The sequence below is a fragment of the Anarhichas minor genome, unplaced genomic scaffold, assembly GCF_050575085.1.
Source record: "Anarhichas minor isolate MPS153535 unplaced genomic scaffold, ASM5057508v1 ptg000071l, whole genome shotgun sequence".
Classification (NCBI taxonomy): Eukaryota; Metazoa; Chordata; class Actinopteri; order Perciformes; family Anarhichadidae; genus Anarhichas; species Anarhichas minor.
The window spans coordinates 1,739,331-1,883,509 of record NW_027466517.1 but is presented as its reverse complement, the minus strand read 5'-3'; the positions used below and the strand labels follow the sequence as shown (position 1 = coordinate 1,883,509).

General features: G+C 41.1%; 6 protein-coding genes across 10 annotated transcripts; 3 read left to right on the top strand and 3 right to left on the bottom strand.

The window, feature by feature from the left end:
- Positions 1 to 4,465: 4,465 nt before the first annotated feature.
- On the bottom strand, positions 4,466 to 9,773 carry LOC142935175 (tetraspanin-33). The gene is made up of 8 exons (XM_076079359.1): positions 9,717 to 9,773; positions 7,957 to 8,014; positions 7,157 to 7,281; positions 6,973 to 7,047; positions 5,835 to 5,930; positions 5,612 to 5,740; positions 5,109 to 5,270; positions 4,466 to 4,609 (listed from the first exon to the last, which is right to left on the bottom strand). The coding sequence occupies exons 1-8, from the start codon at positions 9,771 to 9,773 to the stop codon at positions 4,466 to 4,468; spliced, it is 846 nt and encodes a 281-aa protein (XP_075935474.1).
- A 1,094-nt stretch (positions 9,774 to 10,867) lies between these two features.
- Positions 10,868 to 20,978, top strand: reep6 (receptor accessory protein 6). Its single transcript, XM_076079225.1, has 6 exons — positions 10,868 to 11,000; positions 14,560 to 14,653; positions 16,961 to 17,099; positions 17,299 to 17,467; positions 17,555 to 17,685; positions 20,755 to 20,978. Exons 1-6 carry the CDS (start codon positions 10,868 to 10,870, stop codon positions 20,815 to 20,817), a joined length of 729 nt encoding a protein of 242 aa, XP_075935340.1. The 3' UTR covers positions 20,818 to 20,978.
- Positions 20,979 to 22,078: 1,100 nt separating this feature from the next.
- cunh19orf25 (chromosome unknown C19orf25 homolog) lies at positions 22,079 to 26,197 on the top strand. Of its 3 annotated transcripts, none has more exons than XM_076079229.1 (3): positions 22,079 to 22,262; positions 22,836 to 23,002; positions 24,196 to 26,197. In XM_076079229.1, exons 2-3 carry the CDS (start codon positions 22,861 to 22,863, stop codon positions 24,375 to 24,377), a joined length of 324 nt encoding a protein of 107 aa, XP_075935344.1. In that variant the 5' UTR covers positions 22,079 to 22,262; positions 22,836 to 22,860; the 3' UTR covers positions 24,378 to 26,197. The 3 variants fall into 3 exon arrangements, with proteins under 3 accessions (XP_075935344.1, XP_075935341.1, XP_075935343.1); XM_076079226.1 differs by having other exon boundaries at positions 22,821 to 23,002; XM_076079228.1 differs by having other exon boundaries at positions 22,079 to 23,002.
- A 3,246-nt stretch (positions 26,198 to 29,443) lies between these two features.
- On the bottom strand, positions 29,444 to 63,598 carry apc2 (APC regulator of WNT signaling pathway 2). The gene is made up of 13 exons (XM_076079220.1): positions 63,434 to 63,598; positions 57,857 to 57,947; positions 56,922 to 57,189; positions 55,975 to 56,083; positions 54,753 to 54,866; positions 54,449 to 54,523; positions 41,756 to 41,854; positions 40,190 to 40,577; positions 39,519 to 39,617; positions 39,290 to 39,429; positions 35,900 to 36,094; positions 35,114 to 35,328; positions 29,444 to 34,976 (listed from the first exon to the last, which is right to left on the bottom strand). The coding sequence occupies exons 1-13, from the start codon at positions 63,572 to 63,574 to the stop codon at positions 29,444 to 29,446; spliced, it is 7,467 nt and encodes a 2,488-aa protein (XP_075935335.1). The 5' UTR covers positions 63,575 to 63,598.
- A 6,472-nt stretch (positions 63,599 to 70,070) lies between these two features.
- diras1a (DIRAS family, GTP-binding RAS-like 1a) lies at positions 70,071 to 83,980 on the top strand. Of its 2 annotated transcripts, XM_076079221.1 has the most exons (5): positions 70,071 to 70,087; positions 76,803 to 76,936; positions 81,958 to 82,139; positions 82,238 to 82,408; positions 83,690 to 83,980. In XM_076079221.1, exons 1-5 carry the CDS (start codon positions 70,071 to 70,073, stop codon positions 83,978 to 83,980), a joined length of 795 nt encoding a protein of 264 aa, XP_075935336.1. The 2 variants fall into 2 exon arrangements, with proteins under 2 accessions (XP_075935336.1, XP_075935338.1); XM_076079223.1 differs by lacking the exons at positions 70,071 to 70,087; positions 76,803 to 76,936 and adding an exon at positions 77,191 to 77,212.
- A 16,041-nt stretch (positions 83,981 to 100,021) lies between these two features.
- Positions 100,022 to 117,569, bottom strand: tprg1 (tumor protein p63 regulated 1). 2 transcript variants are annotated; one of them, XM_076079319.1, is made up of 6 exons: positions 117,487 to 117,569; positions 116,988 to 117,231; positions 115,039 to 115,130; positions 110,220 to 110,396; positions 103,424 to 103,577; positions 100,022 to 100,901 (listed from the first exon to the last, which is right to left on the bottom strand). In XM_076079319.1, the coding sequence occupies exons 2-6, from the start codon at positions 117,222 to 117,224 to the stop codon at positions 100,707 to 100,709; spliced, it is 855 nt and encodes a 284-aa protein (XP_075935434.1). In that variant the 5' UTR covers positions 117,225 to 117,231; positions 117,487 to 117,569; the 3' UTR covers positions 100,022 to 100,706. The 2 variants fall into 2 exon arrangements, with proteins under 2 accessions (XP_075935434.1, XP_075935436.1); XM_076079321.1 differs by having other exon boundaries at positions 117,483 to 117,559.
- Positions 117,570 to 144,179: the final 26,610 nt, after the last annotated feature.

Genomic DNA, 144,179 nt, shown 5'->3' with positions numbered 1-144,179 from the left:
CCGAACTCGAGGCTTCAAAAAGGCGGTCCAAAAACCAACGGGTGACGTCACGGTGTATCTGCTAACCGATACCTCCATCAAAAGAGAAAATCCACCTTCCCAACAACTCCAAATCTGTCTGAGTTACATGTTGTATCTTGGTGCAGAAATATTAATGTTAAAGGAGTCATTGTGTTTATCAGCGGTTTGTGTTGGAGCTCCAGTCCTAAACACATTATGGGATTGCTAATTTTGAGTTCTGGCAAAGCTCTACTCAACTAAACCTTAATAATTAAACTAAATCTTGTTTTTTTTATATAGGCCTTCAGAGAGAAACTCGCTATAAAAAAACACTATATGGAGACTACGCCTAAATTAATAATAATAATTTGAATGTCAACCAAAGAGTTAGTTGAACTATTTGGTAGGCTGCACCCTGTTCAATTTAGCTGTAATTTGTAATGTCATGTTGAAGGAGGAGGCCTAATGCTTTGGGCTATATTTGTGGAGTTAGTTGTTAGTTTGTTTTTTTATTCACTGTGTAAATGGTTCTTGGTCTGAAACGTTTTGAGAAACAGTGCCTTATTTAAATTGTTGTCCTTGCGCTTGGGCTCATGGGTGCGTGTAATTTTGTACCAAGGAAGTTGGACATTTTTGGCTTCATGCGCCAATCAGCCACTCTCATAGCCCGCCTCCAATGCTGTATCCAGTTCTCTTTTATAAATCCATGCTCGCAACACTAAAGCCTCTTTGTAGCTCATTTACTTGATGTGCTGGAACTCTGACTGCTCATTTCTTGACCCTTCCAACAGTTTCATCGTGTTCCCAGACTTTAGTAGCTAACTTAGGTAGAGCAATGTTATTATTGCTGATGGAAATAAGCAACAAAAATAAATTGTACTAAACCAGAATATCCTTTAATCTATCCCACATTGAGCACAAATACCTCATTATAAAAGTGCAGAGGGCACAAAAGGATATCCTCACTACACTGCTGCTCTGCCGTTGCTAATTATAACGCACTCGCAGAGCGCTGTAATCCAATAAAGCGAGCGTGAGGGCGCACGGGACCGAATCCCCACGACATCACGCAGCCACAGGTTTTTTCGGCGGCTAATCCTTCACCACAGATTAAAGTCACAATGAAGACGCAACCAGTGAGGGAGGAACAACAGGGATTAATCGGGTTTACTGAGGGGTCCCTTGGTTTTGCACGCTGGGAGTTTCTCTCCTCAAGGATGTTTACGGAAAGCTTGTGTCACTTTGTTTTAACTTTAAAATAAGTTGAAATTCTCTAGTTTAGCATTAATGAGATAAAAGAGGCGGTTCCTTGTTGCAGCTTGTAAATCAGGAACTTTAAACTCAACATTGTAACATGGGGCCAGACCAGTGGCGGCTGGTGGAAAGTTTTCTAGGTAGGGCCATCCAATCAATTTCAGCAAACATCCCAGTATGATTTAATGCAAAAAAAATTAAAGTATCAAACACGCATTACTACTTTGCAGTTAAATATTTAACATTTATTCCAACACGAAAAAAAGCAGTAAATAACACTAATATAATATAATATAACATGTTTATTTATTGAGATGCCCCTATGGACCTTGTTATAGGAGGTAAAGATCAGAAGAAGTAAACATGAAGTGTAATTATGAATACTGATGTTAAATTAAGCTATGATGAGTTTTCACTGTTAATTTGCCATCTCAATTAATGGTTGATGCCTCCATGACCAAGTTAAGCAGACGAGACTGAGGACAACTATGTAGAAGAAAAGATGTTCACTTTGCCTAATATGTGGCTTGACAGAGTTCTCCATGTGTGTCCTGGTGTTCTCATGTTTCCTCACCTCCTCATCCCTCACTCCCGTAACTGTCCGTGCTGGATCTGTCCCCGTTGTTTTAAAAAGCTAAATAAGTTATTAGCATGAAGTCATCTTGCTAGCCAAACCTGTCTGGTGTACAATAGAGAAGCTTCGCATGTACTGCTTCCCTTTCCCGCTAGTCTGCTGTCTGATTGTGGGGTCAGGCTGATCTGTGATCAGCTCTTTGGCCTGCAGAATCTCCGCCAAAGTTCTCCTCTCAAACGAGACTTGGAGGAGTAGTGCTCGCGCTGGCGCTCGCCTGTAGAGACTTCTCCTGACGAGAACGCGCAGCTAGGGGGGCAAAATCTTTTTGGCCCCACACTGAATCTATTTGAGGGCGCTGATTGGCTAAATTGTATGTCACTCATTTATATCTTTAATCAGCAATTGGCTAAACTGCTTCATAGACCCGCCTCTTTTGGGCAAAAACGATTTTGCCCCCTGTAAGAGCCATTTTGTTGTTTTTGTTTTTGTACAACCTCCCACCACATGGGGGCGTAGTGCCGGTGTGATCCTGGCCACAGGTAATATAATCAGTGGATTCATTGGGCACAGGTTGTTGCTAATAGGTGGAAGCAAACAGTTTTTGACCGTGAAGATTTAACGAATGCAAATGTTATGATTTATTGGTAGGAGGAGAAATGGATAACTGAAGAGAAAGTGGTGAACTCTGATTACGTGAGAAATAAAATGCCTATATTCGAAACTGGACTTTGTTATTTATGGCACGCGTCAGAACAAGCATTACAGCAACCGTAGTGACTTTTTTATTGGGAAGCAACGGTCACTACACCCCCCTAGCTGCGTGTTCTGAGACTGTCGTGTACACAGGCGGAGAGCGCGAGCAGGAAAAGCATATATTTTGCGCAGATATCATATTTTACACATATCACTGGGTACATTCCATAGTTCAAAAACACAAATATTGACAATTTGTATAATTTATGATTATTATAATTATTATATTTTTTTTTGTGTGGCTCAAGGTGGGGCCATGCCCCATTGCCCTCTATTGACCAGCTGCCACTGGGCCAGACCATGAAGTGCTTTAAGTGGACTTAAAGCAAAACTGCAACGTTGCATGTACAATCGGTATCCATGAGGTCTTATTGTGGGGTGTAATTAACATTGCAGCCTCTAGGAGTCACCAGCAGAACATTAGACTGATGGACAAACTAAGCAAAGTCACTGCAGGTTCAAAATAGAAATTCAATTTTGTACAGGATTTTATTCATTTTAATTCTGGTGTCAGTTTTGATGGTTTCTTGGATGGATTCCTTTACGTTAATGAATGACTAAACTAAGTTTAGTATGCTGGTCATTAGGAGTACTACAAAACCTTAAAACTGACATGACAATGAATCCATCAACAAATAATACTGATAGTCAAGTCATTGAAATCTAAAAAGGAATAGAAACCTTTTATATTCTTCCAATCAGTTGGTTTGGCAGTTTTTTTTCCCTCTAACAACAATCACTTGATAATGTACAAATATTTCATCTCCTCTATTTATGTTTGACAAGTTCATTTTAACTTTGCAATTTATTCATTCATTTCCAATTTTCCCTTAAGGCCTTAACACACCGGGGGGCGTGACGAATAATTTAAACGGAAATGTGAAATACTTGCCTGAGAATATTTTGCATTAAAACTATTCGTACCGGCGGATATGCAAATTTGCAAAGAAATCACGTCACTTTTTTGCCGCATCGCATTCATGTTCTGTGTGAAAGCACTTCTGACAAAAACAGTTCCCAAAAAAATATTGACGTGCAAATTGATGGCACAAAAAAAAAACGCCTTGTATTTACGTATTTAGGTACTTCAATTTAAAGCGTTTGATGTTTTGGATAATACACTCATACTCTGCCTTGACGCGAGTCAAATAAGAACATTGATAACACACTCCTATGTCTGTTGAATATAGCTTAGCTTAGCATAACAACTGGAAACGGGGACTCTTTCCAGCAGTAATAAAATTGACCTATCAGCACCTCTACGCTCCACGTTTTACGGGGGGTTATATGCCAGAGTCAACACCAGAAAGTTACTGGTCAGGGCCACAAGATAAAGCAGCGCATAACCCCCTGTAAAACGGTTTATATGAACAAAGTTAGACCTTTAAGTTGTCTCTTAAGTCTGCCAGCTTTATGGAAGTGCTACTTTATTAAACAGGAATACTCCTTCAATCCAAACTCTTTATTTTTACTAAAGACTTCTATTGCAGCATACACAGAAAATCACAATCTACATAACAGAAGAAGGTCGGGATTGGGTGAATATTCGTATATCTACGAACCAAATGTTATTAAATTTTAATTAATCTACAAGTAACAGCCTTTTATAATACAAAAATATATCTTTTCACATAATGTTGATGACAAAAAATAGGAAATATGATGTAAAGACTGTTTTACATGAGGTAGTAGTTCAACCGCCAACACCTCTGGGTCTTGCTGAGGCGTCGTGGTGCAAGACGTTGAACCTGTTCACCCAGCTAATACATCAAATTCACAGTGAACAGAGCATGTCTTGCTCCATTTGATCAACATTCAGCTGTTTTTATTTTATATCTGACCCAGAATGAACGCAAGTCCCTTATTAGAGAAATCTGTCAGACATTATTCGTCATCGAAGTCTGTAAAAGCAGGAAACCAGTAGCTGTCCTGTCTTTCCGACCGGCTTCTGGGTGCATTTGCGTTCTTAAGCTGCCGGACTTTCTTTATCCTGGAGATTTGAGCTGCAGCCAAGCAGATCATGCAGACCTGCCAGAGGAAACCCAAACGGATTAGAAACTGATCAGGGCTGCTTCTGTCCCGACTTCGGTCTGGTTTTCTGTCATTAACCCTACGTTTCACTGAAGCTCATGACAGCCGGAGCCTGTTTACAGTACAACAAAAATGTTGTTGTTAAGCAAGACAATTTTTACATTTCGTAACTTTCAGAACCAGACTGATGGGACTTTTAGACTAACATCTTCAGCAGATTGCGTTACTTAATTTTATGAATTTCACAGTTCAACAGTAATGCACATCATATAGAATAAGTATCCCTGTTCGGGAAAAGCCTAGGGAAACAGCTGTGCACTGCACTTTAACAGAACTGGGGCAGTTAATCAGATATACAGTATATTAGCGAGAAAATACACTTTGAAAACACTTCTTGTGTCACTTGTCAAAGTTTGTCGAGTGTGGAATGCGCTCATTGCTGCCCTTTGTGGCCAATAGGAAGAAAAAACACGGCCACTCCGACTGCAGTGTTTACCTCGAGCAGCAGCAGGCCGGCGGTCAGACCGGCCACCAGCAGCAGGTTGTTTTTGGCCCACCAGACGACCTTCTCCAGGCAGCCGATGGTGAAGACGTTCAGACCGGCCGTATGCTCCTCCAGCTGCTGCATCCCATAACCACACATGGTGTTCAGCACCGTCTGCAGAGGGAAAATAACGCACACCTTAGATGTGAGAGGTATTTCAGATCGTTGTCTATTTGTTCTTCCCTCAAGTTCTGTCCATCTCCTGAACTGATTTTATAGGAACCCCCCCCCCCGAACAAAAACATCAAGCAAAATGACATTTCTTTAAGTTAAGGTTTTTAAAAGACCCTCTACAGTACAAACATGTGAATATCTCAACAACTACAGGAAAGGTTTTTTATTTTATGATGATTCTTTGGTTTCAGGAACTGACAGAGATGGAAGTGACCCAAACTCCGGGCGTGCAAACATCCCTTTATAAACCTGTTGGCAACCATGCACACAGACCGGCTGACCTGGTTCTGTAGGCGAATGCAGCAGGAGAAGGGAACTCCACAGGCCTCCAGACTGGGGTTTGTGTCCAAACACCCAAAGTAGACGTTATTGGACCAGTCCTTATAGCGCTCAACTCCGCAGCACTGAAACTGCAAACACGACAAACTCTCACTGTCAGCAAAGTGGACTATGAAAAGCCGGACATTGCCTCTTGAATCATTAAGGACACAAATCATTCTTCACCTTCTTCTGGATGAAATCGATGGCGTTCTCCAGGTCCTGGTCCTCCCTGTAGCGGACGATGGTCTTCATCATCAGACTCTCCGTCCGCTCCATCACCTGAAGAACAACATTAAGTTTGTCACGAGCCGACACAGCAACGCTGATAGTGCTTTCACCTTGTGAGTTTTTATGTGTGAGTGTCATCATGGCAAATGTGGCCCTGGAGACACCTACTGACTTAAGCAGGAACCACCACAGAGGCGGTTTTTGAGTACTTTGCAAGGTGTTTATATGTCTGTGTTACGAGCTGTCTGTTGGCCTGCTGGAAGTAGGCGGGTATAAAGTGGGGAAGGGGCCATTGCCACTACCTCCCCATTTCAAAAACCCAGCCCAGTGTTGGTAACTTTTTTTTCCCCAATGAAAGTAGCTAGCAGCGCTAGCTCCAGAAGTTGCTAAATCTAGCAAGTTGGTCGCCAAGTCGGCAACACTGACAGCCTTCAGGCCTCCCTCCAAAGCCACCTCCCCAAAATTATAATTATGAATGTAAACAACCAACATCGCTATTGTTTGTGCTCACAGCTGTCAAGCTAGCAGCTTACGGAAGACTCCATTACTGAGCAATGAATACAAGCATGGCTAGGGAGGAAGCCGTTCAATCATTACATTCGGGCCGAATGAAACGATTGGACAGACGTATTACAGTCCTGCAACAGCCACCGATAGATTTCTCACCTTCATTTTTGTCAGATCATTTGATTCATTGATTACGAACCCTTTTAAACTGCGATACATATCGTATCAATTATGTTCAGGACTGTTTCTCATGCAGTGGATTAGAGGTCTGACTGTGCACTGTACTTGAAGGGAGATGGGGCAGTTGAACAGAGTGCATTTGCAAAACAAACCAGTCAGACCGCATCTTATTTTTGTAAAACAAGAATTACCGCCTTGCGGTTGTATGCCTCTGCCAACCAAGTCATGCTGCAGTTTACACATTCTTGCCCCTTGTGGCTGTTGATGGAAAAAACACTTACTTGGACAAGCGACGAAACGGTGAGATTATTGGTTTATTGGAAGTGTTTTCAAACAGTATTTTTAGATTTTTGCAAGAGATAATAGTGACGTCTTTGTGTTTCCTATGAGAGCAGCGTGACGTTACCATGTCAGTGAAGAGGTATCCCACGACCCCAGCAGCGATCTGCAGGAAGAGGACGCCCGTCAGGATCCCCAAAAACTGCAGGAGCAAACAACAGTTGCCCGGAACAGTAAGAACTCCGCATCGCCGACACGCAAAACAAACATCACACCAATCAAACTGCGACGTGATCAGTGACCGGTCGTACCGTCTTCAGCAGGCAGGTGGCGTTACGAAGCGCCCCGAAACATCCGAGGAATGTGATGAGAAACATCGCAGCGCCAACGACAATCAGGAGCAGAGCTGGATCCAACATCAGGGTGTCAACCACATCTACGTGCACACACACACACACACACACACACACACACACACACACACACACACACACACACACACACACACACACACAAACACACACAGTTGAATTGCAACCATCATACATAACAGCAAGTAAAAGTTGAAACATGTCTGATTCACTTTTTCTGATTCATTCTCTGGAATGTTATCAGCAGCATTGTTTTTATAACCCGACACACACACACACACACACACACACCACTATAGCCCTATTGCTTTTATATGTGATGTAGTTAGATTCCTTTGTTTTCCTTTTTTTAGATTTCCTCTGCAGGACTGAAACTTTGGAGTTTATCAGATTTTTGAGTACAAGTCGTTGTGCAAGCAAGGAACTGTTTTAAGAGTAAACCTGAAAGAAAATAAATCACATCAGCTCCACTTCTTCCATCTTGCTCATATCGACACATTACACCAATCAAAACAGGCGCCATACTTGCAACTCCTGCATGTGCATGTGAGAGCCCTGTAGGACTCAAAAATGTATCAGCAATTTGCGAGCAACAATCATCCGTCACATGCGATGCCGCCACCATATGTTTAAAAAAAATTGGTTTTGTGAAACGTGCCGGTTTGTAAAATACAGTGAAAACGTACAGAACACTAAAGGGCAGTTACACATCGTGAATTCTGCCTTTTTTTATGACCAACCTTTCTCCTTTGCAATCTTGGCGTAGATCCCGACCGCTACGAGGACTGCGCTCGCAACCTGCAGAGTCACAGAGAAACTGATTATTTTATCAGAACCTGACCACATGAAGCACAGATTGATGTTTTTTATGGGTCACTGATTTAAAAACAAAGCACAATAATATGCCTTAATACATTACAGACCATTCCGGGTTTGAATTCTGTCTGGACTCCACTGTCAACTAAATCCAGCTTACTACAGGATAGACTGCAAACTAGCATGTTAGCTAATAACATACAATATATTTGTCCCCACCCCCCGCCCTCTTTTGATGGAACTCGGCTAGCAGTTTCCCCCTGCTTCCAGTGTTTGTGCTAAGCTAGGCTAAACACATCTTTGGGCTATTTATCCTGCTGACACAGAGAGATCAAACTGATATGGTATCCATCTGAAACATCTAACTTTGGGTACTGACGATAACTGTGTTCAACAAAACAAGAACTACAAGTATCTGAGTTGGTGTAGACGTGTTTCTGCAAGTGGGGAGATGACATATGGAGTCTGACAGTTCCTTGGAAACAGCAGTTTGACAAAACAATCAATAACAGAGTCCTATCCAAGTAAAAGTTATAAGAATGATTAGTCATATGAGATCTTCTTTCTAGGAAATAAAAACAGAAGAGGGTCTCCCCCTAACTGTTGCCTTGCAGTTGGAAGAACAGAATTGAGTAAAATATATGGAAGCCCATATTTGCCAGGAAAAAACAAAAAACGGCAAAAGTTAAGCTCCTCATGGTAAGTCAAAATGACAGTAGTAAGTAATAGTAAGTCCAAAGTCATTATTGTGCCATACTACCTCATAATTAGGTTTCCATCAAACTGATTTGATGAGAATTTTCAATTTACACATAAAAAACCTGGAAATACAGCTAAAATAAACATAATGCTTCCCTGAAGTGGAAAAGTTGGTGTATAAATAAAAACAAAACGTGTCAACGTTGAATGGAGACTGAGTGAATAAATGATGACGTACCCGAAACATGTGACTTAAATATCAAATAGCCTCTGACCTTTTTTAAGTCCACTTTCCAGTGTGGATGTTCTGAACCGATATAAACACTTTTGCTTTCCAACGTGGTCGAACAACACCTTGTACATTTTTGTACCAAAATTCCCAGACCCTTAACTCCACCAAGCAATGTTTCCAACTTGCTCATATAACATTTGCTTGAAAAATTTGCATGAAAACAAAACCATTAAATTGCATTTACTTTTACAATTTTCAGTACATTTGGTTTAAAGTTGTGCAACATTTGGATGGAAACTTGACTTTGTATCTCATAGTTTTGATTTGACAACGTATAATCTTTGCCTTGTAAAAAAGTGGTCTTGCATACAAATATCACTGTATGCTGAAGTATTAAGACTTTACTCCAAGAGAACACACCCAGGCCAAAAGTACAGTGTCCACATACCTTTGGCTCAACAGTGCACAGCTAATTATATTTCTGTCTTTAAATCAAGCATGTTAAATGTTTGTATACCTTTTTGAAAACAAAAAACTTAGTTTTGTTGAGAGTTCATCACTTTTTCACTTCATAAATGAAGAGCTTATTTTCAAACTCAGTGGAAAACCGTCCGTTCCTTGAAATGGGGTAACTGTGGTGTTGAAATCACTTGCTGTAAAACCATATAGTGCAACACGTTCATAAGAACGCGATCACAATAATGAATCTGTAAACTGTTTGATCCTCAGACTGTTCCAAACAGAGAGACTCACCCAGAAGACGTAGCAGCAGATGAATAAAATGTACTTGATGGCTCGGTATCCTCTCATCTCCTCTCTGCAGATCTCTGTCAGACTGCAGTGAAAGTCTGTTGGAGGTTTTATTTTCTGCCGGCTGTAGACGTGTGTTGGCCTGTAGGACGCATTCCTGCTGTCAGGCTCATCCACTCTGGTGCTGCTGCTGGATGTCGTCCTGTCATCCCGCTGAGGGTGGAGGAGGTGTGAGGGTGGAGGAGGTGGAGTGAGCCTGTCGCTGTCGAATCGCATCACACCTGCTGCTTCATCAACAAAACTTAACTCATAGTGTCCAGATTAGCAGTCTTCACTCCTGATAGCGTCCCCTAGAGACTGCACAGTATCCTCTGCAGGTGTATCAATATTAAAGAGTAACTTCACACTTAAGTATGTTTTTTCAAGTTTTTAACTACATAATATGAATTTAAATACGAATTTGAGAATGAATATGCTGGTGTTAATACTGGCATTTCTTACCAAATTTATTAGCATTTTATGGTTGAAAAATGTCTCCATATGCCATCTACGGTTTAAAATCAGCCCTAAGCTTACAAGGCTAATTCTGAGATGGAGTCGACCGTTTGGAACTAATCTAAAAATACATAAAAGAATGTTTACGCCCTCTTATAAGACCCGCCTCCTCGCCTCTCACCACATCCCCTATTGCTTTTCACTTTATCTGTAACCACAGTATGACATGACATATGGACAGTTTATCCTGAGGGTGGCGGTAGAGATATGGTAAGAGGGGGGGATCTATAGGAATCTATAGGTTAGAAATCTATAGGATTCATCCTCTCAGGAGCAGGAATAAGATATTCTCATATTCTCATTAGATGCATTGAACCAGTTCATTGTTAAGGTTCATTTTACTGAGTTATACAAAATCAAACATACAACATATATAAAATAAACTTGTATTCCTTCACATATGAAAACCGGAACCTTCTTCTTCTTTGCTTCGTCTCTGTGCCTCCTCTACCTCCCTCCCTCCCTCCCACCCCCTCCCTTCTCACCTCATTAAAGCAGATTGTTGCTGTCGGAGGATTACAGTATAGACTGTGTTTTCCTCTCCGCCGCAGGTCGTCTTCCTCCGACTCCTCTGTTATTTGAGGATCCGTTTGAGGACCATGGGCCTGCTGAACATCCTCTCGTCCATCAAAGACCGAGCCGAGAAGTTCCTAAATGAGAAGAACGTGGTGACTGATTTTCTGGGGAAGTTGGAGGAGAAAACAGGGATAAGGAAGAAGATCATTGCAGTGGGTACGTGATGTCTGTTTCTGTTCACTGACCACATGAAGCACAGAAGCACGTCAGTAATACTTTACTGACGATTCTACTGTTCTGTTTATATTTAGTAAACAGAACCTTATACCTTCCTGTTGCATGTTAGTGGATAACTGAAGAGGATTCAGGTAATCCTCTTGTGAACAGCTGCTCTCTGTTAACATGAACCTGTAAATGTTCAAGTTTTCTGGGTCAACATTTTTGCTCTTATCAATATTTTATACTAACGATGGACCAAATGACTGCATGTGATATGCAAAGAGTTGTTTGTGATTATCTCCAACTCTGCAGGTTTGTGGAGCTTTTCGGCCTCTTTTAGCATTTTGGTTTTGCAGCGCATTTTTGGGGTCAAATGTGGGAGGAGACGGGTGAGTGTTTTTTTTTTTTTAAAGGTCTTTGTGTTTTGACAGAAACAGACACGGAAAATTATTTTTGGTCATTTCAATAGGAGATTCATTCGTATAAAACAAAATATAGATTTAAGCTTTTGATAATCAAAACATGAGGGAAAAAAAGATAATGGGGCAGCATTCCGATTAAATAAACCATGAACCGATTAAATAAACAATTTCTCCCCCGGACATCTTGCCCAGATAGCTTAATTGATTCAATCACTGTTTGTGACCCATGTAAACGCCCAACTTTGGGGAATTCAAATCAACTCAAATCCAGGAAAGGTTTGAGATTTTTTTCATTCAAAGGTTCTATGTGTAACTTTTTACACATATTCATTTTCATTTTTATTGCAAATGCAATGTAATCCCAACCGAAGGTAAAGTAACTTAAAAAGTTTAGACTTTCTCGGTTGCATATGAAATGTAAAGGATTTTGGAGGTTTTTTCTCTGAAAATCCAAAGGATGTGGCCTAATGTGAGTGCCTCTCTTCAGCTCCTCTGCAGTTTGTAACACTGGCTGACGTTTGCTTAGAAATGGAATAGAAATGTCATTAATAACAAGGGTTGTCTGAATGTTACACAGAGAACCATTAAACATCAGAAGTTTGTTTCAGCATTAGCATCATGTTCAGATCATGTTAAAACATTATCATGGTTAAAGAAGCGTGTTAATGACGCTGATGCGGTAATAAATGATTACTCTTTATTCAGAGCAGACAGAAGCTGGAGGGGCGTTGGTGTTTCTGTATGTATAAAATCCAGTTTTTCTGTCTCCTTGTTACATGCTGTTTCTGTGCCAAATTCATTTGAGTTTATTGCTCTTGAAGTAGTTTTGATGTCTAATGATTATATTTTTGTAGTATTGTTCCTGTATATACACTGCACAGCTGCCACTCGCTCCATAAAGGATCTGGCTGACTTACGAGAAGTAATTGTCATGGGTGATTTTAACAGTGATTGGCTTTCTGACGCCTTCAAAAAGATCCGTTGCAGTCTTAATTTGTCACAGCTAATCCCTCAGCCTACAAGATCGAACCTAAAAAAAACCCTCTGAACTCAACACTGATGGATTTAATCCAATAGGAGTAATACATTTGTTTCTGCTGGTATATCTAAAAGATAACTCATATTTTCAGTCTTTCTATTTCCTCTGGTATAGTTCCCAAAGTTTGGAAACTGGCTCATTTTATAGCCTAAAAGAGGTGACAAGAGCAATCTTAACAACTATAGACCTACAGTATATCCAAGCTGCCTTGCAAAGGTCCTGGCATCTCTAGTAAATGACCATTTGAAGGTATATCTGTCCGGCGCTTCCACTGTAAGTCCATTTCAGTTTGGTTTTAGAGCGGGTCACAGTACTGTAGCTGCTGTTACTTTGTATGTAATGACATTGTGTCAGCTTTAGAGCTGCACTGCAGCATTGTTTTGTTGAGACAAGCCTGTTCTTGCAGAGGCTACATAATATTGGATTTGATGTTTATGCATGCAGTCCGTTCAGGAATCAGGGAGACAACAATCTCTTAATTTGGGAAGCTCGTCCTGAGTTTTCATCAGTGACAGTTTTAGGTCCAGTCCTTTTCACTACATTATATTTATATTCCACTAAATATAATAGAAGATAAAACATAAGCTAAAATCGAAAAAGATAAATCAAATAGTAGAATAAAAATGACAGTGTAGTTACATTGTAGTGTGAGATTTGAATAAAAAGTCCCAAATTGAATTTAATAAAATGCAGCGGCAAATTAAGTTTTAAGCCCTGATTTAATGGAGCTGAGAGTTTGTTTCAGATGTGTGGAACATAAAAACGTTATTACTACACCCTATATTATCTAAAAGTGACAAGCTTGCTTAAAGTATTGATCCTGCTCTTGATGTAATGGGGACAGTTAGGTGCAGGAGGTTGTGGTGGCCCATTGTTGCCGTGATGCTCTGTATCAAACTGTGCAGATGTTATGAATAAATAATATGATAACCAAACAATAAAAATGGAGCTCCTTTGTTGCGTAAAGTATTCAGCAGAGAACATTTACTGAGCGGGGAACAGCAGTCTATTCATACCACACTGATGCTCATACAGTGGATCAGTAACACACTGGCATGATGTCACTGTAGTGCCTGGTGCACAGTGTCCCCCACTCTCTCTGCGTCCTCCTGCAGTATCATTATAAGAGATTATCCACAGAGACAGAGAGCCGAGCAGACCGGCCTCCATGTGCGAACCGCCACATAAGCTGATCAGAGGTAGGACACTTTTCACACGACTTCCTGTCTGTCTGCTGCGCTCACTGAGACATTCAGGTGGTATCTGAATATCTGCAGAGTTAGTCGGAGAATCCTTGTGGTATTTAAAAGTCGGTCAGTCACTTCCTTCCTTTTTAAAGGAAACACTCAATGTCTGTTTGTTACTCTGTAGACCTCCCAGTTCAGTTTCATCAGGGAATTAAAGGAGCTTTTGTGTTTAATTCTGCACAGATTCAATACATTTCTGATTAATTTTAACATCCATGCTTGATGCTCTGATGACCCACCAAAGCCGAGCAGCCGCGTAGGCCAGATTTTAGCCCCAAAGTGGTCACCCACAAAACCCTTTCGAAACTGTACTTAAAAAAAATAAAAGTTCAATTTTGATGTTATTTTTTTTGTCTTTATTGGACAGTTTGACGTGAAGAGGTAGCCAGGAAATGGGGGGAGAGATGGGAGAGAGGGGAGAGAGGGGAGTCAGCGATTGGAAGTTGATAAAGGTCAATTAATTGGATGTAAATACATTGGTCTTTTGTCTGTATATTTGAACAAATAAATATGTAATTAAGTGTATGTATACAGATATGTAGGGTAATGCATACGTGTGCACAAATGTATGTGTATATTCAATGTTTATATATTCATGTGTTGATATGTCTATGTGTATGTGTGTATTTGTATGTATACGTATGTTAAAGCTAGAGTAGGTCATCTTGAGAAACAAGCAAGCGTTATTATAATAAATAATCCAACTGGAAAACCCAGCCGAGTGATGCCAACTCTTTTCCAATGAAAGTAGCTAGCAGCGCTAACTGAAACGTTGCTAAATGTAGCGAGTAAGTCGCCAAGTCGACAACACTGACCCGCTCCTTGTGTCTCCTGTGTGTCTCGTCCAGGTGCCATCTCACTGACCGGACTCTACCTGGTGTATGGATATGGCGCCGCCCTCCTCTGCAACCTGATTGGTTTTGCCTATCCAGCATATTATTCGTGAGTATTTTATTTCTATTAAGTTACAGATCTGCTTGTTGTGTTTCCTTCACTCCCAGGGACATGAACCAATCCTGAAACTCTCCTCGTTTAACCTGAGACAGGAGGCTGAAAAACACTTTAACAGAGGAATCAATTACGAGTCCCAGAAAGCATTGCAGTAAGAAACATCCCATCAGAGAGCTGCACACTCTGTTGGGGGAAAATGCAGACTCGAGAATCAGTTCATGTTAATGGAATCATTGCGATTTGTGGATTCACTCACAAAGAGAATTTGTTTGGTTCAACTTTTGTGCATCCAATCACAAATTACTTGACACTCTTGACCTTGCTGATCTTTAAACTTTCTGTTTATGCGATTCAGAGCATTAACATTAAAGCAAGCGACTGTTTGCTGTGTGAAGATATAGTGGAGTAATGTCTACCTGAGAAGAGAATGAAGTCAGTTGGTATGTCACTGCTGATTTTACAATAAACAAAACCAGCTACAACTAACATGCAAATTCATTTCCTCGTGCCACTTTCTGGTCTGACTGTGCACTCATTTCCACTGCATGGTTCAGCTCAACCCGACTCTACTCAAACTACTTTTGGTACCAGGTGCTGTTGTCAATTTAGTTTTCCACTGCAGATAGGACCCCCTCAACGAAGCTCACCGGCATAATGATGCTGCATTAAAGTGCCGTGAACTTCTCTTAACGTAGCACAACGCAACCCAACAGAGCAACTTCGGCGGTTGACCACGCCGTTGTTTTGCAGGCTGAGTCGAGGTCGTGAGGAGGAGGTGAATAAAGAGATGTGATCACCATTGATGGTAGCTTGGCTATTTAAAAATGGCACGTCTGTGCAGGATGTTACGTGTCGCGTAAGTGACTGTTCTCTCTGACCAATCAGTGGTTTGCAGTGTTTTAGAAGCTCACTGAACCTTAATCGAGGTGGTACCACAATATCTCCCAGGTACCATCCACAATTTTTGCCAATGGAATACCAAAAAAGAAAAGTTCCAAGAGATTCAAGTTGAGTCGCGCCCTACCATCCGGTGTAAAAGTGGAATTAGCGATTGAGCGTTTTTCAGAAAATCTATTTAAAAACAAAAAAAACTTGACCTGAAACTTTTTTGGACTCAGTCTTGGACTGCACCACTGTAGACCTGATTAAAGACGTCTTTCTTTCCATGTTGGAATTTTATCTTACTTTCCGATCAAGACAATAGATGAGACCGATACTCAAACACAGGACTTTTGTCCAGGAGACAAGTGGTTTTGTCCCGTGCGAAACTAAAAGTAAACGTTGCCATTTTGTCACGTGAGTCTTTTCGTGAGTTGTTCGTGTTAGTGTCAAGTAACACACGTGAGTTGCTCGTCACTCGTCACTCGCCAGTCACGTGAGTGGTTAGTTTTTGTAAGTCAAATTAACATCAATTATTTTTTCTTAAACTTAACAAAGTGGTTTTGTTGCCTGTACCGGATACCTTTCTATTCCCCTGATTAAAAGGAATCCAATACCTGTTTTAGACATGTGGGCTTTTCCATTCTCCATTTATCTGTCGAAACGCATGGAGCTCTTTTGTCATATATGAATATTGATCAACGTTTGATGTGTTTATCACTATTTCAATGTTATTTCCTACATGGCTATATGGAAATAAATCGTCTTTTAAAGTAAAACGGTTAACATATAAACAGTAAACATGGAGTATATCTTTATAAATTGTATCCAAAATATTGCATTTCAGTGTATTTTTTATCAAATTTACAGTTACAGTTGTAATTGAGTAGGAGAAGACATTCAGTTGCATCATTATCTGTGGGATCTTCATTATATACATTTTAGATTTGTATACTAGGCGAGGATGAAACTCTTCCATTATTGCATTTTCTCAAGAATGATATTATTTTAGTTTACTTACGATTTGTATTTGTTTTGTTTACTTATCAAAGGATATCGGATATAAGCTTTATAATTGAGGAGCTATTCCTGTTACTTTTTGGGTACGTTATTTTTCTGAAGGATAGGGCAAGCACATAAAGAGACACATGATAAGCTTATAAATTAAAATTGTTGCTGAATCTTCTTTTCTTATTCTTTCGACACCACAAATATTATGAAGACCCTTCAGATGTATCTTTTGACCCTTGAGAATGATCTTAATAGTTCTTCCACCCCTGTTTGTGGCGTTGAACTGAAAGCCTTCACCAAAGCTCTACTGTATTAGTACAATAGTTCTGAAGGTCTTTTTTTAGAGATAAATGTATTTTTCAGCTCACGTGAAATATTCTGACAGGCTGTTTCCTATCGTATCTGCAGAATCAAAGCCATCGAAAGTACAAGCAAAGAAGACGACACAAAATGGCTGACGTACTGGGTGGTCTATGGCGTCTTCAGCCTGGGCGAGTTCTTCTCCGATATTTTCCTCTACTGGTTCCCTTTCTACTATGCTTTTAAGGTGGGAAAAAACTGAAGAACCCATGATTATCGGCAAATTATTTCAACCGGTTATCTTCTAAACAGAACTCGGTGAACAGTTAGAATCGCTTTTCAAAATCAAAGATGATGTAGAAGTCTGGAACCAGGCTATGATTAATGGGGTCAAGGTGCACACGAAGAAGTATTTGTCTAGTAAACCAAGTCCTCTGTGGTTCCAGTGTCTCTTCTTGTTGTGGTGCATGGCTCCTATTTCGTGGAACGGCTCCCAGATGATCTACAACAGAGTGGTGCGGCCCATCTTCCTACGCCACGAGGCCACGGTGGACAACTTGGTGAGCGACCTGAGCGGCAGGGCCATGACTGCTGCTGAGAACCTCACCAGGGAAGGTGCAGACCAGTACATTGTGGTTACACACCAGTATTAAGCATTTAAAAAGGTATCAGATTGAATGTTCCTTCTTTCCTTCTCTTCAGTCCTGTCCACGCTGATGAGGAATAAAGTTTTGGAGTCTCTGGGGCCGTCGGCCGCTCAGCTTGAAACCAAAAGTTTACCAGCTGCATCAACAGCTAATGTAGCTCCTTCAGAGTCGAGCGAAGAACAACCAGTATGTAAACCATAGCTGCTTCCCCCGCCTCCTGACAGTTAGTCCACCTTAAAGGCCTCAGTATGCTTTCAAATGAACTGAACTTTAGACAGAGCCAGGCTTGCTGTTTCCCTTCTTTTTCAGCCTTTATGCTAAGCTAACCATGCCCTCTGACTCAGTATCACCAGCATACCACTTCATCACTTTAACTATGACCTTTGACATTTCAATCCCTCTGTCCTCATAGAGCATGTAGATACACAGCATCGTGCTGAGTTAAGGTGTGTTCTAAGCTAGCATTTCTGTGTTTTGATTTGTTTTTTTTAAGTAATTTTCATGTTGGTTTGGCCGAGATGTTGAATGTTTTTTACATCGAACACACGATTGGCATCTCAAAAACTTCAAACAAGATTGTCATGAGATGTCTTGATCAAGTTCCTAATCCCTAGGGTGAACATGTAAGGACCTGGTGACCCAAAGCTAGCTCCCTTGCGAACTGTCTAATAACAAGCTGGCTATAGAGCTATAGGTTGCAAACAGGCCAGGTGTTTTGTCCAACACTTTCATATTGTGGCTGTAGTAGCTACATCTGGGGGACATTATAGCAGAACTTGACACTGTTAGTATAAATGCAGTTTTATTGGTTATTGCAGTTTGAGTTTATAGTTAAATCTGTATATATCAGTGTCCTGATGGAAGAAAATGCTGGATTTTACACAATATAAAATGAACTGTTTGTACAATGAGATTAGAGATGAGGACTAAACATGCTTACCCAACTGTCCTGTTACTTGTTCCAGCCTTTCCTGGGTTAACCAGTATGGTAAGTCTACTGGTGTGCTGTTAGAGGTGAATGTGGTGTGGTGGTTGATAGAGAATGAGCACCTCAGTAACCGTCATAGAGCATCAGTGCTGTGGTTGCTTTAAAGCTGAAGCAGCTTTTGCCTACGGTCGTTCTGTTTGACTGAAGCAGCAGACGGAGCAGACAGGATACTCCTTGAAGACCTTCAAGGAGGTCTTCAAGGAGACCTGAATGAGCCTGAAGGCCTCTAACACCCCCCCCCCCCCCCAACCTGCTGCTCTTAAGTACACTAGCAGCATCAGCGCTGAGAGACAGCAGCTCAGAGACTGACTGATATTTTTACAAATCTGCTTATTGGTTTATAAAGTCACAAATAACAAATAACAAAAGCAACTAAACGACCACTACCGACTCCAACATGGAGACGGACAAAAAACGTTTGAAAGATTGTAACCTGGAAAATAATCATTATCTGCAGGGTTTTTAGCAGATTATTAAAAACAATTTTTTTTTAATGTATTAAAATAGAAACAAACCAACAAATGGCATTAGAGGTGATTTTCCTACTTTTTTAGCAATATGATTTTATAATTTTCTAAAATGTCTTTCATTTTATAAATCGAAAGAGGCTATACGTCAAATGGGAATCATTTAATTGTAATATTATTGTGTAGTACTAAATGGGCATACAGTTTTCACAGTGTTTTAAGATCATCATTTTAATCTCTGAAACATTACAGACTGAGAGTTACCAGGATCCTTTTAGATGCAATTTGTTATTATAATGCCAGTTTTTAATATAATGATTAGAATAATGAATAGATTATTTTAGGTATTCCAGTAATGAATTTGTTATCAGTAGATATAGTGAATAGGTCATTGACGTATTCTCATCATGAAGAAACTGATTGACGGTGTGTTATTGGTTCTTGTAGTTTTGGGCATTTGATGAAAAGAAGTTTGATGGCTATTGTTAACAGAATAGAAATGTCTCTAGTAGTAGCAGAAATGTTTTCTTTAATCTGAAGGTTTTTAATTGTTGGTTGTGTGTCTGTTCTATGTCTGCACGGCAGGCTGAGCTCAGTGTAGACTGATGGTAAGTCATAGATGGAGACAAACAAAAAAAAAAACACAACTACTCATGCTTGTTTTTTCAAGATCGGATTAAAGAAAGAGATAGAAGAGAAATATTTGGCTGTAATTTGTTGTTTATAATTTGTGTGATTTGTGATCTTGACATAACAAATGTGTGTTTTTCACAACACAATTTATCTTAAGATCACAGAATACAGTCTTTGGAATCATGAGGAAACAAGCTTGTAGAAATACATTTTAGTATTAGTCTTACACTTAGTGTACTGTCATCTTGGACCTGATGGGGGTTCCAGGCATGGGCACGCCCCCCACCTGTACTCGTTGGGAGATAGCTTTCGATAAAAACATAAAGTAGGGTGGTTCTCTTATAAGAGAACCACCCTACTTTATGTTTTTAAATGTTTTAATGTTCTAGACTGCTTTGAATGGGGGGGCAGTATACTGCCCCCCCATTCAAAGCAGTCTAGAACTAGGCCTGCTTGTACTATAGCTACCACCACCCTGAAGTTCCCACTGCTAATCAAATAATCAGATTGGATGTCTCAGCAGAAAGATTTCTGGTTAAATGTTTGTCATAGCCAACAGGTACAGTGTATTGATCAGTTCTCTGTATTGTGACTGATACAGAGAATACAACTTCATTTGAGTGGGAGATTAGTCTCAGGATCATGACTGAATTAATAAATGTCTTATTGCAGGATTCAGAATATGATATAGTGATGTCTTAATCGTGATTCAAATTTAACCAAAATTTAAAATGCTAAATATAATGCCTCTTGGTTAAGTTTTAATTACACAGGTCTTTAATTTTCCAATCATTTCTAAAGGAGTTTCTTGAAAGAACTGCATAATTTGGTAATATGTATAAGAAAAATCTGAAAAATTCCCAAATAAAACGGCACTAAATATGCATTGGATAAAACTCACTCTTCTGCATTTTCAGTTGACCTGCTTGGTTACACTGATAATTAATAGGAATTAATGCTTTGGAGGTGTATTAAGTAAACACAGTCTCCATTTTACTGATAATTAGTGTTTCTTCCAGGAGACTTCCTTGGAAATTATAAGAAATGTTATCAGGAAATGATTATGAAATCATGAACCCATTAAATAATGCAGTACCCTTTGTTTTTTAAACTTATTTCAGCAGCAGCTTTACCGTTCTTTTTCTTTTTTTTCAGCCCTTCAGATAGCAGCAGAGGAAGAGGAGGACCCTCAGTGAAGAAGAGCAGCTCCATCCTCACAGATCCCACTGATAAAGAATATCACATGTCAAAGAGACTGATCAAATGTTATATTTATATACAAGTCTGTAACATCAAAAACTCAGACCGACTCTGCAAACTGACTGATTTTAAGAACGTAGTTTCTTATTGCTGTTTTCATTTTATTTATTTGTATTTATTGATGAATAATGCAAAGCACCTGAAACTGGCTCATAACTCTCGAACTCACTAGCTCACGTTTAGCAGGCTGCAGATTCTCTACCAGGTGGAGCTGTGGCATCATTGTGAGAGCAGGTCTTCACCTGCCAACCTGCAATACCTATAACATAACAGCAGTTTAGACCTGCAGGTGTGGACACATCAACGGTGCCTCCTACAGGCAAAGAAAGTAACAGCTGCAAAGATTTTAACACCTGCAGATGGTAGTGGTTCAGCTTACTTTTTTTCCTCCTTTCCAAGCTTTTTATTTGTGTGTTTTTTTAGGTTTTATATTTAACACCATTTGAAACTGTTTCCTTTTATGGAAAGATGGTGCATTTCAACATCTGAAGGAACTCCAGCTCTGCAATCGGACATTTTTCTCTGGGCCTGTCTTCGGGTGCTTCGCATCAGTAACAATGTGTGTCCTTATATAGTTTTCAACAGTGTTTCTATTTATTTTTGTTTTGTTTATACACATCAATGCGATTCTGACCATGATATGAAAATTACGTTATGATAAGAAATAAACAATGCTAGTCAGCATAAAGCTAAATGTTTGCCCTCTCTTTCGCATGACGTACTGCAAAACAAGACATCTTAGACACAGTGGTTCTTTGACCTAAATACTCACTGTTACAAATTAGCAGGAAAAAGTACATCTGAGGCTGCTGAGAATGCCCTTAGTTTTGCAGGCATTATCTACTATACTGTTATTTATAGCCTACTGCTAACAGCAAAGTTGTCAAGGATTTTGTTGATGCTTCGTAGTGTCATAACAGCCTCTTAAGGCCGTGAGAATGGATTTGAAGTCATTTCTGTTATTTAATTGTCTTGTAGCCTACTTAGTGTTTTATGACAGTTTGATTCATGGCCATAAAAACTAAGTAATTTATATATGCTATATTTTCAAATGCATGCCGTATACGTGACTTATACGTTCTGGATACTAGTGAAACAACATCAAATACTTATAGTATAGTAAATGATCAGTAATAGCTTTTGACCAAACACGAATCCACCATCTTATGACGTGTTGTGAGGGCGTGGCCTATGTAGGCACTGTCAACGTACTGACGTGGCAGGCAGCACGTTGACGTGCTGACGTGCAGTACGTCCATCCAGCAGACTTGCATGGAACGTGTCCTCAAAACAATTTCTGCACTTTCAGCAGCGTTTACCGATTAACCGTCTTTTAGTCCGGTGTAAGTTGCTGGGACAGTCTAGATACGTGCTGGGACTCGCCCGCTGTCTTTCAGTAGGACGACTAAACACCGGTAAGCACCGACAATCTGTTAACGTTATCCTTCAGGCTTCTTCAAACAAAATGCTTATGGAAATTAAACTCGAGCTGCTTAGTGACAAACAACACTTTCTTGTATGTTATCCCAACATGTCTCGTGAATCTTACGGTCCTTTAGCACAACTCGAACATTATGACATTTCACTGGTCAGCAATTAATTGGCTACGATACGCCCAGATCCATTTAGCGTTAGCTAAGCTAACGTTAGCATCCTTGTCCTCGGCGTGTTGACGCCAGGGTAACGCTAAAGCACTAAACCACAGTTTTAAATGTTGACCTTTATTGAAGTAATACTTAAAGGGTGATTCGTGTTGTTCTGAATTGAAGAGTAACTCAAAGTTGTACTTTAATCTACTCTCTACGAAACGTAACTTTGTATGTAACGCGACACCGACACACAATTTAATCTTCTTAAATACATGTACATGGGGGACGCTTACATCTGTAGGTCTGTGGGCTGAATTAGTAATAAACCGCGGATAGCCTAACATTACATGGTACATTTTCTGCATCTGTCTTTTGTCAATAAAGTCTTGACCCAAACAGAAGGTCGAGCCTGCTCTGCAGCAGGATGAATATTGGTTCTAAAAACAAGAAGAGGGTGGTTCTGCCCAGTCGTCCCGACCCCCCTACTGTGGACCAGATCCTGGAGGACATCGACAGAGCCACTCCCAACGACCCCGTCTTCAGCATCCTGGAGAAGACTGGACAAGGTGAGTCCACTCAGACCTCCAGAGTCGGACAACACTTCTTATATACAGTCTGTGGACAACACTCCTGTCAGGCACAATGAGTATGATTTAACATTATCTAAAAAAACAATGTATGGAGTGGACCCTTTCAGTCACCACTTATGACCCCCTGATAGTGTGTTGCAGTGTCTATATCGTCAGAGATGCTGCCCTCTGCCTGTATTTTCTCTCATCTTTTTACTTTGCTGTGTATGGGGCGTTTCTCTGCCACTTGCTCTGCGTCTGCCTTCAGGGTGCATCCCAAGAGGTTTTATTGTTTCCCGATTTTGTGCTTCCCCGCTCCTCCGGCTTGCCTGAATGCAGGCTCCATCAAATTCAACCGCTATAATCCTGACATGATGTTTTCAAATGCAAACAGCTGCAGGCATCAAATTATTATGTCCACAACAACATTCTCTTTAATTCAGCACTAACTAACTTTATTTCATGTTGTCATATAGACGGGGCTGTTTGTGTGCATATAATATATATCAATCAGTCAAATATAATATGTTACTGTATGGTACTTTTTGTACAAACATTTGTAGTGCTTCACAGAACAACATATCTAAAGTGTATATTAGATATAGCCTATGTGTGCGTTAAATACAAAATGTACGACACCCGATCATTCTTGCTGCATTATGCCATGTTGTGAATTGAATTAATAGTAAATATAAAACTTGTGATGAATGTTGTTATGCTCATCTGACTGAGGTCATAAAACACAGCACTATAACTAATCAATGAAAAGCTGATCAGCTGTGCCGTACCTCATATTTAATTGACGGTGCTTTAAAGATGGTCCGAGGAGAGGATGTCTCATTTGTTAAATACCTGTTGCCTTGACTCCTCTCTCCTCTAGTCTCTTCCTTGCCTCCTCTTCATAATTTCCCGTGTTCCAGCTAGACTGAAGATCTCTAAAATCGCTGGCTGGTGTTGTTGAACCAGGGAGAAGGGGGCCACCTTTGAATGCTGTTTACAAACCACAACTGTCAAATCCTACTTATTCTGCCTTTAACTACAGGAGAACCAGTCAGTAGACAACGGGAGAGCCAGGTCAGATCAGTACACTCGTGGAGAACAATTCTCCTGTTGCTCACTCTCTGGTTCTCCTGTAGTTTACAAAATGTTCTTCCTCAGTCTACTGACTGGTTCTCCCGTTCCCTTATCAGATTCGCACCGGCCCTCAGACAGCGACGTGGACTTGCAGTTCCAGCAGTGTCAACAGTACCTGGAGCTGAATGAGCGGCTGCAGGAGTCGCGAGGTCGACTGTTGCGACAGAGGGAGGAGCTGCGAGTGGCGGGCGAGCAGCTGCAAAGTGACATGGCAGAGGTCAACGGTCAAACACTCTGACTCTACCTTCTGTTGGAGACTTTCCTCTTCTTCCGGGACTTTGTTTATCAGGCGGTGATTCACCTGAATCATGTCCAAAGTGCCCTTGAGCCAGACACTGGCGGGGCCTCAGGAGCCCCGGTGTCGGCGGCTCCTGACCTCTCGCCTCACACCTGAAATATGTATTTTTGTGTGAGGGTTGCTGCTGATGTTACCGGTGTGAAATGGTTTTGCATTAGCGGTAACTTGCATACAGCTGAAAGTACACCGTACAATAAGGCTGATATCTTTATCATTATCAATTGATGAAGCAATTTACTCCAATTAATCATTTGATATACAACATATCGTCATAAATGACAAATTAGCAGAGTGAAGCGATGTTACATTTGCATATTTTTCCTGGACACTACTCGGTAAAAACATAATTTGTTTTGAAGTGAAGGAAAGCGAACTAATTGTTATGTTTAAGAATCAAAGGATGTGATAATTGTCAATCGTCAAAATTGTCGTGTCATGGATTTATCAGTCATATCAGCATCTTTGTAAAGTGTTGAGATGTGAAGTCAATATTCATCTCGATTTATTCCCTGAATGTTCAGTTTGTGTTAATTCACCTTTCTCTTGGTTTCCCTTCTTATTTCGGTTAGTTCCTGAACTTGAAGTCCGAAAAATCCCAATCTCTATTGTCCACCTGTCCACCTGATAGCAAGTTGATATATTTTTCCTGTGAGAGTATTCAAGATTATCCTGTTATTGGAAATTCAACACAATTAAATTATTGTGAATGTTTTTTAGTTTTTTTTATTGCAATCACTATCGTCCCATCCCTACCCTACATGTGGCATTGCATATTTAATTGAAGGATAAAGCTTCACCTCTTTTCTGGTGTCAATATGAATATTGAAACAGGTTTTGCTTTCAGTAATGAATACTGATGTTCGTACTAGATATTAAAAGATTTCTTCCTGATGTTCTTTCAACACAAATGATGGAGGACAAAATCCATAGTCCTTGTTTTGTTCCAAAGTTATTTGAAGCTAACATGAGGCTTCCTCAGCCTGAAATGATCAAATGAAGATATCATTCAATGTTACCGTCTTTTTAGTACCAAATTCAGTGTTTTTCTTACTATTCCTTCACTGCAGCTCGGCGAGGCAACTCCCTAAAAGAGGGCATTTGGTACTAAAAGGACTGACTTTGGGAGATATCCACATGGTCTCTCTAACTGCTGAAGCATGTCGTTAACTTCAAATAACTTTATATTTTAGAGAATTTCATCCTGCATCCCTTCTTTTGTAATGTATCTTAAGATAATCATTGAGTGGCAAAATTTATAAATTGCTGACAAACACTGTAGGTACTGGAAAAATCTGAATAAATACTAATTACATATTCTTTCTTGCCTTATTTTCCTGGCTTTGTTAGGCTGAACAGAAGGAATTATTGCAGTGACCAAAACTTATTTCAGTGTTCATATGGGCTCCTGACTGTCATTTTAATAGACTTAAAAAACTGTGAACCTATCCTTTAAAACAAATACCTCATAATGAACAAAGATATTTTGTTCAATTATTTTTTTAAACTACCAGTTATAACAGTAACGCTTGGTTTTTAAATGGATTAACAAGAACATCCAGTATTAACAACCAGCACACCATTTCAATGGTGAAGCATCGAGTCGTCTGCTCTGAGCGATACATCGCTAGTCAATATCAAGTTTTTTTTGTCTTTATTCCACCTCCTAAAACTGGCTTCATGTTCAGTCTGAACACCTCTGTATTAACAAGGCGTCGGTGTATGTGTCACAACAGAAACCAAATAAAAAGCAGTGTGGATGACGTCATGTTTTGTCTCATCTCTCTCCTGTAGTGTTTAACAGCTTCTCACCTGCATGAAGGAAAGTCATCACAGCGGTTTAATGAAACACATCACTGTTTTTATTGGATGAAAACATTTATATGACACACTTCTGTTGCATTGCCTATTTCACATGGCACCAGAACTCCTCTGTGGCCTTGTTCATGCATTACAGGCTGGGACCTCGCCCCCTTTATGATCAGGTGACACATCACCTTGATGACTCGTGTCCATAACACTAAAGGCTCCAGAGTCCTCTGATGATTTATCTAATTTCCAGCTTGGACGACATTCAGTCACATTTTTGTTAAAACGCTGTTCTGAATTCATTTGGGCGTGAACTTGTCTAAATCCTCATCTCCAGCCAGACATGAACAAGGCCGCCGACGGTAATGACGGATAAACTTCAGTGCTCTCTGTTGGCTTTTAAACATGGAGACAAACTTCCCGTCCGTCTTATTCACACAATTTTCATCCTTTCATCCTGATTTTCATTTTAGGGTCTGCTAAAGTGATTCTCCACCCGAAACCTGTCTTTATTAGTATCAAACCGGGAAAGTTTACAAATCCTCATTTCAAGCCATCGGCTATGGGCTCGAACTAAAGATTTTGACTTTGTGAAATTATGTTCAGAAGTCATTTTAAACCCTGTGGTTTTATATTACCGTTTGTAAACTAGTAGTGAACAGAACAGAAGAATGAATCTATTTCCGTTGACTCCCATGGCTTCAGCCGTCGTCTGGTCAAACAAAAGCAGTCTCCTTTCAGTCTATTCCTCTCATAGATACAATCATTTGATTCACTACGATATGGAAAGAGCCAGATAGTCATCTGAAGTCACGGCAGTTCCATAATTCACAGAAATGTTACTATTCACGTAATTCTTCATACATAAGCACAAACTATCGTGACTCAGGACAGCTAATGTAATAAGCTGCCATCTACGTGAGTTCTTGACAGAAAGGAAGCTTTGTGCACACGCAGTAATAACATTTCCACATGCACATTTCCACAAAACATTTTACGAATTTGAATTAATTTGATATATTTCTCAACCTTTTTGTTTAGCTACAAACAAGGCTGAGCATGTCGAAAATAAATTGTGCAAAAGTGATGGCCCAAATTGATTTTCAAACTAGAATTTCAATGCAGAGTTTTTACAAAGGGTGATATACAAATTATTACAGATAAAAAAAAAGATTTCTGAACATCATTTATCAAGCTCAAAACCGTATTCCAACCCACGTACATCGAGTGAGGGTTTGATACTGACAAGATACAGTTGATTTCGTTGGAGTAGCACTCATCTTAAAATCACCAGTGGGGATTGAAAGGTTTGCATTCAAAATGGACTTGGGCTTTAATTATACTCAAAACATGCTTTGAAAATACAGTAGGATGGTAAATATAAACCTTGTTATGAATAAAGAGCCCCTTCGTGTAGATTCGTTCTGTACAGCACTCTGCTGTCTTCACTCTCCCAGCACACAGAGGAGTGATGGTACAACTACAGAGAATATTCATCGACTTTATACTTGACTTCTTCTCAACCTATTACTATTTTTACAGGAACACAGTTAAGCAGATATTAACACGTTCAGACTTCTGTAAGGACACAAGTCCATCGACTCGAAGCCCAACCATCACTGAATCATATCTTTTTGTTTCTTGACAGGAAATACTCAACAGCAAACAGTGCCTGAATCTAGTAGCAAACAAATATGTCATCACATTAGATGAACAGAGGTATGTAGTCCCTTTGTCCATCTACACTGACAGTTTATAGCATTATAGGTCTTTGTGGCACTTGAATACAGATGGCTAGTAATGCTCTTGTCGGACTTTAGAAAGTGTTTTACCTCTGAATAACATCATTGTCGTCCATTGTCCACAGCGTTAAGAAGTGTGTGTACAGTCAGTAGTTATATTAGCATGCTGTCAGGGAGCAACACAGTTTCTTTTGCCCACCAGGAAGCTTTGAAGATTTTGTATATCTGCATATTATTTACAATACTGATTGAGACACAGCACAGGAGAGTGTGAAGTTAATCAGATGATAGTTGGGAAAATGACAGGATTTGCTATAATATGTCCTGCAGCAGTGATGGAACTAGAGTCTAGTAGGTGTTGTGGTAAAATGTTGTTATAAACCATATCCTCAAATTAATAATTTCAGAGCTAAATTTACTTATTTAATTCACACAAGTATAGCCGGGCAATATGGCGATATCTACTGTGCAAGGTTATATATATTGTTAATTTGCCAAATTGTTTATTCCGAAAAAGCTTTTCCACAATTGGCTTGTCAATTATTTTCTACAGAAAATCTATTTCACAATATATTATTAGTGATATATATGAGTCGCCCTTAAAATATTGTTTTTGTGAGCTCAAAATACCATGTTATGCCTCAGAATGACTACATTTTTATTGTTTACCAATTTTTTTGTTTTAAAGTTCAAGATTTAAAAGTTTTCATCTCGTCAACCTGTAATACGCATTCATCAGTCCAAGATCACAATATAGCCTCATGCACAAGACAAATGGAATAAAAGTGATTGCACTATTAATTTGAAGAAATGTTTTATCAACAATGTAGCCCCAACCCAACTGGGCTCTTCATGGAACAGGGAAGGTCATATTCAGTTGATTGGTGAGGAAAAGGCCCAAACTGTTGATGTACATACATGTGTGTGTATGTAAAAAATACTTTACATGTCAATTGAGTCCCTTATGAATCTCTCAACAGTCCGACTTAGTTTGTACATGTTCAGGTAAAAGCCCAGCTGAGTAATCCTTCAGAAGTTTGCATAATATTCTTTTATCAATTGTGTCCAATGGTGATTAATGTGCTGAAATCAAGTTAAATGTCTTTTGCTTCATGTTTCACTACATTTCTACCAGGCAATGATTATTCTACAAATACAAAAAAGTACAAAAAGATGCACTTCGGTTTCATGTGAGATTGTGTCTCTGAAGTGCATCTCTAAAAGTTATTGATGGTCTGCTCATGTCAAACATGTCTCGATGCATACATCCAACCCTGTATGAATGGTAGATGGAGGCTGTGGACAATTGTTCAGAGAGCAAAACTTGAATGCAGTGAATGGGGAAAGTAAGGGGTCAATGCCCGAGGTAAAGGGACCAGCACACTCCTAATCTGTCCACCTGAGTGCTGAGTTTCATCCAGGAACACAGTAGAGTCATTCGTGTTGATACTTAACGTCCTACGACTCACTTTTTCCCCCTGACTTTACATTGATTGGAGCTTCTTGGCTCTGTGTGTCTTGCGAGCTACAGGAAATGGGGCTTGGGGTGTAATTAAATGGAGTGATTCGGGCAGCCTTGCTAGGGGATCCTTGGCGGAAATGGACAGCTCCACCCACGTGGATGTCTGACGTACCTGTGGAGACGGTGCTGTGACTCTTAAGTGAGATGTCTGAATCTCCATCTTGTAGGTTACTCCCAGAGGTAGCACTCATCTTTCTGAGTAGCGCAACTCGTTCAACTTCCTCTGAGATCACCCAAGTTGTTTCAACCGTTGGAGAGGTGCTCGAGTTGGTCTTGTTATTCGAAAAATCTTCTGTCTGGACTGTCGCATCACTTGTCTTGCGTGATGCAAGTAGAATGGTTGGTAGTTTTCCTGGAAGAGCTGGTGACTTTGGCTGTTGCCCGTCAGGAGAAGGCACCAGAGGTAATGCATTGGCTGGCAGAGTGCTTTTCAAGATCTGAGGTACATCTTCATCCCTGATCCTCCTCCATGTAACTCTGTCATTTAGCCGCGATGCAGACCGGTGCCCTTTCTTCTTTGTATCATCTTCGCTCTTTGCTCTTCCACTTGAATCGGATGAAGACGAGCGAAGGGAGGAACGGCTGGTCACTCGGCTCAGTATGTTAATGCTTGGTGATGAGGCGTGACGTTTAAAGTTGTCTTTGTCTTGTTGCTGCCTGGGTCCAGACACCCTGGTATGCCCGTTTCGCTCAGCCACCCTGCAGGGGCTTTCAGAGCTAGTTCTCCTGTGTGTGCGTCTTGCAGATAGGTCCCTTTCACTGGAGGTCGCTCTGGAGAGGGTTGTCGTCTGCTTTTGAACGCCGCGGTCTGGCCTCTGGACTTGCTGTGTTTGCCTTGGACTTTTTACTTGCACCCTTCTCTGGGTTTGTGCAGTTATCTTAAGTTCCTGACAGCGTGATGAGCAAAGGAAGACAGCTGAAGCTCCAGGAACTGCTCTGTGGGGTGATCCATTCTGAGATCCAGGCATGTTGCGTGCAGAGCCACCCCTTCTCAGCACAGTTTGTGATTCCTTAATGAAAGTCAGCTGTCTCAAGAATCCATTGCGCTCAGACTCACCACTACTTGAATGGACAGAAGTCATCCTGACCAGTCCAAATCGATTGGCAGGGGGGACCCTTTTCCCGTTGACCTGATTGGTTTGTCTGGTGGTTGTTTGGTTAGTTACCAGAGGTGACAGAGCTCTGGGCCTTACTGAATTTTGCATAAAAGGGATTCGGACAGGTGACTTTTGAGTTTTAGGGGGTGGGGACTTTTCATTTTTATTCACAACGGGAGAGCGTCCTTTTCTTTCCGGGGGACTACTAGCTGGCGGGCTACTAGGTGGTGAGGCATTCTTTTTCTGGATGGATTTATTTGTCTGAGTCGGGGATGTTATCTTCTTCTGCGACTGTTTGGATGGTGTAGAGCTTTGCGATGATCCAGAGGATGAACTTTTTGGTAGCCTTGGAGGTGGAGTAGAGCTCCTCTTTGGCAAAGACAGTTCAATGTCCTGCGGGTGACCTAATCGGTGAAGGCTCTTTGATCTGTGCTGAGCCAGGTTTGGATTCTTTGGAGCATCTGTCTTGGTTGGTACTTTTCTGGGAGCAGGTATTTGTGATGGAGCTGTCTCTTTTTTCGGCGTATAGATCACTGTCCTGCCTCTAAAAACCATTGGTAAATTTGGAACTGGCTTGCGCTGTGCAAAGTCTAGAGGTTTATTTGCCTTTTTGTCTTTTGCAAACTTCCTTTCTTTAGGTGTAAAGCTGGATGTTGACATGAATGACATGACTGATTCAGTCTCTTCAGAGGATGGGTCCTGAGACTTTGATGCCTGCAGTCCAGTGACAACACAATTAGCACCTTCTTGTATGGCTCTCCATTCAACACTATTGAGGTCTGAATCTTTATCCCATGCTGTGTCATCACTATCCATTTCCTCATTCCACCCATCAGAGGCCTTTTGTTTTTGAGTATTTTCTGCTTTCTTCTTCCTTGCAGCAAGCTTCCTTCTCTGCTTGGGCATGGCAGATGTTATGCATTTCTGAAGGAGGTCATCCTCCGAATCCATGCTGACAGAGCTTGGTGAGCTTGGCTCTTCATATTGGCTGTGAATGTTCATAAACTTTGTTTGTTTCATCATATTCAGTGTTTTGTTGTGTCTGTTTTTGTACCAAATTTGCTGGGCTCTTGATTGATGATCCTCAAACTCTGCATCACTCAGTGAACTAAGTGAGGAGCTGAGTGAGTAACATGCCAGGGATTCATCCTTCATTAGATTCTGTTTTATCCTGTGAAGTCCCCTGGGCATTGCTTGTGAATTATCAATTCTGCCAATATTTATCATGCTCTGGGAAAGAGTATTTCTATTTGCTTCCCTGATCTGTTTTCTACTTGTTCGTTTCATTACTTCATTTTTGTCAGCAGAGAAGCTGTTACTGTCCTCTGAAGAATGTGTCGTTTGTCGGTAGACCGTTTTACCTTTTTGTGATCCCACATTAAGATTACTTTCTGTGTTTTGCTTAATAACGGGCAGATCCAGTTTCCTGACTGGCCCTTGACCTTGCCTCTTCTTTTGTTGGTTAGGAGACTGATCACGATTTCTTTGCTTTGCCACTCTATCGGCTACCTCTTTGCTCTGCATAAGCACCCTCTGAGTGGGAATGATATGTTTGGTTGTTCGGTTCATTTGTATCTCAGGTGGGTAGTTTATTCTGTTGGGTTTATGGAAGTGTGAGAATATCCTCAAGTCTTCTATCCTCTTTGCCTCATCATTGAGCGATTCCTGTTTGTTCATACCTTTTGCTGTGCAGTCTTTAGCCCCCCTCTCCTTCACTGGATACTGAAGTGTTTCGTCACTTAGCGATGTTGTGCTGGAGAAGTTGACTGGTGTACCTTCTGCAGAATCAGTGAGGGATGAATCATCAAATTTAAAGTCCTTTTGTGGAATGACAATTCTCCTCCCAGGACACATCTGGGATTTGCCATTTGGAAGCATCATGTACATTGGAAGATGCATCTGTTTTCGGATCTGGGAATTGAGAATATGAGGAGGGATGGTTGTCATCAGGGAAGGTCTTATTTTTCGGAACTTGGAGGGCATTGCTGAGTTGATGCATTCCTTTAAGATTTCTATGTCATCGTCAGAATTGCCCTCACTATATCTCTCACAATGGTCAAATCCTTGCTCATCCTCATCAGGGAAAGGAAGATTTCTGTCATTTTGCTGGAGTAGGGGGGTCAATTTCAGCTCCACGTCTTTTTGTATGTAGTGTTCGTGAAGAGGCAGAGCACTTAAGCTCGACGCACAAGAGAAGTTCTCACTGGGCTTTTCCACAGTGAAGTAGATCATAGTGTCCAGGTCAGGAGGAAGGTTAAACCTCTCTTTGGAGTCTGCAATCTCCATGAACGTTCGCAGACTACTTTCCCATTGGCCCGCTATTCCTGTGGCCTGTGTTTCTGGTCCATTTGGTTCAATGCAGCATGGAGTTTTACTTCGACTAGGAGGCATGGTTTGACCTGGGCTGTCGGGAAGATCACTAGGGCTTATTGTTCCATCAATCATCTCACTGCATGGATCACTTTGGATTGAGCTAACAATTGAGGAAGCCTCAAAGCTGCCCAGTGAACTGACTGAGCTACAGCGACTCATTACTAGGGGTGTCTCGTGGATGTAGTTCTCAGATGAGCTGGATGGAGATCTGTCTTCAAGTATGGCTGGTGAAGCTCCTCTAAGGAACACCTTTTCCCTTTTGGCAGGACAGGGAATCTCAATGGGATCGGTCTCTTTGCTGGGGAAGGTTTTTGAGTCAGTCATCAGCAGCTGGCTGTCACTCAGATCCTCCAAGGTTTCATCCTCTTCAGCTCTCTTCACCACTTCTCCATCCTCCACTTCAATTATTTCTAATGACGAGTCACTCTCTAGCTCATTCTCACTTTGTCCATCCAGCGCGCCATCGCCAGAAGAGAGGGAGGACAGTGAACTGCAGCGGGAGAAGCAAATCGGGGTGTTCTCCACTGAGTATTTCTGGACTGTCTCCATTGACCCGATAGTTGGGCTTCTGGTGGATGTCATTGGAGAAAATTTTGTAATACTACCTCCAGTCATCACAGTAGGTACCCATGCTTGCCTCCTCATTGCTTGGGCAGCCTGGACATTGATGGCTGTCTTTGCTACACCAAATTTGGCAACACTCTGAATGAGTGGGACCTGTTGATAAGAAGGAGACAGTTTAATTGAAGTCATGCTGACATCAGAGGAGAATTTAGTTGATGCACTGACAGGTGTTTGTACAGGTTGATCCTGGTTCTTTTCTGCATCTGTGCTGCTGAGCTCTTGATCTCTCACATCTTTGTTGTCCACATAATCTCTCTCAGGAATATCTTGCTGGTTCGTCTCCGTCAGAACAGCAGGTCTTACATTAAGGTAATCTTGATGAGCAACCTTGAGATCAAGCTGATTGGGTCGTTGTTGCATCATAATAGCTCTTGGAGCAGGTCGCATCTGGTCTTTGCTGCCGCAGTAGCCATCACTGGTGCTTCCACTGTTTAGGCTGTCTGTTGATACACTTGTATGGGCAGTTTTGAGGCGCAAGAGAGCGTGGGGTCTACTGAGGCGTTCCCTGTGGGCCAAGCTGCTTGTGTCAGATAGACGGCAAGGGGGGCATGATTTTGCCCGGGCTTCATTGAGTTCATCCAGTCCGCAAGTCCAGTCTGCCAGGTGATCCTCAGAGCTGAGGCTAAAACTGTCCTCAGAGGATGTGTGCATAGTGATGTCCTCCACTAACCTGTCAATCTTGGCTACCGTGTTGGTGATCTTTTTTGCTAGCTTCTCTGCAGCGGCAGATATATCGTCAGCGGGAGCAAGTCTCTTCTCGACCATCTGAGGCATGTCTACATCTCTTTCAGGTTCAGTGTCCCTCTTACGTGCTTGGTTTTGAAGGAAGTTAGAGTTGGTAAGAAACATGGACAGCATAGAAAAGCTCCCAGTGTCCAGGGTACTGGAGACATTTGGGGCCTCGTCATCATCAAAACAACCAGAATCAGATGCATAATCCTTTGCCAGACTCTCAATGTGTCGTAGCGGCTTGTTAAGGGTCAGGTGCTTGGGGCTCTGTTTTTCAACAGTATCAAAAGTCTCTGCCAGGTGTTTGGCGTCCAGCTCCGCCTCCAGAGCTTTCTGTTTCCTCATATAGAGTGAGGGCATGCAGGAGCCAGGGGATATCACTGCAGTGTCCTTATATTTTAGGGGTCGATTGGTGAGGAGATTCCTTAAAGCTGCGGCACTGCCCATTGCTATCATTTTGTGCTTGGAGTGGATAAGGTTGCGCAGCATGCTAACTGCCCCAAGGTCCCACAGCAGCTCCTGGTCTTTCGGACTTCGGGCAGAAAGGTTCCAGAGAGTCCCGCAGGCGTTGCTCACTATGGTCAGGCTGTGGGAGCGCAGGTGCTGCAGCAGAGTGTGGAGGCAGTTGTGGTCCCTGAGGATTTGCCTGTAAAGCAAGTTTAATATATTTCTTAGTTGTGTTATTTGAAAAGCTCCAGAAAAAGCTAGCAAGAGGCCCTTGAGTTTTACAGTTTTTTATCAGACAATGTCAATGTAATTTCAGTTTGAGTAGCAGAAACCTACCTGTAGTCTTCCCGTGTGGCGACCAGACTCGACACATTTCGAAGAATTCCTCCACCGCTCTCGATAATGGCGAGCGAGTTGGTTTGACAGCGGTATGTCAGCGTGCTGACCAGGAAGCCCAGAGCGCCTTCCACTGAACAGATTGACACTTTGTTGTCGACGCTGTGAGCCGACAGATTCCATAGAGCACTCAGGAGGCTCTTCAAGGTCGACTCCTGGAAAACCAGTAATACAAAAATGAGAATAATCCTTACTAAGAGTGTAAAAGCGAGGGAAACATTGTATGGGAAGTTGTGTGCCGGACTATTTCTTGGCTGGGACGAACAACTTCCCAGAGTCTTCCACTGGTTGCCTAGCAACAGCTCAGAGCCGAGAAATAGTCTTGCACATAACCAACTTGTTTTTACACTTTTTGTATGGATTAAACCGTTGCAATAGAACACATTACTTGGTGAGCTTCAGAGGTGTTGGTATGTTGATTATTTTTACCTTTGGACAGAGACAGGCTAGCTGTCTCCACCTGCTTCTTTAGAGTAAGATAAGCTAACGGGCTGCCAACTGTAGCTTCATATTTAAAGTATAAGGAGGAACATAAATAAGTAAAAAATACTAATTGATGTATCCAAAGCAGACTATTTGATCTGTATATAATGATCATGTATAACTATTTCTTCCAAATAAATCTTAAACCAGCCACAGTTGTTGTATGTACTTTATCTTGCAAAACATCTACAATATAGATCCTCACATAATTCCCTGTGTGTGGGCTGGTTTGTTTTGCGTTACCTTGGTGGCTTGTAGGGCACAGGTCATCAGTGCAGAAACGCAGCCAATGTCTCTGAGGACTGTCTTGCTGCTGATGTCGGCCCTCCAGGACAGGTTCCTCAGGATGCTGGAGACCACCTGATGAAGTTCCTCACTGTCAGAGGACAGCTGGGCCACCAGAGCCTGCAGACAGCTCTTCTTTGAGCACAGAGTGGCCTGAAGGGGAAATAGGTGTAGGTCAAACAGACAGACATTGCATAGTTTGTTGAAAAAAGTCATAAAAAATTATACTACACTATATTTAAAAATTCATAGTATAATATGTGGAAAAAAAACATAAAATCATAGTATAGTATGTCGAAAACAAGTTATATAATGCCCGTAGGAACAATGTCCATTCTTGGTTAAAGGCTCTGGTCTCTCTGGTCTTGCTGACCACATTTCTCTTTTTGGAGAACGCCATGTGGAATAACTTATCTGACTCTCAAAGTTCTCCGACTACTCGGTCTCTCACCCCGTCTCCCCCATGTGAATACTTACTTGAGTCGGGAAGTTTATCAAAATACACATATTTGACTGGCTGAGTATCATCACGCCATGTGATTTACAACGCATATAATTTGCTGCGCAGGTTAAATTAAAAGGGAGAGAAGGGGCGAGAGACCGAGTAGTCAGAGAAGTTATTTCACATGGTCTCCAAAAAGAGGACTGTGGACAGAGAGACCAGAGTCTTTAACCAAGAATGGACAGACTCTTATAGGTTAATTCTTCCCACGGGCAGTTTAAAACAAGTATGTCTCATGTATTCAGAGACCGTGGCGATTAATAAAAGCAGCAATGTGAAGCGCCACTATAAGACAAAGAACAACTTGAGCAAACGCACCCACTCAATATGATCAGAATCCTAAAACACATGAATTCACTGTCCAACAATGATGTTGACTGAGAGGAATAGAGCTGAAACAAGTGGTTTCAATAACCACAGATAAAGTCCCTGCACACAGAATTCTCTTTTTAGAAGATGAGAATATATTATCGTGGCTTTTTTGGGTCACTTCACACCTGAATGAACTGAATTTAAAGCTTCAGTTAAATTCATTTGTCTAAAATTAAGTACTTTATTTTAAGATGCACATTTTTCAAAAGCTTTCTGTTATGTAATTTATTCTTAAATGCAACCCTTATTTTGCTTGAAATAAAAACATTTATTTATTAGATTATGTATTATTTATAATTCATCCAATTCAATTTGAAAACTGACAATAAATATTGTTGAGATATTATTCAATTGAACTTTATTTGATTTGACACTCAGTTGTTGACTACATACAGACGTTAATACTACTGTTGGCTACTTCAATATATATGGCACTAAATCATAGCGCAAGTTAGACATTGTGATGTTCCGGACCTTTGCAGGAGGAAATTCTCTCTAAATGGACCTCGGTGAATTTTAATGGAATACCCCAGGTATAGTACGTTAAAAAAATCATTAATTTATAGCATAGTATTTTTTTTAAAAGTCATAAAAAAATGTGGTATATGGAGAAAAAGTCATGAAACCCATAATATAGTATGTTGAAAAAAGTCATAGTCAAAAAAAATCACACTATAGCAAGTCATAAATATACCATAAAAAGTTGTATATAATTTCATAAGAAATTGCATGGTATAGTAAAATGAAAAAAGAAACATAGTACAGTACGTCATAAACAATTTCAGCTAACAATATGCTAATGCTAACACCAAGGCTAACCGTGACAAAAAGCAATCAATTAGGTTGGGAATAATAAGCAATAAGGTTGGTGGAAGAAGTATTTAGATCTACTAAAGTAAAAGCAGCATTATCACACTTACAACACAAGTAAAACTTCTGCGTTGGAGTTGTAACTTAAGTAAAAGTTTAATTGTATGAGCAACTCAAAATGAATAAAAGTAAAGTACTCATGTTTTTTCCTTGTGAAATGTTTACTTTAATAAAAGTGCCGCTTTCAAACTGCCGCTGTCAGAGAAATGTAGTGCAGCAAGTACAAATATTCCCCTGTGATATATGGTGGAGTAGAAGTAGAAATTAGCTTAAAATGTTAAGTACAAGTACATCAATATAGTGAACAGTCTTGAATAAATGCATTAAGTTACATTCCACCACTGGTTTTAGGTTACTTTTCTTATATTTCCATGCTGCTGTTATACCTTAATTTTAGTGCTGGGCAAGTTAACGCGTTAATTTCGCGTTAACGCATTCATTAATTAACGCCGACAATTATTTTATCGCGTGTTAACGCATTTTTTTATTTATTATTATTTTTATTTTTATTTTATTTATTTTTTTAATTGAAAGACGAGACAATACATATACATAACAACAAGAGGATGACAAGAACAGTGGGATAAAAGCCAGCAAACATCCTATAGTCAGTTGTGTGTGTGTGTGTGTGTGTGTGTGTGTGTGTGTGTGTGTGTGTGTGTGTGTGTGTGTGTGTGTGTGTGTGTGTGTGTGTGTGTGTGTGTGTGTGAACGTGTGTGTATGTCCTTGAGCCTTTTGAGATGGGAACATTTTTTATAATAATAATAAAACAACAACAAAAAAACAAAAAAAAACAGGTAAGTATTTTTAATTTATTATTATTGTAACAGACTGACTCATGTTTATCGTTTTGTATTGGAGATATGATGTTGATGATCCCTTCAGGGTTGCCGTAGAGAAAAGGCGACTTCCGCTTCTGGTCGGGGGGCAGAAATAAAGAGAGAAGCTGCACCAGCCGTTGCTCTCCCTGGAGACTACTGGACATCGCTGCGGTAAAGTCAGCAGACACTCAGATCTCCGTGGTCCACTCAGCAGACACTTACATTTTAGTGCACCTATATGCTGAAATTCACGGTAAACGCATTTAAACGGCACAGATCGGGAGCTAGCGAAGGACTTTGAAAGTTAGCGGAAACATTAACGTGAGACAACATCCGGTTTCTTCAGACGAACATCCCGTTTTCAGAATAAGATGCCAACAAAGTATGAATTATATTCACATTAAGTATAAAACATGCTACCTGCATCTCGTGAACCAAATGTTATTGCACTTTTGTTCACATAGCAGTACTTTTAAAATAAAAGTGCGCAATACACTACTTTTGAATTCATTATTGAACTTTGCCATAACAATGCGATTAATCGCGATTAATCGCGATTAATCGCAAAAAATCCATGCGATTAATCGCGATTAAATATTTTAATCGTTGCCCAGCACTACTTAATTTCCATGCATGGGATCAATAAAGTTGATTTAATCTACCGTTTGCTCAATGATACATATTTTCACCACAACACTTTGTCCTTGCCCTCACTCCAGCTGTTAGACATCACAGCCCACTGATCCATGCAGGGCAGTCAAAGCCACCACAGTGAGTCTGTACCTTGTTGACGACGTCTCCGAAGGTGAGGTTGGTCACAGCCATCCCCGCGTAGCGGCGCAGAGCCATGTTGATGGGGTCGTTCTGCATGCCGTACATGTCGTGGTCCAGGTGGATCAGATCGGCCACGACCTGCAGGCCGCCTGGAAGACAACACACAAACCTCTGAGTGAAATGTGTCACTGATGTTTTTAGGAATAAACGAAAAAACTAGTAGGTGTTTTAAACGTACCTAATTCATTCATGGCGCGTCGGTACTCCTCTTCAAAGGAAAGCTTCATGACGGCGCACATGGCCTGACAGATCTGAGGGTCCACAGGTTCAGGGATGTCTGCGTAGAAGAAAAACAAGAATAGAGGGTTTTGGGGAGTTAATTTACAATAAATCTACAGAATGAGGAAAAAGATATGTGCCTTCATGTACAATACAAACTGAGTACTTAAAAGGAAAGATTGTTTTTCAATTTTTTATGCAAAGATGAAAATTTGACAGTGGTAGAACATTTGCTTAAAATGTTGAAATAGTAATACCACAGTGTTAACATACTGTTACAAGTAAAAGTACAACATAATTAGCATCAAAGTATACTAAAATATGCAGAATGGCCCATTTCATGAAAAATGCACAATTACATTATTGATGCATAAATAGGTAAGCATGTGACAGCTGGTGAAGGTGGACCTAATTTCAACAATTATATACTGTATAATTATTTTATAGTTGATTGTATATTTTGTATTAATCAGAATCTGTATAGTAACTACAGCTGTCAGACAGATGTAGTGCAGCAAATAAGAGGAATATTTGACCTCTGAGATGTAGAGGAGTAGAAGTATCTAAGAGGTTTAAACATAACTCACCAGTAGTTTTTGAGTTCTCTGTGTTTAGAGGACTATTACTCACCGGTGGTTTTGGTCCCTCCAGGTGACGGCGTCCCTGCGTGGCTCTCGATCCAGTCCCAGCCGCTGTCACAGTAGGTCCGGACCTGCTCCAGCATGTGCAGCACCCTCATCTCCCGGCGGGACTGGCCCTCGTCCTGCTGGGAGTAGATGATGTTGTGGAGGGCGGCGCTGGCTCTGGATTTGGCCTCTTTGCTGCAGCCCGTCGGCACACCGCCCGCGGCCGTCTCCCCGCCTCCTTCGTGCAGGATCTGGACCAGCAGGGGGACGCAGCCGGACTTCCTCATGGCGATGCAGCTGTCCTGAGAGTTGGACAGGGCCAGCAGAGTCCGAGACATCTCCTCCTTATCTCTGTTAGCGAGCATGGAGAGCAGCCAGAACACCATCTCCACCTGACGGGAGGGGGAGGGCGACTTTAATTAATATCGTTATTATCATTAGTGGCAGTATTAATTAAGAACATGGCAGTATTATAGGACCTTTCTCGTGGTTTTGAACGTTATAGCTTTTTAGGGTTCATTGTTTTCAAAATGATCCTGCAGTTTTTATATGGTTTTACTTCAAGGCAGATTTATATAAAACAATATTTCTATAGTATTCGTAGTAAAAAAGTTGTAGTTTGATAAAATCTAGGTTATTTTGTTTCTTATTTATTCGGGGTAAATTTATGTTATTAAAAACTTGCAGCAACTGTGTTTCTAACCATTGCTTTAGATTAAATAAAGAAGTTATTGTTATAAAACAATTAAGAGTGAGAAGTTTTTCATTCACAACTGAGTGAGTATTAGCTATGATGATGATGATTACACTGAGTGACAACAGTGGTGGAATGTAACCTAGTACATTGACCCAAGTAATTATACTTTACTACCAATAGTTTATACAAGTACAGATGAAACAATCAGTCGATTAATCAATCATTTTACTGACATGTTAACAATAGTAATATATTAGTAATAATGTTACCTATACTAATATATTAGTAATAATGTCAACAATAGTAAAATATTAGTAATAATGTTAACAATAGTAATATATTAGTAGTAATAATGTTAACAATGGTAATATATTAGCAGTAATAATGTTAACAATAGTAATATATTAGTAGTAATAATGTTAACAATAGTAATATATTAGTAATAATGTTAACAATAGTAATGTATTAGCAATAATATTAATAATAGTAATATATTAGTAATAATGTTGAGATCAGGACTGTTGGGAGACAAAACAAACATTGTGAAGGTGTCACTTTGGGCTCTGGATAACTGTAACGGCATTAGTCACTATTCTTACAAACCAAACAATCAATTAATGGAGAAAATAATCAGCAGATTGATCCATAATGAAAATAATCAACAGTTAATAATCAAAATGAGCTCCACCTTAAACATCTACAACAGTAAAATCCTGCTTTTACATGAATGCATGAGTAATAATAATCTAATTATATAATACATAATAGATGTATGTATGTGATGTGATCAGTATATGTTATATTCTACCCTGTGGACGGTCGTGACATCTTTGTATTAACCCTCTGCTATTATGTGGGTCGGTGATGTGTTACCTTGCTGCCTCCGTCTGCAGAAGCTTCCGTTCCTGCTGCTGCGGATGATGACGCGTTGTTATCTGGTTCTCCAGCAGGGGGCTTCTCAGCTCCACACAGCTGCACACACACACACAAACACACATACACACACACACACACACACACAAAGAGAGAAGAAGAAGACATGAGGAGGAGGTGGGGAAACTGAGCAAACAATTTGATTTGATTGGATTTTGTAACAGGGCACCCAGCAGAGTACCTGATTCCTGTCAGTGATGATCCAGTTATATCAGAAGTACATACCTACTGTATATATCTATTACATGATTTTAAAAAATGCTGACTGAGCAATTTAATTAGATTTTCCTTACATAGTTGACATTTTCCTGTTTTATTTCCATGTAAAAAGCATAGGAGTGTGTTGCAGTTTAATGGTGTATTAATGTTGCAGGTGTGGTCCATTCTGGGCCGGATGCCAGAGAAGAGAAAGGAAAACAACTCTGACCTATTTCTGCCTTCAGTGTGTTTTCAGGCCAATGGCTGAAGAATGTTTTATTACAGAAGTCTCGCATAGCGAGACCTGTCTCCACAGTGCTGTGGAGACAGGTCTGGCTCCACGCGTTATCATTCTGGTAAATGAGAACCAAAACGCTCTGGCTCATTTGTATTTCTTCAAACCAATCATGGTCGTCTTGGCTGGATCTAAGCACAGGATGCAGCGACGGGTCCCTCATGAAATAGAGAGCAGAAGGGAAGGACATGCCGTGGGAGATACGCAGCAGGGACAGACACTTCTGACTGACTCTTATGTCTACAGACTTAAGTCCAGGTAGATAAATATTTCCAACTAACCTGGGAGTCTCCCACATGCCTTTTGAATTCCAGGCGAGATTTCATATGAGCTTTATTCTACAGTGGCTTTCTCTTTGCCACTCTCCCATACAGCTCCGACTGGTGAAGAACCCGGGCAACAGTTGCTGTATGTACAGTACAGTCTCTCCCATCTGAGCCACTGAAGCTTTGAACTCCTTCAGAGTGGTCGTAGGTGTCTTGGTGGCCTCCCTCATCAGTCCTCGTCTTGCCCCGTCACTCAGTTTGTGAGGACGGCCAGCTCTAGGAGATTTAAACAAGTGCCATACTCCTTCCATTTCTTAATGATGGACTGAACTGAACTCTGTGGGATGTCCAGTGAGTTGGAAATCTTTTTGTAGCCATCTCCTGACTTGTACTTTTCAATGATCTTTTCTCTGAGTTGCTGGGAGTGTTATTTTGTCTTCATGTTGCAATTGTAGCAAGAATACTGATGAACCAGAGACTGGACCTCCCAGACAGGTGTTTTTATACTACAATCACTTGACACACATCAACTGCACACGTCTCCATTTCACTACTTGTGACACTGCTGGCATCAGCTGGACCTCTGTTGAATTAGGTCAGTCACTTTAAAGGGGGTGAATATTCATGCAAACACTTATATTACACTATATGTTTTTAATTAATTGACATTAGTTTGTAAAAATCTGTTTTCACTTTGACATGAAAGAAGTTTTTTGCAAATTCTCGTCAAAAAAGCCAAATTATACTGATCATGATTTCATGTATAAAAGCAATAAAAGGGGAAAACATCCAAGGGGGGTGAATACTTTTTATAGACATTGTACAATTAAGACACACAAGTTTTAAACTGCCAGAGGTTTTGTTTGTTTGTATTTTAACTTTTTTACTTATTAAGTATTACTTATTCGGGTTTTACTTTTAATAATTTCAATTTGGAGTGATAAATGATGAGTGTTGTTGTCGAGGAAGGTTTCTAAATCTTTTATGAGAAATACATTTTTTAGTTTGAAAGTTTCATGAACCAAACTATTTGAACATTTTTTGACACATGTATGGCACTTTATGTATTTAAAGTACTGATTGGTTATTCATTTTTGCTGTTTTTTTCTTATGTTGTCATGATTTTAATTATTGCCTTTGTTTTTTGTTTCTGAATTGATGAAATCTCGGGTTATTTTTGGTGAGATGTCTTTGTATGATTATTATTTAGGTTTTAAAACACTGTTTAAATAATTATAATAATAATTATTATTATTATTGTGTTTGTTTTGTAACCTCTCACTAAGTGAAGTAAGTCAAACTACAGATTTTTCTTTTTTTACGAGTGAATCGTATCAGATGGAAATATTTGATATGTCTGCTGCTTTATCAAAGAATTTAACACAAAAACTGTAAAAACCTTCATTTCACCGCCTGCTAATCCTCACACACACACGCACACATTTTGTCTGCAGACGGTCTTTCGCTCACACACACACAAACACACACGCACACACACACACGCACACACACACACACACACACACACACACACACACATCACACCCTGAGGCGTTGCCATGGTGACAGGATGGAGAGAGGGGGATGAAAGCTTTGATTCAACTCTCTGAGCTTCATTTGGATTCACAGATTGAAATCCTCAGTGCGTGTGTGTGTGTGTGTGTGTGTGTGTGTGTGTGTGTGTGTTTTAACAAAGGAAATCAGAATATTTCTTTCTCCGCGTTTGTGACGGCATCTGTGGCTCTGATCCAAACCTCCTCCATTAAAACAACCAGCTGCACACATGACCACAAAATGGACGCCAGCGAGACGAGAGGAAACACGACCACTTCTCTTCATCTGCTTTTCCCTGATTCCTCCATCAGCAGCAGCAGAGACACATATCTGCTACGTCTGCTGTCTACAGCTGCAGGACTTATTCACTAACAAATAAAGCACCAACAACGATAACTGATAAATATTTATGATCTGTATTCATTTTCATTTTTCCTTATTCTGTATGTCTGCTATTGCCATTACTTGTACTTTATTTGTATATTCTATGTATGTACGCTGAGAGCAACGTGAAAACCGGAGTCAGATTCCTTGTATGCGTATGCATACACAGCCAATAAAGCTGATTCTGATACTTACACCTGTACTTCATATCTTTTAGTCCATAATGTATATCTTAGCGTATACATATCTACCTCTTACTCCTTGCCACTATACTCTGCATATTACTCTACACTTAATCGCTTTTTGCTCCATAGAAGTGGAATCGTCCTATAAGATCCTTCTTAAGTGATGTTCACAGTCTCCAGAGGATACATCCTCATGATTTTGGCGATCCTGTGATCCACCAGCAGGACAAAATGTACAAATGACACCTAAATCTAACACACAGATATTTGTCTTCAATACAAACTTTACATTTGTGGCTCCACTCCTGAGCTGTGTCCAAAAAAAATCCCTGTTTATTATATATTGTGCTACATTTACTGTAAATGAATGTGCACTACTTTCTGCTAACATCACAAGTGTCTGACATCTCATTCACTGTCTACTGTTTACTTTAGGACGCACTGAATGAATGACTCAGATTACAGCTCTGGTCAGCAAAATCCTCCCAAAGGAGGTCGACATTCAGATGGATTAGGTCAGAAACTGTACTATGAATGTGTGAATGAATTCATGAATCATTTTATTAACCAGTTTGGTGGTTTGTATGACACATCCTTCATTGGATTATTTACATTCATAAACAACAGCATCTAACAGCTATAATCAATTGTCCTCATAAAAATATCAACAGCCTAATTATAATGCGCCAGCAGATCATAGAAATGTGCACATAATGTACATGAACACAAATCAACATTAATGCATGATTCATCTGAGCAAATCATGTCTGATTGAATGCAAAATAAATAAACAATATATTGTCTGTATTCCACATGAAGTAGGAGGCTTTTCTCTAATAATAGTAATGATAAAATAATAATAATAATAATAATAAAAGAATAATAATAATACTAGTACTATTACCACTATTATTTTGTTATTGATCTTTTTTCTGCTGCTCGTTTTTTTATAGTTAGTTTATTGCTTTATTTAGCTTCATGTATCTGCTTTTACTGCCTGTGAAGCACTTTAATTCATTTGTCTTAAAAAGGGCTATATAAATAAAATGTATTATTTACTTATTTTTCTCCGCCTCTAAATATTTTCAGGAAATACAAAGAGCTCCTTCCTCGATTCTGATCTAATTTGAATCTGTTTGTCACTAACCATGAAACAAAGGAGAGAAGGGATTTAAATGAGCGCACTAGTTTGATTCTGGGTGCTGAAACCGCCTAAAAGCTTTTTCTACAGGTCTATTTTGGACCAGTTCTGACCCAGTCTGTTCTTTCGTTTCCTTTTTCTTAACTTAAAACTTGCACGCTGGAGTTTGGGTCTGTTTTCCACGCTTATAATACCTTCAAATAGAAATAGTGCCAATGAAAATCTGTCTCCAGTGAGTTGTGCGAATCATCCAGATTGACAGGTCTCCGTCTCTGAAAGAATTGTTGAATAAATGTTCTTTCAACACTGTGAGCAGCTCAAACCAGACTGTGCAATCTGGATGAACTGAGCCTGTAAGAATAAAATAGTGTCGGCTCGTCTCTTTGACGTTTCCATCCCTCTGCTGCCTCGTTGGTATTCTCACAGGGAAGCAGAGCAGCAGAAAGGACGAACCGCCTCGCTCTCTTTATCTCAGACACTCTCGCTCCGTGCCAACCCTGCAGCCTGGCAACAGCCAATCAAAGCTCAGCTCTGAGACCTGGTTTCTCTGCTTAGCGACGAGCCGAGGTGGAGAGCGACAGAGCAAGGAGGAGGAGGAGGAGGAGGAGGAGGAGGAGGAGGAGGAGGAGGAGGAGGAGGAGGAGGGGAGGAGGGGGAGGGGGAAGAGGGGGAAGAGGGTCGTCTACATGTTCAATGTTTAATCATGTTCTTCAGGTTCTTCTGAACCAGAACCTTCATGTGAAGAACATACGAGATAATAAGTACAAATTACAGTTTGGGAGATATTCTGGGTTAATATTGAATTATTTAGTTTTTTACAGCCGCTGGTTCCACGAACAACTATGTTAATATTGATTATTCTGCTGAATACTTTATCCATTAATCTCTATAATATTACAGTGTACTGTTACAAAAGTCAAAGAAAGCCTTCCTTGAAAAATGATTAAAAATACTTACTTGATTATCAGAATTATTACCAATGAATTTTCTATTGATAACTTAATCAAATAATTGTTCTTTATAAAGTCCAAGCCAATATATTCAACTTTTAATTCAGACTCATGAGTCCATATAAAATCACGCAAGTAGTTTATTATTATTGTCTGCATGTTAAATCAAAAGTTCTATTCTTGATCTATTTCATTCCAACTATTGTTCATTATTCATGGCTTTATATTGTATTGTGTTTCAGTGGAAGAAGTACTTAGATCTTTTATTAAAAGTACTAATACCACTGTGTAGAATTTCTCTTTTACAAGTCCTGCATTCAAAATGTCACTTCAGTACAAAAGCATTAGCATCAAAATATACTTAAAGTACAAAAAGTAATAGTAATAGTCATGCAGAATGGTCCATTTCTGAATAATATCTATCATATTATTGGATTATAATTATTGAGGCACTGTTGTGTTCATCGCTTTAATGTTGCAACTGCAAAAAACTCATTTTAATGACCTTATATAAGGCTGGGTAGCCTACCCTTGAATAATATATCATAATTTATTAGTCAAATTATATTTTGTATAAGTAAAGTTATCAGATAATATAGTGGAGTAAAAGTGCAGATCTTTGTTTATTTTCCCAGTCAAGAAAATCTCCAAAATAGGTATTGTTTTCAAACTTTTTAAGGTTTTCAATTAATAATTTTTTTAACGTTGCTTCTTACTGTAACGCTTTTTGTGACTGGGTTATAAAAGTGTGATTTGGTATAAATACTTTAAATTTGTATTATTCATTTATTATTCCTTTTATAAAGTAAATGTTCTCACCATTAAAATGATTTGAAACTGTAAAAAGATGTTTTTCATAATTTGGTTTTGTATGTCAAAGGTCACATTGAGTTCAACCTGCTAAAGCACAGCCGAGATAATTCATAATTCAAGAAGTCAGACTTCGCCCCTCCCCACCACCCAGTTTACTGATTCAACTGTTTCAGTTGCTTCACCTCTTATTTGACAGATCTGAAAAAGTTGAACTGTCCCAGATTAACAAGTGATGATTAGACCAGAGGAAGTCAACATCATATTTTGTGAATTTCAGCCGCTTGGATGCATTCAGCTGATTAGCATCAACTATTTATCAGGTGAAATAAATCTGTTATTGCAGCTTTTACCAACATGTTTTAACCTTTTCTTCATTAAATGTCAATTATGTTTAAAGAGATTCATTACAATATGTATCCACTACAACATTACTTGTACAACATTTATTCCTGACCTTTAGAGCCTTAAACTTGTAGTTTTATAGTTGTATATGATAATATAAAAACTATGATGGCTCAGTGAAACCCTGAAAAAAACAACCTAAAAACAAACTTTAACCAAATTATATTAAAACTCAACCTAAAACGGCTGCTAACCCTTGAAAGAAGTGATGAGCAGCAGTTTTTTTTATTTTTAAAACATTAACACCCAGAGAGAAACAACCCAAATTCCTGCACTCATCAGCCAATTAGAAGCTGAGCTGTCGAAGTGAAATATGGAGACAAACTGGTCGAACCAGAAACATGTTCAGCTGAATGACAGAATGCCGGCCGTCCCTTTCAACCGCAGAGAGAGAGAGACAGACAGAGATTACAGCCACAACAACTCAGACTGAGGACACTAAATCTGGATTTTTGGACTTGTTGTGTTTTCCACTGAAGAATCTGACAGAAACATGGAGACTGAAGCAGCTGTAAGTATCCGACTGAGATGCTCTGGTTGATCCAGATTATCAGAAAAACTTGAAACGAGCCTGAGCATGTACTGAGAGGTGTAGAGAGTTCAGAGTAGGTGTAACTTTAATCCCGAGTGTACAAAACAAATCGTGTGACAGTTGCAATGTTATAACAATGTTTAAGTCATTATACAGATGATCTACGATGATCTAGCTTTAAGAAAGATTTCCGGCTTGTCACCGTTTCATATGAATAAATTATAAGAATTTCTATTGGGTTTTGGACTGTTAGTCGGACTAGATGAGTAGTTTGAAAATGTGGCATTGCATTATGGGAATTCTGCTGTTTACATTTGATGAACTGAACAGGATTAATCAGCAGTCATGCTAGCAGCTCTGTGAGGCTGCACTTACACACAATAGAGCTTTGAGCTAAATGCTAACATGTTAACATGCTCACAATGACAATTCTAACATGTTGACCCTTATTTGAGCATAAATCATTTATCTTACTTAAATTGGTAGTGTAAGGGGCAAGAGCTCGTCAAAGACAATTTAAGTAGAAAATCTGAATATTGTTATTATCTTTCACGAACATTGTTGCTGTCTATTTGAGCCCTATCTTACGTCACACCTGTAATAACTTGTCTCAAAGCCAAAAACAAAGGATTCTGGTTTAGCTTATTTATTAATATTATTCAAGGCCATGGTCAGAGGTCACCACTCTCACGGAACAGACAAATAACTTGTTTTTAATCATCATAATAAATCTAGCATGAGTAAAATATAAAATATTTGCCTCTGAGATGTCGTGGAGTAGAAGTATAGAGAAAATTAGATATACTCAGGTAAAGTACAAGTACCTCAAAAATTGTACTTTAGCAGAGTACTTGAGTAAATGTACTTAGTTACTTCCCACCTACATTCCTGAATTGTAGTAAGGTGGAAGTATAAAGTATCATAGAATTTGAAAGGAAGTACCTGAAAATCACGATCTATAGCTCTCCAACTGAACTTTCTCCCACTGCCCAATGTTTGTTCTATTTAAATGCTTCTGATATGCAGTTACGTGTTCAACTGTAATCCAACAACTTTAACAGCCAAACTAATCTCCAATGTGCCTCAATAATATGTATTAAACTGCTAACGATTTTTGGTGTAATTCGATTTATGCAGATCTCTGTTAATACATTTATTTTTGTTTTACATTTTTACATTACATGTTCCAACTAGCCTAAAAGAAAGAACTGGTTTATCTCATTAAGTAACCTGCTTCATGGTCAAGGTCAGAGGTCACCACTCTCTAACAACAGAGTCAACAAATAGCATTTATGATTATGAATGGAAGATAATTTCTAGACAAACCATTTCACAGTGAACAATCATTGCTTGTTACTAAATCTCCTTCCTTCCACATGTATCTGATAATACAGGGGCTCTCTGAACTGTCCACCAATACAAACAAACAAAGTTGTCTTGTTGAGGAACCTTCACAGGAAAATGACCAGAAACTGCCTGAAATACACATCCAAGAGGATGAGGCAACCAATGACTGTGACCCAGAAGATCAAACAGACAGAAACATGAGGACGACAGACCTTCTAAAGGCGAGTCAGAGGGTTACAAGCTACATAAAAGAGGACTTTAGCCAGTTGAAGGAAGAAGTGTTGAAGGTGTTCAAGGAGAGAGACACAAGCCCATCAAGGCAGGCAGACAATAAACCTGCCACCAGCACGCTCAACCTCCTGAAAGAGGACCTCAGCCAGCTTAAAGAAGATGTGACCAGCATCTTCAGCTCGTCCAAACAAACAAAGTCCGTAGATCCTAAAACCAGCCAGTCAGCAGAGAAGACGATCAACCGCCTGAGCTTTCTAGACGACTTGTCTAACGTCTTCAGAATCGGTCTTTCAAAGGAGAGAGACAACAGGGATGCCACTGCGAAGCCAGACTCATCCAACACCTTCAAGATGAACGCTAAAAGGACGGATGAACCCTTTATACAGACTTTGTTTAGAAGAGACCAAAAGATTTCCCAAAAGGCAGAGAACATTCAGGAAGTTGAAAAGACATCTTCAGAGACGAGTGATGAACAAATGGACGCTGGTTTTAGGGGAAACCTCTCGGAGCAGAACGAAGAGACGGTTGATACCCAGAAAATCCACGACAACATGAAAGACAGAACGAATAAAGAGGACAGTGAAGTGGATATAACTGTCTCTGGTGAGACAACGACAAGTCATTCTGAAACACAAGAAACTGATGGGACAATTCCTATATCACAGGCAGGTAGGCTCCACCTTTTTCACTGTTAACCTACAACTGTTAAACTTTAAACCTTTGAATCCCGATTTGTAAAAATCGGAGTTCATGAGGACATTTTTTCGTAAATCAAACAAGTGATTATAAAGAAAGGATGAAGATAAGAGTCAGGTCTTGGGTGAAGCACATACATACAAATACAAAAATAGTCTGACGTAGCCAGTTCCGACACCTGAAAAATGAATGAATAAGACGCAGTTCGACTGCATTTCTTGGTGCATTTCCTTGACTTGCAGATAAAGAGAATAGTGGGAAGCCATTAACAGGACTGTGGATCACGTAACCGCACACTGCAATGTAATCGGACAGAAACCCGTGAAATGACAACAACCTGTTAACAGCCAAAACGTGGTGGTGGCACGTAATGTGTAAAATGACGTGCCACCACCACGGAAACAATTGAATGTTAGTATTAGCAACAAAACAACTTAGGAAAAATGTTATGGTTGGGCTGAAACTAAGTACGTTATCTTAGGTTTAGGAAACCAACCACTTAGTTAGGTTTATGAAAAACATCATGGTTGGCCTTAAAATAAGTATGTAAAATAAGTAAAATTCGTAAAAACATCATACACGGAACTTCACAATAACTAAACACTTTGGGACAAGAAAACACCGTTCTCCTGGTTAAAAGTTCCTGTATAGTCTTTCTCACTGTTAGTACTATGTCCCTAGCTATGAGCGTTGCACATTCACGCGGATGCATTTACTGCTCTGTTAAGAGGATGTGGTCATTTCACGTATTTCTGTGAGAGCGGGCTGCTCACACGTATGAATAACAACAAACAAACCTGGAACCCAGTCACAAAAACATTGCTCCATAATGCTATAAATTGTCGAATTGTCCGATATCAACATTTTTTGTCTGGGTTGTATTCAAACAGATGTATGGCTTCATCAGAAAATGTTGCCTCATTATTTCACATTGTGTAACACGCATTACAACACATCAATTCTACAGCCGAGCAGAGAAGTGAGAGTGAAGACGGGAGTGACAACTCTGAGGTGTCAGCAGAAGACGAGAGGATAAACAACAAACAAGAGGAAGAGGAAGAGCAAAAAGAAGAGGAAGAGAAAGAAGAAGAAGAGAAAGAAGAAGAAGAAAAACAACAACAACAACAAATGAAGGATTCACAGACTCTTCTCTGTGAGCCTTTGTCCTCTGGGATCAATCTCTTTAGTCTGAGAAACCCAAACAAAGACAACATGAGGTGAGTAAACCTCAGGAAGCCAAAGCCAACACTTTGTTCTGAAATGCTCAGCGTATGATGTCGTGGTTATTTCTGTTCTTGTAGGGCTCAGCCGGGAAGAGACTCGTGGTTGGTGAAAAACTGTAAGCTCACATAGATTTTATATCTTTCTGCAACTTTTTACATGACATTATGTTCCTGCAAACGTGATATTTAAAACGTTACCTTAAAAGACCAGCTTTAAAAAGTAAAGTATGAGCACAACTAAAACACAATTAGTCATCTTGAGATGATGTGAAGATTATTTGTTGATCTGAAGATAATTGGCCAAAATCTCTGTTAGCAGCAACAACTACCAACTATTCTGGTTGGTTACTCGTCAGTGATAAGACCTAATAAATCAATTATTTTTTGACACATTTTGTCTATAAAATATGAACAGTTTTAATCAAATTTCCAACATCAAATAGTTTGTTCAATCTGGCCAATGGTCTAAAAACCTGAAGGGATTCAATTTATCATATGAAACAAAGAAAGGCAGCAGGAACCAGATTACCAACATGAATTGCTGAATCAACTAATCTTGTTCCTTGTTTCGTCCATCAGTTGCCTGTTATTTGACCTTGGATCCCAACACTGCCAACTCAGAGCTCCATCTGACCGACTGCAACAGGAGGGCGACTCGAGTATGGTCGGACCACCAGCCCTCGGAGCATCCGGACCGGTTTAAGCACTGCCCTCAAGTCCTGTGCAGGGAGGGGCTGCTGGACTCGGTGTACTGGGAGGTGGAATGGAGCGGCGGTGCAGACATCGGCGTCACCTACAACAGCATCTCCAGAAACGGAGACACAGTGAGCTGTCTGCTGGGACACGGCGAGCGGTCCTGGAGCCTGGAGTGTTCGGAGGGAAGCTATACACCGTGCCACCATAACAAGAGATTCAGGTCCTCCTCACCCCGACCCTTCACCCACAGAGTCGGGGTTTACCTGAACTGGTCTGCAGGCTCTCTGTCATTCTACTGCATCTCTCAGAACACCATGGTCCACCTTCACACCTTCAACTTTACTTTCACTGAGCCTCTGTACCCGGGTTTCTGGGTCTGGGCTTTAGATGGCTCGGTGTCGCTGACTCAGGTGGAGTTAGACTGGGAACGACTGCTGCAGTGAACCACTGAGAACAAGTTGAGACCACAGACTGTGTATGTGAAGCGGACGTAGTCATTGTGACGTCCACCATTGGTTTGTGGACTGCCGTTAGTAAGCCTTCGAGTTCGGCGATTCTGCCGTCGCCATCTCAGTATAAGGCCGTCGCCTGTTGGGCTTTTTTGCAAACAATGAACAGAAGTTACCATATTTGGAATGCGGAGGCATGACGTAGTGAGGCCAGATACGGCTCGGTAGCGGCAGCAACCTGTCAATCACAGTAAGCCCGCCCTAAAGCATACCCTGCTTTATGGTCTATTTGACTCTAAATGTACCATAATTTACTAAATGAACATCATGCTGTATTGAAGAAGACTTGAAACTAGACATTGAGACCATAAACTCATGTTTACATTGTTTATTGAGATAATAAATCAAGTGAGAAGTAGAATCATTTTCTCATAGACTTCCATACAAACTTCCTTTTGCAACCAGAGGAGTCTCCCCTGATGGTCAGTAGAGAAAATACAAGTCTTAAGACACGTCCGCATCGGCTTCACTTGGCAGAACCGGAGGTTGCCGCCTGCTTGAGATGCAAGGGTGAACTGGTGCGCAATGTCGGAGTTAAGGCTCTCTGAAGATACATGTTAAAGCAAAGAATGGTGTTCTGGATAAATCGTAGGTCGCAGGGAATCCCAAAGTAGCAGATTCGAACATCAAGAAAGCTGTTTGGTTTATCCTATCATCGTCTGGATTACAATATGCTCAAAATCCATACATATAAATGTATATGCGTGTTGGTGTTTCTGGATCAACCCCTGAACATGTTTCAGCCATAAGTTTACATCACGTCATATCAGAAAGTGCCACAGGAAAATTCAACAGGTACGTCTCCCTTAGTGAAATGAAAGATTTCAGATGAGACTCTTTCCATATCACACACTACATTACTTTATCGGTTCCAGCTGACCCAGACTAGTACAGTCCAACCAGTCCAGACGAATCAGATTTGGAGATTGTGTGTCTCCACCTTTAGCTGACGTAACACTTGAAGCACATCTATAAAGACCACCTTAAGATCCAAACAAGTCAAAGATACCTGAAACTAAAAGACTGATCTCTCAACGGCCTTGCTTTAGCGTCGGGTCACTTCTGAAAATGTTTTGAAGCCCAGAATAGAACATTTATGAACCCGCTATATTTACCAGATTCACTGTATGCCGTTATGCATGTGTGGATGTCTGTTTGTGTGCTCCATCTGTTTGAGTGTGTAGTGTGTGTGTATTGTGTGTATGTCTTACCTGTAACTGGGTCTCTTGATTCCCTCGGGCCTCCTGCAGCTCTTTCTCCAGCTGCTCCAGACGAGCGACACGCATCTGCAACACACACACACACACACGGTTCAGACACGGTTCAGACACGTCCAGATGTGCTGTGTTTCCATTAACCAGCTGTCTCCCGTCAACTATTCAACTATGTAATTTAATCAAAACTAATTTAAATTAATTTAGATTTTGAATCTTTTGTAAATAAAAATAATTTGATGACATAATCTGCTGTGGCTGAAGGTGCAAATCCCCGTCCAATCAGCAGCCTCGGCCTCACCTGTGTCCTCTGAACCATCTCGTCGCTGGTGCCGAAACGTTCCTCCATCACAGATCGAACCCGCTGGCCTTCAAACTCCAGCTGCTGCCTGATCATATCCATCTGCAGAGAAAACTACAGCGACATATTTGTGATCAGATTTTTATTCTGACCAAATATGGCACAGTCGTTGACTTCTCGTTCAGAGCAACAGTCAGTCAAACAAAATAAACATAATCACCAACAAGTTTGTTGATTGATTCATTATTTAAGTAATTCATCAAACTAAACATCAATTCTCTTGTTCCAGTCTCTTCAGTGTTTTATTTCTCAGTAAACTGAATATTTGTATATATTTTGGACAGTTGGTCAAACAAAACACAACGTATGACGTCACGTTGGACTCTGAGAAACGGAGAACTACATATTCTGACACTGAGGAATCGATAATGTAAATACAGTTATCATTACTTGCAGCTGTTGTCCCAAGAAAGTACTTGTACTTAAGAACATTTTTAAGGTTCTTGTACGTGATTATTTCTTTTTGCTGCTACTTTATACTTTATAAATATTGTACTTTTTACTCCACTACATTTATTCAACAACTTGAGTTGCTTTACAGATTTAGATTAATAATACAAAATATAATCAACATATAAATGATTCGTGGAAAAACTACTCCAATCTTTTACTTAAGTAAAAGTTGTAACTCCACAGCCTAGAAATAAAAGTTAAATAAAAAATGCTTACAAAGGTATTTGTGTGAAAATGTACTTGAAGTACCAAAAGTAAAAGTACTCTTTGTGCAGAATGGCCCATTTCAGATTATTAAATATTATAATATTGTATTATATTTATTGATGCATTAATGTGTCACTTTAATGTCGCAGCTGGTATAAGTGGAGCTGATTTTAATGGCTTCATATACTGCCAGGTAGTTTGTGAATTTCCCCACGAATCAATGAAGTTGTATCTCACTAACTGGAAATAATATATCTTAGTTTATTTGTTGATAATATTTTGTCTTATTCATCTGTAAAGTAACTCAAGTTATTAGATAAATGTAAAAAGCATCCCTCTGATATAGTCGAGTAGAAATACAATGTAACGGAAAATGGAAATACTCAAAGTTGTACAGTACTTGAGTAAATTAACTTGATTACTTTCCATACGCTGTGTGCATGTGGGGGTTTGTGTGTGTGTGTGTGTGTGTGTGTGTGTGTGCATGTGTATGTGTTCTCACCGTGTCGATGCGAGGCAGATGAGCCAGTCTCTGTGACAACTCCTCCAGCTGGCTGAAGTACCAGCAGCGCTCCCTCTCCTCCCGGTCGATCTCCCCCAGCAGGAGGTTCCTACAGACAGGTAGCGCTGTAGCGTCAGGAGTGTTAACGCTCAACGCGCCGGCTCGTGGGCCACGAAAACACACGTCACGCCAACAGAGAGGGATAAGAGGCCACTGCTCGGTGACATGTGGAGCTACAAAGATGATATGAGCTCCATCCACACACAGGACGAAGTCGGAATGTTTTCTCAACATTTAAACACAAGTTTAGCCTCCGTATGGATGTGTGTGTGTGTTTTGTATTTATTCTATATTTTCTTTTCATTATTAGTAATATGTTATATATGTTATTATCACCATTTTATTTTATATATATTTAAGTTTCATTGTCATGTTTATCAAATTTGATTTCACATTTAAAACAACGAGGTGACCAAAAACATGTATAAACCCGGGAGAAGATCAGATGGACGAGTAATGCAAAAACGAATAAACAAACATTTAGCAGTGGCAAAATTAAGTACATTCAAAAGCCAAAGAACAGAGGTAAAATATATTATAATTCATATTTAACCTTTTTCCTACAAGTTATATATATATTTGCACACATGTATTTTTCCCTCTTCTTTCTTTTAAATCTTCATCCACGGATGGGAATGTTTTCGTATCTTACATACTATAATGATAATAAAATTGAGCATCTTTCAATGAAACAGATCTTTTTGAAAAAGATTCTAATTATATGGCTTTTATTTGGTAGTGTAGAAAAGCTCAGTTCAGGATTCATTATGTGGAGAATATCTGCAGTGCCTTAGCAGACATCTAACTCTGAAAAAAAAAAAAAAAATAGAAAGATGGTTTGACCAACATCTCCATGATCTCCAGGAGAACTACAAGAATCCTCTCACCTCTCCTTGTACAGCTCCTCTTGGTGGTGGTCGCTCATTCGTCCATCCGCCCCACTGATCACAGCTGTTTTGGGCGGCGCCCCGTCCAGGAAGTGATGAGGCAGCAGGATGGAGCCCGCCTCTCCGCCGGACACTGCGCTCAGGCGGGATGGGGCTCGGAGCGGACTCCGGTCATCGAACTCCGCCCCTCCCAGGCTGTCCGTCAGCAGCCTCAGGTTGTGAGGCTGGTGCTTGAGTTCGTAGTAATTGGTGAGGTCCATGTGGAGCTCTAAGGGGGGAAGAGGATCAATAATCAGTCAATCAATCACGCAAACAGAAATCCTTTATTTCTTTACTTTCCTTGGACTTTCCTCCTGTCCTTCTTCCTCTTCTCCTTCATTAATTTCCTTCCATGCTTTACTTCTTTGCTTTCCTTGTTCCATCCTTCTTTTCTTTCATCCCTCCCTTCCAGCCTACTGTCCTTCTTCCTATTCTCCTGCTTTCATTTCCTTTCCTTCTACCTTCATTCCTTTCATTTGCTTCCTTCCTTCTTACCTTTCCCTGCTTTCTTCCTTCCTCCCTTACACCTATTTCATCTCCGACACAGAATTGGACCTAATCCTATAATCACATCTGCTGTTGATCTCAGCTGGAGTTAATTGGATTTGCAGTCCCGACAAACTAATTGACATGAATTAGTTGTAATTGGATTGAGTCATAACGAGGCAGAGTAAGCTGCAGCCAATCAGGTTAGCTGATTGAGTCAATTCATTTCTCTGTGAATGACGATTGGTCCCACCGGAGCCTCGGAAAAAAACAGAAGAGTCGGGCAGAATCAGAATCACGTTCATCTATTGTTACTGAGCGGAGACGTTAAAGGAACATTACAAGATTTTTGTGAAACTCCTTTGTTCTGGTTCACGTGAGAAGATGAATATCATGAAACTGATACCGACCTTTCAGTTGGTCCAGCACGTCGCTCCTCCCGGACGAGGCCAGTGTTCCTGCCTCCTGTTCCAGTTTGCTCTGCAGCTGCTTCAACACCTCCTGCATCACAAAAGGAGGAACAACCTCAGATCAACAGACAGGAAAGCTCCTAATACTCAGATACCGACACAGTGCTTATTTCTTTGAAACCTTGAATCCCTTGTGTGTGTGAAAATGTGCCGTAGTGGAGGGATCTATGTGCCGTAGTAACACTGGGACCTGTTGTTGTTGGGGGATCCTGGACGAGGTCTCCCAAGGTGGTCCCAGATAACAGACCAGTTTTCAAGGTGAGTTCATGCAGAACGTGAAGCAAATCTTTTGCATAAAGTAAAAGGAAAGACGTATGATTGTGCTTTATAAAGAAAGAGGACAGAAACTAGAAAGAGAAGAGCTGCTTCGTTCAGTCAAGTTGGCAGAAACAATGAGGGAGACCAGAGTCCCTCCTGTAAGAAGGAGGGAACAAGATCCAAATACTGAGGTATGTGTCCTCCAGCTCAACTACACCCGCCTACAACTACATACCAAAATAAAAAATAAAGAAAATATATTATTTAATTCAACTGTTTAACATTTCAGAGAACTCTCCTCACTGTCAAGAGTAAATACTAAATTCCTCCTTTGCATTTTAATTCAACTTCATTATTTTGCATAAGAACAGTCACATTTTAAGGTTTGCAACAATGAAGAATATCAGAATCGGTGTTTAAAAACCCACCATGTGGAATGTCTGTACTTGTGGAATGTATAACTCCTCCTGAGGACATTAAAAGCTCTTAATTCCCAGAAACAATTCTGAGGACACATCCATTGTTGTCTTTCTGCACACCAAACACCTTTTTCAGTCCTGCAGTGTTTTCTCTGACTGTTGCGAGTTAAATCTCAAATACAAAATCTCCTCTGGTTCTTTTTCACTCTTATTGCAACAGCAATAAAATCATCAAAACAGCAAAAAGAACGTAGTCAGAAAAAAAAGATAGATTCCATAAAAGATAAAAATCCCATAAAACAGGTCAAATCCAGGAGCAGCCGATATAATCTCACTTCATCCCAGAGATCAACAAAGTTATTCCTTCATGTCTGGACGAGGTCCTGATCTGAACTCTGCAGACGGACGTCGAAGATCAAAAATGTTGCTGGTCCTCCTGCAGACTCACCTGCTGCAGGTGAATCATGTCCAGTCGGATGCTGTTTGTGTGTCGGACGTCCTGATTCTGATAAAACCAGCTGAGCTCAGTCTGATAATCCAGCTGCTGGCCGCATCTGGACATGTGAGTGTGAGTGTGTGTAGTTGCATCGATGTGTGCATGTGCATGTGTGTGTGCAGCTGATGGGATTTATGTTGCAGCAGGCTTTGGGTCTTAGCCGGATTTCACAGGTTTCTCTCTTTCTGGCCTGCTGTGGTGCATGTGGTTCATTTTAGATTCAGCCCAGAGTTTCAGGTTGTCATTTGAGACGTTAAATTAAAATTTTTGAAGAGGAAGTGAGTTAAAATGTCTCTAAAATAGAGATTTTTCCCCAGTGAGTTAAACAGTTTACAAAAGAGTGTTTTTTAATTTATTTTTATGAAAAGAAAAACAAAGAAACTAATTATTCATCTAAAGTTAAAATAACTCACTTTCTTCTTTTCTGTCTTTTTTTTTTAGTTTGTCTGTCAGTGGACAGAAAATTCACTGTATTCACTATATTATTATTGACTTTATTAATCGTTTTAAGCCATAAATAAAAAGAACAAAATGATTTGGTTCCAGCTTCTGAATCATTATTATTTACCATTTTTCTTTTACCTATGGTTAAATATTTTTGGGTTTGGGACTGTTGGTTTGACAAAACAACATATTTGGGTAAGATAAGGTCACCTTGGAGAGCTTGTGATGGACATTTCACATAATTTACAACATTCTTTAGACCAAACGATTGATCAATTAATCAAGAACATAATTGGCAGTTTCATCATTGATGTTGCAGCCTGACTGTAAATCCTCACGTGCAGCAGCCTTCCTTCCATTAATGCCGACATTCTAAACCAACCATCAGTGTTTTGATTGACTTCCTTTCACTTCAATTCGAACAATTAAACTTCAACAATCAAGCTTCAGAGACGAAAGTGTCTCCAGACAGATAATGCATCATGCTCGATGTTTAGTCTACGTAGTTCATTTCATAAGTATTTTATGTTTGACAAGTTCATTTTCACAGCGTACTGAAACAAATCCTGATGGATGATTTAAAAGAAGCAGAAATTTAAATTGTGAAAACTAAACCAGCGGTTTGGTCCTTTAACTCTGTGGTGGTGTTGGTGATGGTAGTGTTGATGTGGTTGGTGTTGTTGGTGATGGTAGTGTTGATGTGGTTGGTGTTGGTGATGGTAGTGCTGCTGTGGTTGGTGTTGTTGGTGATGGTAGTGTTGCTGTGGTTGGTGTTGTTGGTGATGGTAGTGCTGCTGTGGTTGGTGTTGTTGGTGATGGTAGTGTTGCTGTGGTTGGTGTTGTTGGAGATGGTAGTGTTCATGTGGTTGGTGTTGTTGGTGATGGTAGTGTTGGTGTGGTTGGTGATGGTGGTGATGGTAGTGCTGCTGTGGTTGGTGATGGTAGTGTTGCTGTGGTTTGTGTTGTTGGTGATGGTGGTGATGGTAGTGTTGCTGTGGTTGGTGTTGTTGGTGATGGTAGTGTTCATGTGGTTGGTGTTGTTGGTGATGGCAGTGTTGGTGTGGTTGGTGTTGTTAGTGATGGTAGTGTTGGTGTGGTTGATGTTGTTAGTGATGGTAGTGATGGTAGTGTTGCTGTGGTTGGTGTTGTTGGTGATGGTAGTGTTCATGTGGTTGGTGTTGTTGGTGATGGCAGTGTTGGTGTGGTTGGTGTTGTTGGTGATGGTAGTGTTGGTGTGGTTGGTGTTGTTGGTGATGGTAGTGTTGCTGTGGTTTGTGTTGTTGGTGATGGTGGTGATGGTAGTGCTGCTGTGGTTGGTGTTGTTGGTGATGGTAGTGTTGCTGTGGTTGGTGTTGTTGGTGATGGTAGTGTTCATGTGGTTGGTGTTGTTGGTGATGGTAGTGTTGGTGTGTTTCTGTTGTTGGTGATGGTAGTGTTGGTGTGGTTGGTGTTGTTAGTGTTGGTGTGGTTGATGTTGGTGATAGCAGTGTTGCTGTGGTTTGTGTTGTTGGTGATGGTGGTGATGGTAGTGTTGCTGTGGTTGGTGTTGTTGGTGATGGTAGTGTTGATGTGGTTGGTGTTGGTGATGGTAGTGCTGCTGTGGTTGGTGTTGTTGGTGATGGTAGTGTTGCTGTGGTTGGTGTTGTTGGTGATGGTAGTGCTGCTGTGGTTGGTGTTGTTGGTGATGGTAGTGTTGCTGTGGTTGGTGTTGTTGGTGATGGTAGTGTTCATGTGGTTGGTGTTGTTGTTGATGGTAGTGTTGGTGTGGTTGGTGATGGTGGTGATGGTAGTGCTGCTGTGGTTGGTGATGGTAGTGTTGCTGTGGTTTGTGTTGTTGGTGATGGTGGTGATGGTAGTGTTGCTGTGGTTGGTGTTGTTGGTGATGGTAGTGTTCATGTGGTTGGTGTTGTTGGTGATGGCAGTGTTGGTGTGGTTGGTGTTGTTAGTGATGGTAGTGTTGGTGTGGTTGATGTTGTTAGTGATGGTAGTGATGGTAGTGTTGCTGTGGTTGGTGTTGTTGGTGATGGTAGTGTTCATGTGGTTGGTGTTGTTGGTGATGGCAGTGTTGGTGTGGTTGGTGTTGTTAGTGATGGGAGTGTTGGTGTGGTTGATGTTGTTGGTGATGGTAGTGTTGGTGTGGTTGGTGTTGTTGGTGATGGTAGTGTTGCTGTGGTTTGTGTTGTTGGTGATGGTGGTGATGGTAGTGCTGCTGTGGTTGGTGTTGTTGGTGATGGTAGTGTTGCTGTGGTTGGTGTTGTTGGTGATGGTAGTGTTCATGTGGTTGGTGTTGTTGGTGATGGTAGTGTTGGTGTGTTTCTGTTGTTGGTGATGGTAGTGTTAGTGTGGTTGGTGTTGTTAGTGTTGGTGTGGTTGATGTTGTTGGTGATGGTGGTGTTGCTGTGGTTGGTGTTGTTGGTGATAGTAGTATTGTTGTGGTTTGTGTTGTTGGTGATGGTGGTGATGGTAGTGTTGCTGTGGTTGGTGTTGTTGGTGATAGTGGTGTTGCTGTGGTTGGTGTTGTTGGTGATGGTAGTGTTAGTGTGGTTGGTGTTGTTAGTGTTGGTGTGGTTGATGTTGTTGGTGATGGTGGTGTTGCTGTGGTTGGTGTTGTTGGTGATGGTAGTGTTAGTGTGGTTGGTGTTGTTAGTGTTGGTGTGGTTGATGTTGTTGGTGATGGTGGTGTTGCTGTGGTTGGTGTTGTTGGTGATAGTAGTATTGCTGTGGTTTGTGTTGTTGGTGATGGTGGTGATGGTAGTGTTGCTGTGGTTGGTGTTGTTGATGATGGTAGTGTTCATGTAGTTGATGTTGTTGGTGATGGTAGTGTTGGTGTGTTTGGTGTTGTTGGTGATGGTAATGTTGCTGTGGTTGGTGTTGTTGGTGATGGTGGTGTTGCTGTGGTTGGTGTTGTTGGTGATGGTAGTGTTGGTGTGGTTGGTGTTGTTAGTGTTGGTGTGGTTGATGTTGTTGGTGATGGTGGTGTTGCTGTGGTTGGTGTTGTTGGTGATGGTAGTGTTGCTGTGGTTTGTGTTGTTGGTGATGGTGGTGATGGTAGTGTTGCTGTGGTTGGTGTTGTTGGTGATGGTAATGTTGCTGTGCATGGTGTTGTTGGTGATGGTAGTGTTGGTGTGTTTGGTGTTGTTAGTGATGGTAGTGTTGGTGTGGTTGATGTTGTTGGTGATGGTAGTGTTGGTGTGTTTGATGTTGTTGGTGATGGTAGTGTTGGTGTGGTTGGTGTTGTTGGTGATGGTGGTGTTGCTGTGGTTGGTGTTGTTGGTGATGGTAGTGTTGGTGTGGTTGGTGTTGTTAGTGTTGGTGTGGTTGATGTTGTTGGTGATGGTGGTGTTGCTGTGGTTGGTGTTGTTGGTGATGGTAGTGTTGCTGTGGTTTGTGTTGTTGGTGATGGTGGTGATGGTAGTGTTGCTGTGGTTGGTGTTGTTGGTGATGGTAGTGTTCATGTGGTTGGTGTTGTTGGTGATGGCAGTGTTGGTGTGGTTGGTGTTGTTAGTGATGGTAGTGTTGGTGTGGTTGATGTTGTTGGTGATGGTAGTGTTGGTGTGGTTGGTGTTGTTGGTGATGGTAGTTTGCTGTGGTTTGTGTTGTTGGTGATGGTGGTGATGGTGGTGATGGTAGTGTTGCTGTGGTTGGTGTTGTTGGTGATGGTAGTGTTGCTGTGGTTGGTGTTGTTGGTGATGGTAGTGTTCATGTGGTTGGTGTTGTCGGTGATGGTAGTGCTGGTGTGGTTGGTGTTGTTGGTGATGGTGGTGTTGCTGTGGTTGGTGTTGTTGTTGATGGTAGTGTTGGTGTGGTTGGTGTTGTTAGTGTTGGTGTGGTTGATGTTGTTGGTGATGGTGGTGTTACTGTGGTTGGTGTTGTTGGTGATGGTGTTGCATCCAGACTGACCTTCATGCCGGTGGTCTCGGTCTCCAGTTTGGACAGGTGGTTGGAGTTGTCTTCCAGCTCCCTCCTCAGGTGGGAGTTCTCCTTACGGAGCGCCTCCACCTGGTGGGCCAGCTGGTCGTAGGAAGCCACAGCGTTGGCCATCTTCACACTCTGCAGCGCCCCCTGCAGGAGCACAGAGGAGAAGGAGAGTTAGACTGAGGGATGAGAGACTGGTGGCAGGTTTTATGAAACTGCTTAGAATATTGACACACTTTCATGCAGGTTGGTGCTCCTTCGGTGTAATAAACACACGTCCACGCCATATCAGGAATTCATGACAGCGACAAATGTGGTGCTAAAAACACCTCACCAAAGACATTTCAACAAACTGTTACATCCAAACAAAATCCAACAAATACGTAACTCAACAAAAGAAGCTGATGTAGGCTATCTATTCTGTGTGACTACTAGGTTAGCTGTCGGGCTACCACATTGGAAAAATTCAAAACAAAAGTTGGAATAACGGATGTTTTCCTGTTCTACCCATTCTGCATGAATGCACAATAAAGACCAATTCAATCACACCAACTAGTGCCTTGATCAAGGGAATGAAGCAAAAGTAACAAAGCACCACTAAACTCAGACAAACGTGGGGAGAAGAGGAGGTTTAAAGCCAGACTTGAACCAGGATTTGTTACAATTAGACGCTCAGCATGCTAAACCGCTACAGGACACCCACATGGAAGAGCTTTAATATGGAGCTGCAGCAGGAAATGTTGAGTTTGCATCAGCAGCATTTCAAGCTTCTCACGCACAGTTTGCTTTGAAATACATATTGATTAAGCTATCAAGTATTTATTTATTCAGTTCATTGTTCAGTCCGTAAAATATTGATCACAAATTGGAGCCCAAAGTGCAGTTTGTTCTTTCAAAGATGCACTTGATGGCAGATAGATGAAGATGAATTGAGCAAATTCCCCCATATCTTTGTAGGAATTAAAGTTTTGCAGACATCAAGAGCTCATGAAAATGATTTGTGCTGCATTTTTTGTCAAAAGGGAGAAGAAACAGACACAAAAATACAGTTTGGTATGATATAGCATTTACAATTATATGTATTATACTATATACTATTATACTACTTTTTTTGTGTAACGAGATTACTTCAAAATTGAACTAAAGAATACTAAATGATGACATTTTTATTAGTATTGACGATGATTATTATTTATCTCCGCCAGGAGGATCCTGCGATTGGTCGAGTGTGTGTGTGTGTGCATTTGTGAGTAAGTGAGAGTGCACCTCTGTGTCTGTCCTTGACTTTTCCTGCATTCTGCTGCAGCAAACTGCAAAATATTTTGGGTGACCAGTTAGAGCTCAAGGACCTCTCGTGGTTGCGGTGACTCATGCCTTCTCAAAGCTCACTGTTATTGTTTTGGACTCTGCGCTTGGCTAACCGCTAACAGCTAACGGTAGTACCAGTACAAACGCTGCTGTACCTCGCCACCTCAGTCGCTTTTAAGTGGGAAGACAGCCTGGTGAGTTTCATTTGTATGACGTGTCTTAAACGACGACTTCGAGCCGATTGCCTGCATACATCTCCACTTGTTTTTGAGTTGAAATGAAGTGTGTTTTTTGACACCTTTGTTGTGTTCATTCAATCAAACAATACAGTAGTGTTCGACACACTTGGCAAAGATCTGCAGTCTACTGAGTTTCAGTTTAGTCAGTATAACACTCAGACTAAACACCACCACCAAACCACATTCAGATTAAATCTATTTTGGTGTGTTTTATTCTACTCTTAAAAAATAAAATTCTGTCTTTCTGCCTTCTCCTCTTCCTCCTCTTCCTCCTCCTCTGCAGCAGATGGCTTGCAGGGAGTGTCTAATAAAACTGTCACTTCAGTTTTTAGTTTGGCTCCATGTTTCTCAGTCTGTTAGATAACATGTTATCCAAGTTTCTCCTGCGGCTGTTTTCCAGCCTCCACTCATCTGATCCTGAATCGTTCTGATAACAAACACTTTCCACTCGTTACTCTGCTTTTCATCTTTCTGTTTTCATCTTTCAGCAGATTGTTTCTGCAGAACTGCTAAAAGCAAACCTGAATCCAACTTTTCATCTTATTTATAATAAATTAGTTTATTTAACCTCATAATTAAGCATCACAAGTTTTTTTTAGACATTTGTTGTTTGCCGCTGTGTATTGTATTCTCCTGTGATGCATGTTTTAATTAGTACCCAATAATGTTACATAATAACATTGTTGGCAGCTGAAGCAAACGTAATGCCTTGTACACTCATGTGTATATAAATATATATATATATATATATATACACTATATCGATATAACAAGGGCGCAATCTTAACATGACAAACATTTTTGTTTTCCTATATTTATCTCCAGATAATATTTATTCCTTTTATATTTTGTCCTCCTTCACTTACTCATTATGAAGATATGTTTTAATCTCGTATGAACTGAGGGGATTATTGCAGCAAGCTAAACCTGTTTCAGTGTTCATCTGGATGCCTGACTTTAAACCAAAACCACTATGTTTCCTAAACCTACTAGAATACCTTAGAAGACAGGGCTGCATATTGTCTTTACTCATATTAATATTTTCTTTTCGGTACCGCTGTGCATGCTTATATCCTATCTTAATAACGGGTTTAATGCTATATTATTCTTCATCTGTCCAGTGAATGAACAGTTTGCAGAAACATGCACCGTGCACAAATCAATCAATAAAGCGATCAATAATTAAACCTCAGACTGAGTGTGTGTGACACAGTGAGGTCATTACTTTGGGGTCAGGGCTGCACATGCTCAGTGAGCTGTGTAAAGCAGCTCATGCGACTGAGTCAGACGGTGACCTTCACTGCAGAGACCAAGAGTCAGTGAGCTCAAACCAACGTGTGGAGAGGAAGTGACTCTGCTGCTTGTTTGTTTGTTTGTTTGTTTCAGACAGTAAATCAAAACAACTTTCTGTTTCTGTTGTTATTCAGATGATTCTCTGTCGTCAGGTTATTTTTTTGTGCTCAGCACAGCAGATCTGGGGACAGCCGGCGGTCAGTGCACCAAATGTCACTACTGCAGCATTCATTATGAGGAGCTGGCCCTCAGGAGATTGTGGGTAAGAGGAGGAGGATGGAGGCACCTGATCCAGACTGTCATTTAATGTGGATTTACTGGACGTGTTCTCAGGTTGCAGAACAGACTGCATATATATATATATATATGGCTCCAAACACCAACAAACATCGTCCCCTCAGAAAACACAACACTTTACCTGATTCTAACTAGCTTCCTGTTGGCCAGAGTGACGAGTCAGCTCGTTTTACTGTTCTGAAAACAAAACACCAAACATGTCATAGTATGACAACCGGACAGCCCAGGAGGTCAATACAGTAATTAAAGCCACTATATGTAAAAAAAGAATCAAACAGCCCGTTCACCTTACTGTTCCAGGATACTGTGATACTGTGTGCACCACCCTCTGTGTCTTTTTACCATGTCATATCATTTTAAGTTTACGCGTATTATAAATATTATCCAATGGAGTCCTGGAACTTGTCAATTATTTTTGTCTTAATGGAGTCCTGTGGCTTTGAAGTGAGCATAGATGGATTTTATTTTATTTTATTTGCACACACTTAAGACTTCCAGATAAGAATTCCAGAATCCAGATACCTTCCCTCAACATTAGAAGGAAAACAAAACTAAAAGTAAAACCAATCTTACATAATTTAGAAAAATAAAAAATATATATATCGTACACTTAAACTGATATTGATTAAACTGAACAGACCTGATTAGGCCATAGAGAAATTATGATTTACAGTCTCCTAGAAATAACACGTCCTCCACAACATATTTTCATTTGTTTTTCTCCAAACTATCAGATCCTCCAACACAATGTGAGCTGTTAACGACTGGAGCATTGTGACACTGTGTTCTGGTTCTGTTCACACTCTCACGGCTCTGTGTTCCTGACAGTGAAACATCCTGGACTGGTTTCCTACAAAAACAGTGTGCAGTGTCTTGAGACACAATGTTATTATCAACCACCATCTTTCACAAGCATTAACCAAAGACTGTCGTTTGAACCACAGACGATCATCAACGATGGTCCTCACAAGTACAGAATAAGGAATCTGTGTGTGTGTGTGTGTGTGTGTGTGTGTGTGTGTGTGATGTCGATGTTTTTCATCAAAATCCTGCTCTGACATATTGATGTTCTGTGTTACCATGGTCCAGGCCCACATCCCCCCACCATCACCATGGTGACATTTACATCCAGTGATGTCTCTTACTGCCTCTCTTGTCATCTTGTACACACACACGCACACAGAGCGCTCACTGCTGCAGTCGCTGGCAAAGCATGCTGGGAAAGAAAATGTGGGAGCTCCCGGGAGGATAACGAATCAGACGGAGACTATAAAACGAGCGTTAACGGGGCCCGTTAATAGGCTGCAGTTGCTAAGGCAACAGCCAATCTGATGCGCGTGACCCCGATATGAGACGACGACGACCAGAAGAGATGAAACAGGAAGAGATCAGAGAGAAAGAACGACAAAGCATCAAACCATCTGCAGTGTAATATCTGCTTATTGTAGAAATGTCTAAGAATTGGCCATTTAGTAACAAGAAATCATGAGTTCATTTAGAGTCTCCATCACTGTGAAATGTTATACGCTCAGTTTGTATCTGGGTCACAACACAAAAAGAAAGATTAAATAATCGTATCCATCAGTGTAAAAAGAAACACTGTCGTGGGTAAAAAGAGTGACATGAAGTACAAATCTGAATATTCTCATCAAAAAAACATCAGAGCACAAAAACTATTCAAACGGTTATTTTTCAGTAGAACTTCCAATACCAGTGTTTCCTTTTTTCAGTTTAGGCCTTGTTTTCAATGGCAAATTTTATTTTTGATGGCAAATTCTGAAGCCACTATCCTGGCTCTGTAATCTAAAAAGGATCTGTATCAAGTACTTTATGCTCTGTGATTATCAGCCGATATATTGTTATTGGATATCCCTCCATCACACCTGACTGAAACACATCCACCTCCATGGTTAATGATCATCAGTACTGTGAGTCAGCAGAATGCACAGATCAGTCTTCCACAGCCGCACAAAGGCCTAATTATATATGCATGCAGCTGATGTAAATAAGTAATAATGTGTCTGTCGTTTCAGGCCTGATACATCTTCTTCTTCCTCCTGCTGAAGGTGATTCCTGTCTTTTTTCCTGACCTCAGCTGTTAAAACAGACCTACTGACCAAGAAAGATGGGTGACACTCTGTAGAGTCTGATCATATGTTGTGTGATTTTAATTATGTATTTATTAGTATTTTCCGCTGCTCTCTTTCTTCATAAAATCTGATTTTAAGATTTGTAACTCTCTTAACAATAAATGCTCACGTTTTAGAAATATATTGTGTATCTGAACAAAGGGAGTGTCGATCACTCCCACCACCACCTGCTCCACCCACACATCCTCCCCAGCCTGCATCTCTCTCTCTCTCTCTCTCACCCTGTGGGGAACGGCTGGTTACCGTGGTAACCGCATCCTCCAGGCAAAGAAAGGAGGAGGAGAAAATGGCGTCGGCGTGTGGAGAGCGAATGCAGTCAAACATCTAGCTCTCTAAAAACAGAGCCGTCTTCTTGTCTCAGTTTCAGGGTTTTTAAAAGATTTTCGGTCTGTAACTGTAACACAGCCTCCATGTTTTTACACTTATAACGTTATAACTAGGATGAGAGTATCATTTAATTTGGTAAGTCAGACTGAGAGGAGACACGCCCTGAGACAATAAAAGCATTTCCTCTAACAGTAGCTGCCCTCCGGATGCTAAAAGCTAAGCTAACGAGTCAAGTCAATTTGAGTTATATGGCGCCAGACCACAACGAATCACTATGATTGATGCTGAAAGCCAGAAGACGACTTCAGTGTATCATCCACAACGTGTCACACATGGTTTCCTTGCTGCTGCAGCTCAAGCAGACCCATGCCAGCAGTGAAAGTTTCTCCTAACAAGTAATGTGTGTGTATCAAAGCCTGATGCATCCTCTTCCTCTGTGTCATAGAGCTCCATTAAAAACGATGAGCCTCACTGCTGCACTGCATGACTTGTTCCTTCATCACCATCAACACACACACTGTAGTTTATTTTGACTCAAATCCGCTGCTGAAAATAGTCCCCAACAAATGCACTATTTCTAAAAGCTACAGTGACTGTTTTAGGAAATGACTGATTACTTTATAAAAACGAAACTATGTATTTGTGTTTGTAAAGATTTACGTCCAGAGTAGGACCCAACGGGCTTGGAGCTGAGAGCCACAGACAGGAAGTCAGGAAGATTTGACAGATGGACTGACATGTTGTTGGTTCGGGTCTTTTTATGTGATTTGTTAATAATAAGAGAAACCTGATCATGATTCACCGTCATCTTATCCTCCAAAAACCTGAACTAATAACAATTTGTGGCAGAAATTGACAAAATAAGAAAAGTGTACTGTTCGTACGATCATTGTGATATCAAGACTTGTGGGTAAACAGAGGAGGAGGAGGAGGAGGAGGAGATGGGCGGATGTTAGATGAAGCTTTTACCACACATTCAACTGGCTTCATTCAGCACAACAAATGGTCATGTCATCACAGAGTGAGTCTGCGCTCATACTTCCTGTCTGCAAACACAGGGCCATATTGTTGCTGTTGATGAAAAATGCTGCTGCTGTCTCTGTGACTTCTGGAGGTCGACGGCTTGTTTGCGTCTTTATCTCGACCAATCTAAAGTCACTTTATTCAACTTCACACAGCTCCAGACACCAGCGGCTTTACACTGCTATTAAAACATGTGCAGTAAAACTCCCCAGCAGCTGGAAACACCTGGAAACAGACACACTGGGACACACAAAACAAAGACAGCAGACAACATGGCCTCCTTCGACTGTTCAGACTGAATGTGAAGTCTTTCAATCAAACCAAACTTTCAAGCTCAATGTGGACTACCAATACTAAAAGTCTGAACACCTCTGTCTCCACGACAATGGTGTAAACTCCACCTGCGGTTGAGCGAGTGAAAGCTCTGGAACAAACCAACAAGTTGACCTGGAGTTGACATTGTTCTTTCGAACTAAGAATAAGATTCAAATTCAGCAGATTTAACCAACAAGAAGAAGGTCAAAGGTCAGAGGTGACGCATTACTGCGACAACAGACTTCCACGTTGTCGCAGAGCTGCGTTCGTCTCTCCGTCTGAAGCCGCTCACTTTTTCATAAAACTCGCTGTTACATAAGTTGACTTCATCGCTGACTCTTCCGGCTCAGTGACAAAAAAGCTTCCTGACTCGCCGAGTCACAGTCAGAGAACCCTGGACCGTCACGACTCGAAAACACGGCATCTGAAGATCTGATCAGAACTGTCTGTCTGATACACACAGGTCAGAGGTCAGAGGTCAAACCCTCTATGGCTATTTCTGATAGAAATCAGCTCATCCGTGTGAATATAACAGGGATGTTTCTGATGTTTTTCTGATTTTATCGATGTGCACCACTGCTCAGACACGAAAGAGAAAACTACAATGCAACATACTGACATCAACACTCTAGGAGAGAGGAATCTAAATGACTTCAGTAACTTGAAACTTCATTCAAGCAACATTAAACACCAACATGGAGCAGAGTGGGAGCAAGCGAACAGTTTTAAGTTCCTGGGAATAAGCATCACAAACAGCCTGACATAGTCATCACACAGCTCCATCCTGGTGAAGCATCGGTGATATTGGTGACAAAAGGTGCCTGCGAAGACCACAAAGGTTACTGAAAGACATTACCCACCGCAGCCACAGCCCGTTCACCCTGCTGCCATCTATGGGAGTATCAGCTGCCGTACCACAGGACCTCAGAGCAGCTTATTTCCTCAGAATGTGAGACTCCCTAACTCATCCTGCGCAATACACCAGATTCTGGCAAATTTACAGCCCGATTGCTGTCAACCTTTCTAACAACACCAGTACATTCCAAAACCTCAACCTGCGTAGTTTCACAGTGATTTATGACGCTCATGTGACCTCAACGTCGCCTTTCCCCTTCACTTCCTGCACTCTGTCTCTTCTCTAATATTAGAAACACAAAATAACTATAAACTAAGGATTCAAAGTCTTTTCAAATACCTTTTACTGGATCTGTTGATTTATGGATCTGACTTTCACTTTTCATAGAAAAGTGAAAGTCGGATCCATAAATCAACAATAAATAGGCCAACAGACAGAAATAATCAAAATAATATGAACCTATAAACCGATCCCTCCATAAAAACAAACGTAAAAACACTTAAACATGAACAAGAGAGACTATAAAGGCACACTGAGACAAAAGTAATAAATGAGCAGCCTATTAAACAGCCCTGAAGCCTCCCAGCACGAAGGAGCACAGGCCGTCATAATAAACCAGTGAAACCAGCACAGACTGGGACAGACTGCAGGAGAGCCAAAGGCCTCAAATCACCAACCAGCCGGAAACAAAATAAACCACCTGAAATCAAATCCAACACATATTCACATGTTTGATTCAACATGGACGAGCTCGACACGTTCACGTGTGAAAAATCGCGTTTTCACGCAGCTGCAAAGAATTTGATGATTTTCTAACAGCGACATATTCATCGTTTAATTTACAAAATAAAAGTGTGAACTATGTTTCTCCTTCTGTTTTCCTGTTCTTACGTTTGACCTCGGATATGTGTGTTTTTTTGTTTTTTTTGTTTTCTGTTCTGACGACATCTATGATTCATCAGCTCCTCCATCCTCCATCCCTGTGCCCGCAAGAGGGAGGAGAAAGAAAATAGGACGCATCCCGCAACAAAAAAAAACAGACGCATAATGAGGAATTCGCCTAAATGAAAAGATGATCAAACGCAGCTTTATAAACCGAGTTTAATCCATAAACATGTGATTTAAACCTTTAAAATCAGATTTAAAAGATGCAGGCTTTGTAATCCGGACCCACCAGCCTCCTCCCGTTTGATCGGCGCTGATCAACGAGCTTTTGTAGCTGTACAGCCGGGAAGAACCGGATGGTTTATCCCGGGTTAAAAATATATACACATGCAATACGAGATCAATGTGAGTTAAAGGCAGAAATATAAGTAGCGGTCTGCTCTTACCTCATGACTCCAAGCTGAGCTGAAGATCACTGAGAGAGAGAGAGAGAGAGAGAGAGAGAGAGAGAGAGAGAGAGAGAGAGAGAGGGGGGGGGGGGGCGAGGGAGAGAGAGATGGGGGGAGAGGGAGAGAGAGAGGGGATGCTTGTAAGTGTAGGTCTCTCTGTTTCATTTCATCTGTTTATGAAACATGTATTCATTTCAATCAAAAATACTCAATATTCTCAATATATTTGTAATTTAAAGCCCATTTCTGATTATTTTAAAAAATCTGAGGAACACCTTACCAAAGGAAAAAAAATTATAACATGAAAAAATAATAATAAACAGGGCTGTAAATAAGCCACTGTCCTCTGTAATGACCACAGTATATTATAACCTCACCCATCATCGCCTGCCTTTAAGGAATCCACAATCAAACCATAAGAGCCCAAACCAATTTTTCCTTAGAGAAAAATTTATGTGGGATATAAAACAGACTAAAGGGGAAATGGAGCACATTTCTGAACATATTTTCTAAATACTACCCCCTAGAGCCAAAGATCTGAAATGTTACATAAATGTCACATTGGGTGTTTACGTATAAATGTATTCCTCATTTGAAAATGAATCAACTTGGCCTTTTTTTTGCTTGGTAACAAATATATGCCATTTTAGTTGCATTTCCACAATACGTATCAAAATGATAACTTTTATGGTTGGATTTAACCAAATAACTTTGAAATAGGACCAAAATAGGATAGTTACATCGAGTTACATTTTTCTTTCATATTTCATAATTCTTTCATAATTAATTTGACTGATTATTTAATAAATTTGACTTTTTGTTTACATTTGTTGAAATGTCTTTTGAATTCAACAACAGAATGTATTTTAATTAAAAATGATTGAATCAGCTAAATAAATTGAGCAGCTCATTACTATTTGTCCTATTGTGACAAATATGTTACATTGGTTTTTCTGAGACAATTATAATTTTAAAAGCCTGATGTGACATATCTGTCAATATAGGACGTGTTAACAAAGCACTAGAATTGTTAAATTATTTACCTTTAGCAACAAAAACAAGCTTTTGAAATTAGCTAGTTCTGTCAAACATGCTGACCAGCCAGGCAAACATTTTGGAAGTGATGTCATGGGAAACCAAATTAACTCACTGTCACATGACCTCACCAGTATGTGTCACTTATAGCGACTTCAAGGTTTAAAATCAAGGATAAAACTGTATAAGTAACTTTCTAGGAACTTTCTAGTGTCTGTGACAACTGTGTCACCGTGGGTCCTTCTGGTTTCGGGGCTCTGATTTCCTCACTATATGCTTTGGAGCTTTGTTGTCTCCCACGTCACTTTTTCACTTCAAAAACGGATCTATATTGTGTCACTGCGTCAGAGAGAACGTTAGCTAACAGTGGCAAGACACGTTTGTTTACCTGAAGACATTTGTTTTTCTAATCCAACCATTTGGCAGTACATAGTGGGCACTAGATGCCGTTCTGATGCCCACCTTTGGGTCCTAGCCCCAGTGGTTGAGAATAGCCGTACTATACTATAATATTGACCTAATCTCTCCCAACCCAGAGGGAGAGATCCACTGTTTTCTAGTGGATTGCTTCCCATATTACCCCCCCCCCCATGCTCCTGCAGTAACTCCAACATGACTCCCACAGCCCTCTCCAAGTCCACAAAACACATACAAACTCCCATGAACCCCGACAACCCTGCAGGGATGAAGAGCCGGTCCACTGTTCCGTGAGGGAATCCCCATTGCTACTCCTGGATTTGGGGGTTTGACAAATCAGTCAGAGCGTCCTTTACCAACACCTTGGAATGAGGCTGAGCAGTGTACCCAGATAATTAGAGCACGCTCATCGTGAGCCAAGCCCTGCTTCTAACGGATTACCAGAACTTCTTTGAGGCTAACTGAAATCCCTTCTCTCTCACTCCGAACTCCTCCAACACCTGGATTTTGCCTCTGTGACCTCTTAAGGCACAAAGCCCTTCTAGTGTCGGTCTGCTGCTTCATGGGACTTCTGGGCCAACCAAGCCTGAAATGCCTCCTTCAACTCCTTTGCCACTTTCAATAAAGGTTTTGAACACGGCTCCATGTGCCAAGGCTCCCCCAGGGACAAATGAGAAATTCTACTGGAAGTGGGACCTTGTGGACAGGGATGGGCTTGAGCTGTTCCCAGTTCACCCTCACTCCACTTTTGGATTAACCAGGTCTGTCTGGCAGTTTCCTTCCTCCATCTGATCCAACTCTCACCAGGTGGTGATCAGTTGACAGCTCTTGTTCCTCTCTTTACCCTTGAGTGTCCCGGACATACCGACATAAAGATCTGACGACACGACCACAAAGTCCCTCATCGATCAAGGTGTCCAAGTTCTTCTGATACCAAGTACTAATGACTCAGCCTGTGCTGAAACATCGTGTTTGTTATGGCCAATTCATGCAAAGAAGTTTCCATAACAAAGCACCACTCAGGTTTAGATCAGGCAGGCCCGTTCCAATCACCCTCCAGGTTTCTCCGTCGTTGCAGAGTTAGAGTCCCGCAGCAGAACTATAAAGGCAGGCTCTAGGCGGGCCAAAAATATTTTAGCAGGAAGGCTGAATTTGGCCCTTGGGACCAGTGTTTGTCTACCACTGAGCTACAGTATTGCCCAAAGCTGGTTGTTCAACCAGAATTACAATTGTGAGTGTGATGATAAAAAAATATAAAAGGTATGGACTTCATTACAATGAAAATAAAAATGAATTGTTGTAAAGACGTGTGTGTGTTTCATTTGTTTTCTTTTGGAGTACTCCAACTGTCCACCAGAGGTTACCACAGGTCTTGGGATCAGCTTCCTGATTTTGTTTTTCTCTTCACAGTGAGACTCAGAAACATCCACAGTTTCTCCTGATGCAACATGCAATAATGAATCAGTTATTGATCACTCACTGCTGTCAGCCTTGAACTTTAAACAGTAACATGCAACATACACATTAATGTAGTAATTCACATTCATGTAGTAAAACACTGACAGGAAAGATTTGAATGCACAATGAATCGTTTTACTTAGTTTGAGTACCTTTTGCCAGTAATACTTACATACTTTTTAAGGCAGGACTTTAACTTAGTCGACTATTTGCCATGATATCAGGCAGAATTGGCAACTCGCTACTCTCCGTTTCCATCTTCAGGCAGTCAACCTTAGTGGAGTGGGTGGATTAAAAAGGTCTGGACCTGCACACAAGTATTGCAGTGTATTAGTATTTTTACTTCAGTAAAAGTATTTCTTCCAAAACAGCTCGTCCTCCTTGTTTATTGTCTTTCTGTCACTGTCATAGATGTCGAGAATGAAAATATAAATATTCTATCTCACTATTTTCTGTCTTTTTTTCAAAACACAGTTTCTGTAACATTATTAGTAATAATAAATGATCTGCAGTTCTTTCTCTGATACAATCTAAAACGATCTGATGAAACACAATGACATCTATCTGAAATACTGTATATTAAGTAACACAATCATATTTTTCTTTAATATCATAATTAACTGTTATTTCAAAAACCAAGATCTTTAATATTTTCTCGTCATAAAAATATATTTCTTGAACTTAAAGCATCGTCATCATTACAGTGTATCTGTTTCTAGTGTAATGTTGTTCATGTTTCATAAGGTTTTTTTTAATCCATTCTACTTTTTCTGTTGATGACGCATGAGTGACGCTAATGGAGGTGGAGGGAAAATGTATTTATACTTTGGAGGACGATGATGATGAGATGTCAAGGTCCGAGCTGAAAATAAGACTTCCGCTTCGCAGTTACAACCTTCAAAATAAAAGTAAAAACAATAATTTCTTATTATATGTAGTTAATTCATTGTGACCTATATTTCACCAGAATGGTCGTCTGACATCAAAATACCACATGAAATAACATTTTATAACTATAACAAGACTCGGTCTTCTATATGGCCGGATTTTTATGTTTTATCTTACTTAAAGGGATTTAAATGACTGCTTGTTCCAACTGTTTGGATTTCATGCGGGAAATTCATGTTTTTGACAATGTTTGACTTATGTAGGTTGAGCGATATCGTGCTTTTATTCTGAAGATCAAAAGAAAAAACCCGAGCGAAAGTCTTGTTTCCTGTTTTTTTGCCGGCGGAGCGGAGGGGAGAGGTGATGCTGATGGTGGGAGGAGGAAGAGGAGGGCTGATGTGTTCTGATCAGCAGCAGGTCTGATGATGATGATGATGATGCTGATGCTGTGAGTCAGAGAGCGGAGGGTTCAGCATGCTCACAGCCGCTCCAGAGTAGACAAACCCCGCACACAGAGAGACAGAGGACCCCGCCTGAGGAGACACACGGTGAGTCCGCAGACATCACAGCCGACCTTACACACCGACAGCGGGGAGCAGGACAAACAGCAGTCATCACTGTGTACGTGTCTGTATGACTGTGTGTGTGTGTGTGTGTTTGTGCGTGTGTGTGCGTGTACACGTTCATCCAAACTACTGAGGGCGCGTGCCCAGCTGTGCGCGTGCCCGTGCCGTCCTTACTTTGAATGGGAGTCAGACTGATTACCATGATGTGAGGAGATAATGATGCCCGGCTGCTGATTGAAACTGAGAACAAAGCAGCGGGTCAGGTGTGTGCGTGTGTGTGCGTGTGTGTTTTGTAGCATACAAGTATGTTGTGTTTCTTGAAGACAGAGAGCACGAAAGTCTGTTACAGCCGTCAAATATCATCGCCGATGTAGATATATAGGAATACTTTACTGGTAAAGATAAATATGATACAGTCTAAATACTCCTCAGAATAGTATTAGCAGTGATGGAATCAGTAGTCAGATGCAAAATTAGGCAATACAATAATACTCCATTAATAGGTTACAGAAGTAGCCTGGCAACATGAAGCCTATTGAAGTATAGAAAAACAATCCATCCTGCAGCAAAATGGCCAATTATATCATGTTATTGAATAATTGTTACGGATGCATTAAGTAATATACTTATTTTATAATGCAGCTACATACAAATATTATAGTATACAACGTGATGACATAAGATATTGTGTTGCAAGAGTCTCTGCTCAGTCTTTGAGTTTAAAAGAAGAAGTTTTAGTTGTGATTAAACTAATTACCGGTATTATCATTGCTCTTGTTAGTTCTACTACCACAATTAATAACTGGTGCTATAGCTTCCACTGGTACACCGGCACCGCTGATACGAGTACAGACTCAGAAACACATAAAACTAGATCATAAAAAGAAACTCCTACTCATTTTCCTTTTGATTTGTCAACATTTAGGACTTTACAATATATTTTGTTGTCATATATTTATACAGGTTATAATAAAAATAATTATAATAGATTATAATGATATCTAGTATTATATTTATAATACAATGTGTTTTTTTGGAGATGAGATTGAAGCTGTAGCTGAGAGGAGAATATTAAACCTGGAAATGTTCAGTAGAAACTGTGAGTGAGAAGGATGTGAGGAGTCAAACTGAAGGTGTTAAACTGCAACATACACACTCGTCACTCACACACACACACACACACACACGCACACACACACACACGCACACACATACACACACACAGGTCTACAGGGAATCAGTTTTATCAGTGCAGGAGACAAAACACTGTGTGTGGTTGTGTGTGTGTGTGTGTGTGTGTGTGTGAGATATCTATTCTCGTTCTGCTTTTCCTATCAGTCTGATGTCGTATAGTTTACACCTTCTCATTATAGAGAGTAGGAAAAATGACACCACTTGTGTTGATTGCTTCCTGCTGTTGATTAGCTAGCATAGCATTCTAGAATATTAGCATGCTGGTGGCAGCATGTTAGCCTGCTGTGTTTACTCAGACACTATTGACTGCCTATCATACACTCACCTTCATGTGAGAACTGATTTGATTTAGTCATTGATTTTCCGGTAGCACCACCATCATGTATTCCAGTTTGCATACTGATATCTTTGTACGGAGCACCACAGGGCTCAGTCTTGGGGTGCGATATTTTTTTTCTTCCTACTATGGCGAAGGCTTGACCCGACTTACTCTCCCTCTGATTGGCTTACCTTGATATTCTTACCCTAACCCCAACCAATCTCCCTGCACATGCCTAAACCTTATCAATCCAACCAACTCTCCAAACTAAGGACAGAACAGAGATCCTCGTCAGTTCATCACACTGTCTCAGCTCGTTACACCTGTGGACATAAAAAATGAAGCAGGGGAAGTCAACTACTACTCCCAGTATGCATTTCACCGACGAACAAACACCCAATCACAGAGCCTCACAGTGTGTGACGCGCATCGCTATCGGCGACCCGAAGCTAAAGATGATTCAATTCTAAATTCTGGGTCAACTGTGACTTGTTTCTTACTGAAGGAGTCTTATGGGTATTGTAGTATTTAGACACGTCCGCCAAACAAAAGTGGAACGACGGTGATGCTGAGGAGACTGTTTAAAGAAAAAAATGAAATGAGAATATAGTACAGGGGGAGGTGTTTCTTTCCTAATCAAGTATGAGGCAGACCGACATCAACAAAGTCCTAACATGAAGGGATAACATAATGATAATAATCTCACTGTGTATATTATATTTTACAGTTTTGTCCCGTGAGTGATGAAAGCACATTTATTCCCGTAGCTGTGATGCCTCTGGTTCAGTCGGTGGTGTTTTCCCTGCCGTCCGCCTCCGCACCGGAAGTGACGTCACATGATGTGGGCAGGCGGGTAACCATGGCAACGGCCCTGCCGATGATGACATGTTTGCACTTCTCTGCGAGTGTATAAATCTCTGCTGTCTGTCTCTCTCTCCTCTCCTCCGAGCAGCGTCGCCACGGCAACCAGACAACTCACACACACACACGCACATTCAGATGCTCCCATGGTTACATCCAGAAACACAATGGATGCTATCAGGAGGCAGGTGCGTGTGTGTGATTGATTAACGAGCTGCTGATTAGTCACTGGTCTAAATTTGTGGTTGAGATAATGAGCGCTGATGTCAGTGTTCTGATCTGAATTTAAACACGAGGAACACTGTTTTTAAATTGTATTTACATGCAGTCTGGTGTTTGTGTCAGTTAGAAGAAAGCTTGATGAGTTATCCAGAAGCCAAAAAGGCAGCTGGACTCTTGATATATTACACCTCTCTTCAAAAGGGCTTCTTCAGTTCTGGTTGACAGGCGCAGGGAGTTAGGGGGGGGGGGTCCAACTATTTGTCCACACTTCAAGACCCGGGGTCGCAAGGTGTGAATTGGTCTTTAAACCGCTCGGCTGGTCAGGACAGTATTTCAACCGATACCAAAATGTGTCAAAGCGTCCCAGAAGCTTTTGAGATGGACTGAAATGTAAATGCAGTCTAGCCATGTTCTTGATTTACAAACTGGACTGAGGTTTACTGAGTGTTTTATTTATTAGATCTGAGTGTTATTAATTAATGCGAAAAGTGTGAATTTGATAAGTTATACATACACGCATACAGGAACAGGTCTACAGAACCCTTATGCTGTTTGAAAGGTAGACCGTCAGCTTGGCTCATACAGCGAGAGGCAGTGGGTGGAAAGAACCGGATGGTGTTATGGTATCTCCTGTTCTACAGACGTTATTACAGTCTGGATCTGTGAGCTGCGGGAGGCTGTCCTCTGTGAGTGGGAGTATATAAAGAAGTAGATCAGAGATTTATTACAGGGAAATCACGTTTTTTTCCACACCACGTTGAAACCCCTTCAGTAGTGTTTCCTCCTCCCCGGTTTCTATCAGCTCTCTTCTTCAACGAGATGCAAAGCTCTAATCGATGCTCGTTAATCATTCTGCCGGGGGGAATACAGCTCGGCATGCTGGGAAACTCCCCGAGGCCCTTCGCTCCGTCTTTTTTAATCCATTCCCGTTTGTCACGTTATCTGTGAATACGCTGTGAGAGTTCAGAGGGGGCGAGGCGCTCATCAGATGTCCACGTGTTGCGGACACCGAAGATTTAAATGTCACAGAGCTGCAGCTGCAATACAAAACAGGCTCGTCACAGCAGCATTTATTCATCACTTACTGTCTGTCACATAGAAAACACACAGGTTCATATACAGCAGGCCTATCATATACACCATTCACATATTTAAGTTTTCTTGCTTGCATTCAAATGATATTTTTCAGCTGAATACAAGATAGAATGAAGCTACACTGAACTAACCAAAATCGTCGTTTGTGAACAAGTCACTACAACAAAGTGATTTAACCTGAAATAAAACAAACAGCTAAATGGAACTGCGAATAAATAAATAAATAAGACCTCAGCCACATTCTTCAGTTTTACCAGCTGAAATCCAAACACACAGCTATAAGTGTGGTTTTGTACTATTGGCAGGGTTACCTAGCACCCCAAATAAGATAAATGAAGCATTGACTTGGAAAATGTATTTTGAGTTTCTATGTATATATTCAATTATAATTATTGATATACTATTTGCTAACCTGAACCAACATGTTTGCTTAACTGAACTGTTTGCAAACTTAAAACAAAAACCTGCTCAACTGAACAGTTTAAGCTACAAAATTGAACAATTTAATCACTTGAACCAGTTAGCTAACCTGGAACAATCGCTAAAACCATCTACCAAAACTACCAAGAGCTAGCTTGTATGTATTTATAACCTTCACCAACTGTTTTATATTCTCATATATATCATTAGCGAGCCTTCACCAAACTGCTAAATCTAAATCTAACTTTAGGCTACATGTTTAGCTGCTAAATTAAACTTTAAGCTAACTTGTTTAGCTGCTAAAGAAATAAAATATCGGTGAGCTAACCTGAACCAAACAACCGAACTATCGGCTGCTGGGCTTGCTAACAGTGGACATAACGAGTAGGGGGACTGATGCACTGAAGCTTCTAAATGACATGCTCATTGTAATGGAGATAATCTGCACTTTGAGCATGTCGGGCGTCCAGCTGAAGGACTCTCCCAGAATAAAACCACTAGAGTGGTTTTCATTTACCAGTTACCGTTGATGGCACTCAGACTAATTACATTCAGATCGTTTGTCTGTTCCTGCCTCGCTCTGTAGGAACAGTGTGAGTGGAGTTTATGCTCATTTCCCGCTTTCCCTTTTACTCCTGCTTCTAAAGTATTACCAGATATTCTCTTTTCTATTACTATTCATTATATTTGGTTGATTTCCCAAAAATGGTGATGTCCATCTTGGAAAAATCTACCAAAACATTTCTGAAAAGAATCTAAATCAACCTGAAACTCGAGACATCATATGCAACTTGGACTACAACATTAAATTATGTGTGCTTTAAATTCACGTCCAGGTTTCTCTTTCATTTCTGCTGTGATTCAACTTTTCCTCTTTCCATCTCCTTCTCAGCATACAGGTCAGCTATCCAGAGCGGGCACACTCACACTCCCAGAATGCCAGAGCAGAGCAACGACTACCGGGTGGTGGTGTTCGGAGCCGGCGGGGTGGGGAAGAGCTCGCTGGTCCTTCGGTTCGTCAAAGGCACCTTCAGAGACACCTACATTCCCACTGTGGAGGACACATACAGACAGGTAAGACATGAAAACTATTCTTTTTATTTAAACACCCTGCGTGTGTGTCATTGATGCTCACGTGATAAAGACTTCATCAGTACCGGTTCTCTCTGCAGGTGATCAGCTGTGATAAGAGCGTCTGCACGCTGCAGATCACCGACACAACAGGAAGTCACCAGTTTCCAGCAATGCAGCGCCTTTCCATCTCAAAGGGCCATGCCTTCATCTTGGTCTTCTCCATCACCAGCCGCCAATCACTGGAAGAGCTGAAACCCATTTACCAGCAGGTCAGAGTCTTTCATTTAGTTTAGGTGACCGACTAACAGTTACAATTACTGTAGGGTCTTTTTTTATCCTCAAGAATATTTCATGAAGGTATAATTATTTTCTTCTGATGTTAGCAAGGGTGGTCTTTATTCCAGGTAAGGTGGGCTGCCTCCGTTATAATAAGCTGCAGGAACCCCTGATGTACGTTCTCTTGTGTACTGTTGGACATTTAAATAAGAAATCCAAACTGAACCCCCATAAAAGCATCAAAAGCTTATGTTCGGTGTCCTGTCTCTTCAACCTCTGCACCCAGTTATCATGCATGACATTAAGGAATCTCATGTTTAGATTTTATCAGCTGGAGTCAATTAATGTTAATTCAATGAGTTTGATGTTTGCCAAAAGACAAAATGAAGGTGCTATCTAGTAAACATGCACAAAAAGCAGAAGATAGTTTGTTAAAAATGTCACTGTTGTTTTGATATTCTAAACATGACATATGAGACATAAAAAACACATAATGTATATATTATATTATAATAATGTAGTAGTATAGTGTTTGATATGGCTTCCAGAAAAAAAATAATGACCAAGTTAAATTATTTTTGACTTGGTCATTTAAATCTCAAGAATCTATAAATAGGCTACCAATCGATCGTATTAGCTAGATAGCAGTGGAGTCCTGACCGACAGCTTACGGCAGCAGATAGCAAACAGTTGGACTCTCTGGTTGTGCATTAAAGTGTCTCACATCAGTGTTTAACGTCATAATTTTAAATGAGGACTTTCAGAACTCAGAGCTAAGCAGTAGCTTGTCCTGTTAAACTGCTAGCATACGTTAGCTCATGTCACGTTAGCTCTTATGCTGGCTTACGTTAGCTCAATAGCCAAAGTGAAACAGTTGTCAACAGGATCATTAGATATCAGATATCTTCAACTTTGACTTTAAGTCGTGACTTAGCAGCAGTTTGTCATGAGAACCATAATTGGGAAAAACTACAGAGTAGCAGTCACAAATCATTATTTTACTTTTGGATGTGATGAGTAATTAGCTACAGTAACTTGGTCTGATTTTCTACGTAGAGACGAGCTTTGGGGTTCTTTGAAATTCAGCTCCAAATAAAATACTGATAATATTTATCAGTTTCTGTTAGGCACCAGTAGAACAAACGGGGTGCACTTTCTTTGCTTAATCTTTATTTCTGAAGATTTTTACTACAGTTGAAGTTTGAAAAATGTATAGCTGCATCAGGAATGTTCTCTAAATAGGTAGTGTTGACTTGATCCAATGTCCCCTCCAGGTCCTGGCCATCAAAGGTACGGTGGAGTCCATTCCCATCATGCTTGTGGGCAACAAAAGTGACGAAACGGCCCAGCGCGAGGTGGAGAAGAAGGAGGCCGAGGCTCAGGCCGCCACCTGGAAGTGTGCCTTTATGGAGACGTCGGCCAAGACGAACTCCAATGTGAAGGAACTGTTTCAGGAGCTGCTGTCCCTGGAGAAGAAGAGGGACATGAGCCTGAGCATCGACGGCAAGCGCTCAGGAAAACAGAAACGAGCCGACAAGTTGAAGGGGAAGTGCAGCATCATGTAGAGCGGGCGGGCGGCAGACTCGCTGTGGAGATGCGGAAACAGCAGAGGAGGCAGGAGGGGAAGTCTGCTGACGAGTTCCCATAGAGACTCCCTCTCCCATCTTTCCCCAGATCTGCATCACGGAGGATGGGTCTTGTTTGATGGCTCTCCTCCACCATCCGTCAGAACACTAAAGCCCCGAGGAACAAAATGATGAGACCGACTGATAATGAAAACTTTTATTTATACCAGGGCCTTGGGGCTCCTTCTGGCCCTGAACTGGTTGTGGGCCAGTTGTTGTGTTTGTGGCCCCAAAATACTTATAAAGAAAAAAAAATATATATATATATATATATATATATGTACAGTATGTATATATACAGACCCATCTAACGGCTACCACCACCAACGATTATAATAATATTATTATAGAGGAATACTCCACTGATTTTATTGTGAATCTTGACCCAAGCCATCAATGTAACTTGTATTTATAGAAGCAAAAGATACATTAGATATAACTTAATGTATCCCAATGGGAAATTGTTGTAGAGCAGTGGCAAATATAAAGTGGATTAAAAAGTGTTGACAGATAAAGTACATTTTTCTTATCATAGTCTAGCTCTAATTTGTTTCAGCAGCTCCTACAATACCCAGGATTAATAGCGAACGCTGAGATGTAGTTAACGTTCTGCATGGGCCTAAAACTGACACTCAAACCCTTTAAGACCCAACTGGTACTACAAAATTTGATACCCGGAAACCTTTATATTTTCTCTGTTTCATCAGTTACTGATCATTAGCTTGCAAGTCTAAAGCAACCCATTGGGTACACTATTCCCAGTGGGCATTGGGTAAACGTGAACCCAACCAGAGACCCAAGCTTTACATAAACAAAATGTCCCAAAACCAACCTGAGACTTGACACTTATTTGGGAGCCATCAGAAATAAGTGTCGTCACTATTGTGATTTTGATATTGGAAAGCTTCAAATAAACTCCAAACTCTGCTGTGCCATAGTTACAGCTGCTAAGCTAAAATTGGACAATCATTGGGTTTAGTAAATGGTCAATTAGCAGCGCTTGGGCCAAACACAGACTTAAAGAAAGCAAGGCCAACAACAGGATTCAAAAATCAGTTTGAGTAACTCAACACTATTATGTCTCCTCGGGAAGCCCAGTTAGCGCGCTAATATATTAGCCACATAGTCACCTCGCTATCAAGCGCGCTTTAGTTTAGCCCACAGTCCTTGCATAGGGTTTGGCTGGGGTCCCCTAGTGGAGGAGGGGGGCACTTGTTTAATTTTAGCATATTGAGACCACACCTTACGGCTAGTGGCCTTATGACTTTTCACCACGTATTGATCATAAATTCAACCATTAAGCAGCTACAGATAAGGCCAAACTGCAGTGAAGTATTCCTTTATCTAAAAAGACCAGTGACCTTTCCATTACGATTCTCTTCTTGGTGGTTGTGACCGCAAACGGCAGGATGTTTCCTGCTCTGAGTCAGCTCTGCTTCCTGCTGTCATTAGAGGAACGCCCACATGCAAGCTAACGGTCTTGACCCTCCACATAAACACAGTACAGCAGGTGGTCTGGCAAGCTGACAGGGCCGCAGAGGAAACAGAAGACATTGTTAATACATCAAAAACTCCGAAAAGGCTTCATTGATTTCCACAAGCACAAGCCGGCCCTTCACTCTGTTTTTATCTCTGTCAGACTCACCGGATACAACATCCGATAGCACCAACAAGTAGCTGCTGATGGAGCAGCAGTGGAAGCACGCAACTGTGCAAACTGTAAATAGGATTTATAGAAACAGTGCAACATTTTGGGAATCGTCGTCAGAGTCAGATGTTTCAGATGGATACCCGTTTGTCCAGGACAAAGAGACGCGTTTAGCCTAGTTTAGCATAAATACTGGAAGCAGGGGGAAACTGCTGGCTAACCTCTATCATAATCATCCAAATTTAAATGTTGGCTACATTAGCTGCTAGCTAGCACAACACGGCACAATCTCCCTCATAACTGTAAGCAGGTTGAGTAGCATTGCAGGTAATATAGGTGCTTCAAGGATTGTTGTGCTAAGCTAAGTCTCTCTGTGCTGATATCCCTCTTCTGCAGAATCAAGACAAGAGGACTTTTAAATGTTGAACTGTTCCTTTAACTAGCAGGAAAGAGGACTGTCCACGAGCACATGTGTGTGCAGCCGCTGTATATTTGAACTGCCTTTCCTACCACTTTACTTGACAGTTTGGTATATTTTCCGAAACATAAGTGAGCTTAAAACTTTTTCAAAGCACAAACGCAACAAATTAAAGTTGGAGAGCAACAAGCCCATAAGCACACGTTCATCCTGCATCTGTTATATGATTTACACGTCAGTGAGTCCATGCTGATCACATTTTATGCACTTCTGGAAAAATGTGCCATGTGTTCCCTTTCACTGTAAAATCTGCTTTTTGACATGTTTTGTGTCCGAGATCTCACCGCATCCTCCCTGTTACTACTCCAGCTTTAGCAATATGAAAAGTGTAAGCTGGGGCTGCAGGAGGGAAATAAGTAACTTTAGGTTCCAGTTTAAAAATTCTTACCGTAGCATATTCATGTAGTTTTCACAAGTCTGAGATTTAAACAAACAGCATAGCTCCTAGTAGAACTTAGCTGTGGTTCAATTTAGGGGTTCATCATATTTAGAAAGTTCAATTATTAAATTAAATTATCTTGAGTAAAGCACTTTGCAACAGGAAAGAGAACTCCAACACACACGCGTTGCAGGAATTATGGTCAAAAACAGATCAAACTAATCCATCAGAACCGGTGGTTCACTGGTCACTCCAGCATTTAAAGTGGCTAAATTTCACACTCAAATCAATTTGCTAAAATTAGCAGTTAGTAAGCTTAGAGAGCTGTTGTGACTGGGTGGAGCCAACATGGTCGCAGCTGCCTGGCTTATAATATGAAATCAAATTCACTTTGTGGATGGAAACAAGTTTTTACTCTGAGAACTACAGTAACTGGGCTGGTGTGTTTATGCTGTGGGGCTAAATGTAAAAGGTAAATCCTAGTGCGGTAATAGGGACAGGTGTGCAGGCAGAGTAAGGTCAGGTGACCAACAACTTATTTTTTTTTAATGTTATCTCCCCACAGTCTAAATTATTTTTTTTAAAGCTTCTTTACACCAGATTTGTGACATCAATCATTTGTATTTATTTATTTATGTAATTTATTGAGGTTTTTGGTTTTATCTAAAAAAAACATAAGAACCATGTATAACATGTGTGATCGGAAGGTCAATAAATGTGTTAAATCCTATATTCAGAGCATTTATAAACCAGCAAACTATTTGCTATATAAAGATATAGTGGAGTGATGTCTAGCTGAGCAGAGAATGAAGTCACTCTCCCTGTGTGTGTGTGTGTGTGTGTGTGTGTGTGTGCGTGTGTGTGTGTGTTGTAATCCATGCTTCTCTGTGCTTTGTTTACATAGCCGGGCCAGCCATGCTTGCTTTTAGTGCATGTTAGTGCATGTGAACGTGCTGCGGTGGCCAGCTAATGGCTCTGCGCTGCGCTCATACGGCTGTTACAGATGATAATGCCTTCGGTCATCGCGGAAGCGTAAAGTCCGTCAGCACTGTTGCCATACTTTGCACTGTTAGCACCGTTAGCTGCCGACTCAGTTGTCGCCATGTTGAGAGCCGTTAGGAGGCAGTAGAAATGCTCCCAATGTTGTATAAAGCGCCTTTATAAACAGCAGAGAAACATTGATGAAGGTTGTTTTTTATCTTCTTTCCTCTTTAAATATATTGTGGACAAACTGAAACGACGTTGAGTCTGCAGTCCCAGTGACGCTCTGTGTTCTGTGGCATCACATTTGCTTTGAGGGTAAAAGGAAACTTCTCTCATGTGAAGAAAGTGAATGAATAAAAACAGCGTTGTTGTACAGAAAGTCTCCGTTTCTTTAAAACACAGTTGATGAAAACCTGTTAGATATACATTATCATATACAGTACACACACATTTCAGTACCACTGTCCCAGTAAATTCATGTTAAAACCTCCAAAAACCAGTTAAGTCTTGCAAACATCTGAGATACAGTGATTACAAGAACAACAAGGTTAAACCAATCATAGCGCCAGCCTTCTTAATAACCACATTAATCCTGTTCCCATCATTGAAAGTGATGCGGTTACCTCCAGCTAATACCTGAGAGAACAGTTCTGCTGCTGCCTGGTGGCTGAAGTGTCACACTACTGCTCACTGTGTTACATCACTGGTGGGTGTGGTGAGCTGAGCCCACAACAGGAAGCGTTTGAAAACAGGGTTCCCACTTTGTTCTTGGGATCATTTTCCAGACTTGTTCACAGTGTTTCCACAACATAACAGAGAGCAGCCTGTTCAAAATACTCTCATTCATAAACTATCATTTGAAGGTTAATTTGATGCTGAACATAACTTAGTCACATGGCAATGTGTCTGTTTTGGGGAGCTCTGACAGACAGCCTTATATCATTCTCAGCTACAAAGGAAAGTAGGAAAATGTTGAAATACTTTTCCGGGACAACTCAAGAATTTCATGGACAATTAAATTTGACTTTCTTTTTTCCATGTGTTTTCAATGACTGGAAACATGGTCGACGGTTTTTCCAGGATGCGTAGGAACTACTTATAATGTGTTGCTGCTCCACAAATACATCATAAATATGAATAAACTGTGTTGTTTTTTTGTTCCAACAGAACGGAAACTGACATCAGTCAAAGCGTGACTTTAGAAAACTACGTTTAAAGTTTAAAATGTGTTTTTCCAATGATTTGTTCATTGATGTGTTTCATTTCTGTTGCATTCGTGGGTCATCTGTGTTCATCAGGAGTGGTACTTTTACTCAAGGTAAGTACAATTTTGAGGTACTTGTATTTCCCTTTTCTGCAACTCTATACCTGTACTCTACTACATCTCAGAGGGAAAAAAATCACTTTTTACTGCACTACATTTATCTGACAGATTTAATTACTTTCCTGATTCTTATTAAAAATATAAATAAATAAATGATATCATTATATCAATAAAACTATATCCCTGGGGTGAAATTCACAAGCTATTTAATAAATAAATATATAGAAATATATTAAGAGGAGCTCCACATTTACCAGCTGCAATATTTACACATTCATGCATCAATAATTGTAATCTCATAATATAATGAATGTATTATTATGAAATGAGCCATTGTGCATGATGTGTCACGATTAGGCTTTGCATTCTGTGTTCTATGTGTGTCTTTGTGTAGCTCCACACCCTCCTCACTCTACCTGTCAGCCACTCCCTCAGCACAGCCTAACTCCCTTCACCTGCCTCTGATCAATAATCAAGCACTCCCTCCTCATCAGCACAACTCCCCTCGCCTGTTCAAGCCACTATTTAAACCCCTGCCTCTCAGTCACTCTTTGCCAGATCATTGCCATGTCTACCCGCCCGTTTGGCTTGTCCTGTTCCCGGTTTCACCGGCTGCCTGCCCTCCCTCATCCTGCTGGATTTCCCCCCTTGTCTCTTGTCTCGTCCGTGGATTCCCTGTTGTGTTTCTGTAAGTTTCCTGTTTTGATCTCATCATTCATTAAATACCTGCTTCACTCTACTTCTGGTCTTGTCTGCACTTGAGTCCTCCACCACACCCGTGACATGAGTACTTTTACTATTTTAGCAAAAAAGAGAATACACTTTGTAATTTCTGGTTTTAATAAGTGCTATATAAATAAACTATTATTATTGATTGTGTTATAATAAAACAAATTCAGGAAAAAGTAAAGCTTCAAATAAATTACCATTCACTCAGCTTACAATGTGAGGGATCAATACTGAGAGATTCACACCTGATCAGAAGTGATATCCACAGAGAACATAAATGTCAACATGTACATCAAAATAAGTTAATATATCACTCCACTGCTCTCTGAACAACTCCAAATTTTAATTAATAGGAACATTTTGCTTGGAGAAAATAGTAATTAATAAGGGTGAGCTTTTTTAGCTCTGTGAAGTCGGAGCCCTTTATCACATTTAGAGACTTCAGCAGCACCATTTGGCTATTTCTTCAGCACGACCCACAACGAGCCGTCGGCAATACCCAAACCATGGCCTGATGTGGAGGAGGAAATAAAAAAATCATCCCTCTGACTCAAATCCACTGAAACGGTGGAAAGAAAACGAGCATCTGTATAGTGTCAGTCATTCATCCTCCGGTCCCCTCTCCTCCTGGCTGCTTTGTCTCAGCTCTTTGCTTTTTCTAAGCTGAGGAAAACATAACGATTCTTAGTTTTGGGGGGTTATACACTGATTAAAACAGTTATGAATATTAAATTCAATACCTGCCAATAAATCCCCCTAAATGTTACACATTGTTCATTTGAAGAAGAATGTGAAAATGTTAATGACAGTTGCTAGGGCATTAAACATGTCTAAACAACACGATACATTAACTGTTTATCATTCAGATATTAGTTTGTAAAAGCTCTTAACTGTTCAAAGAATGTGGGGGAAAACGGCAGTTCTCAAGTCTCCTAAACGCATCATTCTATCATCATCCATTAGGATTTTACTATCAGGCTGTTTGATCATTATGCTTTTGTTAACTGTGCCAGTATCCTCTACAGGTTTTTGTTTTTTTGCTATCTAGAGCTTGAATGGCTTTTGACGCTGCAGTTAAAAGAAGAGCCATTAAGATAATCCATCCATCCATCCATTTTCCTCCGCTTATCCGGGGTCGGGTCGCGGTGGCAACAGGCCAAGCAGGCTGACCCAGACTTCCCTCTCACCGGCAACATGTTCCAGCTCATTCTGGGGGATCCCGAGGCGTTCCCAGGCCAGCTGGGAGATATAATCCCTCCAGCGTGTTCTGGGTCTTCCCCGGGGTCTCTTCCCAGTTGGACGTGCCTGATAAACCTCCAGTGGGAGGCGTCCAGGAGGCATCCTAATTAGATGCCCGAACCACCTCAGCTGACTCCTTAGCTGAGGTGGTTCGGGCCATTAAGATAAGATGTACATTATTGTCCCCCAGGGGCAATAGTGCTGCACACAGCTGCAATCAAATGAATACACAGCCGACACACATTACAGGTCACACGGTCTTAATGTAATAACAATAACTTATTTCACAGGCCAGTGTGGAACAAACTGTTAAAGACAAAATGGAAAGAAGAGCCACTAGATGGCAGAAGGGCCCTTCACAACAACAGCTGGAGTTCCCTCACCTGCAAGACCATTAACACCATGAGGCCTTAGTGTGGTGCATTCCCAAAAAACACATGGCAGTCACTTGACACCATGTAACCTCTCACTTTAAAGAAAATGTAAATGACAGTTGTCAGGGCATAAAACCAATGATCTGTTGATCTTAACGGATCAAGACTCAATAGTCAAACCTCAAACGAGGGCATTTTGCAGTTACTTACAGCATCTTTAATGAACGACAGAGACAGAACTTATGTGTTGCTTCACTGTTTGTAGATGAAACTTAGTGAAAAATGAACCACAGAAAAATAGAAACCTTTAAACAAAAGGGCCTGAAGTGTGATGTCACCAAGATACTACTTATTTAGCTCATCTAAGACTACCTTTATAAGAAATGTTCTGTTTTTCAGACCTGAATGAACAGGTTTTCATAATCATGTGAGGATAATAACTCCATCTGGATGGGTTCATGGTGTGGGTGCCACTTTAATCATCAGAGATTTATGGAATGTCTATACACCGGCCCGCCAGACTAGGTAGGCTCGCAACAGTTTCATAATGAAGCGTAAATATTTGTACACTTCTCAGTGGGTGGGGTTCGCACTTGTCTGCTGAGGGGATTCAACTCAGCAGGAAAGGCCCAGAGTGAAAGTAGCCATGAGCTATACAACACTGTTCGCCACGGACCTCGCGGCTCCCAGGGGCCACTGAACCCCCTCTCCTTGCAGACCCTGTCTCTTTTACAAAGCCGTCTACTCTGCGCTGACAGAGAAGGCCTTGAAAATAAACACTAAAAGATATTTGTCACCTGGTCTGATGCTGATGTGAAAGTGAGGAGGACTGCAACAACACAAGAGATGTATATTGGGGCGACCGTGGCTCGCTGGGTTAAGACAGTTCGAACCTTGACTGGGACGTGTCCTGTGTCGAAGTGTCCCTGAGCAAGACACTGAATCCCTAACGGCTCCCACGGCAGCCCACTGCTCCCTTTATACAAGGATGGGTCAACTGTAGAGACAAATTTCCCCCTTAACGGGACCAATACAGTATAATAAAATGTAAAAAAGACACGCCATTAGATACACTGAGGCTCCCTAATCTACTACCTTCTCACCTAGTCCTTGACCCATACCGGAGGCCACTGCAGAGGTAAACAAAAAGACGACTAAGAGTGAATTATTAACTTAAGTCTCATTTTGTTCTGTTGCAATTAGAATTTTTATTTGGAATGATAACTGCTTTTATTAGGCCTAAATGTTGTTTACAGTTCAATAAAGCATGACAATACATAGATAGTTTAACAGATCAAGTCTTTTTTTCTCTGCAGGGTCAAGCCACAGAGCTGACACCGACAGGAGCTGTGCCTGCTCCTTCAGATTCTAGCCAGAGGGTGTCCCCCACGTGTCCCAGTTTATTCGCTGTTTGTATCTCTACCCAGGGCTGATTGGTTTTTAACCAAGCAGGGCACTAGAAGTAAATATTGAAGATATGTCTGGTTGTGATATTATATTTGCTGACCCTAAATTTAGCTTTTACTGCCACCTCGTCTCCCCCATGTTCTGTCGAGTAATTACTGTCTCCTGTCACTGCTTGTCCAAGCTTTCAGTGCCACCATTTTCCTCAGGGACTACCACACAAAGCCAAGTGTTTCTGCTCCTCTGAGTGTCTTTTAGGAGAGATTATACTGAACTGGCTAACAGAGCTCAACAGGAAGAGATGACGACAGTCACTCTGGGTCGTAGTAGTGTTGAGAGGGGACCAGCTGCATCTGCATGACATCAGACATCAGACTGCCAGACAGTTGATGAAATTCCTACCCTGCACTCATTCACAAATTTGCCCCTGCTGATACACCTGACAGTCACAGCAAAATACAGCAGATGGGCCATGTGCTGCAATAAGCAGGGACTAAACACTTGGACTCTGATGAGTCTGTACTCTTAGATGTGGCAAGGCAAAAATCTATGTAGGACTAATGTCCAGCCACCCTTCTCCCTTTCACAGGTAACTGGGAACAGGTTTTGCTGACTTCCTCATGGCTTTGGATTATACAAAGGAACAGAATGAATCAAGTACTTGGTCAAATAACGAAAGGGGAGATTTAAAATTACAAGTAGTCCTTTGGACTATGGACCGAAGTTAACGGATGTGTTGGAAACTGAACATGTACACTGTTTCGTGCTTTGTTCCTTGATATTCAAACATGTCAAGCATGTTGGTGTATATACTTACTTGTGACTATAAAAAAAAAAAAAAATACCGATATACTAATCCATGTGAAAAATAGTGAAAGGAATGAAATGTACAATCTTTTGACGGGCTAAATAACATAACAAATTAGACCCGGGAGTTGAGTAAAGAAACAAAAACTTGACACTGTAATGTCATGCATTAAAACAAATCTGTAAATGAGAGTTAACTGTTAGCTATGGCACGATAGCAGATATGAATTGCATTCATTGGATGTGTCGGTTCATTTAGCTATGAGTTAATAATGAAACAAGCAAGCTAGCGCTAGTTAAGAAAATACATCATTTTGTAAACATTAGGAAGAAGAAACATATCTGCCATATTGCTTTTACGTTGTCACTGGAAATTAATTAAAGTTACACAAACACACACCAGAGGCATGCAGAACAGACGCACATACAGCCACATATTCGACAAGCTGCACTGTGTCTCAGATGTTCACTATCGACTGTCTCCCTGTCACAAAGAGCTGCATGTGACCCGAAATATCTACACATCTACAAATCCAAAAGCATCTTCACACCTCCGTAGATCGGTACATATAGATTGGAGGACAACATGTGCTACTTTCTGATCTTGTAAGTTAAACACTCCCCAGGGGTTGGCATTACACAGCGACTGTAACTTGTAATTCACTTGTATTTGCTTTATCTCCATTCTCCTCAATCAAGCTCCAATAAATCTTTAGCTTTAGACATCAAGAGGTCTCCTGCCGCTTCTCTGGTCTCCAGTTAACCTGCTCGTGAGATTTCTTTCACAGTTGGAACAAATTGTTGGGTGGCTTTTTTCTGTTGTCTTCTGTTTGATGTTCTGATGTTAAGGAACGGATAGTTATATGCAAAGACGGTCCGTTGGGAGCGTTACTCGTGAGGGTCTATAAGCATGTTTGTGAAGATTCATATCCTGCCACACTTCAGAGCTAAATGAGATGACATAGACATAAGACATGCAAACATGCTGTGTGTGAAATATAATTCATCAATTTCAATACAGCACGTGCAGCGGAATGTTAGATAAGTACATTTACTCAAGTAGCCTACTGTAGTTATGTACAATTTTGAGGTACTTGTACTGGAGTATTTCCATGTTCTGCTACTATCTGGTGACGAGCGGCCCCCATTTGGGGGCTCTCGGGCTCAGAACCCCTCAAAATCAAATGCGGAAAATAGCATGATTATTAGCCAGTAGCATGTACGTGGCTACTTTTTTTTTTGGATGAAAGAGCAACGTATGGGCAACAACATCATATAAGTCACTTCTGACACACTCCCAACACAACTATAGGCTACTCACATAAGCAGAAATATATCGTGGCATAAAAGCACCAAATCCGGGCCAGAAATCGGCGTTATGAGTACCTCAAATCAATGTTTGTACCCTCATGCTAACAGCTACCAAGTCATGCAAAGCATGTAATAGCATTAGCACACGTGGCGGAACCCGTAACTAACTTCTGTTTTACGATCCGTATAAGCACTAAACAGTTGTGAGTGATCAAACGTACCTTCATGCTGAACTCCGCCGAAAAAAATCGTAGGTATGCGCCCAAGTTTTATGAAAAATATGGATAATAACACCGCAGAATTTCCGTTCCAAAGCTGTAGTCATTGTTGCCAACTGCATACTGTTGACTTCCGACTTGTTTCCAGAATAAGAGCGGTCAAGCAGGCTTGGGCGAGTGGTCAGACTGCCTGCGACCGGAAATTTCCGCCGGGGTACACGCGTCACTTCTGGCAACTTTATTGTATGAAAATTTTGCCGATCGCCACCAAACTCGACACAGGTCTTCCTAAGACTATGACGCGTCGAACTAGGGGTTGTTTTTTTAAATCGACCGAGGATAGGCTGCCATGCAGCCACATACACACACATGAAATGAGAAAATCCTACAGATGACAGCCAAAACTGGCTCTGATAATGTTATGAATATGAATATGATTCCTATTATCTGTATTTGGATGTATTGAATCATATGAGTGATAAAGAAAGTGAAATATATAGTTATATAGTGTATAAAAGTACAATGTAAGAGCTGCAACAGCTGGTTCGAAAATGATGACCTCGCCTGACCGCTTTGTACTAAAACCTCTTATTATTCACTTTATTCCACTTTATTCGACTTTAACCTTTTTTTAATAACTACTGATCAGTTATGCTATGACTTGGGAAAGTTTTAGGGAGCTAGCTGCATTATTTCAATAACCTTTTATCAATGAAAGTGCATTGTTTTCCAGGCGAAGCTGAATATTTTCAATTTCAGCTGTGTAATGTCTTATTTAACTATATTAACCAGTAACATATACAAAATATTTACACAATTCAACACATCTCACAAGTGTTACCAGTATTCTAGCATCAAAATTATTAAAATAGACCTTGTAGTTAGAGCTGGAGACTCACTTGCGTATGGGTATGCAATTTTCGCGCAGAGGGCTAAAAATAGGGCTAGGGGGCTGTAGTCACCAGAAGGTTAAAACTTTAAACCTCTGCACCACTAAATTAAAGCGGCAATATCGTAGTTACTGCACTACCTCAACAAGCTACAACATTATGCTCCAGTAATGTTAAAACAATACTAAAATATGTAATAATAATAATAATAATAATAATAATAATAATAAGTAGACCTTTGAGTATTTTTACACAGCAGTATTGCTACTTTTACTTAAGTAAAGGATCTGAGTACTTTGTTTACCACTAGAGCAAAGCTCAGTAAGGGAAATAAAGCTTTTTTTGTGGTTTAGCAGTTGATTCGTGCATGCCGACACATCCACACACAGCGCATGCGTGAACAAACACACTCGCGCTTTTCTTCACACATTCACTCCTTCACACTTAAACTGCAACGGCAACAGATGGAAAAACTAGGGGGAGGCGAGAAAAAGTGGAGAGAGCCCCGGAGTAAAATAAATGCGATTCGACTTGGACCGTTAGCGAGCAGCATTTCTCATGACAGGTGTAACATGTTTACCAAACAAGCAAGCAACACAGATGTCGGAAAAATGAAAATGGCGACTTGGGAGTTGCACGACCTGTGAAAAGAAGCCTGGTATCAAAGCTAGCATATACTGTATATATATCTATTCGGGGGCTTTGAAGGCATCTCAGAGAGATGAGAAGACTGCGCGCCACACCGGCATTGCAAGAGTGCCTCGCAGAATTCGTTTTATGTTACTCGCCCCAAGCAGCTCTGGTTGTTAGCCGGGGTCATCCAGGGTCACGAGCACTGATGGGCAATTTTTAAGCCTCTTCGGGGAAGTGGGGAAATCATCTCGCATCACAATCAAGCTAGACATGTCGACTTCCGATGTGACCTGGACCTGCAACAAGACCACCATCTCTCCAACATGGCCTCAGGTTAACAAGCTAATTTGTTAATTGCTAACTTGGTACCGTTTTTATACATATCGTGCTATTTGTTTCCAGAACGAGACTGAACGATCCGCCAGAGAGTAAGGATAACTCACTACGGGACTTTTCAAAAAGAGCAAGATCCAAGAGTGGGAGAATTTCAATTGCCTCTCAACGGCGCCTAGCATGGCAAAAGTGCTGACATAGCTAACAGTGTTTTAACCGCCACATGCCAACAGTGCTAATCAGCACCGTGAACCTCCCAGCGGGGCACGCTCAAGTTATTAGGCTCGTTCGAGATGAGCCAGTCCTGCGCAGAACCGATCACCGGCGATCGGCGCACAACGCATTCCGGTTAGATTTGTGTCCGACTTGAGCCTTCCTCTGACGTCATGCACATGTGTTGAACGATAACCTCTTGAGATCGAGGCAGCCGCAGTTTTTAGAGCCAGGCGCTGCAGTTGCTCTCCACTGCATGACCCAGGGTATGATGGGAAACGCCTGGCTGTCGCCAGATCAAAGATCTGATTGGCTCTTAGATTTGACAACAAACACCACGTTTTGTGGAAAATCCAAATTTTATGTTTTTTTATATATATTACAAACCAATTATTAAGGAGTTGTAGATGATTAATACGATCATTTATAAAGTGTAAGTAAATGATTAAGAACATCTTTAAATGTACATTATTCATCCATTTATATATATATATATATATATATATATATATATATATATATATATATATATAATGATTTATGGTTAGGGACTATGTTAATATATGCTTTATAAACGCGTATTAATACTGCAATTCACGATTAATTCATGATTAATTCACGATTAATTCATGATTAATTAAGGTAGTTACTAGACGTTAGTAAAGTATTTTGTGTGACCTCATTTAAAGTGAGGACTATTTATGCCTTACAAAGCATTTATAAATGACATTGAAAGGCCATCACTGCCTCAAAACCCATAATTTTTCAACAGAAAAGGCAAATAGACACAAAGTGATCAAGAACATATCAATATTTATTGAAAGATGCAAACGATATAAAACTCTTAAATACAAGTCTCAGCCATTCATTCATGTAAGAAACAAACAAACGAAGCATATTTTTTTTTTTTTACCGAGGTGACGACTTGAGACACAGGTAGGGAAATCATGGATAACATCAAGTCTTGAATGTCTTTTTTTTTACATTTATTCATTATTTGTTGTGTTTCTCGACAACGTGGAAGACCGAGACTCAACGTTCCCGCAGGACATCCAGAGTTTCCATGAGGACGAAGAAGAAACGCTCACGCCCGACCAGACCAGACGAATGAAGACAGGACAAGATGGAGATCGTGTGGTGTTTCAGTCAACAAAGTGAGTGAGCCCTTCATTAAGCTGCATTCAACATTACATGATCTGCCACTTGTTTCTGATGTCAGGACAGGATGTCAACCAATCGATCATCAACAGGAAGCTGCAGCACCACGACAGTCCACCTTTGAGCCCCAAGCCTTCTTCCAGACCCCATCAGAAGGGACGGATCCCTAAACCACCAGCCCCACTGACACCTTACCTCCCCCAGCAGTCAAGAGGACGAGGAGGACGAGCTCAACAGCAGAGAAGGTAAGACTCCTATTTACACTACAAATACTGTCATCAAGTTGTGATGAGCTAAAGTTAACATTACATCCTGTACATCAGAAGGTATTTATTATTATCAACACATCATCAACATGGTATTAGCTACAGTATTTAGTCATATCCATAATAAATATTCATTGCTTCCAGGGCAGGACTCTTCCTGTGTCTTTTCCTGAGACACCTGAGGGTCGATGTCAACCAGCCAAACATCTCAGGAAGCTGCAGCACCACAGCAGTCCGCTGAACGCACTTCTGCACCAAACCTGCTTCCAGACCCCAAACCAGTGCGTCATCACTTAGGAGAAGACGACAGCCCCAGTCAAGAGGACGAGGAGCGTCCCCAACTCACCTGTGAAGCCGTCGCTGTGTGCATCCTCTGCACTACCTTCATAATCACTTTGGTTTGGTGTTAAGTTCAATAAAATGGACTAAATGTAACGTGATCCAGTGTTCTGTGAGATCCTTCACCCTCAGTGATGTTGGGTTAACATGAAGCTTCTTAGACACTCAATCCTCTGCAGGTGTCACAGTATTTGTATCGGCTAAAATGTTTCACACTGGAAAATATATTCACATATTTGATGCAGGGTGTTTTTGTAACAGATGATATAAAACAAATATTTTTTACTTTCATTTGGACAAAGTAACGAGAGGAATCATGGTGAACTCAAGTCTCATTTTTATTCAAATGAGCTCAAGGCAAAAGTTTGGGAGTTTTTTATTACTTTTGTTGATTTAACACAATGATATGGCTGCCTGCCTGCCTCAGCCTCACGCCCTTGGATTCCCTGTTAAGTTTCCTTTGTGTTCATGTTTCATTAAAACCTGTTTTCACTCTGCAATCTGGTCATGTCTGCGTTTGGGTCCACCACACGACCCCGTGACAGATTTTGGATATTTGGACTGACCTTCCGTGTATACCTGCCTGGCTCTTCGGTTAAGATTTCCTTTTCTGTGTTTGAGTCTCTGTTCGGCTCAGAACTGTTACAGGATATGGCCTATACATTCTGTACTGTGTTGTGAGTGTAGACGAAAAGACAGTTTAATCACTCGGATTCATAAACAAAATGCAACACACCCTCAGAGTACACTACTTTACTGTAGTTAAAGTAGTTTAATAATCAATATTGCATATTGTCATCAATGTCATTCGACTGTCCGCATTGTAGAATTGCCAATAGGCCTAGAACTCTTCATTTCTAAAGCTTAATGTCACTCTCATGCTTCACTACACTGTAAAACCTCATGCTGTTATGTGGTAAAATCAAATTACCTTTTAATCAATAACTTAAAGCAGCACTAATATAAAAATAAAAATAAAAAATGAAATGACTGTAATGTAAAAGAGGCCATTTGTAGTAATAAACCATCACCTGACTACTTCAAGCCTCCAGGAAGAGGGCAGGGATTTGAAGCAAATTTGGCATCGTGGTCAAACGGTGGAATTTCAATTACCGGGTCCGTCTCGTGGTGTCATGGGGTCTGAAAAAGACTTTTTCCCACAGACTTGCATTGGGAAAGAGACTTCTAACCCAGCAGCTAATTATAATTGTACGAACACTTGTAGTGATTCAATTTGTCTCATTGACATCAGGATCACTGTTTGATCTTCACTCCTTCAGTGTTGGGAAGTAAAGCAATATTTATTAATGAGTTACAGTAATAGGATTACAAGTTAAAATCTGCATATTTTATACCACCACAAAGGAAAAGAGAACAAGATGCGTACTGTGACACCAAACCAGGTGCAGCGACATACAGAAAACACACAAATCAAGGGGAAACTCTGACACTGTATGCACTGTAAAAAATACACAGCGGATGATGAAACTATAAAGTGACAAATGGGCCCCCTTGCTCCGGTGAATCTCTGAGGGGCTGAACGGCATAGGAATGAGCTTTTTAACAGACACACCGGGGGAGGAAGAAAGGAGTCCCGTTGCAAACACAGTTGAATTACCATACCGCTGAGGAGCAAATACAAAGCTCCCTGAGAGCAGCGCGGGGATCCGTCATCCAGTGCGGAGCGGTGTTGAAATGCGGATGTTTCACACTGGTAATAAGCAGAAGGGGGAGATCACACAGTTGTTTAAACCTCACACAGAACATCCTGAGAATCCAGGCTTCAACGCGACACTAAAGCAAACCCGAATATGGAAACGTCTTTGGTCAATCCTGAAACAATTTGACTGAACGAACATACAAATATGAATTCAAGGCGTAATAATCTTTTTCAACTATTTGAACGACAACAAAACTATTATATGAAAAGCAGAAGATGTTAGAAGCCGAGGTTTCCTCGAGCCATGCAGTATCCCAGTTTGTTCTGGTTCCCGAGGAAAGACATGAGGCCCACGTAGGCCTCGATGTGGATCTGCTGCTTCAGGACCAGGACGCCGTTGGCCTTCCCGGGAAACGGCTTCATGGCGTGTGCTTTCTGCGCCGCCTCCTTGAGCCGCTCTTGAAAGTTCTGGATCTGTGGATGTTGACAAGAGGGTGGGAGGATCAGGAACATAACACATTTATTTCCTGTTTGCAGCTCTCTCGCCTTGGTCAGGATGTGGTGTACATGAGGTCACAAAAGCCTTATTCAGAGGGAGAACCTCTTATCACTCCTGTAAAATTTGCCTAAAACGCCTATCCAACGCGTACCCAAAGTAAACTGACAGCTCTTATTGAACCATTGGGAGTACATGTATGGTTTTAGTCTCTATTGAACAGTAACACTCTGAAGTTTCTTCACAAACAGTCAGAATCACTGTAAGTGCTACTGGCATTGAGCTATGGAGTTTACCACACATTGAAAAAGAAGATTTTTATTTACGCCTGGATTTGTTTTGGCCAACAGATGGCAGCAGTTATCTATGGCTGGGACTTATGACCCGGAAAACACAGTCCTACGACAGGATGGAGTCATGACACCTGGTAGAAGTTAGAATTTGATAACAATACGACAGAAAATTAATATTTTACATGTGGTTTACTAAGAGTGCAGCACGTAAAAACACATTTGGAGGCTCGTGTCACCACATCAAAATGCATATACTAGGTGTCCGAAATTCGAACTATAGTTTATTTATGTTGATGTATGGTTAACTATATCATATTTAACCATTGTCAACTTTCACAGATTCTTGGAAATTCTCATGAACCAGACTTTGCTCTTGATAATCTGTCTCAGTTACCTGAGTCACGGTTTACAATTTCAGTTTTGAAAACTTTCCCAGAGGGCCATCTGATAAATCTGCATGTCCTTGTCTTCGTAATTTCATTGGCTATATGGAGCCTGAGTTTGAACAGGATCTGTTTCCAATTGGCTCGAGCGTTACCCAAAGAAGAGAGGCGGGCATTGTCTTTCAAAGCGGACTCTCGTTGGCTGTTCCAGAATGTGACCGGGCTATAGAAGCTCCTATTGGGTCAAATGAGGTGTCAATCTAACCGGCGGAATGCAGCCTCCATTTTGCGATGAAAATCTCCGCTCTGTTGACATGAAAAGTGAAATTATGCCCGAAATATGATCGCGAGTTATCATATCTGCTGGCTAATTTGAAATGATGCAACAGCCCCCCGTGGGTCTTTATGGACGTACTAATGTGTTTTGGACTAAATCTTTTACTGGATTCGATCGAGTGGACCCTTAGCCACCTAGCAAGACCGTTTTTGCTGGACTAGCATGCACAAGGGGGACGTTATGAATCATAATCGGTGAGTCATGGCAATATTTTATCGGCTATTTTTGGAGTGCTTGTTTGACAGAGACGTTAACTGTACCTGCTGTTGTTATTGTATCTTGAAATGGTTTGCATAAATCGAATTACAAGAACCGTAGCTTTCTAATGAGATATCACATTAATACTCATCGTTACAGAGCAGTTGTGTACATAACACAAATCTACACTTAACACTGACGGCCCGCCCGTGATGAGGTTTTAATCTTTTTTTGTCATGTACAACATAAGCGATCGTGTCAAGCACTAATTGCATTAGATCATTAACTTTGTTTCAAAGTAACTTAGGGAAGTGTATTGATGCCAAAACATTTGAGAGAGCACAAAACTAAATTGAGTGCTCAGCCTGCAAGTCAATGTTTAAGAGCACAGCTTTCTAAGAGCAGAATTAGATTCATGTGTGATGGAGGGCAGAATTGTGACAGAGGATTTCAGGAGGAATTGTTTCACTACATGTGAGTCACTAACAGGGATCATTGTTCATTTAGTAAATTATGGTCCATTTAGAGTCAAATAGACAATAAAGCAGGGTATGCTTTAGGGCGGGGCTACCTTGTGATTGACAGGTCGCTACTACGACGTTGTCCGGTCTGGGACTTGACCGTGTTTTCATCTTACAACTTTAACCCTTTCACTGTGTTTTCACTTCATGAAAGTTAATTGTAACCTTTTTTTTGTCACCTAAAAATGTCTCATTCAGCGTTTAGCACCAAGATGGCGACGGTCCAAAACCAAGATGGCGACAGTCCAAATGCCAAACTCTTCAAAACCGTAGTGAACAAAACCAGCGGGTGACGTCACGATGACTACGTCCACTTCTTCTAGACAGTCTATGATGTGTCTGTGTGATGACTCATTCGACCACATGATGAATCTCACCACGCTGTTGTTTTGCTCAAGTGATAATAGTTAAGCGTCTCCTTTCAAGTGTCCTCTCACCCTAAATTACAAACTGTCTCATAGTGATACAGAGTCCTGCAGCCGGTCCATGGTTTAAGTTGTATCTGTGACGTGAGATGTTTTGAAATATGTGACTCTCAAACTTTCACTGGAAATAGAAACCAGGATATTGGTCCTAAAGATACATTTTTCAGATGTTTTGTTGTTTTTTTAAAATGCTTCGAGCACCACAAATGAATTTCCAGCACATAAAGTCACAACAATTTGCATGGCTCCACACCAATAGTTGGAAAAGTTGGAAACTTCTGTGATTTTGGTGAACTGAGCCTTTCAACAATTCCATACTGTTCCCATCGACTGATCAACTCACGTCGCAGAGGGAAGCGAACGTGTCGCTGATGCTCCTCACAGGGTGGTCGGTGAGGGTGATGCAGGGGAGGTCAGTGGCGAAGGGGTTCCACCTGGAGGTAAAGGAGGGCTCCCTCAGCCGGTCCCAGAAGACTCGCAGCCCCTCCCCCTCCCTCCTGGACACATCAACACACAGTGGAACACAAAGGTCAAAGAGTCTCTCTCTGTCAGTGACACATATGACTCAAACAGGTGAAAAATAACATCAGATTCCTCAGTTCATGTTGTCACCAGATCAATGACATTACTCAACATACTCAACAAGCTCTTGTTTTGTTTTCCATTGAGTTATGCACAAAAAATAAGTAAATATAAATGCTTTATTTATAAGTGACAATTATGTGGCATAGAATTATTTCATGTAGGAAAAGTAATGCTAAAATACAAAGCGGACTGCAGTTTATATTTCCACTATTGCCGGAACGCAAGAGAGTTCAGTTACGTATATCTACATTCCAATGCTGCGCTGCTTCTTTTATTTATTTATTACATGTTATTCTGTTTAAACCCAGTATTTGGCAAGACTAATTTATTTATTTAATTTTGAATTATCTATTTGTTGAATAAGATCCCAGTGGAGGAAGAAGCGAAGCTTCGCTTACTAGAAAATATCACGGGTTCCTCGTGAAGCTGGGTTCACACTGGACGCCGGAGCGCAGCGATGTTTCGGGCGAGCAGTCATTCCAATAATACAGTATCTTTGTTACTGTTCAAAAGGTTCAAGGTCATAGTGAGTTCAAGACACCCTCCTCTGCATCTCTTTTTACCAGCCAGTTAGAGCTGTGCGATAAATCGATGTTTGACAATGTGTTTGAAAAGTATGACGATTTTTGCTTTATCTTAAAGTAGCACAGAACAGCACAGCCCCTTCCCTGAGCTCCCATAGTTCATAGAAGCGCCGCAAGAGGTTTCTTTATTGTCCGACCTCGAGCAAACTGCTGTAAAGTTTGTCTAAAGTCTGTGGCAACTAAAAACAGCAGCACAACTAAACTATTCCGGCAGCTGAGTGGGAGAAGTGTGTGGCACTGCATGCACAAGACGGCGGCAGCCCCCGAAACCCCCGATAAAAAGCGCCCGACATTAGCGGAATCATTTTCTCGTGTGAGAAGAAGGCGGGTGCAAGTTTGTAGGGTGTGTAAATGGAAACGCATCCAACATGCTGACTCCATCAGAGAGGGTCTTAAGTTGAGCTGGTCTTCTTTTTTCCTACGCTACAATGAAGCGTATGTTTTTGTTTGAATCTGTTCCGTTCCCGGTGAAATTTAACGACAAAACTACGCCAACGAGCGCTTGAGCAACATTCTGCGACAATGTATCTGGCAGCGCTTGCTTTTGTCCCTAGTAGTGTGAACATAGCATTAGTGTGTGTGTGTGTGTGTGTGTGTGTGTGTGTGTGTGTGTGTGTGTGTGTGTTTTAAGGAGCATATTTATTGTATATTATTTAGTAAAAGTTAGGTTTTATTATCCCAATAATTTACTTTACTATAACTTTTGGGATAAATCAAAGTTGAATTGCTGGCTTGGTCACCTTGGGTGCACTTTCACTATTTTCTGATATTATAGAGACCAAAAGATGAATTGATTAATGAAGAAAACAGTTGTCAGATAATTGGATAACAAATCATTTCGACATTCTGCTATTGTTAAAACATTTGCGCCATGTGTTATGTAATGCGAGTCATTTGCCGGCTGCATGCTCACTGAAACACTAAAAAATATTATATTTTTGTAGGTCTGACACCAAACCCACGAATGTGTGTGCCTTTGTAACCTCTTAAAAGCTGTATAAGAATTGTGCAAACAGGGCTCATCAAGGGAAGCTTGTTACGGCAATCAAGCAGAATGTTTTGGTGTTTTTGTGAATCTGATCTGAACAGCTTTCACTGTGGGATAGAAAAGTGTTCCTCTGCAAAGTCTTACCTATAATGAACCCGCTGGTTTGCATCCAAAAGTAAGACGGAAGATAAATAAATCAGCGTGCGGCCGATTTCCCCAACGGTGTTCTGATTTCTTTAATGATCCGTCACACCTTTTGACCACATACTTTGAACGAGAGCACTTCCTGTCAACAGAATGAAACACTTGAGGCTAAACAATAGTGGTGTAGCTGTTAATCTCCTAGCCCTGTTTACACAAGTACTTTCCAAATGACTACTGCTGCTAAACATGCTGTGCCTCCTCCAGAGCAAATGTTGTGCAGGGAGAAAACTATTAAAACATTAAAGTATAAATGGGAACATTAAAACGCTTTGGCGAAACACAGACAGGATGGAAGCAGACTTCGTTACGTCATTCGTGAGTTTCTCAAGGAGACGAGGTTCATATCGAAAATAAATTGCCAAAAAACGGACTTACAAACACCTCAAGAAAGAGGGTCAAACTGAGGAAAAGCAGCTCCTACTAACCTCCCACTCAATCCACACTGTTCACACGAAACGCACACGTGCATGAGAGCAACGCTGTGTTCTGAGCTTAAGGGCAAGTGACGAGAGATTCCTCCCTGGGATTTTTCAAGCGCTTGGGACTCATAAATCAACACACAAGATGTAAACATCAAACCCAGCTCCAGTTGTCCCACACCGTCTCAGAGCGAATAAATGGGGTCCTATCGCTCAGTGGAGCCTGCATGGTTTGTCAGCCATCCATACGCGTATCCATCCAACATGTGAAAGGACTACAGAGGGAGAAACAAGGGGGTGGACTGATGACTAGAAAACAAACAAAGAGAAGCTCACTTGTTATACACAACGTCCCTACAATATTCGGCCCTTGAAAAGACATTTACATTATTCATGATGAAGCTGCTCGTGCAACGCTCCGAAGCCTAAAACATACAGCCACGTTACTGCGGATGTCATGATGCAAAAAGCTGTGATATCATAGCTGCGGGCTGTTGGCAAACACGTTTCCACCCCAAACAGCAGAGTCCACGAGCTGAAAAAACGCTCCACGGTGTTTGAATTTAGAGCAGCGAGCCCAAAAAACATTATACGCCTGTTGGTGAAAATTCTAATGTGTGTATTTGCATTTTTTTTCTGCAATTTATGCCGTGGACGTCCTATTTATGAAAGTGCAGTTGAGGTGAATTTCACGGAATCAAGTCATTGAAGGAAGCAGGGAGTGTGAAACTTCATCCTCGGTGCTGATGATGAAGAAGCTGCCTAATCGTCAAATAAGCTTAACTTTTATTTTCAGCTATTAAGCAAACACATTTAAAGTTCCTCATCTATCAGTATATATATATAGATCTACCGGAAGGGGCGGGACTTTGCCTTCGGAATCTTATTAACGCTTTTTTTTGCGGCAGATTATCGAGCAGTAATGGAGATGAGCCAGTACCACGGTTTGTACAACCTGTGAGCTCAAACGTGGAGTCAGACGTAGGACAAACACTCCTCTTCCTATTTTTGAGACGCATCTATTGATGTGATTGCTCCAGCGACGTCGCCCCTCAAGGTTGACCCCCTAAAAGTTTATCCTCACCGACTCCTCACCAGAACACTGTGTGTGTAGTTTGATCTGGATGAGGAGTCCTCATTTAAGGAGAACTGGTGGTGTGTGTGCATCCCTCTTACTTTGCTCCACATGTCAGCGTTTCACAGTTGTGGCTCTGATTAAATCCTCTTCTGATGAGGTGCATAATGCTGACGAATGATATCTACTATGTACTGACTGCCCTCTGCTGTCTGAACGTGTGAGCTGCTTTGGTTTGTGCAGAACGAGAGGAGGAAAGTCTGTCTCAAACTACAGATTCCCCACCCTATTGATCAAAACAACGGTAAAAATGTATAATAAGCCAACCTGAGTCAGCAATGTGAGGAAAGAATTCGAGTTAATAAAACAGTTCTTAATAAGTTGAAGGCGGGGGCTAAATAAGGTATCATTCCCTCTGAAACCTTAATACAGAGAAAAGAAAACTAATAAACAGAGAAGAGCAGTGCTGGGACCATTTCCAATAAATATATATTTATATATATTCCCTACAACAGTTACTGAAGCAACATCCAGTGGGGCTTCTTTAAACCTCCACACCCAACTCTTTCAGACAGGAATAAAATAATAAAACACAGATAATGTGCTGGGTAATTAGTTTGTCTAGACAGTTTGGAAAGAAGGCACGTTAAACACAATCTCTCCCCATAGATGCAGAATATTCTGTGCTTTCTTCGTCATGGGTGCACCTGGAGATTACGCGATGAAAACAAAAGATCTTCAGCACTAAAAATACCGACGCTCCCTCAACGGTATCTATTGGCATCATGGACGTTTCAGGGAGGCTGATGGAGCACAGACGCCAAATAACACGCTCCACAGACGGAGTTAGATGTTCTTTGTTCTCAGGCTGGTGGCCTGGGAACACAAAGGGGTCAAACGTTCATGAAAGTGCTCTGTCTCAACTAATTCTTTTATGAAATATTACCATTTCACACTAGCAGTTCTTCATGTGTCATCGATGACACATGAAGAACTGTGACGTGGCGTGCTGCTGCTTGGAAAACGTCTCTACCATGGGCGCACACTGACATCGAGTGGTCAGATGACAGCTGCCAGCTGCAGATGTCTTGTTTCCTCGCCCACTTGAAGAACAATAATACCTCGGTAACAGCTCAGGAGTAGCAGCCAAGCGTCATCACCACGACGGCTGAAAGAGCAGCCGAATCGTGCGGATGTACTGATTATTTACAGCAGCATATGGAGCTTTTATTTGCGTTCAGCGAGCGATTTTATTTTGGGGAAAAAATGGATAATTCCATTACTGTCTGAGCGTTTTGGTACATCAAAGTGAAAAGGTCTGAAAGGTCCAAAGTGCGGCCTGTTGAGTCTTTTACCTCCAACGTCAATCAGACCACTGAACACAAAGGGAACCACATCCATAGACGTATCCTGTACAACAGAACTCAAGCCCAAGAGCCCAGCTTAGAGGATAAATTCAACATTTCGGGATATGTGCTTATACAATTTCTTGCTGAGTCAGATGAGAAGCTTAATATCACTTCTGGGCAACAATCAATACTATTATATCAAAATGGATCACATAACTAACTGTGCCTGAGAGGTGTCACTAGGCGGCAACCTCCGGTTCTGCCGAGTGAAGCCGATGCGGAAGTGTGTCTTAAGTCAAGTAGACCATAAAGCTTTAGGGCGGGCTTACTATGATTGACAGATATACAGAGTCTCTATGTCATTCCAAATACGGTAACCTCCATTCATTGGTTGCGAAAAACCAACATGGCGACAGGTTCTGGTACTTTTCAGGTCACCACCATCTTTTTTTCTTCTTACTTGTGATCAGGGAATCTTTAAAATGCACTGACAAATCAGTCAAAACCTAAACAGGAATTATAATACCAGTATAGAATGTCTATAGTTTATACACACAGAATGGAATTGAATAGATCAACCCCGCTGTCACCCCCAGCTATTCGAGTCAGTATCAGCCCGATATCTGATATCTGATCTGATTAGTGCATCCCTTCTTAAAATGAAGTGTACCCGAAAAAGGAAAGCAACATTAAACATAGCAGCCGAAACATCTTCAAAGCCTGACTTTTCCTACTTTTCTCACATTGATTTTTGTGATGTGGAAATAAAATTTCCTGTTCCATCAGAGCAGTGGGGAGGATTCATTCTCATATACACATGAACTTTACTGTAGATCAATTTTCTGCCAAAAATAAGACGGAATGACCTAGACGAACAAAAGAAGACACTTCCTGAGGGAGAGGCAGAGAAGAAGACAGGGAGGAAGTGGTGAAGATGAAGACAAGAGAGGGGAAGTGTTTGAGGGTCGAGTCTCTCTCATTCCAATCCGTCTCTTTGCTGTTGGACTCCCGGGTGGCTTTCACGAGCGCTTTATGTATAATTCAGCGTAATGTGCGGAGATAAAGCCTCCAATACAGGCCGCGTTCTTCTAAGCTCTTCACAGCGCATTACGTTTTATTCATCAAATTAGTTTTAGTTGGTTTGGTATCCCCTGAGCCGTCTTTAAAAGGTTTGGATGAAAGGACTACATTAATTTTGCCACTAATCAGTTAAGCGACAGCTCCAAGTGACAGCTTTGCACTCCTTACCCCTCCTGAAAAAATAAAAACTCTCAGCTTGTCTCGCTGCCTCGCCTGTTTCAGGCCGTTCCGCGTGTCCCCGGTTGCCCTCCCGGCGCCGATCCTCTGCACGAATCCCCCTTCACGGCCTTCTGATGCCGCCCTCAGCGCCGTGTCACTGCTCTCACTGACAACCCCGATCACTGTCCATGCTTTCAAGTAAATCATGCATACTTCAACCTTTGAAATCCCCCCAAAGAAGGCTGCATGTTACATTCCTGTTACATTCTTCATTACATCCTCTAAAAATGTTCACAGAGCTTGAGAAAGCATTGTGTGACACATGACTTGAGAAGAAAGGTATGAAACAATAACATACTAGGAAACTAGGCATGTTTGGTGTTAAAGCTCAATGGTTATCGTGTGCTAAAAGGGATTTTTACTTTCCTGAAGCAAATAAGAGCACGGAGCAGATCATCAGGGCTAATATTTGTAATTCTCCAAGTGTGTGTAGCGACGAAACACTTCAGACAGGACACCAGAGATCCAAGGCTTTCTCTATACACACAATGCATGTGTCTCTATGAAGTTAAAGAGTCAGGAGTTTCCTGGTTATCATTTCCCACCACAAATTAAAAGAAAAATGAGGTTAAAGCTGCAGCTTTTCATGGATAGTAGGTATAAGGTCACTGCTGAAGGACTAATGAGAGGACTTACTGAAGCAGGGAGTGCTTTGGGAAGCTGAACTGGCCGTGGGAGATGCGGTCTATAATGTTTAGTGGGATCCTCTGGATTTGGTCACAGTTGAACATGACAAAGTCGTACTTGAAGACCAGGAGAGAGTTGTCTGCGATGATGACGAGGCGCTCTTTTTCATTGTTCCAGTGATCCACCCTGAAACAACCAGAGAGACTGTGTTAGAATCTGTTCTTGATATCTATATTTTAATTTTGACCCACCATACAGCACATTTCTGTACGTCCAATGAGAAAAAGGTGACAGTCGTATTGTCTTTAAGTATACAGTGTGTAACAAGCATAAGGACCGGTATGCACTAAGTTGCCAGTTTACTATTTCACTAACAACTAAGTGTACAGTAGATTAAAGTATTTAGTTAAACTGCAGAGGGTCCCAACCGTTTTAGCTTGTGACTCGTGAAACAAAGCAACTTGTGATCCCTTGTCACTGGTTGCATACGTTCACTGGTTGCATACGTTCACAGGTTGCATATGTTCACTGGTTGCATACGTTCACAGGTTGCATATGTTCACTGGTTGCATACGTTCACTGGTTGCATACGTTCACTAGTTATAACCAGTTCAACCACAGTGTCATTTTCTTTCCTTTGTTTAATATCGGTCATTTTTAGAGGGGAAATTATTCGCTAACTCACAAGAAAAAACACAAAGACTTAAAGGAACGTCTGACAGACAAATACTATTTTGTGTTGTTTGTTCTGCTGTCCTATGCTGTTCTCCCAGGTCTCCCAACCTCGGGCTCGGGACCCACTATTGGGTCATACGCCAAATGAGAGGGGTCACAAGAGGATCAAAGGAAGAGTTCAACCAACTGCAGTAGAGAGGGATTTCCACTATGTATATTTGAGTCTTTTTGTATGAAGTTTAGTTCTTATGTTGATAGGGGAGTCCCCGACTAAGAATGTACATAGTGAAATCTGATTGGTCAAGTCTTGCCTATGGTGGACTGATAGATGCAGTTTGTTTTCTTGCTCATTGATCCCCCCTGATTAAGCTTTATTTATCTTTAGAAAAATAAAATAAAATAAAATAAAAACAAAAGTATTGGCCGAGATACATGTGACTCGTTTAGCTGTTGTTTCAAATGAATGGACAAAACTGTCCATTGTGCATGTGTTTGCAGCAGGCGGCAACCTCCGGTTCTGTTGAGTAAGGCCAAAGCGGAAGAGTCTTAAAATTTAAATTCTCTCTACTGACCATCAACTCCTCTGGTTGCAAAAATAAGTCTGTTTGTATAAAAGTCTATGAGAAAATGACTCTACTTCTCACTTGATTTATTACCTCAGTAAACATTTAAAACATGAGTTTATGGTCTCAATCTCTAGTTTCTTCAAGATAGTGCTATGTTGTTATTGAATTGCTCTGATTAAAACGCCTTGTGTTGTTGTTCTTTAGCCTTTCTGAGGCTGTCGCCAAGATGTTGCTCCGATGGTCTTTGGATAGAGCAACTTAGTCTGCATGGTGATTTAGCCATGCACACCAAGGAGATTGATTGAATGCAAACTGTTGTTTTCAAATAACATTTAATCTTTTTTTTTTAAACAGTATTATTAATAAGCTAATATTTATACGAAAATAGGCTAAACTTCACAGCCATTCAGCGCCCCCATGTATGCAGAATGGAACTATTTGTTTCATGACCACATTTTCCCGCCACTGCAACAGGCTCTTTAGATCGAACCATAAATAGTCAAATATTCACCTCTTGATGTTAGTATTGTGCAGCAGGTTATTTGAAGTCAACAGAAAAATATGTATAACAAAGCTGCTTAATTATGTACTGTAAAAGCTTCACAATTTCCAAAACCGCCGTTGGCAAAGATCATACAATATGCATGCAAGCATTTCTAAGTTGCTAAGTTTTTACCACCAAAAAAAGAAAAAGGAAAAAGGAAAGCAAAATCTAATGAAGAGAAACACCTTCAAAGCAAACACACTAGAGTCTGCTTTCTATTTCGGCCTCAAAGTGTGTTAAAAAATGTCTGCGTTATTAACTCGAATCACAAAAAGCATAATATCACACGCACACACACACTCTCCCTCACACAACTAATTCATGGTGCCATGGATTCTCTTTCTACGGCCCGCTGAGCCGCCGCGCTCGTGTGGCCCACTCCCAATGAAACACCCGATTGCTGCTGGCAGCCGCAGGCCACAAAAAAAAAAAAGAGACAAGTTCACTGAACAGTTGCGGCATCATGGGAAAGGTGTGGGTGAAGAGATACGACTGTGCTAATGAAATGAGTTAGCCCAAACTTGACTGGGCACGGCATCGCGGACGGTACAGAGGTGTTACAGAGATGCACCATCAGACCGTGGGTGGTCTGACAAGCTGCTGGCACTTGGCCTGACAGAACAACACACGGGGATGTGGTGGACTGAGGTAGCCAGCGAGCAGATCTACTGTAGGTACACACATACAACCACCTCCTCTATGTGTAAGTCAAAAATGAAGTATTTTATGATCAGAGAAGGCATAAAGAAATGGGAACTAAATAATCAAATGGAGAACACATGACAAAAACGAAAAAGGAACAGTCTAAGCAATAAAAGCAGATGCATTGAGATCATCTTGCTCTTTCTAAAGCTAGTGACAATCCTCAGCCAGGCCAGATTTTAGGAATTTTCTCATGCTCTTATGACATAAGTCACCGTCCTCCCTCTGGGGAAATTCTGCAGCAGCGTCACAGAATTGCCGTATAATGCACTCTCTATGTCGCCAGACTTCCTACAGCGGCGCCTGCGTTGGCGGTAACTGCGGGGCCAAATGTAGGACGAGCGTTAACGTGTGTTGGACAGAGCTGCATAAATGGGATGCATTATTAATTCTAACACGGCCGGCCTTTAAAATGTTTCCTGAAAGCTTGTGCGGGGAGTGATACAACCCGACGTCTCGCAAGTGCACTTGGTAAATGTCTTGCAGTCGTGTCATTTTGCTCCGTGTTGGAGGCAATTAGTTCACTGCCTCTGCATTGGCTTGTATCACACAAGCCAATGACAAGCCACATTCAACTGTGGTATTAGGCTTAATTAATACAGATGTCTCTATTTGATCATGCGGAGCCAATATGGACTGTAGTATATCATGTGTAGAATATAGACTCTCTCCCTATGGGCCTCAGATTATCTGCGGACGTCTGAGCCCCTCACCGTATCTTTAAGGCTGAGCCCAGCTACCCTACAAAGGAAACTCATTTTGGCCGCTTGTAACCTCAATCTCATTCTTTCGCTCACTACCTAAAGCTGGTGACTACAGGTGAGGGGATATAGATGGAATGGTAAATTCAGAGCTCAGCTCCCTCCCGTTGTACGGTCCGGTACAACACCCGCATTCCTGCGGACGCCACATCGAACCACCTGTCCATCTCAAGCTCCATTTTACCCTCACTCGTGAACAAGACCCTGAGACACTTGAACTCCCTCGCTTGGGGCATTGATTCACTCCCAACACTAAGGGCGCAATCCACCGTTTTCCAGCAGAGAACCATGGCCTCAGACTTGGAGGTACTAACTCTCAATCCAACCGCTTCACACACAGCTGCAAACCGCCCCAGTGCTTGCTGAAGGTCACGGTTTGATGGAGCCGACAGAACCACATCATCTGCAAAGACAAGAAACGCAATTCTGAGGTCCCCGAACCGGACACTCACCTCCCCCCCGATTGCACCTTAAGATCCTGTCTATGAAACAGAATCGGTGATAACTCTGGCAGAGGCCAACATCCACTGGAAATGTGTTTGACTTTGTGCAGAGCATACCGACACAGCTCTCACTTTGGTTATACAAGGACCGGAACGGCCCCGGTACCCCATATGCCTGCAGTAACCCCCACAGGACTCTCTTGGGGACATGACCATAAGCCTTCTCCAAGTCCACAAAACACATGACGACTGGATGGTCAAATTCCCATGACCCCTCCAACAGACCTGCAAGTATAAAGAGCTGGTCTACTGATCCGAGGTTTGACAATCGGTCTGAAGCCTCCTTTCCAGCCCCTATGAATAAACTTTGCCGGGGAGGTTGAGCAGTCTGATACCTCGATAATTCTCTACAGTCCCCCTTTTTAAAAATGGGAACCACCATCCCGGTCTGCCACTCCACAGGCACTGTCTTCGAACCTCCAGGTGACACTGAAGTGGCGTGTCAGCCAAGACAGCCCAACAACGTCCGCAGCATTCAGCATCTCAGGGCCGATCGCCCTGCCGCCAAGGAGCTTTTTGACCACACCGCCGACCTCTGCCAGGGATATGGATGAGTCTTCTCCCGAGTCTTCAAACTCTGCCTCTTCCATAGAGGATGTGTTCGTTGGTTCAAGTCTTCAAACTCTGCCTCTTCCATAGAGGATGTGTTCGTTGGTTCGAGTCTTCAAACTCTGCCTCTTCCATAGAGGATGTGTTCGTTGGTTTCAGGGGTTCTACAAAGTGTTCATTCCACGGCTTGACAATGTCCTCAGCCCTGGTCTGCAGTTCTCCGCCCCGAGTTGTATCCCCATGCGGGATAATAAAGTTGATCTGAATCTGAACAAAGCTGTGGGTTTTCATTAGAGAGCCTGGCATTTTCAGCTGGGGAAAAAAACGCTTTTGTGGACACGGCCCCTAAGGGGGTAATGACACATAATCTAATCAGCAGATCAGTGTTTCTTAATATAATTATTTCAAGCTATTTAAGTATATAACATTGGGAGCTGAACCAACTAGTTGATCTTGATAAAATTAATTGTCCATAAATTTGATCGATTGTGTATGATTTTTTACAGAGCAAAAATACCAAAAACTCACTCTGCCATCAGCCAAATGCTGTGAACGCTGCCATCTACTCCTTCATCCACCAGAGCTTCAACGTCTTTGATAGCCTGTTTCAGAGTGCCAGGCTGAGGAGACATAAATGCATGGGTGTCACTTTTTAATTTTCCATTGTGACAATCACAATGTGTGACAGAAAGCTTAAGGGGTGATCTTTGAGGCAGACGCACAGCTGGGACTGGTACTCCAACAAAATGTCAGAGCGTCTGTGTGTCAAACAAAATGACAATAAACAAAAAAACATGAAGCCTCCGCATATGAAAATGAATGATAATGAAGAAAGCTGAGCGTGCATCTTCCGTGTGTAAAAATCTGAGTAACTCAGGTATTTGAAGACAAGAGAAAGCTTCTGGACATAATACACGACACATCCAAATTTCTGTTTTTCAATGCAATCCACACTCATTTCCATAACATGCAATTCTATCCTTCCACGTTTTATTATTTCAATGGCAAGTTAAAAAGATTAGGAGTTCATATTGAGGGCTCCTGGCAGTCTTACTGAAATCTGAACCCGGTGCTGAGCCGACCTGGCAACGTGTGAGGACTTCTTATAGCAACCCAACGCAGGCCTGCAATGAACATATATATAATATTTTGCATTCTCCGTTGAAATTTGAATATATAATACAATAAAAACATATGCTAATAATGTAACAACAACAAAAACATTGTAATAAACTTGCACTATTCGCCAAAAATATAGTAAGTGTCCCTAAGAGCATTATGTTGCATTATATTAAAAACCAGCGGTAAATCACCAGTTTCATATACACTAGGTTTCATATACTCTATGTGCTGTTTATTTCCTGAGCACTGGTTAGCTAGCAAAAATGCTCAATGACAGCAATGCTATTGTTAATATTTTGCCACGATATTTAGTATCTGTGAATCCACTTATTTTCTATGTAAATAATACAGTAAGTAATACAGTACAAGTTGCCTCAGTTAACTTTGGCCAAGAAAAAGCAAACGCTGAGTTCTTAGTTAACTTGATTCCTTGAACTCTACGTTTCATAAGTTTGTGTGTATGCTAAAAATGGCTGTCAACAATAGCAGACTTGTATAAGTGTAAATGTCAGAGGGTACGCTTGTATAATGTGTTATAATGACAAAGTAGTGGTTATAGTGAGTGAAACCGTGATCTGAGATGGACGTTGCAAAATGTGCTATGTATCTGCAATTCTTCATCGGCTAAGTTTGATATCTGTCAAGCTGAATGGAGCCGCAAAACGGATTCATTCTGGTCAAAAGACTGAAAAAGCCTTTTAGTCTCCAAAGATGATTTGATTGCAGTTATTGTATCAAAATGAATTACTCAGTATTTTATACAGTGTGGTAAAAGTAGCAATAACACAATGTTGAAGTATTAAAACCTTAAGTAAATATTATGCTGAACAGCCCAGTAATATTGTTGTCTGTTATCACATAAGCATGATTTGAATGTAGTTGCTGGTGGAGGTGGAGCTTTTTAACATCTTAAATACAGTGTTTCATAACTAAATGTCTTAAGTGAAATATCTCCACCAGCAAAGTAGTTAAGGGACTTGTGCAGGGACTGCAGAGGACAATTAGCATTGAGCTAACTCTGGTGCAATCAATTGCTAAGCTAACATGTATATTTGATGTTGTACATGGCAAATAAACGCAAAATAAATTAAATATACTAATAACTAGAGCGTTAACTGCACTGTAGAAGAAGTATAAAGCTAGAGTAACAAAGTATAACCTAAGTACAAGTAACATTGTCAAATTCAAATAAAAAGAACAGAAAGTTAGGTACAACTTAAATGTATTAAATAGGTTAACACTTAACACTTGCCAGACAATTTTCATGAATATTAAATAACATATCAGTTGCAACGTGAAGTGAGATAGGCAGCACAAAGTTCCCTGTTGTCAAGTGGAAAAGCGGAAGTCTTTACCCTCAACACGAAGAACTTCCTGATCTTAAACTGGTCCAGAGATGGCTCCACGGAGATGTCACTGCGCTGGGGGCGGGCCGCTGCGACCTCCGCTGCCCGCTCCTCCGTGCCCTCTGTGGGGGCAGTCGGCTGAGTGTCCGCCGGGCCGCCGGCGGAAGAGCTGAGCTGCTGCTGCTGCTGCTGCTGCTGCTGCTCCTCATCGCTTGGCGGCGCTCTCTCCTCTTCAGCTTCTGCCATGATGGAGCTTCAACAACACCTCTCTCAACATTAACAACACTTGTGTAGAACTATTTAGGCTATCAAGTTAAAGACTGTCACATACATGTCGACTCCGCTGCAGTGAGGCTTTTACGACTTTTAGATCTTTGCCTCTAGTAGTCACTCTGGGTGCACAGCTTCCCCAGTATCGAAACTTGCATACACAGTCCCGACACATATTTACCCCTACATCCCTTGAGTTCAAATTTCAAAGTGCTGGTAATAAATATGACTTACTTACCGCTGATTATCGGCGTCGCGGAAGGTGTTGAGCGGATCAGCAGGTCTCGATAAAGAGGCAGCACAGGTGCATAACTTCCTTGTTCCGACTGTAACGTTTGTTTTAATGGGCGTGCACGGCAGCAGCGCACCAGAGCAGGATGCATTTCAGACTCAGGCCTTTTCATTGCTCTGATTTACGATAGCACACGAGCTGCACCTATACCAATCTATAAATAGGTACGCTGCTGGTTTGGGACTGGTTTCATTCTGTACTGAATGAAGATCATCTCAGGTTTGTGTAGCTTATTTATGAATGTTGTGAGACTGGGTGGGGGCTTTCAATCCTTTTCAATCCACACAGTGCTCATTTTACTCTCTTTGTGAGGGCCCTTTGTGGCCTCATATTGACTCCACTTGCTTCAAGGTGCATGACCAGATTTACCTGTTAGGATGCAATGTGTGTATGATTAGTATAACCTCTTTCAATTTGATATATTTTTTGTATTTTAAAAAGTATGTAGCCAGGGATGTCCACATACTTTTTGCCTTATAAAGTCTGCCTTTTGCTGATATGAACTATACATTAGAAACTAAATTGAGGATTAAAAAGAGGTGCTTTATGAGTTGCATTCCAACAAACAGTGTATGATTACCTGCCCGAAGGGTTTTTAAACGACGAACAGAGTCGAAACGGTATTTCCTGTCGATGTCTATTGCATTAAATGAGGATAATAACAATACTTTGTGACCCTTTTCAGTAAGAAGAAATATCAGGATCATCTTTAAAGGCATGGAAATATGTTACCGAACCACAGCTGACAGAAGTTAGCAACTTGCTTATGAAAAAAAGTCAATCAAGCCAGCTCAAGACTGATATTTTTCTGAGGAGTTTAGACCCAAAAGAGAGCTAAAAGGACAGTGAATATTGTACTAAGATGAGATAATAAGTAATTGTTTGCTAACAGGTTTGCCACAACAGCTTAATAAGACAATAGTGTGTCTGTTAGCTTGTTTTGGAGCTTTTCATGTCCTAAGTGGCCAAAAAACATACAGTTTTAAACTATTCCTAGTCCTCTAGGACGTAAGTTATAGCAAAGGTGTTTTACGCTGATGCTCTTATTGTCCTCTATTAGTCAGCACTAAATAACATAGGAAACAGTCTATGTGCTGTCATGTTGATAGGAATCCAGCTCAAGCAGCTGATTATACCGCTGTGTGAGTTCTCACTGGAAGGTTAAGGGTTACTTCTGCCAGTAATGCCATAACTACTGTCGGGTGACTCATCACATTCAAAACCTGTTTCTTTAGGGACGCTGTAGTAGTCTACACATTGTATGCAAATGGTTATAACAACAAGGAAAAAGCTGGGAGGTTAGTACCATGATGAATGGGATCAATATCACACACAGCATTGTTCACAGACTCAGAGTTTTTTTTTGATTCTGTATAATAAAGCATAGATTGTAAAACACAAATCTCCTATTTAAGTTTAGAATCATTAGAGTTTTGAATAATTAACAACCACAGACAAATGTCAAACTGACACGCAATTTATAGCGTTAATGAAAGATTTAGTTTGACAGTTTGATTTCCTCTCTCTGGCTTACGTTGCTGTCTTGATATCTTTTCCTTAAATGCCAGTTAATGGAATTTACAATTCAACTGGACAGTAACACAATCAAGCAATCGTGGGATGAACCAGATCACCGAAAAGCGAATAAGACTTATTTTTCCTCCCACAAATCAGTCTGCGTGGAAGCTAATGTTTTCAGACACAGCATACTGTGAGGCAACTCATTCCACATCTCAGTCAGGGAGCTCTTCCAACGCCCTGCTGGAAGTTTAAAACCAAATCCAGTTGTAATCTGCAGCCGGCAAAGAAGTATAGACAGATTTCCAAAGGCGTTTCTTTTCCTGCACGGTTGCTTAGCTACTCCCACGGACTGCAAGCTGAGATTTTTCAAGTATTTTAGTATTGTGTGAATGGCCAGTAGCTTTTAAGTCCACATCTCATGTAAGTTGGGTTTTTTTGGGGGATCTGCAGTCAAGTATTTACTTATAATCAATCCAGAGCTCATTTGCTTCAGTGATGAATTAAAAATGATTTTTCTAAAATGTTCCTCTGCTCTAATAGAAGCACCGAAGCAAGACTACTGTAAGGAATCTCCATGAAACCTGTAAATCCCTTTCCTTTATTTGATTCAGTGATAAATGAAAACTAAAGACCAGAGCATAATTGAATCACAGACCTGGTGGCAGTTTTATAGAAGTATGTCAGCATGACAGCACCGTAACATTGGATTTCTGCTGCTACCCGCTTTACGTACACCGGTGAACTTGGAAACCCTTTTGCCCGCGATGCATCGCATCATTCAGAGGGGCAAGGATAAGAATAATCCATATTGTTGTATCTAGGCCAAGTAAATCAACACTGCATAACTGGAAATGCTCACTGTTGCCAAGCTGTGAGCGTTTCAGTTGCTACTGTATCTCCTCGGGTTCATGCTTCAGTCTCTCCATGCAGTTTTTTTGGTGCTCTCCCAAGACATACGTGTTTATCACCGATGGAATTTACCATGAATTAATAATAGGTTAAATAATACATGTCATATTTTCGGTGGATGTTTTAGATCATCCATGTAGTGCACTATGACGACACGATGAGTGCAGCGTGTGTTGTCCTTTGTAGGCGCCAGTAACTTATCATCTTCCATATTCTGAAGCGTATCTTTGACTGTTTTATTAGTGTTTGCTGTAGTAGTGTGTAAGGTGGTATATTGTTATGTACTATACGCCTTTATAAGCCCCCAAACACCCTATTGAGACTTAACTATAATTTACAGCTGCTGTAACAAATATTTTTTAAATATAGAATGACTAGGTTTAAGGTGAAACGGGTCGTAATGATGATCCCACTCAGAATTATCACCCCACTCAGAATTATCACCCGACTCTGAAGTTCTCCTCAGCTTTATTGAGCATTTTAGCATCTTTCAGCTCATTGTTTCGGCAACCCAGACGCCAGCAATAAAAACCTGTTTGCATTGAACGTTTCCGCAAAACACGGGACACGTGACATGCCGACGTTTCCAAACATAAAAATATATGTTTCATAAATACGTTTCATGTCAGCCTCGTATCACCCTTGCAGAAGGGCACAATGCTTCAGGGTTAACGTTGTGTAACGATTGGAAGTTTAGGCAACAAAACTACTTACGGTTAGAAAAGATATCTTGTGTTAAAATAATAACGTGACAACGAAACGTAACATGCGTAACAACATAACCAGCGTAAACAAATGACAACCACCCATAGCAGACTTTCTTATGTAACATTAAGTTTTACAAAAACGTTAATTAAATGAGCGTAAACTCAAAGTTTATTTGGTTTCACACAGGACACAAACAGCGGTCTCCTGGGTGAAAGTCCTGTCCGGCCTTTGTGGACTTTCTCGCTCTTTATACCACAGAACTATCAATTACGGCCGCTCCACAGACTACTTCACTTGTTCTTCGCATCGCAAGTTAGTAAGTGCCCAATAAATCTGTTGTTGCAAGTTTGGTACAGAAATGAATCTCCCAGATTCACAAGTCCATTGGTGAGCTGAACTCGTAGCCAATGGACTTACATAAGCTCAAGGGGAACTCAATTTGGGCCCTCCACTTTTGAATATGACACGGAAAGCATTTTTTGATTCCTCCCCCTGTAGTAAACATGGGCTCATGAAATTTTAAGACTACATTATGTTAATCATTTTGTTAAGCTCCGACCAAAAGGCAACCTCCAATGATGAAAAATGAAGCAGACACAGAGGTGCCAAAACTGCAGTTCCTTGTTGAGGCTGGCTCCAAAAGCCTGTCAACCTCCACTGACCCCCAACTGCCCAACTTTATGTGAAGGAACTGCATCACTATTATTTTGATGTGTATGAGTCGTTTGTTTCCTTTTTTATTGAAATTCCCACTATCGTTTTACATTTTAAATATATTGTTGGAAGGGGGCTGAAATACTCTGTGTATTAAAATTAGTACTTTTTTCTGTCTGCTGGAATACATATTTGTATAGAATTAGTCAAATTCAATGTGAATCATTTAAAAAAGAAAGGAAGAAATGATTACTACATCTAAATTATATTTCTTCATGTTGGGCCTGTTGTACACTTGTGGAAAACCAAACAAGAGTTGGTTGAATCTGGGTTAGAGCATCCTCTGCGAGATGACATCCGTTGACTTTACAGCTCAAACATACACACAAACATGTCCAGGGGCATCCACCCTTCATCTGCAATGTTCCTACTGGATGGAAGTAATTCAATTATGTCCCAGCACGTTTGTGTTTGTTTATCCATGTCACAGCGAGTCCTGATTGAACTCTCCTGAGATATCACACGGGATCAGCAGATGTTGCGTAGACCTCTGCGACCCCATAAGTTCCACAGTCATGATCCGTGTGCGCGCAGTGGCTTTCTGAGGCGTAGCAACACTGGCAGCTTCTTTTTCCCCTGCTTAGCCTGTGAGTAATGCTCAGACCAGAGCGCGGGGGCAGGGCCATGAGGGTTCATTAACTCAGCTGGAGCCTGATGAGCTGGAAAACTCCTAACCTTCAATGATTTTAGCCCAGCAAAAGCTCCACTTTTCTTGACCAGCATGGCAAATGGCTTGAGTCTATGTTATGGTCTCCTTTCATTTATTTATACAACAGATAATAGAAAAGCAAGCTGAAATAAAAAACCGCATTGTTGTCAGAGCAGCCATATAAGTTCCATGGTTTGCATATTATTGCAAAGCATTTATAACAGGAAGATAATACATCATATACTGGACTAGTATGAAGGGAAACATTTCCCTCAAATATTGTGTAGAGGGGGAAAAAAGGGTCAAATAAAAAAAAAATGTTGGTCCAGTTACAACCATTCTCATAGTTTTCATATGAAGTTAACTTTTGCATTTCAATTGAACTACACTTAATTCTGTCAGACAGTAATGTGCATCTCGGGACCAGTGTATGCTGTCTTGTGTTGACAATGATGTGGCGTGGGAGAGCTGCCCATACCGACCGTGAGCTGACCACAGTGTTTACCGCCCAGAGGCTCCACTTCCAGATGAGCGCAGACAACTGTTTCACTTGACCTTGGCCATTATGACCAGCAGGCCCGGACTTGACCTGTCAGGTTTCTGTTCACGGGGACGTTTTAGTTCAGTGACGGAGAGTTTCAGGGGAGTCTGCTTAGTGCCTGGTGAGCCTGAAAGTGATAGTACACATGTAAATCAGTGTGACATGTGGATGTCATTTCTCCAAGATAAAAGGGTCAAGGCCCTGACCCTCTACGTCCAGGTCGGAGACAAAGTCTCACATGATTGGCTTGGTTCACATTTGGGGTTAAGAGATGGAATGTCAAACTACTGCTGTGTGCAAAGTACACATATGTTTTAAAGGCAGTGAGAAAAATACAACTTTTTAAAAGTTAGTTTTGTTTAAAGGAATACTTACACATTTTGGGAATAGTGCTTATTTGCTTTCTCGTCGATTGTCTCTGTTAAGTATGAAGCTAGAACAAGGAGACCTTAGCTTAATCTAGCATAAGACTGAGCGCAGGGACAAACTGCTAGCCTGGCTTTGTCCAGTGTTCAAAAATACACTAGTTCCTCTAATTTAGGTTGCAGCAACTCAATAGTGACTCCAGGAAGTCACTGCAACCAGCTACTAAATGCCAAAACATAGTAACAGCAAGTGACTTCCTGTAAATCCTAAAGCAAGGCAGTTAGCTTAGTTTAGAATAAAGAGTAGAAGCAGGGGAAACAGTTTAACATCAAAGGTTTAATACGTAGACCGAGAACAGTGTTATGACTTGTTCAAATAGTATAATTTAGAACATAACAATGTCTGAGATATTGTCAGAGCTACCATGATTTCCACTTCATCAAGTGTCAACAAAACAAACTGGCTGCACATTCGCAGTCATGGTTGTTTACATCTAAATAAAATCCAGTAGTTACACCACTACAATTGATTCAGCTTATAAAAAATAGCTGTACAGTGTTCGTACAGAATCTTTTTAGTTTCAGTTGTTAAGAAACCATTTAAATATGCAACACAGCGAAAGCAGCTAATTTAAACTAACTGGTGTGAGGGTTACCTGTCTTGGAATAATGTGTGAACACCGCCACGTATGAGTAACAGGACATAATCCTGTTCCCATTCCGTGCGTGAATGCAGCTTTAGGTTGGTAGATGTTCTAACGTCGACAGAGCCAGGCTAGCTAGCTGTTTCACCCTGCTTTCAGCCTTCATGTTCAAATAAGCTAGCCTCTTTAGCTTCAGACTTAATGAACAGACATGTGGTAACATTGTTGTTTAAGTTAGGTTGCAGCAAAGCTGGATTGTCAACCAGCAAGTGGACAACTTCCCTGGGACCCCAGATCCTCACGGTTCTTGACAGTCCTTTGTTCACATTGAGTCAGTTGATAAATTGAACATTTGTTTTGGAAAAATCACCCAAAAGTCACAAAATCGACTGACATGTAAAGGCCTTAAAGGTGGGCCTTCCTTTAATACCTGATATCTTGGACCTGGTCTTTAAGAAGGTCCCTTTTCTCAATGTCTAGTCTTCATTATATCTAATTGTTCAATATTCCTAAATTCATTTGATCAAATTACCACATAGCGACTGTCACTATGTAGTAATCCAGCATAGAAACAAGGTGCACAAAAAGCAGTCAGTTGGGGCCTCTAGTAGGTTAATCCAGACATCGCCTGCACTGGTGTATCAACAACAAATACAAAGACATTGGAATCTCACAGTTTAAATTGACATACAGTACTTTATCGTTCAAGAGTTTAAATCAGAGTCAGAGCAGAGACAATGAGATGCATAAGAGTATTTTAGAGTATTTACACAGTTCCACAAGATGAAACCTAGAAACAGTTAAGTATGCAAATTGGGAAAGTACATTTTACCAGACATTTGTGGTACAAGATTGTGTAAATGCCACTTGGGTAATAATAGATAGCATGGTATTAAATCATAACAGCAGAACGGGCGGGATACAAGCTGTTCAGCTGAAAATTCCTTCCCCGTGCCCCACATTTAAGCATGCAAAGTGTTTCCCCCCACGGGGCTAAACCTCAATGATCCTCATGAGTTCAGTTATGGTGCAAATATCACACAGGTCTAAGAGCTGTATAAGTGTGCTTAGGCAAACCTCGCAATGTTTTGTCCAGGGGGAAGACGATCCAGCCACTAAGTGGCAGTGTTGTTCCAGCGATGACATGACAGCAGCAGCAGAGCATGGAGAGGGGAACCAGAGGGAGCAAATTCATGTTCTACATGTGTGATTACAACATGTTTAACATGTATTAACTCACCAGCCAGCCTTTGCTTATTAGCCAACAACCTGATGGGGAATATGATATGATTAGAATAGATCCTATCATTTTAACTTACTGTGCACAAAAAAAAAGAAAAAAAGCTTTCATGTCAATATGTCTTTGCCGTCTTTCTCCCCTCTCTTGCCATCCTGATTCTGTCTCATCTTTCTCACATCACCTCTGACTGTAAGGCAGACGAGCCCTCCTGGCAGATGTCATTACCAATCCATGCTGTTTCTCTTTGACAAAACCCGTGTCACCGTGGACACACTGACTGCTGCTTCCACTTGGCCAATCCACGCAACAGGAGATCAGACCGATCAGATATCGTATAATTTGTCGCAAATTGTGATGTTTTCTGACTCATCCGAGAAGCACTTTGGCCTTGAGCTCGGAGTGAGCGACTGCCACTGAAAAGTAGCCAGAAAATGATTGCTTTGATATGTGGTGCTAACAGGAGGAGGATGAAAGCCAAATCAGAGCTGAATTAAGGGTGGCAAGAAACACATTTATTCTTAACTGCTGCCTTTGAGCAAGGCAGTCTATTTTGGGCCTCATCAGTGACCTGCCAGGCTCATTTAGCATTACGTAACCTCGATAAACTCTGCAGGAAAATTTGTGTTTAGACTTTAATTTCTACAAAACAAGCATCATCATCTTACAACACAATTGTGAAACTTCTACACACTTAATTCTGAGGGTTTACTGAATGCAACATCACGGGCGCTTCACTCGAGGTGAGTAGTTTCCTGGAAACATACAACCTCTGCAACCGTGACCCGGAAGGATGAAGGTATTAGACTGCTGAGGGGTTTGCTCATGAACACACCGCCGCTCTGGTGCTACAACAACCGTGATTTCCCTTTAGGTAACTAATGGCTTTATACGGTCCCCCCCCCCCCCCCACCCCCAGGTGCTGAGGTGTCACCAGCATGTGCGAACTCCTCTGGGAAACGTACACAGACAATCCTGCAAAAGCCTGCTATGCAAAGTGCCAACTCTTCCTTTGAGCGTCATCAACATTTTTCACTTGATTTTAATGTCAAAGTAAAAACTTGAGTTGAAGGCCAAAATGAGCCATGATTTGCTTATGTTTCCTTTGCCTCTGGTGGGCCTGAGGTGAAACAGCCATTTAGGAATTCCTGCTTGCAGACAATGCTCCACCTCTGCTTAGTAGAAGTTCACATATTTGTCATGCAATGCCTGTAGGAATACAGTGCATTTTCTGCTCTGCCGCAAAATCGCGTTCTGCTCCACTGACATTCTCTTGCCCCGTTTGTTAGGGCAGTGCACAGCCTCATGTGATTTATTTAGCTTGATTGCAGGGATGTGCAGCAATTCGCTGCATCCCCCTCCATCATTAACAGTGTATAATCCTCAAACACGCCTGCCTACGTTTTTTTTTTTTATTGTTCATTCCCTTAATTTCTTGCTGTTTAAATGGGTTTTTCTGCACAGCTCAAATTCTAGTCCCAACATGTGCCACTTTAGGCTCTGTTTAGTTGACAAACTTTTGTGTGCAATTGTGGAACGTTAATCCAGTATAAGGTGCAATGTGAGGATGTTGTCTCTGGTACGCCTCCGTCACATCATCGCCCACAGTGTCACTTCTGACGGAGGAGAAGGCAGCAAACACTTCCTTTTCAAGTGCTTTCTCTGGGAATGAAAGGCAAAATGAGAGAGAAAACCCAGAAAATGAGGAGGAATTACAACAAGGTAGCCACGCGAGGTTCCCGGGACGTGGAGATGATGAAACAGGAGCCCACTTTAGAACAGAGAGCCCAACAAATCTTACAAGTCCCCAGTTTATCAAAGCCAATCCAGGAGGCGAAGCCCACTCCCCCCCCCCCCCCCTCCTTCCACAGCCTCAGTCATTTCATGCCCTCACGCAGCTTCTCATCTCCACAGGGAGGTGAACTTTGAAACCAGATAAATAGTTCACCCCATTTACCGGCAAGTCGAACGCCTTCATTTCCCCCGAATATTTGTTCAGTGTAGCTGGGGGACGTTTCATCCAGAATTTGTGCCTTTGCTTGTTTGTAGAAAGAGGTGCGCAATGGCTACTAAAAATAGCTCCATTGACCCACTTTTTAATAGGACTCCCTGGCATTGTTGAAAGGGATAGATCAGATCACACAAGACCTTTTAATAGAAACATCCAGTCATCCTCTTTTCAGTATAATCTTGAGGTTACAGTGACATCACCCGCAGCATGCTTTTCTGTTATTTAAATGCTCACTGAACATGGACATTTACCCCTTATTGAAAAGCAGCTACCTTTGGGCTACGGTGGATTGCCGCAACAATACATTTTGATTGTCTGGGTTATCAGCATATTAGTGATAGCATAGTGAACTCAGGGCTCTATCGATGTGATTCCCAACAAGGTTACCTGTACCTCTGCAGTTACTATAGGATACGAGGAAAGATTCTAGAGTACCTAAACTATTTGTATGCTGTTCATACATAGTTGAAATAGTTAGCTTTGATTTATGGATAAATAGTTGAAATAGTTAGCTAAAAGTAATAAATAAGTAGTTGAAATAGTTAGTAATTAATTAATAATGAACCATTAATAAATAAATGGTTTAAAGATGCACCTTCTGCCACTGCAAGGGGTTGTAATAGGACTGGTTACTTGACTAAACCCAGCTAAACACTGAATACTAAGTTGCATAAAAATATAACAATGTCCACTTTTTGCGGTGTTTCTTATCATTAACTTAAAATGAACTGAAATGAAGACATTTGTACCATGCACATGTCGATGAGCTCATCTGATAGGGATATCGGTTATGGAACCACTGACCTATAGGGACCCGTAGGGATACGTGTGAGCCATTTGGTTGACTTACTTGTGACTGAGGAAAGGCCCTAAGCAGCGGACAGCAGTGAATGGCATGTATCCAGGATAGTATGCTGACTTTTCTCTTTTCTGCTTGATTTACTGAGAAGTCTTTGAACCCTTCCCGGGTAGGGTGATAAATCAGCAGCATCAAAAGAGAGCTTAAAAAATCTTCCAAAGCAAATCAAGGCATGGGGATAACAAAACAGAGGCTAACAAATCCTACATTTGCACTTTATAATACCCACAGAAAATGTCTCTTCTCTTCCACACGCTGGAGTACATATATGCTGTTTTTAAAGCTAAATCCACATTACCATGTACTCATGAATGGTTCTGCAATAATAAAGGCATTCTGAACTCAACATTTTCTCCAAAGTGAGCTGCAAGTCATCTAATGGAAGCGGTGATAAGTGTAAAATCCTGGACAACTCCCCTGACACCCTCTTGTAGATCTGAATCCAGACAGCGCGGTCTGAAGTGCTGCACTTTCATGGGAGGAAAAAATAAATAAAAAAGACGCCTGCTCCTATGGCAACAGAAAATCTGTTAAATGAAGACAAACAGGAGGCCTCTGAACCTCCACCTACGCATGCACTAAAAAACACAACCTTCCTTTCACAGATCCATCAATGTGGTAACTTTGTAGACTCGCTGAATGTTAATGGCTCGTAGCATGCACCGCTTAAATAGGTCACGACTGGGAATAATTGTATTAACTGCTGTAAATAGAAATAAACAGGGGAAAGTGAAGAGCAGTAATGGCTTGTCAGGATCTATTCTGAGGCTTTCTCAGAAAATGGCGGAGAAGTCTTGAGGGAGGCACTCAGTGTCACAATTTGGCTTTTTGTAAAATAAAAAAACTGCCATCTGCTTAAGAACACCAATTATGAACAGAGAGATGGGAACGCAAAAAATAAAAAGTCTTCAACCTGATAACATTCCTCAGTGAATGAGCTTCAATGATGTTCGCTCATATCTGAATAAGACAGATGAAATAACTATGAGCTATTATTCCACCGTACCTTACGTCTCAGAAAGCATTTAACAGTGATTAAATGCTCTGTAATTCAGAGTGGGGGATATTACGTACACGAACTGGAAGATTTAGTTATATTCAGTGCGATCAGTCCAGTCGTCTGGACTGGAATGTTCTGTCTTGTCCTGAGACACAAAGCCAAGAACAAGCTGTTCCCTGAGCGGCCCACAAATATGTGCAGCGGAGGCTTTCACAGTGAAAACAGCAGGAAGTTGATCAATTCTTCCATCAGCCAAAAAGTTAACCCAGCTGGTCAGATGCGCACAATTAAAAGATGTTTGCAGATTCGGTCTGGAGAAATATCATCACGGCCTCTGTGTTCTTCGTTACCAGATGAATTCATAGCAGCAGTCCATTCTTTATTTTCTGGTTTCGTCTCAAACAAATCTCTCTGCCCCTCTACCTCGGGAGCTACGTTTACTCGACAGCAGATCTGTAATGTTTTCTGGTCAAGTTGCTCTACTCTCTCTCTCTCCGGCTGGCGAGAGCAAGGTATTCTTTAAATGTTTGAACAGATGGCTCCCAAGAAGTCTGGGGGTAAAAATATAAAACACGTGCGAGAGGCTTGAGAGCTCAGAATGCCATCTATTCTTCATCCCTTATCTCCTCCGGGATCCCGGCCTGGGGGCTGATGGTTTTTGTTGAGGCGCATGCACACTCGGCCAAAAACAACAGCCAAATGGTAATATGTAATTTTGAGGTTGTCTACGGTATGAAAGCATTCCACTGTGAGCAGTGATGTAGATGCAAATCATGACTTCAAAAACCTAAATTACACTCCGGCTCCAAATCCCCCATTTCCATAATGTAAACTGGAAATATTGTTCATTCTCGACTGAAAGTGAAATTGCAGTAGCGTTCACTGACATACAGTTGTGTTTTAACCTTTTAATGGCGCAATCCAGAAAAACAGCTTTTCTTTAAATTATCTGATTTAGTCCTTTGGACAGCAACAATAAAAAGCGATGGAAAGCCATTGTCATCTCCAGAGTCATGCCTCCTGCCCTCACTATCATTTTTTCCATGACAATATGTGGACAGTGGACATTGAAATCGATTGGTAGCACTGTTTTGTTTTTTTAAAGTTATGCTTGCAGGGTTGCTCTAGGGATGGTAATGGCGGTCTGCGTCAGCTGACAGGTACACTTTGTTATCACTGCTCGTCAGATGGTCCCATAGTGTCTGGAAACCCCCTCAACATCTCTGAAACCTTCCAATCCGACATTCACATCCACTTCACACCATGATTGGTTTTTCATTTGTTACACAACTGTTTGTGCACTTTTCATGTGCACAACCGAGTGCAACACTACCAATGTCTTCCGGGAGAGACTGTCTGAGAATGTGCGTCTTCATTCCCATATGGAAACGATATCACGTCTCCCAGCACTCTATGACGACAGGCTTTGCACTCCACCCAGCGTGGCTGCTCGGAAGAACTACAAACACAGTTGATGTCCGACACGGTCGCATGACAAACTAGTTTGGTTCGAGCATTTGCCGACCCCTTAGCATGTTGACCTTTAGCTCAAAGAACCGCTTTTCCTCGGTACAACCTCACACGGCCTCTAGTGGCTCCAGACTCTTAGTCCCCTCAAGAAATTATTCCACATTAATTGACATAATTTTTCTGGTAAGTCCTCTGAAGAACCAAATAAAAATAATTTAAAAACTTTACCAAAAACAGGCCACATGTCAAGAGCGATTTCTCTGGCTTCCTAGAAGGAAACCACCTGAAAAGCATGAAAGGGTTAAGATGTCTAATTCTGCATGAAGAATCTACAGCATCACTGCAGGCCCGTGGACACATTACTAACTGCGCTCTAGGACCCCAACGTCTCTCTGCCTCATATCCGAAATCATCAGGCTGCCCAAACTCTGCCCTGGAGAAAAAAAACATTTGACAGAAACAAAACACAGATCTCTCCAGTTTTCTCATTGTATGCCTGGGGAATATACGCGAGATGAAGACACAGTGTGAAGGGTGACATGTATAAAACATGAGCGGATTGGAAGAGCGAGGTGAGCACCACCGAGCACTGCCTTGGAGAGAGGACTAAATATAAAGCGGATGTCTGATTTATGACCCCCTCTGACCTTTTAACCTGACGGTTTTGAGCTGCTATATATTTCAAACAATATAAGAGAGATGTCAGTTGGCGTGCACTCAGCTCATCCTTTGTTTCTTTCTCCTACAGGATGATACTGTACATGAGCTCATACAGTGCGAGTTGAGCAAGACAGAAGCAAACATCCTCCACTCACACGACAGAGCCACTCAATGTACAGAGAGTACATCTTGTTCTATGGATACAATGAGAATGTTTGGACGCACAACACAGAAATAACATTTGTGAAATCCATTGTCAGGATGGATTTTTTCCCCATTAACTGTTTCTGTGAGCAGCAACCGAACATTATCCGCATTGTTGGAATCCCACGTCAAGTCTTTGCCACTCAGAGGATATGAAATGAGAGAGCTGACAGCTACACAGGAAAGCACATTACTATTTCAGTTGGCGTTGCTGCTTTCGTGCCGCTCTACAACCATTTTCGGAGTCATCCCTTACCCCTGCTCTTAATTGTTAATGATTTCTTCAAATGCAAAAGCTGGCTCCGCTCGCACTCTCCCCCTTCGGAAGGGGCCGCGTTTCAGAGATGTAAATCCGAGGGTTAATCCGCAAATTAGGTTTCCGCCGGCCGTGTGCGTGGATGTTGTGAGAATGGGAGATCGTGCCAGGAGCACGAGAGTGTGCCGTCTACCATGCAAACCTGAACCGCAGACTAGATCTTCAGAACGACTTTGATCATGTAGCTCAGAATCATTTACCGGTGGGATGGAGGGCATGTGAAACACGCGTGGCCAGTGAGGGATGAGGAGGCTAATGCTATAAACACGGAGAGCATGTTATCCTCAAAAGGGCTTGTTCAAAATTGAAGAAGAGGTGGGGGAAGGGAGGGCCTCTTATCAGATCTCTAATTCAATAGAGCCTGCTGAGTGTGGAATATAGCCATCAACATGCCATCAAACAACTATATGTAGGCTACATGCCTACAAACCCTATTAACCATATTTAGCCACATTTGAACCGACACCTAAATGAGAAGATCACTATAATTCAAAGTCCTCATGGATTTGAAAGCCATTAAAATGTTCTGACCCAATGCATACCCGCTTATTTCCCTAAAAGAGAGAATTCCACCTTTTCAATATTTGAGATGTTTATTAAACATATGCAATCTGATTACAGGGCAAGAAGTATTGGATACCAAATGTCTAAATCAATTCTCATATGCTAGCTAAGCCTGAAAACTAATTCTGGTTTATGACGCGTACGCACTTTTCACAACCATCCTGCGGATGACAGTCAAAAGTAGTGACACTTCCACTTTGTTGCCACCGCAATAATGGCCGAGTTATCAGCGTGAGCAAACCAGTCAGCAGGTTGGTTAATGTGTGACATGTAATCTTTAAACATGCATTGCAAGCTTCATACTCGACACTGACATGTTATCACCAAACCAATAGGGCAAATGCGTCAGCAAAAATGTGCTGATTCTATGTTTATTGTCTCACAAGGAGTTAGATGAGAAGATGTATTAGCCCAGCAGACACACTGAACTCTGGGAAAAACTGCTAGCTTCTAGCATCTTTTAGTTGTTTAGTTAGCATGTTAGCATGACACTACAGTTGAAGGAGCATTAGTTTACACATAAGAGCTATTTACAACAGCTGCAGGCAATAACCGCATGCCGTATCTATAAAGTACTCTGCTAACGTCTTTATTATTTTCATGGGCCAAATGTGAAGTTAACATCGCACTGGTTCCCTCGACTAAAAGCCAATGAGGTTTTTCCATTGGATTTGGGGTTATTGCAGTAAACATGCTCTGTGGCAAACAAATGTTCATGTTACTTACATGTTTTGTCATGGCGCTGATTGGCTAATTGTTAGTCCCCCCCCCTGTGGTGATCGATTGCATTTTTAACAGAGAAACCACTGTTTGATATCACGATGCCAGACGAAGCGGTTCCACTCGGTGGAGTGGGCCGACTCAAAGTTCTGGATCCAGGCAAAGTTTATGAAACACTTCCTATCAGATTTACATAGCTGTGCTTACACCTGAGAGGTTATATTTAAAAGAACAGTTGGATACCCGTCAGCTGGCGAAAACATCTTCACTGTAACTACCTTGAATAAAGGAAGTCAAAGAACGACAGGTTGCTAGGAGACTATTGCAGAGAGAGCCCAAGAGACGCATTAATGCTGACCTTTACAGGGGACAAGGTAAGAAGATGGAAATGGTGCATCACGTTGTTCATGCCATGGATCAGGGATTTAAAAAGTATAGATAAATCAGTCATTTATTGTTTGACTAACATAAACTAACCATTCACAAATGATTAAGAATCAGTGAAGTAGATTCACCAAGGCTCTAAAGTTAATACTGTAGTTTGCTGTTTGTTACTAACATCCGTTGCTTGACTCACTCTTTCCATGACTCATGGTATAAACAACACTTCACACTGTGGTTCTAATACACACAGTGTTGACTCTTCTAGTGCTTTCAGTGACTTGATTCAAGTTCCCCTAAATTCTGGTCTGAATTCTGAAATCTACCCCAGACACACTGACCGCTGCTGCAGGCCACAGAAACGGCATCGTGTTTGAAATAGCAGGAGAGTTTCCATCAACATCCACCAGTCCCGTGTGTGGGCCCTTCAGCTGAACTGTGCGCAGATGTGCCTCAAACACGAATCCCTCATGTGCCGAGAGCCCCAGTGTGAAAGTCTGGTCACATACAGTACATGAGAGTAATCAAATCAGGTCATTTATCTGTCTCGGTCGACGAGCAGAGATGTGAGAAGCACACACCTCTGTGAGAGAGCGAGTGCCACGGGGTTGCCCGGTGGAGCGGCTGTGTTGATGTGAGAAGAAGGGGGGTAAACTCTGCCTCACACTCTCACATGGATTTCTCTAGGATTGATGACGAACTAGACAAGTGGGATTAACTGTTTAAGACGGTAGCTTCGCAACTGTGAGGGTTTCTACTTCACTGACAAGTGGTCTAAATATTTCACATGGCCTATATTCAGGTCATTGATGTTGGGCAAAAACAATAACATTTCCAAGCTGTAACTCCAACACTTCCACATCAGAGTATTCTGCCGCTTCCAGGAATCTGTTCATATCCTGAGACATCTGATACTGTTTGAAGACTGTCTGCACAAACAGCTCCTTGGCAGGAGTACACACACAAACTTTAGTGCTAAAATATTTGACTAAATGACCATCCATCAAATACAATATGCAGATGGAATATTTGTAAGTACATGGGAACGTGCTGTTTGGTTGAGTGGTAAAGTCAACCTCAAACCCAGTGAATCTGATGGCTTGAAGGTGAAAAGAAGAGGCTGATGACTCCATGTTTATATCAGAGGAGCCATGTGGCTGTGACTCCGTCTCCGCCTGCCTCCAGTCTTTATGCTAAACTAAGTTAAGCTGGCAGCTAGCTATAGCTCGTAGCACGCAGCCAGGAGCGTGACATCAATCTTCTCATCTAACTCTACTTAGGACACACACTACTTTGTGTATATAGGTAATTTAACAAATACGACATGCAGAGTTCCCCAAGGCTTCATTCTGGGGCCTCTTCTATTTAACATCTGTAATCTTCCACTGGCTCAGATTATGGAAAACAACAAAATAAGTTTCCACAATTATGCCAATGAAACACTAATTTACATAAGCATATAACCCGGGGACTATGATCCAATACAAGCACTCAGTAATTGCATTGAACAAATCAACGATTGGATGTTCCAGAATATTCTTCAATTAAACAAAGACAAAACTGAGGTAAATGTTTTTGGAGCGAAGGAGGAACAATTAAAAGTCACTGCTTCAATCGGCAATGTCCAAAACCACGGACCGAGTCAGAAGATCTCGGTGGTCATGGACTCAGACCTGGATTTCAACCAGACAATTACAAAGTCAGCCTATTAAGAATATATCAAGGCCTTCAGAGGTCTCCCTAAAAACGTGACTACTGCAGCTGATTCAGGTCAGTTACAACTCTCCCTTCTTTTAAATCCGGGCAGACTTTTCTGCTGCCTTTTATTGAATAATTTCTTACACTGCCCTGTAACTGTTATTCTTGATTTTTTGATATTCTATTTAGCTTGTTTATATTGTCTATTATTGAAATGTGTTTCTTTTGCACTTTGTCTCGATGCTTTTGATATTTTATGTAAAGTGCTTTGAATTGCCTTGTTGCTGAATGTGTTGTATAAATAGACTTGCCTGGCCTAACACGGCAGAAAAGTGAATAAGCAAGTTTCCCAAAATGTCCACCAGAAATCTATTTCACTATTGAACTTTATCTAAATGATCGCACTGACCCGCTACTCTGCTCCCTGAGACACAGTTTGCCCACTGTTATTGTCCTGGACGCTGTGTTTGGCTGCGAGCTAACAGCTAACAGCTAACAGCTAACGATGGAACTACAAACACAGCTGCTCTGCCAGAGAAGTAGTCATTCTTTTTTTTTTTACCTCACATTTACGCGCGTATTGTCAAAAACAATTGTCTTACAGCCTACGACCGTGAGACGGAGCTGAGACGAGCACTTTATGATTACAAATGATCCACTATAAAATCACATTTGAATTTAAATAAAATAAAGATTAACAAAAGATGTCTTAAGGATCAATAATTAAGGCGTTCGTTCTGTTGCATGCAATTTTGCTCAGCTCTGAACTGATTATGAAGTCTACTTATTACCTCATAGTCACATGAGTTCACAATGTGTCATACGTGAATTCATATCATGCATAGTCATAGTCATGCATTTATTAAAGAAGGATTACATAAATATTTATAATAAAATAATTCCTGCACTGCATAACGAGTCATTTACAACTGTGGAGAAACCACAAGATGATGTTTTCAGTTTCTGAGTGAACAATTCATGTCTCTCACAAATCCAAGAGGACGCTCTGTGAGCTGTGGTGCATTCACAGCCACGACACACGGCCTCAGAGACATAATCAATAATGTTGATTACACTTTAAAACACAGAGGAACAGGGAGAGAAAGAAAACAGCCTCACGCCTGAAAAAAATCCCTGAAAGAAACAAAGACACTATTGATTTCAATTCATATATCATAGCGTCTTTCTTTGGTTGCTTAGAAAGACACAATGTGTTTATATATATAAACAGAGGTATCTAACATTGTAAGAACAAGCATGCTGTGTCTGTCATTGATTAAGTCCATTTCTTGGTTGTTACTAGTATTTTATTGCTATCAACCTTCCCATCTTTCTGCATCTCTATAAAGAAGCCACTCAGCAAAGAAGCAAAAGTGTAACATTTGAAGTAGGAGCTATTTTCTGAGATGTGGCGGTAGCATTGTGTCCGACACTTTTTCACTTAATCCACTCTGTGAAGTGAATGGACTCGGTCATAATAGTAACCTGTGACATTCAGTTGGTTCTACACAAATGTTGGAGTGGTAATCCACACACACACACACACGCACACACACACACCAAATCCTCTTAATCACAGCTGGTTGATCCTGAACAAAAACACTGTTTGAGTCTGAATCACTCTCTCGGGAGTGTTTTTAATAAACTGGAGCCGGAGAGAGGATGCAGGACGAAGGCTAGAGCAGGTTAATGGAACGGCTTTTTAATACTGTTTATTGAAACTGAATCATCAATGTGCTGTTCTACAGATGTGTGTTGAAGGAATCTAATTATTATGTTGGCCCACGCCCCCACGGCCTTTTGCTGCATGTAGCCCGTTCTCTGGCCCCCTTTCTGGTCTATTTTATTTATCTAATAAAGGCAAAAAATATATAAAAAATCTTTTGCCTTCAGATGAAGTCAGCCTATGCGTATTTTTGTGCATAGGCTACCCTCACGTGTCATGCTAGTAGCAGTATGAAGCTGTATTTGGTTGGCGCTAATGGCAGTTAACATGCCCACAGTGACAATGCTAACGTTTAGCAGGCGTAATGTTTGCCATGTTCACCGTCTTAGTTTAGAATTTGAACATGTACTTAATAGCATTGTACAGCTGAGGCTGATGGGAGTGCCATTAATGTGCGTGTCTTTGGTCATAAGGCGGCCAGATAACAGTTTTAAACTGTAAGTTTTAAAAGGTGTCTGACAATGAACATTATATCACAACGATGCAATCCATATCTTGTGTTTACTTGCATTATAATACAGGTTTTGGTGGATTTTAGGGGACAAAAGATGGTTTAAAGGTGCACTCGATAGGTGTGCTAAGTGCTGAAAGATTGATGAAAATACATATGGTGCGTACATATGCGTATGCCTGAAGGTGCGGTACCCTTAAGGGTCCCTATCTGAGGGTTTGAAAATCTGGTCAACCGTAACAAATATTTTGACCCGATTATGGCAGTTAATGAAAACAATCTCTGGAGCCGTTACAATTCACCCTGTGGCGTACATGATATTGTGAATCAAATTTCATGGCAATCCATCTAAAAGCTGTTGAGACATTTCACTTAAAACCACAGACTTCAAACTCATGGCGGCATTAGAGGTAAAGTCAGGAAATCACCAAAGGCCTTACGATGCATCATCTGGGAACCATGAATATCCGCATAAAATTCACAGCCAATCCATCTTCTAGTTTTTTCAGTGAACCAACCAGCCGACACTGCTGTTTAACAAACCGCTAACATGGCTAAAACCACTAGTCGTGTTTCCATTCAATTGTCAAGCAAATTTTGTTCGAACTTTTGAAACGTGCCAAAAAAAGAAATGTGAATTAGATGCATTTCCATCAACTGGTTTAGAGCCAATAAACTCGGCTACAGCAAAGCTTGGTCCGGAAATGTCGCTATGAGCTACGCATGGCTGCAATCCGCCAGCAAACAAAGTAGAAGAAGAAGAGGATGTGAACTGGAAACAAAACAAGACGGCTTGGCCATCTAACCATCTACGATAGAAAAGTGGAGCGAGGTCTTCAGGAATTATTTTCAATTTGTTTGAATCCTTCTTTCATTTGAGCAACTCTTGGCCACGTTTGTTGCTGTTCAGAGACAAAGACGAGCTCGTCACCAGACGATGCAACACATTGCGTAAAGGGTGAGACGGTATACAGAACAGCACATGGACTTAACGACAAGAGCAGAGATGCACAAGTTCAGGCGTCTGAAGTCTCTTCTCCAGTAATTCAACTCAAAGAGGTGGAGTTGGATTAGTTTGGAGTGCCTGGGCAACACAGTGATGGGGGGGGGGGGGGGGGGGCGACAAGTTGGTGAAGTCGGCAATGTGAATAATTTATCACTGATGTTTCAACTGCCTTTGTTCTAGGTCCAAGGGATCCGGGTTTTAAGTTTTAATAGCATTTGTGGCTGGACTTATTATGTGTGATCAAATAATTCTCAGTCCTGGGATTAAAAAAACAACTATTCTTTCCTTCTTTTTTTCTTGCAGCAATGTAAGTTACTGAGGCCACATGGGTATAGCCCATCCCTCTCTACCCTTCACCCTCTGATTTTAATACTGCAAAAACACACAGATGTGTCTCTGGTATTTCCATGACTACGCACTCATCAAAGCTGTTCAATCATTCATCGATTTAAACATTTACTTAAGTAAAAGTTCTCATTATTGAGCCTAACTGGAAACAGCAGATGGATCCACTAAGACAGTAAGTTACACTTGTTAATTCTTAATCTGTCTCGCAAGGCTCCGTTGTTGAATGCTGTGAAAGTCTGAGCAAGATATGCTAATCCACCCTGCACAGCCTTTGTATATATTATACTTTTAAACCCATCTAAATGAAACAAACACAGCGGCTGCTGAGGTTTAAACTACAAAGACAGAAAAGGTTATATCTTTAGTTAAAAGAGAAGGGACCTTGGCTTGGTAGCTGGCATTTGAGATAGTTTTGAAGACTGATGTTATCTTGTTTAAGTGTGATTATCACGTGGGTGATATGTTAAGAGAGAAACTCAAGTACAAAAATTGGAGCTGATGTGATCCTCTTTTCATCGTCATCTGGTGTCGACAGTTGAACCCTGTGATGTCTGGAGTTTCCAGCGCTATTTCAATTCAGACACCTCAAACCCAGTTATTAAAAGCTCGTGGACTAAGAGAGAGAGACATGCTGCATGTTTGTGGGCTTCAGTGAAAAGGAAGCCCAATGAGGCTGAATATCTACGTATTATACGACAACCTCTGAAGGAAAGAAGAAGAGAAAATGAAATCTGTTGTAACGTGAAGGTTGATGACCAAATGTTAAGTGTCAGTTCATTGAGCAGAATATTCATTGAGCTGCCTCCAAACCAGGGCTACTGCTGGAGCTGCCGCAGGCTACGTGGAAAAATGGAAAAGCTAATTTAAAGACAAAAATACAAATGATTTTATCTAAAATGAATATCAACAGTCTGTTTAGGAGGAAAGTAACCAACCACACACCTTAACAAGCCATTGTGCATCATTTATATTATTTTAAATGTTATTCTTAGTTAATATAATTAGTAAATAATGATAACTAAATAATATAACAATTACAACAATAAAAACCATATAGATAATACATAATAAAGAATAGATAACTGAAATAATTAGATATATACATAATACATAAACAGTTACATAATTAGGTAAAACTAATGAAATAATTATCTGAAGGTAACTGTTGAAATAAAAGTAATTGATAAACCGACCTCAACATTGACTATTCAATTGTTTGAATAGATTATTGTGGCAGTATCATTGCTAATTGACATCCACTCCAAAATCAGCTGAAATGAACACATTTGGAACAAAACATGTGGTGTTGATGAAGGGGGACTTGATCTGGTGCGGATGTGGGGGTATTAGGGAACCACTGGCCTACCACAGTACCAGAGTCTTTTCCCTGCATGATGGAATTGTTCATGGAAACACGTGGCTCTACACCTATTAAAATGTTATCTGTGGAGGTTCAGGTATAATTGGTAGCACTCAACAAACCCACCAACTGTCAAGCAAACAAGAAAGCTGTGTTCATTTTGCGCCTACTGTTCTGGCATTCAGATATCCTCGGCTGGCTTAATCAGGCGGCCTGCTTTAGTGTGAGAATGAAAGTTCACAGCGAAACACAAGATTTTGCATTAAATCCACGGACGACTCTCTGCCTCTTACCCTTAGGTCAAGGGGTGACAGCTCAAAGAGCGCCTTAAATCATGAGAACTGCTTTACCTTTCAGTGGAGCTGGAGAAACGCACCTACACTAAGTCAGTAAAGTCTGTGGATTTATCCGGATCTCAACCCCTCCCCTGTGCTGCATATAAATCAGCCATGGGTGCAGTGTGAACCTGACAGTCAGACTGTGGCATGAAGGGTGAGGGTGAGTGATGGGTGGGATGTGGAGAGAGGCAAGGGGCAACAAGCAGCACTGCATTACCCTCTTATTGTGTAAGCGAACTAGAAAGGTGAACTGAGTAGGGTACAGATCTCTATCAGGTGTGTCTGCAACGAGCACTGCTGTAGTGTGTGAATGAATGAACACAACCCACAATTGGCGCTAATGGGCTGTGAGTCATTAAAAAAACACTACATTCAGACTGGAAAACAAGCGGCGATGTATGCAGGCAATCGGCTCGAAGTCCTCGTATAAGACAGCCGTTAGCCAAACACACCGTTCAAAACAGTAAAAGTGAGTCGGTACGGCAGCGTGTGTACTGGTAGTTCCGTTAGTGGTTAGCAAAACACAATGAAAACTGCCCCCCCCCCCCCCCAAAGAGTAGCAGATGGAGGGTCGGAAATGTGCTCAGCTATGTTATCACCAGAGGCTCCTATTGGCCTGGGGCCGGTAAGGAGTAGTGAGAGGCCCTTCAGCATGCAGCCATAACTAGCCACTCTAAACATCATGCAGTTTGCTGCAGCAGAATGTGAGATTAGCCGTGGACAGACACATAGGTGCACACTCACTTGCCGTATGCACGCACAATCTCGGCAAATCGCATAATCCTCCTGGCTGTGATAATAATGAAACAAATAGCCCAGGCTCACAACTCTGACGTCAAGTTGGAGTTTAAATTAATAATAAGAGAACCTTCTCAAACCCAGTTACAAACACGATTCAATGTTGATATTGTTGTGTGTTTTGTCTATGCTTTTATGGTATATGTCTACTAATGTGAAGTATCTTTGTACTTGCAGGGGCTTGTTGTTGCTGTTTTAGGACCACAAACAGGAGGTATAATTAATAACAGAAGTGCATTTAATAAGTCATTTTAGCTCTACCAAATCCTCTGTAAATACATGGCCTCTCTGGATTCGTTTCTCAGTTACTAGGACTGGAAGCCCGAGGAGAGGAAATCCAAAAAAACGTCTGAGAGACAGAGAGCCAACTATGGGAATACAGAGACAGATGCGATCCAACGTTCACAAAATGTCTGTAATCAGACAGAGAAAAAGAATTCTGCTGGACTCTGCCCATTATCTCTTCCTGTGTGTGTGGGAGTATGCGAAAGAAATAACAATATGGAGACAGATAATATCTGCCAATATTAGTAACTGATCTTGGTTATGAAAGGACGCCCTTTGGCAAAAGTGTTGCCATTCAAGGAAATGTTATGGACCCAGTCTCTCGTGTCCAATGAGGAAAGTAGATTTTCTGTCATATCGTGATGGATTTTTTTGGGAAGACGAATCGATGTTTAAATTAACTGCAGTAATTAGCAATAGCACAGTGACGCCCTGTGTTTCATCCAGCTGAACCCAAGACTTCACTATCGCAGCTGATTCTTATGATGATCGGATTTGTAAAAAAAGGTTCAGGATGCATGAAGCCTCTAAGGTTATTATTCTACAATAAAAAGCCAAGAAATATGTCTTCAAATTCCGTCAGCACATTCAAAAACAAAGAGGAGGAACGTACGGATGGGGTTTTTAGTACTGGAAAGCACATCTTTTACAGATGGACTGTAACAGGCACATAATGGGCACCACATGTGTACCGCTCCCCTCTGCTCCAACAGTTTCTGGGACTTTAAGGAAAACATGTGTTACAGTTCAAGCTGAGCTAAAGGTACTGAAGTCATTTAAGGTAGCGCTCAATGAGTCCACCGGGTGGTATGAAGAGGGTGGGGGGGGGGGGGGGGGGGGCACTTCTCACATAAGTCAGTGCACAGATGTTTTTCACAGATAACTAACACGGCTAACAGTCTACAGTCATGCTAGCAGCTTTGTGAAGCCGTATAAAGGCAGAGCAGTACTTTGAGCTACGAGTTAAAGTCAGAATGCTAACATCATGATGTTCAGCAGGTAGTGTTTATCATGTACACCAGGGGTCTCAAACTCAAGGCCCGCGGGCCGAATCCGGCCCGCCACGTCATTTTATGTGGCCCGCAAATCCGCCAGCAAAAAAAAAAAGAAGCAGCTCTTTGGCTGGTTACTGTACACTTGACATGGAAATGTATTGTGAGTACATTGAAGACTACTTTGAACGTGGCTTTACAACACATGAAATACTTCACGTGGGATTGTGCAAACGCACCCTTGAAAGGATTTTAAGCATTGAACAAAGGTATTGTAATAACTTGTGTTTGATATTTGTCTTTTAAAGTTTGATCTTTGAGAGAGTAATGTGGGTTTATTAGCCCTAAATTAAAAGGATTTAAGTTATAACAGAAATGCGCTTAAATATATTTTTACATTTATATAACTGCATGTACAATATTTTTACACTTGAATAAACAATAATCAAATGCAGAGACAGTTATTTACCAATATGTTCGGAGTAGTTACAGTTACAACCGGCCCTTTGAGGGCGACCGTGATGCTGATGTGGCCCAGAGTGAAAATGAGTTTGAGACCCCTGATGTACACCCTCTTAGTTAGCGCGTTAGCACACAAAGACCCAAAGACTACCGAGCTATATTATTATACGCAGAGCCAGGGCCGCTTAAAACAAAAGTACCCTGCTCTTTAAACTGGAGGTAACTTGCACAAATACTGATTGAAATGATTCTGAACTAAACTGCTCACTTGTCTACCAATTGGTGAGGCATGTTAGCGCCCAGCTAGTTCATATGTTTCCATGCTGAAGTGCAAACATATGCAAAGGATTAATTTAGGCCAGTAAAAAAAAGAGTATTTTAACTGTCACTTTTAGCATGAACATCCTGTTTGATTCTATTGGATATCACCAGTTTATTGAACATTTTAATGCAAAACCATTAACCATTCTGGAGTTCAGATGATTGGTATAAGATTTTAGTTTGACATAATGGCCGTTGTTTTTAACACTCTGTTGGACTATTGTCAATGTGTGAACATTTCATACTGAGACTTTTGCATCAGTCTGTGATGGAGATGGAGAAGGTTTGCCGTTCTAGTCCTTTCAAAATGTTTCGATGGAAACGATCTACAACCAGTATGTCATAAAGATGGCTGCCACCCTTGAACTCTCTGGGATGCCCCCGGCCAGATGAAGAACCAGTAAAAAAAAAAAACGGTTTCATACAACGTGCACATTGGGGACGGCTTTGGATTTGTGTCTCAGAGCGATCTGTCTTAAGTTCTACCGAGAGCAACACTGACTCCGTGATTACATCACCGCCTTTAGCCAACTCAAGGACGCACAAGAAAAAAAAAATCAATGCTCTTGATGAAAATGCACTGCGGGGAATTCACTTTAAAGCTAATAACATTAAGCTGGGAGCGCTGTGATGTCGGCCCACATTGTAATGTTATGTAAATCTGACCGTATGACGGCTTCATTTAAAAATGGTAGTGTGTGCGGTTTTATTTATTTATCCATTTCTTTTTTATGCACAGGAAGAAATTGGAGGGTACATCATGTTGGCTGGAGGGCCCATCACTCATCAATTTGTTTGCAAACACCAGATTTATGTGCAGTAAAGAAAAGTCCACAGCGAAACTGCTGGAGGGCTTCTCTCTCTGACACACACACACACACACACACACACACACACAGTATCGCCTCCAGCGTGTTTTTGGAAAAAAATGACGAGGAAATCTCCACGTTGCTGGCATTCCAAAAATCTTCAGTGCACCAGGCAGAGTAAACTAGGGGGGGTCGAACGTGCGCTCTGCAGTTCGCCGCTCGCGCCAGAGGCCGGTGGAGCAATAAGCTGATGATATAACTACCGTCTTTACTGTAAGCTACGGGGTCGGCCGCGGATAAATATTTCCGTTTGATTTCAAAACTCTGTGTTACATCACTGGCTGCTGCTGCTGTCTCGCTTTTTCAAGCAACGTTTCAATTTAGCAAATCGGCAGAGAGGAAATGAAACGCTCGAGTGACGTACTGCTGATGTGAGGCCCCACAAGCAGAGGTGACGAATGGAAAGGTTTAAATCAGGCGACAGTGTGAAGGAAAGAAAGACTTTAGGGAGGTCTCAACATTATTCCAACAACTCCATCCAGCTGATCCCAGCAGTAAGCGTACTTCATAGC

Excerpts from the sequence above, each read along its gene's own strand:
- LOC142935175 (XM_076079359.1), bottom strand. The coding sequence starts at position 9,773 with ATGAGAGGATACCGAGCCATCAAGTACATTTTATTCATCTGCTGCTAC. Across the intron at positions 8,015-9,716 it reads TCTGCTGCTACGTCTTCTGG|GTTGCGAGCGCAGTCCTCGT; the intron begins GTGAGTCTCTCT and ends GTGACTCTGCAG. Across the intron at positions 7,048-7,156 it reads CCACCTGCCTGCTGAAGACG|TTTTTGGGGATCCTGACGGG; the intron begins GTACGACCGGTC and ends TTGCTCCTGCAG.
- cunh19orf25 (XM_076079229.1), top strand. The coding sequence starts at position 22,861 with ATGAATATTGGTTCTAAAAACAAGAAGAGGGTGGTTCTGCCCAGTCGT. Across the intron at positions 23,003-24,195 it reads CCTGGAGAAGACTGGACAAG|ATTCGCACCGGCCCTCAGAC; the intron begins GTGAGTCCACTC and ends TTCCCTTATCAG.
- apc2 (XM_076079220.1), bottom strand. The coding sequence starts at position 63,574 with ATGGCCAACGCTGTGGCTTCCTACGACCAGCTGGCCCACCAGGTGGAG. Across the intron at positions 39,618-40,189 it reads TGGAGGGACCAAAACCACCG|ACATCCCTGAACCTGTGGAC; the intron begins GTGAGTAATAGT and ends TCTTCTACGCAG. Across the intron at positions 36,095-39,289 it reads TCGGAGACGTCGTCAACAAG|GCCACTCTGTGCTCAAAGAA; the intron begins GTACAGACTCAC and ends TTTCCCCTTCAG.
- tprg1 (XM_076079319.1), bottom strand. The coding sequence starts at position 117,224 with ATGGCAGAAGCTGAAGAGGAGAGAGCGCCGCCAAGCGATGAGGAGCAG. Across the intron at positions 115,131-116,987 it reads GGAAGTTCTTCGTGTTGAGG|CCTGGCACTCTGAAACAGGC; the intron begins GTAAAGACTTCC and ends ATGTCTCCTCAG. Across the intron at positions 100,902-103,423 it reads CGTTCGCTTCCCTCTGCGAC|ATCCAGAACTTTCAAGAGCG; the intron begins GTGAGTTGATCA and ends CAACATCCACAG.
- reep6 (XM_076079225.1), top strand. The coding sequence starts at position 10,868 with ATGGGCCTGCTGAACATCCTCTCGTCCATCAAAGACCGAGCCGAGAAG. Across the intron at positions 14,654-16,960 it reads GCCTATCCAGCATATTATTC|AATCAAAGCCATCGAAAGTA; the intron begins GTGAGTATTTTA and ends TCGTATCTGCAG. Across the intron at positions 17,100-17,298 it reads CTTTCTACTATGCTTTTAAG|TGTCTCTTCTTGTTGTGGTG; the intron begins GTGGGAAAAAAC and ends CTGTGGTTCCAG.
- diras1a (XM_076079221.1), top strand. Across the intron at positions 82,140-82,237 it reads TGGAGGACACATACAGACAG|GTGATCAGCTGTGATAAGAG; the intron begins GTAAGACATGAA and ends TTCTCTCTGCAG. Across the intron at positions 82,409-83,689 it reads TGAAACCCATTTACCAGCAG|GTCCTGGCCATCAAAGGTAC; the intron begins GTCAGAGTCTTT and ends TGTCCCCTCCAG.